This window comes from Protopterus annectens, chromosome 10.part0 (genome assembly GCF_019279795.1).
Source record: "Protopterus annectens isolate FY-2018-M chromosome 10.part0, PAN1.0, whole genome shotgun sequence".
NCBI lineage: Eukaryota > Metazoa > Chordata > Ceratodontiformes > Protopteridae > Protopterus > Protopterus annectens.
In genome coordinates, this window is record NC_056744.1 from 1,802,075,546 (window position 1) to 1,802,219,724 (window position 144,179).

A 144,179-nucleotide genomic window follows, 5' to 3' on the forward strand; every position below is an offset into this window, starting at 1 on the left:
AATCTAAGACACCAGTCCAGGCCTCTTCTGATCCGGGACCCAAATCCCAAAAACAGTTACTTAAAATGGCGGAGGACTTACTTACCATGATTAGGGGTTCACATCCCCCACCAGACAAAAGGCCAAGGCAGGAATTGGATTATGATTCTTCTGATCAGGCATCTATTTCTTCAGTGTCTTCCTCTGACCAGGATTATTCTTTTCCTCCTTATGAGGATTCTGATGCTGAGGAATCCATTCCTTCAGCTTCTCCCCCCTGAGGATTTTTCATTTGGGGAAACTTTGCATGAAATGAGGGAACATTATCACTGGGAAGGACAGGAGTACTCGGAATCTAAGAGAAGACTTAGGGATTTTCTTCTTCTTCCCCAACATAGACCCCTGGCTATTCCTCCTATTTTGGATATTGTGGATGATGCCTTCTCTGAGCCTAATTTAACTCCTGATTCTTTTCCTCCTGCCCCTGTTAAGCCCAACAGATATTACAGGGTCCCTGATTCTCACCAGTTCCTATTCAAGAATCCAACTGCTGATCCTGAAACCATTTCTCAGGGTCCTAAGGGGGTGAAGGCCGCTTCTGCTAAAAACTCTATTCCGACAGATAAGGATTCCAGAGCTCTAGAGAGATGGGGCAAAAAAGTGTACACTTCTGCAACTTTATCTATTAGGGCTTTAAACTGTCAATTTCATATGCTAAAATATCAGCAATTTCTACTGTCTGTTATGAAACAAAAGCTAGTTTCCATTTCTGCATGTGCAGATAATAAGGAATTACATGATTTGATACATGCTATTGAACAAGTGGGGAAGCATGGTTTACACTGTGGTTTTGATGCCTTGGAGGCTTCTTGCAGGGCTGCTGCCTCTGGCACAGTCATTAGAAGGCATGCTTGGTTAAAGGAACAAAACTTACCGGATCAAGTGAAAGCAAATTTACTGGATGCTCTTGTTCAGCATAATGTTTTGTTTGGAGCTAAGGCTGAAGAGGTGATAAAATGGAGGATAAGACAAAATCCATGCAAACGGTTAAGGATTTCTTATAAGTACAGCCCCCCAGATTTATTAGGAATTGGCCAACAAAAAATTGGTCCTTTCCCAATGCAGACAGGCCTCAGAGGGGTAGATATAGGCGCTCCAGAGGAAGGCCCCAAGCACAGACCTCTTACAGACCAAGACAGTGGACTGCTTCCACCCCCAGGGGTGGAGAGGACAGGCCTCAATCTTACAGAAAACAGGCTCAATGACCCCCCCTACTGGGCTGCAAGAACGTCTTTCCTGGAAGCCCCATCTCGGAGGAAAACTTTCTCTCTTTCAGCAAAATTGGACTTGCATAACCCACAACAAGTGGGTTCTGGATGTAGTTTCAAGAGGTTACAAATTCTACTTTCATACCCTACCAAGACCAAACGGATGGCTGGACCTACCAAAACACCAATGGTCAGAGGCCTTAAACCAGGTGGGAGCCCTCGTGGCTATGAGGGCCATAGAACTGGTTCCACTTTCAGAAATGGGGCAAGGTTTTTACTCAAGGCTCTTTCTAGTTCCCAGAAAGCAAAATTCATGGAGACCCATCCTGGATCTGTCAGTCTTGAACACTTTCCTGGAGATACCAAATTTCAAGATGCTTACTCTGCAGCAGCTACTGCCAATGTTGAGCAAAAATGCATGGATGGTAACATTGGATTTAAAGGAGGCTTACTTACACATTCCTATCAGTCAGGAGTGCAGAAAATACCTCAGGTTCAAGGCCAGCTCGAATCATTATCAATTCTCTGCGCTGCCCTTTGGATTGTCTACTGTGCCCAGGGTCTTCACCAAATGCCTGGCACCAGTAGTAGCTTATTGCAGACTCAAGGGAATTCAAGTTTACCCTTATCTGGACGACTGTCTTATTCAAGCAGACAGCAAGAATGTCTTACTCCAGAATTTGTTCAGAATCTTCTCAAGTTCCTGGGATTCACTGTGAACATAAAGTCAAATTTGACACCCTCACAACAGATAACTTTTCTGGGTGCTCTTCTAAACACAACAACCCAGATGGCATTTCTGACATCCGAAAAACAATTTCAGCTGGCTTCAACTTTCAAAACCTTGGCGTCACTAACTCAGCTGACTGCAAGGAAATTCCTGTAGGCATTGGGTTACATGGCCTCCTGCATCCTCCTCATACCATATGCAAGGCTACATATGAGGAAAATACAGTGGTACCTAAAATGTGTATGGTCCCAGCATTACCACAGTCTAGACACACAAATTACCGTCCTGCCTTGTCTACAAAAGGAATTCCTTTGGTGGACCAAGGCATGTCTTCACAACAGTGGGAAAGCCTTCAGTCTGCCTCCAGCCAGCAGGTACTAACCACGGATGCCTCAGATTATGCATGGGGAGCCCACTTGCAGGGAAAATGTCTGCAAGGTTTTTGGACAGAGGATCAGAAGCACCTGCATATCAATTTAAAAGAGATGCTAGCTGTTCAGAATGCTCTTTTGGCTTTCAGGGATCTTTTACAACCAGGGCAACTCCTGATACAGACAGACAACACCACAGTTATGTGGTACATAAACAAGCAAGGGGGTTCACACTCCTACCCTCTTTGCAGACTAGCCATGACTCTATGGAACACAGCTCAAGCTTACAAAGTGGACCTACAAGCTCAGTTCCTACCAGGGAAACAAAATATTCTGGCAGACAGCCTGAGCAGGAACCTGTCAGACCCACACGAATGGATGCTGGACACCCAAATATTCAAGATGATTACAGAAGCCTGGGGCTGCCTGCACATAGATCTATTTGCATCCCCCCCTCAACCACCAATGACAGATTTTTTGCACAAGGACATTTCACAAGTTAGCATGGAAAGTGGATGCACTATCATTCAGTTGGAGAAACCTCTCGGGGTATGCCTTCCCACCACTACCTCTTCTGTCACGGGTGTTATTAAAGATCAAGCAGGACAAGCCCAAGATGATGATTTTACTGGCCCCAAATTGGCCTCGACAATTTTGGTACCCAACACTGATGAATCTTTCCCAGGAGTCCCCTTGGGTTTTACCTCAGACTCCAAATCTTTTGTCCCAACACCAGGGTCAGGTTCTGCACTCTCATGTCAAAACTCTCAGCCTGGCAGCCTGGCGAATTCAGGGTCTATGATTAATCCTCTCCTCCCCAAACAGGTTATGGATGTTATTTTAGAAGCCAGATGCCCTAGCACTAGAAAATCTTATGCAGGAAAATGGAAAAGATTTTGCACCTGGATGCATGCTCAGGATTCGGATCCCCTTACTCCTAATATTCCTCTGATTTTACTATACCTGACAGACATGTTACGTAAGGGTCTATCCTTCTCTTCCATAAAAATACATGCCTCAGCCATCTCTGCACATTATAACACAGATCCTCCAATCTTTTCCCATCCACTCTTGAAACAATTTCTCAGAGGAGCTAAGAATTTAAGGCCCCCTAGATCACCTCCCATTCCTGCCTGGGATCTCAACTATGTTCTGGAAAAACTCACTCTACCTCCTTTTGAGCCTGCTGCCACATCTGATATCAAGTTTTTATCATGGAAGACAGCTATCCCGCTAGCCTTGACTTCAGCCAGGAGAGTTTTGGAGTTGCAAGCACTCATGGCTGTGGAACCTTATATTATTTTTCACCAAGATAGGGTGTCTTTAAGGACTAATCCTACTTTCATGCCTAAAGTGGTTTCCAAAGTGGCCTTAAATCAAACTATCCACCTGCCAACATTTTTCACTAATCCTCAAAATAAGGGGGAAAGGATCTTGCATTCCTTGGATGTACACAGACAACTTCGTTTTTACCTGGACAGAAACAAGAACATCAGGAAAACAGAGCAATTGTGTGTTTCTTATGCTTCAAATTCCCAAGGCAAAGCCATTTCAAAACAGACCATTTCTAAGTGGATCGCTCATGGAATCAGATTTTGTTACTCACCATGGAAAGCAAATCCCAGGAAATATTAGGACTCACTCTACCAGAGCTGCTGCTACTTCAGCTGCCTTCCTCAGGGGAGTACCTACCAAAGACATTTTGGAAGCTGCAACTTGGAGTTCAGTGCATACTTTCTCTAAGCACTATAATCTACCTCTTTACTCTAAGTCTAGGGCAGGCTTTGCTTCTGCAGTCTTGCAGGGCCTTCTAGCCCCCCCCTCTACTTTATGACCACCTCCCATTTCTCCTGCTTTGGGATTCAACCCTACAGTGATGACTGCAACAGTGAAACACGATGAACATAGTACAGTTGTGTACACTTACCATAAATGTAGATGTTCGAGTGTCTTCACTGTTGCAGTCTGGGTTTCCCTCCCTCCTCTTACTCTTTCATTTGTGTGGTTCCCTACTTCACCCTTCTTCTAAGGATATTTGCTACAGGGTATGGGGTTTGACTCATTTTTGGACACCTGACATCTGGGGCAAAAAAAACTGGAGAATGTGGCGTTGGCTGGCAGCTTTGTACTCCTGGCGCACTGACGTCAGGGAGCATGGCTGAACAGCCCACGCCGGACCCAGACTTTGGGATTCTGGCGGACCGAGGACTGCCTGCCGGCAGGGAGAACCCTACAGTGATGACTACAACAGTGAAGACACTCGAACATCTACATTTATGGTAAGTGTACACAACTGTACTTTTTATATCCCTACAAATCCAAGGGTGGCAAGAGGAAGAAATGAGATTCAAGTTGCTATAGCCACTGTTTTCGGAGTATTTTTTTCAGGAGGAACAAATACATTTATCAAGCAAAAAGTGAGCTAACAAGTTGAAAATGATGCTGCCTCTCATTCGTCTGGCAATGGCACAGCCCATAGACAGAACTTGCCAGTAAAATCCATGTTACCTTTTTCCAAAGGAAAATGATCAAGTGACTGAAATAATGCAGGATGAGAAAAACAAGGAGTGCTTTGGAGAAGGTGTTTGGTGATCGAGAAGATGAACAGGAAGAATCTGAGAGCAGGAAACAGGAATATTTCTATAAGATGCAATGTGGACATGATTACTGTGCTTCTACAACAAGTGGAGCGGGGAAGGGAAAAATTGAAGATTTGCAGATTATTTTAAAATAGTTATGGAAGTATAATTTTACACTTTGTCATTAAGATTTAGAAAAATAATGAAGTAAAAAATGTATTTTTCATAGTAATACATGTATAAACTGTAAGTAAAATAATTGATCTGATGTCAATCTTCTTCTGTTCTTGACTGATGGGATTGTCTGTTCGCTCCAGCAGGAGTCTTTCTGAAGCTGACATAGTGAGGTTGGTGTACCAGCTTCTGATGGCTATGGTGTCTCCCTCCTCTTCAGCCCCCTTTCCCTCCTGGAGCAGGGGAGTTCTCCCCCAGTACTGCTACATATATTCATCCTCTGACCTCCTTGGAGGCTTTAGAGCGGTCAACTCCAATGACACAGACTCTAGTGGTCTTGGCACTGACAACATCTTTGTCTTCAGTTCCAGGCATGGCTTTGACTCCCTCGGTACCATCAGAACCAATGGGTCCATGGGATCAGTCCTCCATCTTCAAGTCCGAGGGTTTAAGTTGACTCCTGTTTTTTCATTAGGAGCCAACCTTACCACTTCTGTCTGAGCTGGCTGGGGGCCTTTCCTTGGCTCCAGCTTTGGAGGTGGGTCTCCTTGAGCAGGTGTGACCCCAATTCCAAGTTTGTCTGTCTCGGTTCTGGGCTCCCATCCCTCCTCAGGGGGACCTGCCTTCCAGGCTATGGAGAGGCCCTTGGCCACTGCTACATCTCAGGTGTCTCCATTGTTACTGAAGTCTCACCCCTTGACCCCTGCCTTTTCGGATCTTACACCAATCTCCATACCTGGGCAGTGAACTCAAAGGATGCAAGAGTTACCATTCATAGACCACCCTTCTTCCGAGTCCTCTTCAGATATTCCCATTGAAGAGCCCCCTTAGAAGAAATTGTGTAAGAGGAAAAACCAGGACTCTCCTGAAGAGTCCGCCACTGAGGATACAGATTTCAATAAGGGGGAGGGTTCCCCCAGTCATCCCCGGAAGATGTCTCCTTTGGAGACATCCTGGAAATACTTAAACAGAGGGGTAATTGGAAGTCCAAAGACATTCCTCTGAGGAGTTTTTGTGTACTTGCAGGCCTTTGGACCTCACCCATCTACTTCCTGGGTGACCCCTCCCACTGACCATCTTAAGTTGGTTGCTCAGCGGGCTTGGAAGGCTCCTGATTCAATACAACTGATTCCCCGGAGACCAGATATAATACTGTCCGCTCCCAACAATCAACAGGACTCTGCAAAAGGATTGGCAGTAGATGCCATGTTGGTGGCAGCTGCCACTAGAAAGGAATTAGCTGAGGAATGTTCCACTGTTCATCCCCTAACTGAGTCAAGGGCAATGGACAGATTTGGGAAGTGGGTTTATGCATTATTGACCTTTACCATTAGGTCCTTGAACTTTATGGCACATTTCACTAAGCTCAAGAGCGATCTGGTCAAGGCTTCATCGGATACCCTAGCAGGAACTGTAGCTGAAGGGATCCAGGAAAAGGTGGCCTCCCAGTTAGCTACCCTGGAGTCTATCTCTAATTCGTCCATGAGGCTCATTGCATATGCAGCTGAAGGGGGCGACCAGGTCAACTGGTTCAGGTGTTGCTATTTGATGACATGCTTAGATGCGCCTGTGTGAATTTGTGGAACCATTCAAGTCTTCCTTCATCAATGCTCCTTTTGACGGATCTTCTTTGTTTGGCCCCAGAGTTAAAGAAACTCTATCCAAGTGTGGGAAAGATGGAAAGACCGTGTCTGCTGTGGCATACGTTTTTCTGCTCCCCAACAAGCCTACTCCAGGAATCAGAAAATGTGGTTCAAGTCATCCCAGAGGCCTTTCCAGGACATACGTGGTGCAGACTCCCCTCGGGGAATAGGGGGAGTTCAAATGGAAGAGACTGTCCTAGAGGCAGAGGTGGCCCACAGAACCAGGGTTCCAGTGAGTCTTTCTCTGGCCAACCCTATCAGCACTTCTGAAAGGAGGCCCAATTGCTTACCTCTGGATGCAGTTGAGGGAAGATTTTCTTAGCACCCATCTGCCCGGCAACAAATGACCACAGATGCCTGGGTGCTAAAAATTGTTTCCAGAGGTTAACTTATCAACTTCACTCTTTATCCAGGAACCCAAACGAGACTCCCTGATGTTCCACCCAGTCGGAGGAAACAAGCAGCCTTGGAAATACAAAATATGCTAGAAAGAGTCATCCAAGAAGTCCCACCAAACCAGATAGGATCCGGATTTTACTCAAGGTTTTTTTAGTGCCAAAATAGACAGAGGACTGGAGATCATTTCTGGATCTTAGCATTCTATACAAATTTGTTCAGCAGTCCAAATTCCAGATGGTCATGGTTCAGCCAATACTTCCCTTTCTACAGGAAAATGATTGGATGTGCTCTGTAGACTTCAAGACTCGTATTACCACATAGAAATGGAGAAATGCTGAAGAATGTTCCTCCCCTTCTGGCTAGGAGCCAGTCACTATCAGTTCAAGGTGCTGCCCTTTGGTCTCACCACAGCCCCCAGGGTGTTCACCAAATGTATGGCAGCAGTAACAGCTCACTTGAGACTGCACGATTTCCTGGTGTTTCCATATCTAGATGACTGGCTCATCACCACTTCCTCCAAAAACACTGCTGTGCGCCAAAGAGAAAGATTTATTGAGCAAAGCTTTCGGGTTAACCACCCTTCATCAGTACATAACATTGAATTCATTCTAGAACCGTTTAAATAGGGAGCACTGTTAAAACACATGATTCAGCCAGCCTAACAAAAACACCTTCCAATTATATACTAAAATACTGCTTATTTACATAATTTATGACACTTAATATATTCTATATATAGAAGAATTATATATACATATATATAAAAAAATATTTAAAATACCCAATCTGTCAAAATATAAAATACAAAGCATAAAAGAGAGACTAAATATTTTCTCTTTGCTTTTTAACTAATATTGGTTTCAAACTAACTGTTACATTTAAACCTGGTTCTGCCTCAGCATCTAGCCTAATAATCCATTCTAACTCTCTCAGCTCTAACATATTATTAATATCCCCTCCCCTCATACCAAGGTCTACTCTACATATTACTCTAAATTTAAAAATATGTCCCTCATATTCAACAATATGTTTGCTGAGTGCATTTGTTAATATTCCCCTTCTAATTTCCGATTTATGCTCTATTATACGTTCTTTTAATTTTCTTATCGTCTTTCCTACATAATATGCTGGGCAGTTTACACAGGTGCTAAATACACTATTCGAGAAGTGTTACAGTTGGCCGAACATTTAAACTCAAATTTTTGCTTAGTTAAAGGATGTTCAAATATATTTGATGTATCATATATTTCTGTACAACAGGTACAATTATAATACTTCTGTGTTAAGCTCTTATTTGAAAATTCTGTCTTTTTTTCTTTAAAATCTTTAAAACACAGCTTTTGTTTTAAATTATCTAAATTCCTAAAAGAAAATTTTGGTTTTATTCCTATTATGTCTTTTACCTCTGGCATAGCTAACATTATCAGCCATTTTTTCTCTATTATATAGCACACATCCCTTGTAAAAGCATTATAAGTTGTAACATACCTAAGTACATCTTTTTTCTCATCTAATATCCTTGTTGACTGTCTCATATTACTAAAAAAAGATTTATATTTATCATTTCTTTTCATTTTCACTTCTTCATATACTGCATTTACATCTTGGAAAGAATAACCAAGCTTTAAAAAATCTTGTATCATCTCTTCCGCCTGTAGTATAAAATTTTCATCTTCTGTATTTAGCCTACTAACTCGTATCAACTGGGCTTTCAATACACCTTTAGAGGTGTGCATTGCATGCATGCTGTCTTTCCTTATACATCTATTAGTATTCACTTCTTTTTTATAGATCATTGTTTGTATTCTATTGTGCTTAATATAAAGACGGACATCCAAAAAATTTATAGCTTCTATAGAAGAAGTCATTTTAAATTTTAAAAAATCTGTTGTCTTATTTAAGTAATCAATATAGTTACTTAACTCATCACTAGTACCCTCCCACATGAGAAAGCAATCATCTACAAATCTTTTATAAAACTGTACCTTAGCATTAAGTTCATTACAATTACTTAGAATAAATAGCTTCTCCCATTGGTGCAGTACTAAGTTTGCATATGTATTCGCGACTGGGGTGCCCATTGCAACTCCAGTAAGCTGTAAATAAAACTTTTTATCAAACAGAAAAATGTTTTTTGTCAGTATAACATCTAGTAAAGCACAAATATTTTCTATTTCCCTTACTTGCATGCATGTTTCTAAGCCAAGAAAGCTTCTTATTGCATCTTGCCCATATTAATTCGGGATCACAGTAAACAGAGAAACAATGTCCAATGTTACAAACAAAAATGTTCTATCATTGTTAGATTCATACAAGTCTGATAGAAAATTTTTAGTATCTTTAATAATACTTGGACATTTCACCATATATTTACTAAGTTGTATTTGTAAATATTTAGAGATGGGCTCCTTCAACCACCCATTACCAGAAACTATTGGCCTAAGGGGGGGGGGGTGGTTCTCCATATTTTTATGTATTTTAGGAATACCATATATATGCGGTATTCTTGGACAGGGTACAGAAAAATAATTAAGATCAATGGAAATATCTTGACTTAACTGTAAATCATATATTACCATATTCACATCTGTTATACATTTTTTTACTTCATTGATAGAAATTTCTTTAAGGGTTATTGGATCTGCTAAAAAGCTTTTAAAATTCTCAAAATATTTACATCTGTCCATCACAACCACAGCTCCCCCTTTATCTGCTTGTTTTATAATTATATCATCATTATGTTCTAATTCTTTCAATGCCTTGAACTCTAGGTATGTCAAATTAAAACATTTTTTTCTTCTACTTGTTCTCATGTATATGTGTATATATATATATATATATATATATATATATATATATATATATATATATATATCCGTTCTTATAATCATTTAAATCACGATGTAACTTGGATTTCTTCTTTAATTCTAACTTCACATCCAAGGACTGAACACGATCTAAAAATGCTTTATATTGTTCATTACATTGCGCAAAGCAAGGCATAGCAAGAATATCATTCTCAAGTCGATTGATTTCTTCTACAATGAGCTCGAAAAATTTATTCATAAGTTTCATATAACTGGCACTCAACTCTAAATTGAGCTGCTGCCACTGTCCAAGTAAATCCATCTAGGTATTGCCGTATGATGGCATTTTTAATATACACAAACCACATGGAACTATGCCTAGCTCTAAGTAAGCACAAAAACTCAGTTGTTGCCATTGAAGTTGCTTATATGTTTGGACTTTCTTTTCTAAAGCCAATAACACCTTTTTAAAGTTCCCTCCATCATTATCAGCATTTTCCACTTGTGAACATGCTGTATAGGAAGACTGTAGCAACGGATTAATTACTTTTTTAAGCAAACCTTTCACGGACATGTTCATTGTCTTCAATTTAGAAGTATAAATAGTTGCTGGCTGTTGGTCCCTTATATCCAAAGCTCACAGTAACACCAATATGCAGTACATAAAACAAAGTCTGGTCTATCTCTCCAAATACTCCAAAAACACTTCTGTGCGCCAAAGAGAAAGATTTATTGAGCAAAGCTTTCGGGTTAACCACCCTTCATCAGTATATAACATTGAATTAATTCTAGAACCGTTTAAATAGGAAACACTGTTAAAACACATGATTCAGCCAGCCTAACAAAAACACCTTCCAATTATATACTAAAATACTGCTTATTTACATAACAATTTATGCCTTGCTTTGCGCAATGTAATGAACAATATAAAGCATTTTTAGATCGTGTTCAGTCCTTGGATGTGAAGTTAGAATTAAAGAAGAAATCCAAGTTACACCATGATTTAAATGATTATAAGAACGGACATATATTTTTTTGGCCAAGAAACGAAATTAGACATGCACAATCTATAAATAAGACTGATAATAAAGTGCAAAATTTACGCTCCGTCGGACTAGATCAGCTGGATACTTTTGAACAGCAGAATGAATCTATGTCAACCAATCAAGAGAATCATATCTCAACCCCTATAAATGTAGCAACCAACCAACAGAACACCTCTAAGGAAGGGGTGAAAACTAGTGAGGCTCCTCCATGGGATGCAGGAAGCATTCCATCTACTGCAATGACCGTGTACAAATCCAACGATAAAACAGTATCGTATGTACTAGAAAAGAGTAAACAAGTTGAAATTTCTTCTTTTTTGCCGTTTCAACTAAAGCAACCAGAAAAGGTTGCTGTTCAACAAACTTTACAAAGGGGCTGCTTGCAACAGAGAGATTCGTCGCAGCAGAGAACTGTAAGAATGACACCAGCAACAAAAAGGAAGAACAGCAGTCCTGCTACGTACAGCAAAGCAGCCCATCGGTGAACGAAGAAATAAAAATAATAAAAGGTACTGTAAATATATCTAGGCTCATTTTAAATAATGAACAATTAGAACTATTAAATAAAGGCATGAGATTTATACCTTATGCTCAAGACAATATTGTGCAAGCAATTATTGATGTAAGAATCTTCGCAAGAAATGTGAACTTGAAGCTGATATTTAAACAAACTAAAAATGAGCCACCAATTTGTGAAAGACTGAGTACATTTATACCTCAATTGTATCCTGTTGTTGTTGCATTTGTAAATGTAGTAGAAAAGGAACTAAGACAGTTATACATGAGAACAAATAGAAGAAAAAAATGTTTTAATTTGACATACCTAGAGTTCAAGGCATTGAAAGAATTAGAACATAATGATGATATAATTATAAAACAAGCAGATAAAGGGGGAGCTGTGGTTGTGATGGACAGATGTAAATATTTTGAGAATTTTAAAAGCTTTTTAGCAGATCCAATAACCTTTTAAGAAATTTCTATCAATGAAGTAAAAAAATGTATAACAGATGTGAATATGGTAATATATGATTTACAGTTAAGTCAAGATATTTCCATTGATCTTTTTAATTATTTTTCTATACCCTGTCCAAGAATACCGCAGATATATGGTATTCCTAAAATACATAAAAATATGGAGAACCCCCCCCCCCCTTAGGCCAATAGTTTCTGGTAATGGGTGGGTGACTGAGCCCATCTCTAAATATTTACAAATACAACTTAGTAAATATTTGGTGAAATGTCCAAGTATTATTAAAGATACTGAAAATTTTCTATCAGACTTGTATGAATGGTATGAATCTAACAATGATAGAACATTTTTGTTTGTAACATTGGACATTGTTTCTCTGTTTCCTGTGATCCCGAATGAATATGGGCAAGATGCAATAAGAAGCTTTCTTGGCTTAGAAGCATGCATGCAAGTAAGGGAGATAGAAAATATTTGTGCTTTACTAGATGTTGTACTGACAAAAAATATTTTTTTGATAAAAAGCTTTATTTACAGCTTACTGGAGTTACAATGGGCACCCCAGTCGCGAATACATATGCAAACTTAGTACTGCACCAATGGGAGAAGCAATTTATTCTAAGTAATTGTAATGAACTTAATGCTAAGGTAAAGTTTTATAAAAGATTTGTAGATGATTGCTTTCTCATGTGGGAGGGTATTAGTGATGAGTTAAGTAACTATATTGATTACTTAAATAAGACAACAGATTTTTTTAAAATTTAAAATGACTTCTTCTATAGAAGCTATAAATTTTTTGGATGTCCGTCTTTATATTAAGCATAATAGAATACAAACAATGATCTATAAAAAAGAAATGAATACTAATAGATATATAAGGAAAGACAACATGCATGCAATGCACACCTTTAAAGGTGTATTGAAAGCCCAGTTGATACGAGTTAGTAGGCTAAATACAGAAGATGAAAAATTTATACTACAGGCGGAAGAGGGCACAGTGTGCTAGTGTACAGTCACATCACAGCACACAGCAAGAGGTTGGTTCTCCTCGGCGGGGCTCGGCTGGGGTGCCTCTGTGTGGAGTTTTGCATGTGTGTGTTGTTTGTTGTTCTCTCCCTCCTTCCTCCGTCCCTCCCACATTCACATTCCATGCACATGAGCATTTTCTCCCCGGCCTCCGCTGAAAACAGGCTCTGTGGAACCTAGTCGGACATTCCCGGTCAACAAATGTTAAAATAAAAATAAAAAAAATAAAAATAAAATAAAAATAAAGAGATGATACAAGATTTTTTAAAGCTTGGTTATTCTTTCCAAGATGTAAATGCAGTATATGAAGAAGTGAAAATGAAAAGAAATGATAAATATAAATCTTTTTTTTAGTAATATGAGACAGTCAACAAGGATATTAGATGAGAAAAAAGATGTACTTAGGTATGTTACAACTTATAATGCTTTTACAAGGGATGTGTGCTATATAATAGAGAAAAAATGGCTGATAATGTTAGCTATGCCAGAGGTAAAAGACATAATAGGAATAAAACCAAAATTTTCTTTTAGGGATTTAGATAATTTAAAACAAAAGCTGTGTTTTAAAGATTTTGAAGAGAAAAAGACAGAATTTTCAAATAAGAGCTTAACACAGAAGTGTTATAATTGTACCTGTTGTACAGACATATACGATACATCAAATATATTTGAACATCCTTTAACTAAGCAAAAATTTGAGTTTAAATGTTTGGCCAACTGTAACACTTCTCGAATAGTGTATTTAGCAACCTGTGTAAACTGCCCAGCATATTATGTAGGAAAGACGATAAGAAAATTAAAAGAACGTATAATAGAGCATAAATCGGAAATTAGAAGGGGAATATTAACAAATGCACTCAGCAAACATATTGTTGAAAATGAGGGACATATTTTTAAATTTAGAGTAATATGTAGAGTAGACCTTGGTATGAGGGGAGGGGATATTAATAATATGTTAGAGCTGAGAGAGTTAGAATGGATTATTAGGCTAGATGCTGAGGCAGAACCAGGTTTAAATGTAACAGTTAGTTTGAAACCAATATTAGTTAAAAAGCAAAGAGAAAATATTTAGTCTCTCTTTTATGCTTTGTATTTTATATTTTGACAGATTGGGTATTTTAAATATTTTTTTTATATATATGTGTATATAATTCTTCTTTATATAGAATATATTAAGTGTCATAAATTGTTATGTAAATAAGCAGTATTTTAGTATATAATTGGAAGGTGTTTTTGTTAGGCTGGCTGAATCATGTGTTTTAACAGTGTTCCCTATTTAAACGGTTCTAGAATGAATTCAATGTTATGTACTGATGAAGGGTGGTTAACCCGAAAGCTTTGCTCAATAAATCTTTCTCTTTGGCACACAGAAGTGTTTTTGGAGTATTTGGAGAGATAGACCAGACTTTGTTTGTTTCATCACCACTTCCACCAGACAGCTACTACTACAGACAACAGAATTCACTCTACAATTATTCCTGCACCTAGGCATTATGGTTTATCTTGCAAAGTCTCAACTGACTGCCTCTCAAGATATGGAATTTATTGGAGCTCATCTCATCACTCTCTCTTGTGTGGCCTCCCTACCCACCAACAGACCCCAGAAGGTAAAATCTCAAATTCATTCTCTTCTGTGCTTAAAAAAAGTACCAGCTCTACTGTTGTTTCAAGCATTAGGGTCCATGGCAGCGGCGATCACTCTGGACCCACTAGTGAGATTTCACATGAGATTAATGCAATGGCTTCTGGTGAATTAATGTTCCATTTTAACCCACTCAATGAACCACCCCATACTTATCACCAGTGGCTGTAAAAAGGACCTATACTGGTGGATGGAATCCAAACAAATCCTTCTGGGCTGCTCCTTTGTCCTTCCTCAACCCAAAGCCATAGTGACCATGGTTGCCTCCCAGATGGGCTGTGGGGGGCATTATCTGGGAAAGACGGTCCAAGGCACTTGGTCCCTGATGGAGGCCAATCTGCATATCAGTGTCCTGAAGCTGAGGGCAGTGCTACTAGCATTGCAACCATTTCACTCTGCCCTTCCTCAAGGAACAATTGCAATTCAATCAGACATATCCTTAGTCTGGTACTTCAGCAAGCAAGGAGGAACCAAATCCTATCCCCTGTGTCGAGAAGCCCTCCAGGTGTGGCAATGGGCCATTGCCTCCAACCACTTTCTGACAGCAATGCACATCCTGGGAAATTCAAATGTGATAGCAGGCAAACTAACCAGATGAATTCTACTGCTTCATGAATGGTCTTTCAATCCCAAGATAGCAAAGAAGATCTTTTGTGGCTGGGGCCAGCCTTGCTGTGACCTTTTTGTGTCACCCCTAAACAACAAGTGCAGAAGCTACTTTGCCCTTATCCCCCATCAGTGGGAGTCCCAAGAGATGATGTTCTCCTTGATTGGCCCACGGGTCTCCACTATGCCTTTCCTCATTTCCTCTGATACCTCTGTTCCTCAAGAAAGCAGCCAGGTTGAGAAGCAAAGTAATTCTCATTGCTACCTTCTGGCCTCGACAAATTTGGTTTCCCTTCCTATGCCCTCAATTAGTTTACCATCAATAGATTCTGGACCCAGTTCCAGGCCTTCTGTTTCACCCTCAGGGACTGATACATCCCAATCTTCAAAGTCTCAAGCTAACTGCTTGGTTTCTCCAGTTCTGTTAATCCCCAGGCAGAATGGTATTCTATGCCTGCTATGAAAAATATTGCTGGCATTGCATAAACCATCCCACATGAATCTCTACCTTAGTACATAGAAGGGATTCTCTATCTAGGCTTGTGATAATGGCCTAGACACTTTTTCAGCCCCTGTAGAAAGCGTTTTAGAATTTTTGGCCACCCTTTTTGGTAGAGGAGCTTCCACTTCCATTGTTAAGGTCATTCTAACTGCCATCTCTAATTTTCATAATGGCTTCAGAGGCCTACCTTTAATTTCACATAGATTATGTAAGGTCTTCCTCAAGGCAACTATTCAATTAAAGCCTCCATTTAAAAACCCTCTACCCCCATGGGACCTGACTGTTGTTTTACAATCACTGGTACTTACCCCCTTTGAACCAGCGGCTACTTGAGACTTAAAATTACTTTCTTGGGAAAACACTTCTGCTTATAGCTGTAACCTCTGCAAGACAAGTTTCTGAATTGCAAGCCTTATGTTCAAAACCCCCTTACTTAATTTTCCATAAGGATTGAGTTACACTGAGAACCAATCCATCATTTCTTCCAAAGGTGGTTTCAGTGTCCAGTATTAACCAAACTATAGACTTGCCTGTCTTCTTCCAACAAAGGCGAATATTGCTTACATTTGTTAGATGTTCATAAACAATTACGTTTCTACCTCAACAGAACTAAAGATTTCAGAAAATCAGAACAATTATTTCTTTCCTTCTCTGGCACAACCACAGGAGAATCTGTCTCTAAGATTACCTTGTCAGAATGGTTAAGAGATTGCCTTACATTTATAACAGAAAGAATCTAAAGTTACCTATGCCAGTGAAGGCAGATTCCACCAGATCTTTGGCTACTTCAGCTGTTCTCCATTCGAAGGCTTCCACAAGTGAAATATGTGCAGCAGCAACATGGATTTCTCTGCATACCTTTTACTCATTACAAATTGGATTTGGTCTTTGAAGAGGAATATATGTAGGAGTACTGCAGGAGAACTCCCCTACTCCAGGAGAGAGAGGGGACTGAGGTGAAGGAGGAAAGGAGACCCCTAGCCATCAGAAGCTGGTCCACCAACCTCACTATGTCAACTTTGGAAAGGCTCCTGTTGGAGCGAACGGACAGTCCCATCAGTCGAGTATAGATGAAAATCGACAACACAGATGGAACAATATGGTAAGACATAACTTCTTTTTTTCTTCTCAGTAATGTATGTATAACAAATTTCTTGAAGTCAACTGCATACACTGTAAAATAGTTTTTGCAGTAAAATAGTTATTGCAGTGTGCACTGGTATTCTAAATGTGAGATGGGAGGAGTGTTATCAGTGACTGTTATTAATGCCAGTGATGTTAAAGTAGGAATTTACTTTTTTTCTTATCTGCCAGCAAAGCTCTGCAAAAGAAAATCTACAGACATGGGTAAACCAAGAAATGACAGCAGAGAACCATGGGGTACTTGTATGCAGAAACAGTAAAATTGGTACTTAAGTGATAAGTAGCTCAATGAAAATAAATTAAGTCTGTTACATTGAAGAGAATACAAACAGATGCATTTTGATTAGTAGCAAGCACATTTCCATGAATCATAACAATGCAAAAACAGTTCATTTAATGATCGCCACAATAGTTGTTATAAGGCTATAATTCAAGTTGGTTTTTTTTTTTCACATCTGGAAAGGAAGTTGAGAGGGGACAAGAAAGAATGGCATGGGTGCAGAATGGAAGGCTGGCTCTAACATGCATTGTCGGCCTGATGTGGTTGCAACTGTCTGTCTGGGGTATCTTTCCATATATGTGTGTATATATATATATATATCTAAGGATAATTTCCCTTTTGGAAAATGTGTAAGTGGTGTGTATGTGTTGTGAATTGCAGAGGGTTGGAAGGTTAAAAAGTAAAATGTACATAGTTTTTTATGTTTTTATTGACAAGGAAATTTGGGAAAATATGACATGGATCCAAAGACTAGAAGCTGCAATTGCATGCAAGTTCAGCCTGCCAAACCCTAATGCATACATGCAAGTTGCTAGTTGAAAACATGTATTTAAAAAAAAAAAAAAAAAAAAAACTTGTGTATAATTATACTTCAAAGGAACTTATTTATTTAATTGAAAGTTTTGAAACACATCCAGTAATTACTTCAGACCATGAGCCAATAAAAGACCAAGATAAGGATGCAGGGTACTCAAGTACAAATGAGGCACTGGTGCTTTCCCACTTGCCTATTAAAGGAAGAGGAGTTTAAGGAATAGATAGTGAAAAAAAAAACAATTTGAGTTCCTAGGGAAATGTACAGATTTCTTCAAAATGGATAGTTGATTGGGATAAAACAATTTAAAAATACTGTAGAAATTAGAAAGATATAGGAAATAAGTAATAGGAATTATTTAGAGAGGTCATCAAAGGTTAAAGTAAAATGGAGACCATGATGAATACTGCAGCAGTTTTAGATGAAATGGTTTATATTTCATATTCAGGATGTTCATAATATCCAAAAGTATAGTGGCTATTTCCCCTTCACTGGCTTTTTTTGGTTTCTGTGAATGAATTGTGACTTTTTTAATTTAAACTTATTCACAAGATTCAGAAGTAAGATGTGCAAAAGCAGTGGTGCGACCAGTACTGCTGTATGGTACAGAAGCCTGGGAAGTGAAGGCACAGTGGAACAGACAAAGAAATAAGGGCAAAAGGGCAGAAGCCCAACTAGCTCCAATTGCAGAGGTCATAGAAAACAGATTATGGTGGTTCAAGCATATGTGCAGAAAAGCAAAAGAGAGTTTGGCGAAGATGATTTGGGACAGACAGGAAGAATTCAAGAGGAACTGGCTGTCCAGCAAAGAGATGAATGGATTGTGTGAGAGAAGAGGTGCAACAGTCAGGCATGGCTATTGAAGAAGGTCGGAGACTGCTATTGTATTGAGAAAGATATCGACAGTTGAAGTGATACACCTAACTGCATGACTTAAATGGGAAAACAGGTTAATGATGGGAGCACTCTCTCCAACAACGCTGATTCAGAGACATGGCGAAGTCGCACAGTGAAACAGCTCATTAGTGGCACCTTGCTATGTCTCTGAATTGAGCACTGCTGTGTTAGACTTGACCATGTTAGTGTTCATACCAGTCCATGTATCATGGCCACTCTGTGTGCGCACATATATCCACACAACCACAAACAAGCCCTTAAAAACTAATTTGTACTCATGGAAACGTGCATTTGACTCTTATATGTGCTACATTCCACAGTCATAGTTCTACTCCTAGAGACACGTGCATCCACATCAGCACACATACACATCTCCGCTATACATACTAGTCCCATTAGAGTGAATGGGTGAGTACTGCCATATATCATATATCCCTGCCGTCATGGCCCACATTACGTCTAAAATAGGCCTGTAAAGGATTTTATCAATTGTCTGGCTAAAAAGTAAACAACTGTCCCAAATGAAAATTTTTATTTATAATGAAATAAAATGTTTTAATTCCAGAGAATACAAAGTAAATCGAATTTGTGGGAACAAAGCTTGTTTTTGCCCCAACTTAATCATGTACAACAAATACAAATCTTTTTTGATTTAGTTCATCAAATAGATTTTTCTGCTTAGTTCTTAAAGATGAATAAAGTGTGCTACTCTGTTTTGTATTTCTTTATCAGTGAGTCACTTTTTTTGGGTTCTGGTATGTCTGATTTGTACCAGATGTGCTGTCATCTGTCTTGGTCACTTCTTGCCAGATCTCTGTTAACCTTTGGATGTGCTGCTGAATCTGTAAGGGGGAAAGAAAAAAAGACATTCTTGTAATAATGGTATTTCTTTCAAGGGGTCTCAGTGTGTGTTGAACCTAACGTCCTCAATTTACCTGTACTGGGTGACTCATAACTTATCCCAGTAGTCTGCAAGGCTATGGAGCGTATCATCATGGAACTTATAAACAATGACATTGGTAATCTCCAAACTCAGGACCCCACCCAGTTCGGGTTTGTAAAAGGCAGATCATGTCTCCTAAACCTGATAGACTTCTTTGAAGCAGTCACCAAAGCCATAGATGAGGGTAAGGTGGTTCACACAGCCTATCTAGATCTCGCCAAGGCTTTCGACACCATCCCCCACTCTGGAATTATAGATAAACTCACTAAACTAGGTATAAATCCCTATGTCACAAGATGGGTTGTCAACTGGCTCACTGACAGAACCCACACTGTGAAAGTAGCAGACTCCAAATCCAACTTCAGACCAGTGACAAGTGGAGTACCACAGGGTTCAGTCCTGGGTCCTCTCCTGTTTGGTATCTACTTCTCTGAAGTACAAGCCAACACAGAAGGTCTTTGGCTAATGAAGTTCGCAGATGACTGCAAACTAGGAGCCATAATCAAAACTCCAAAAGATGTGGACATCCTACAAAAGGGCCTAGCTGAGACAGATGCCTGGTGTCAAAGCCATGACCTCAAGCTCAATGCCAAAAAGTGCATTGTCATCCCTTTTGGTAAAAACTCAGTACCCATGAACTACCACATAGGTGGTAGTCTACTTAACACCGAAAGTGTGATAAGAGACCTTGGGACACAGGTGGACAGTAGTCTCTCCTTTGATAATCACATCACCACAGTAGTCAGGAAATCCTTCTATGTGGCACACCTCATTACAAAAGGTTTCTCATCCAGGAAAAAAGAGGTCATTGTTCCCCTCTACTCATCACTCATTAGACCCATTATAGAGTACAATTCCCCTTTTGGTATGTACCTCACAAGACATCTACAACAACTGGAAAGGCCACAGAAATACCTCACAAAGAGGATTACTGGCCTCAAAGAGATGCCCTATGCAGACCGTCTCAAAAAACTGCAGCTTTACTCCGTTGCATATCGCCTACTCAGAGGCGATCTGTGCCTAACACACAAAGCTATGTCAAACCCTGAGCTTTTAGACATGCTCCACTTAAAGAAATCCCAATCCCTATGAGCTACACGCTCTAGGGACCTAAACCTTGTCACCACAATAAACAGAACATGCTGGAGGGATAGATTCCTGTCCCAGAGACTTCCCATATTCTGGAACAAACTACTTATCTATATCAAACAAAGCTCCTCATTAGCACTCTTCTAGAAAAATCTTGATGATTGGATGGGAGATAGAAATTCACCCCGGGGATCACTTCTGTGGCTCTGCTCGACAGTGGCACAGGAAAATAATTTTCGTGGGTGGCAAAAGCCAGGGTACATTTGGCTAGGCTTATATAGGCCCTAGGGCCAATAGCCTAGTATCTACCTATGAACCTATGGTTTGGATAACTGTTACAGAAGAGTCATTAAAATTGTCTTCACTGAGAATTATGTGTAGGTCAGGCTCAGGAGGATAGATGCCCAATATCAGGGGGCTTCTAACACAAAGACTAGGCTTCCCCAGAAGTATGCATGCATATAATTAAACTGCAATGTGTTGGGAGCACTTTTTGTTTCATACACATTTACCGGGTTTATATTGAAACATCAAACACTTAAAACAACGAACGATGTTTCAGCGACCCTTTTTCAGCAAAAGCTGAAAATGTCGACACCTCAAAACAATGATTTCTTTCCTAGGGAAAGAAATCGCTGTTCTAACCAAAAAAAAATAAAAAACAGTAAGCACTTCCAAACACATACACACGTACCTTAACCCTAATTCTACCCCCCGAAAAAAAAAGTAAACAGCTGAAAACACATATGCACGTAACTCAACTATACATCTAACACACAAAAAAAAGTAAACATTTTAAAACATATGTGCTTACCTTAACCCGCACCCTAACCCTAAGGTCAGTAACTATTGCACATTTACGTAAACAGTTCCACACACATACATACTTACCTTAACCCTAATTCTATCCCCAAAACAAAAGTAAACCGCTTAAAACACATATGCAATTAAACCGTACATCTAACGCAAAAAAAAAAAAAAACAGTAAACACTTTAATACATATGCACTTACCTTAACCCACGTCCTAACCCTAAGGTCAGTAACTGTTGCGCATTTACGCTCGGGAGCTATACCGGACAAGGGACCACACTACACTGTAGAACACGGCAAAGCAACAAAGCGGTCAAGCGACTTCTTTCCCAGAGAAAGAATTCGCTGAACGGCCACTTTGCTGCCTGTTCGCTCTTTAGGTGTCTGAAAACACATTCAACAAAATGAGTTTTTGTCATTCTAATAGGAACCCCATTTACCAATATCCCAACATTTTGTAGCAGAATGCTAAGCTAAACTCACTGTAGGATATAGATAGTTGTGTGAATTTGCCTCTGCAAAAGCCAGTTTATATAATCTCACTGATGAGTGCAACTATTGCCTTAAGTTTTCCCAAGTCTGCCTCTTCTTCCATATTCCTTCATCTCTATAAAGAAAACATCCTTCCATCTCTCAACTTCCATTCCTTTATCTGGCCATTTATGCCATTGTTATTCCTTACAGATCTCTGTGAACTGTATATTTTTTCCACTCCTGTCTGGTAAAATGGATTCATGTTACTCAGTCACCAGTAACAATGCTGGTCTTTCATAATTACCAGATTTATTTCTGACACTCTCCTGTGCTACTGGACTGTAAACCAGCTTGCCAGTTTTTTAATTATAATTTTTTTACATTAGTGTGTTTTCAAGTAAAGTCAAATATCTGGATGCAAAAAAGATTCTGACACAAATATTAAACAAGACCTTCCTCATTTCTCAGACGTTTTTTCTTTTAATTAAACATATATTGTACATTTTCTCTATATGTAGTGAAACAGCATCAACTTAAATATGATTCTAACTATTGGATCTTATTTTTTTTACAGTTAGAACTACACCAACTGTCCATTCTGCAACTCAGATGACTAGATCCATTTAAAATGCCTTTTTCTGCAGTCTTGTATTCATGTCCACCAGATCTGGATGATTATTAATCATCAGACCACATTGTTTCATGTCCACCGGATCTGGATGATTATTAATCATCAGACCACATTGTTTCATGTCTACCGGATCTGGATGATTATTAGCCCTTAACCCTTCTGAGGACGAGTCGGTATACTTGGATGCATTTGGTTCTCGCCCCTCCACCTCCTGGGTGTCTCCGCCTTTCGATCCATTGATGGAAATAGTGGCTCGGAAGGCGTGGTCAGCCCCAGACACACTGGAACCAACCCCCCACAGGCCCACTAAGTTTATTACGGCCCCTCAAGATAAATAGTTTTTGACAAAGGGTGTCCCCGTTGATGCCATGGTGGTAGCAGCTGCCACGAAAAAGGAGTTGGCTGACACTTCTGTACCTGTCCATCCTCCTAATAAAGAGTCTAAGATGATGGACAGATACAGGAAGCGGATGTTTTCCACAGTGACCTTTTCCATGCGGTCGCTGAATTACTTGTGCCACTTCACCCGTCTTCAGAGGGATCTTCTCAAGGAGCTAGAAGAGATACTCTGCAAGATCCATCAGCTGCAGGGGCTCAAGACAAGATTAACTCCCAGCTGGTGACTCTTAATTCAATCGTCAACTCCTCCATGCGGCTCATTTCATATGCAGCTGATGGGGTGAGTAGGGCCGCAGGCACAGGCGTGGCTTTGAGAAGACATGCCTGGATGCGGTTATGTAACGTCACTGATCCCTTCAAGGCATCTTTCACCAACACCCAGCAGTCCAGTTCCCCCTCTGTTTAAGGATCACAAGGATGTCTGAGAAAGAGACATCTTCAGAGGGGGATCTTGGGGACCCTTCCGAATCCTCCAAGTCAGTATCTGACGTGACCGACTTGGGGGAATCAACATGTTTCCTCTTACATTTCCTCTTTCGAGGGGGCTTCTCTGAAATCTTAGGGGAGGCCTCGGAAGAGGAAGATACACCCAGTGGGGTGACCTGGAGCATTTGCTCCCCTCGCTTGGGGTCTGGAGGAGGGGCAGAGACCGAAGCAGTCACCCTGGGGGGAGGAGCTGATCTATGTGCAGACTCAGAAGTCAGCACGCTCCTCATGACCTTGAAGGCACCCCTGTCTGGCAGAGAAGAGGGCCCCCACTCAAAAGAGACAGGAATCCTCTCTGGCACCAAAAGGGACGGCTCCGAGGCCGATGTAGGAGCCGAGCTTACCTGCGCCGAGGCTCTGAGAGGGAAAACGGGGTCGGACAAGGGCTCGATGCCACTCACCCCCTCTGAGCCGATGAGGGAGTCTCGGCACCCAGATCCCTCCGAGGACGGAACCATTAAAGAAATCAGAGCAGACGATGGAGCCGAAAGGGGAAGCATCGGTGCCGACATTTCCAAGATCTGAGCCCCAACAAGCTCCAGCTCTGAACTGACAGGAGGAGTCGGAGGAGGAACTACTTCAGAAACAGGAACAGCCACAGCCTGATGAGGAGGGCTAGTTAACATTTTAGCCAGGGTCTGTGATTTGAGGAGTCTACTAACCACTCTCTCCAAGTCATGATCGGTTAGCCTCGAGGACCGAGAAGAATGGGACTGATGGCTCCGTTCAGATTGTAGCAAAGGTGACCCCGGAGCCGAGCGAATCGACTCTAGGGATGGCGACCTAGATCACTTACGGCTCCCCGACAGCTCCGACACCAAGGTCAGAGCCGAGTGAGATTTAGATACTTCAGTTCTGGCCGGAATCGAAATAGAAGCAGACGCTCCACCTGGCAACAGCTCCATACTGGGAACCAATGGCTTGGTGGGCTTAGGGGTTTTCGCTGGCTGAGACTTCGCTGGAGACCCCTCGGGTTTTAGTAACCCCCTGAGAATCAGCTTGTTCCTACGCTCCTGCAGGACTCTCAGACTAAAGGCATGACATACCGAGCAAGAGTCCTGCAGGTGTAGGGCACCCAAACAATAAACACAAGAAGTGTGACCATCTATCAGAGATATTTTCTGACAGCACGAGTCACACTTCTTGAACCCGGAACCCTGATACCTTGGTATCCTTTGACATACTACCCACACCTTCACACGAAAAATTAAAGAGAATAACAATACTAACAAACTAAGAGAATTTTATCTTAAAGTACAAAGGCTAAACACTACTTCCTACTGGAAAAAGGGTTTACCAGGGAAAGGGATAGCCTCTAATTTAAACGGCCTACTTAGGGAGATGAGAGGGGGAAGGGGAGAAACTCTCTAACTAAAATGAGTTTCCTGAAGGGCAGAAACACAGGGACACTATAGACTAATCTAACAGTACTACACTGCTTCAACAAAAGGGCTTGAAAAATACACTAAATTTTAACTACTAATATTACAAAAAGATGAATATGACATGAGCCAGTAAAGCGCAACCTCGTAGCTGAAGTGGCAAACGAGATCTGGGGATCTAGCGCCAGGCATTGTGGGATATAGGGAGGCCTCAAGCCAGTAAGTAGCTCTCGAGCTTTAGAAAATGGCCGAGTTGGAGCAGAAGGTTTGCTCCGAACCCAACCAGCAAGAATGAAGGCGAGAGAGACAACTTAAAATCTATCATTCACTCCAACATTGCATAAATTGTTCAGTTCCCTTAAACCTGATGACGATTACTGAATTTTATTCTCTCTTTTTTTTTCCACAAATTCCATTTATTTCTATGCAATTTGTTCATCCCCTTTTCTAAAAATAATACCTCCAGTTCTTTTATCTCATTTATAATATTCGGTACTTGATTACAGTTAGTCCAGTTCTTTTATCTCATTTATAATATTCAGTACTTGATTACAGTTAGTCCAGTTCTTTTATCTCATTTATAATATTCAGTACTTGATTACAGTTAGTCCAGTTCTTTTATCTCATTTATAATATTCAGTACTTGATTACAGTTAGTCCAGTTCTTTTATCTCATTTATAATATTCGGTACTTGATTACAGTTAGTCCAGTTCTTTTATCTCATTTATAATATTCAGTACTTGATTACAGTTAGTCCAGTTCTTTTATCTCATTTATAATATTCGGTACTTGATTACAGTTAGTCCAGTTCTTTTATCTCATTTATAATATTCGGTACTTGATTACAGTTAGTCCAGTTCTTTTATCTCATTTATAATATTCAGTACTTGATTACAGTTAGTCCAGTTCTTTTATCTCATTTATAATATTCAGTACTTGATTACAGTTAGTCCAGTTCTTTTATCTCATTTATAATATTCGGTACTTGATTACAGTTAGTCCAGTTCTTTTATCTCATTTATAATATTCGGTACTTGATTACAGTTAGTCCAGTTCTTTTATCTCATTTATAATATTCGGTACTTGATTACAGTTAGTCCAGTTCTTTTATCTCATTTATAATATTCGGTACTTGATTACAGTTAGTCCCGTTCTTTTATCTCATTTATAATATTCGGTACTTGATTACAGTTAGTCCCGTTCTTTTATCTCATTTATAATATTCGGTACTTGATTACAGTTAGTTCAGTTCTTTTATCTCATTTATAATATTCGGTACTTGATTACAGTTAGTTCAGTTCTTTTATCTCATTTATAATATTCGGTACTTGATTGCAGTTAGTCCCGTTCTTTTATCTCATTTATAATATTCGGTACTTGATTACAGTTAGTCCAGTTCTTTTATCTCATTTATAATATTCGGTACTTGATTACAGTTAGTTCAGTTCTTTTATCTCATTTATAATATTCGGTACTTGATTACAGTTAGTCCCGTTCTTTTATCTCATTTATAATATTCGGTACTTGATTACAGTTAGTTTAGCTTTTGATTTCCTTTTTGGCAGCCAATAGCATGACATTTAGTAAAACCTTGCTGTGTCTAGGTTATCCAAATCCTATATCTGAGCTCAAAAGAATAATTTCCTTACTTACAGCTATTTGCTTTGGGTGGTCATGGGGGTGCAGTGGTTAGCATTGCAGCCTCACAGCAAGAGGTTCTCCGGTTCGATCCTCGGCTGGGGTGCCTTCTGTGTGGAGTTTTCAGGTCCTCCCTGTGGTCTCGTGGGTTTCCTCCGGGTGCTCCGGTTTCCTCCCACATCCCAAAGACATGCTGTAGGTGGATTGGGCACTCTAAATTGGCCCTAGGTGTGAGTGCGTGCGTGTGTGTGCCTTCAGTGGAAGATTGGGCGCCAGGCTGGCAACTCGACACCGTAAAACTCCACTGCCAATCATGAGCAGACAGGTGATCCGCTGTGGCGACCCCTAACTGGGAAAAGCCGAAAGAAGAAGAAAAAGACCGCTATTTGCTTCCCTAACATTTCTGACATAGTAATCTGTAGTGAATTTTTAAAAATCTGTCTAAGTATTACACTCCATTAAACATATTCCCAGATCCCTCTCTTTTTCATCATGCCTGCAGCATTTGTTATTTATCAGAGGAAAAATACTCAAGTTTGCTTCAGGTATAAAAGTACGTATGCAAACACTTCCAAACAAAAATACTAAATCTTCTGAACCTTGTTGTATACTTGAGAGCTGTGCAGTTGTCCTTCCATAGTTGATTTGTAAATCGTCTTTCTAGTCTCTCTTCCAAATCTTTTCTGACTCCTCACATTGATTTGTATAGTTATCACAATATGCCCCACTATTTTGTTTTTGAACAGCAGCTTCTGTTTTAGACAACTAAAAGCTCTACCAGTGCTGGTCTTTCATTTAGCACTCTGCTATCCCTTTCCCTGTGCCTATACTCTGAACTGAATCCCTGGTAGGGAAGGCAGTTGCTAACATGCAGTCCAAATTTCTGCTTGGCATCATCTCACTGTATTAGCTTTTCCTTTCTAGTTATTTGTTCCCAATGCTTTGGTTCTTTTGTCATTTTGTTCCAGGAAATTCCAGCCCTATGTTGCTAATTTTCTAAACCCTTACTTGGCAGTCATCCTCTCTTCATTCCTGTGTTGGTTTAATTCTGAGAATACTTTTGATGTCTTCATGGATATAATATTGTTGGTGCTCTCCTTAATAACCTGCATCCAAAGTCCTACTCTCTCCTTATTTCTTAAAGCCCCCCCAACTTCAGCATCACCCCTTTCCACTTAGACTTACAACCCACTGTTTGTGTTATGTATATGAGCCTTAAAACTATCCCTTCAAATTAGGTAACCCAAACCCATATTGTTCTATGGGGAGAGTCAACTTATCCCATTTTAAGTTTTGCCATCTTCCCCACCCAAATAAATTCCTGAGAGAGAGTCAGTCCCCCTGTACATGGAAGTTATGCGTATACATGCATTTATGCCTGTATGTTTGCATGTGTGTATATTTATTTAGTTATTTTACTTGCATTTAACTGGGTATTGTCTGACCCATTTTCAGCAGAGAACTGAGGATAAAACTTCCAGAACAGTAGTTATAAACACAAGTTAGCAAAAGAATACAATTAATAAAGCTACAGTAGTCATACGCACAAATATTTACAAAAAATGCAATTAACATAGTTACAAAGAGACAGTTTGTCATGACAAAAAACACATAATAATATAATACAGATGTATGATCTAGCAAAGATTAAGCATGGGGATGAGGATGTATGTAATATTTGTGTGTATATGTACATATATATATATATATATATATATATATATATCATATACATGTATTTATCTTAATGGCATATCTAAATCTGATGTAATAAATCCATACATCCCATTTCAGGGTGCACATATTTTTATTAACATCCATCCAATGCAGATCATCAACACATTTAGCCACACCCTGAGTGTGTTATCAGCTCACCAACTTGCCTCAGCCACTATTCTAAAATTGCATCTCAGCCCCAGGTACGATAAAGAAAAAACACAAAACTACACACACTGCAAGCAGTAAAAAAAATAATACTAGAAGTGTCTGCAGGACAACTACTGTGACTCAAACCAACTCCACAAAATGAATAATTAACTAGGAAAAAAAAACTCAACCAGCCTGTCAGCAAACAGCATTGCTGACATAAATAAATTTAGTCAGAAATAACCAAAAAGAGCAAAATACCAAAGAACATAATTAAATTAGGTCAACCTGCTGGATGACTAAGACTCAGTACTGCAAGTACTGATACTGTGAAGAATTAAGTGTGATCCTCATAAAATAACAGTAAAGTAAGAAACACTGTTGTGTCTTTTGGCTTTTCCCAGTTAGGGGTCGCCACAGCGGAACTCCGGTCTGCTAATGATTGGCAGTAGATTTTTACGTGCCGAGTTGCCAGCCCAGACGCACAACCTTCAACGAAGGTACGCCCATTCACGTATGTCTCCACACAGAAGACGTTCTGAGAATCGAACCTGACAGCGTCTTACTGTGAGGCGACAATGCTACCGCAGCACCACCACCGCTGTAAAGTAAGAAACACTGTTACTTGTTAAAAATATTTTTGCAGGATAGCCAGCTTCCCTCGCATCCCAACTATTTACATATACCAGCTCTGAGACTGTTGTACCTTTTATAGAAGAAGATATACTTTGAGATGAAACATTTCAGATGGTTTCTCTGTAACCTCATTTTAAATTCTAATTCTTGCAGTTCTGAGGATCGCTCTTAACAGTCCTTGAACATGCAATGTAAAAGCAAACCTAACATGTCCTAGTCTTAACTGCTGACATTATGCCAAAAACATATCTGATACTTTAGCTCTAAGGTGATTTTTAATCTTTTTTTTTTTTGAGTAGAATACCTTATGATACACAGGGCATTCATATAAACCTGTGGAAACCACATAAATACCTATTCAAAATATAACGTACAAACAATTATTACATCCTACTGAAATGAATTGCAGAGTAATTGAAACATAAGTAAATGGAATATCTACTCACAGATCTAAGAAATATCTTGTATTGAAAGATTAGGTATTTTTTTGTGACTTGAGGCTTTGCCACAAAATTTGTTCCCTTATCTCACAGTGTGAGATTTCATTTCTCATGCACTAGACCTCTCTCTAAATGCACACACACACATACACAAAATTGTCTTACTTTTGAGAGAAGAGTTCGACACTGAGACCCCGTACCATTACATGTAGGTGAGGAGGGAGTGTCTTCTGCCTCATGACAGACTGATCTTGAGGAGACTCCATAGCTGAGTGACCTCCAGGTAAGTTGGACAAACTTTAAAAAGACAACAGGAGAATGAGACTTTGACCAGAGCAAGGAGACATATAGCTAGAGCTGTCAAGGAAGAAGCTGAACAAAATGTTGCCACATTTTACCCATATATTGACTTAACCAAATGATTTATTGCACAGAGTAAGTTATTTCAGAGAGGAAGTAGTTTGTCACACTGATCAAACCTTCCAGGAAGCCTAGAGACAAGGCCAGTACTTAGCCATGGGCTAGGGGGATTCCTGGAAAAGGACAATACTAAAAGCATGGATCCTAGCAAGGTTTTACTGGTCAGGAATAATGAAGGAAATTGAGAACGTCAGTGCTGGATGCCTTGAATGCCAGTAAGGGCTTGTATTTACCAGGCTGTGGATGGTGATTCATTACTGGGGCTAAGCAGAAATTCCTTAAGATTCCAAGAGCAGAATAAGTTATTTCTTACACTTATTTCATTGAATTGCACTTCTGTAACATTGTGCTATACAGTTAATCTACTACATTTTGCACGGTTATAAAGCTTTTTTACTGCTTCATTGCATTTATGTACTGTTTTACACTGTTTTCACTGTATTTCTCATTGCTAGATACTGTTTCATTACTCTAATTGCATGTTTACTGAATTACTTAACTGTAAACTGCTTTTTCATACCGAGAGTTGTATTTTCTGTTTGTGAGTGCTGTATATGTGCATTTTGTTTTGAGGTTGCTGTGTTCTAGTTTGGTATCCTATAATTGATTTGTTTGCAGTTAAAAGCATTCTCCAGAGTCTCCTTGCTCCTTTATCTGTTTAAAACTTTTATTTAGTGGCTACAGCTACTAGCTGTAATAGTTTCCCACCTGCTCTCCCTATTGTTGTTTTGTTCTTGTACTTGGTGGCTTTGCAGTTGCCCACCCATACTGTATATTTGATCTGGGACAGTCTTCCCAGTCTAGTGTCATTAGTTTGTTCTACCTAATAGAGAGATAACATTTGAGAAGGCCAACCCGCTTAGATTCTTAACCTTGAATTATCTTCTGTTCCAGCTTTCTCCTTTTCCACTTTTCTTAAAAAAAAAAAAAAAAAATTCTAAGCTTGTTTCCCCTCTTTCCTCTAACTATTCTTGTCCAGATACAGATTTGCTGTATCCAGGACTGTTTGTCAGCTCCTGAGCCCCCCAAGCCTTTCTGTGTTGGGAGGGAAGCCTAGCTTATGAGTGGGAGTGGTAAGCACTAGGTAACCTATCTACCACATAAGGAGTGGTTTCTGGGCCAGATATTGGGGCTTATTGGCCTTTTGGGCAGTTTCTTCCATCTCTTTCAACTTTCTGGCTTAAAGGCCTGCATTTGCGCTTATTTCCCCCCTTTCCTGTAACTAGCCTAGTCCAGATACAGATTTGCTTGTCCAAGACTGTTTGTAAGCTTCTGAGCCCCACAAGTCTTTCTTTGTTTGGTGTGAAGCCTTCTAGCTTATCAGTGGGAGTGGTAAGCACTATATAGCCTATCTACCACAAGAGCAGTGGTTCCTGGCCCAGAAATTGTAGTTTACTGGCCATTTGAACAGCTTTTCCATCTCTCTCAACTTTCTGGTTTAAAAGCCCACTTTTGTGCTTGTTTCCCGCCTTTCTTGTAACTAGTCTAGTCCAGATACAGACTTGCTGTATCCAGGACTGTTTGTAAGCTTCTGAGCAGTGCCAGAGTCTGCTCTTAAATGTTTCCCTTAGATCTGCTACTTCTCTCATCTCTTGCACTTATACTAGCTTATTAGTCTAGCACATTACCAGACTTCTTGTAACAATTATTGTAGCACGCAAAAATGCTACCAGCGCTAAATGTTCTACAAGGAAACAGATCCAGTACTTATCAATGCACACCCCTCCAGCCATGTCTAAAGGTCAGTTCCCTGTGCTTTCTCCTTTTAACCTGGTGAACTTGGGCATGCTTTCTCCTTTTAACCTGGTGAACTTGGGCATCCGGAGGCAATGTAGCACCTGCTGATGTACACTGACAACCCTCTCCTCTTACCTTCCAACACTTAAACTTGCGAGAGATGCACTTTTATATCCAAATTGGAAGCCACGCACTCTCCAGCCAAGACCAGAATAGCTGGTCAAGAGGAGAAGGTCAACACTTGCACCACACCACATACAACACACAGCCCTCCAGAACACACAGCAGCACTGTCTTCACATTAAAACACAAACCACACACCCATCTTCATGGAGGCTGTCAATAAAAATCTACCCAAGCAGCAGAGACCTCCAAGACAGAAACGCACACGACCACCACAACACAACACTAATCACGAGACACATAACTCACCTAAACAGTGTGCCACTTAAACAAAGCCCCTAAGGCAAAACAGCATGCCCAACACACTAGTCATAGTTGACTCAATAGTGAGGCACACTGATGTCCCACTCACTAGGTTGAATAAGGAGAAAGAAAAAGTCAGCTGCCTGTCAGGTGCCAGGATCCGCCACATAACGTATGCACTCAGGTCACTCAACAACAGGTACAAATATGACTCTGTCATTGTACATGTGGGTGTGAATGACCTAAGATGTACCTCCCTGGACTACATGAAAAGAGACATGGAGTAGCTCTCTGATTATGTAGCCCAGGTGGGTATGACCCTAGCCCTGAAGTGCATCCTACCATCACCCGTAATGATACTACAGTACAAGCAGAAAGTGATAGATTTCAACAACTGGCTAAGTTTCTGGTGTCATTCTCTTCACCCTATACCTGTCGAGGTCTCCCCCACTTTTACTCCTGGTTACCCTATCACCTAGCTAATCCTGCTCATTTGTGTTATGTATAAATAACTATACTGTAAAATCTAGCCTCATGGCCATTTACCTGTCTTTTACACCTAAACAAAATTGTAATTGTTTGTTTCTTTATGAATGCTACCTGTTTATTTATCAGTTATACAACGTTTCTTAGTAATTATTTATGTAACTATGTATTTTTGGAGCTTTTCTCCCTGGGCCTTCACTGAAAATGGGCTCCCCAAGCCCAGTGGACCTCCCCGGTCATCAAACTGGAATAAATAAATAAAATAAATAAATCTAAGGGGATCCAGTATCTGTCTGCCTGGGATGACATGATTGACAGACCTTGATGCTTTGCCAGAGCTGGCCTGCATCTGTCACCCCTGAGCTTCCAGATACTGGCCAAGGCTCTTGCCACTGCTATAGTGCCTTTTTTAGGCAGTGTTCCAAAGACCAAATTACCACCATAACAGCTACAAACAAATGCAGTCTGAGGGTCATGCTGCTCAATGCTAGAAATCTAAATCTCAAAATGAACTCACTCAAAGCACTCCTTAAAATGGAAAGCATGGACATTTGTGCTGTAACAGAGACCTGGTTCAAGGCAGCAGATAGCACCCCTGCACTACCAGGCTATAACTCATTCCACACCTTTTGGCCCCAGAACTTGGACTGAAGCTCCAAAGGCGGTGGTGTTCCCATGTTCATAAAGGATACACACACCTCCATACTGGTAGCCCAACATAACGCATCAGAGATACATCAGGTACAGCTAACATTGGGTAAGACATTGATTCAGGTCATAGCCTGCTGTAGGTCCCCAACCATGTCCCAAAGCTCACACTCCATATTCCTAAGCACCCTGGAGAATATTAGGGTCCAACCTACCACTCTCTTACTATGAGACTTCAACTACCCCTCCATTAACTGGGTAAACTACTCATGTACAAATACACTTGCCCAACGTTTCCTGAGTTCTTTAATTCAAATGACCTGGACCAGTTCATTCTTACCCACACTAGAGGTAGCAACATCCTTGACCTGGTCATTGCTAACATGGGCGACCATTGCTCTACACCAATAGTCAGCTCCTCCCTGGTTAGATCTGACCACAAACTAATCACCTTGGAAATCCCCCCCCCCAAAGGTAGCCACCATGACAAACTTCTCCAAAGCTAACTTTGGGCTCCTATAAACAGAGGTGGCTAACTTCACGGCACCCATGCAAATGGAGAATAGTTGCGTGACTACAGAATCATACACCAATGCACTGTATGAACACTTACACAAAGGCATGGATCTCGCCATATCCAATAGAACCAAGATGGTCACCTCCAAAAAAAGAAAGCCAATCTGGTGTCCCTCTGCCATAAATAAGCTCTACAACAGAAGGAGGAAACTGATGCAGAATAAGGTGAAGTCCCAAGACTGGAAAAAATGCCTTATCAGCCTCAACAAAAAGTTGCGATACCTCATCAAATCCTCTAAAGCTGGCTATGAAAACAGAATTGCAGCAGATAGTAAAGACAACCACAAGGCCAACCACAAGGCTGTCTGTAGTTATGCAATACCCAGATTTTCTCTGAGCTACTGCACAATGGTACCTCCTATACCGAGCCGACAGATATTGCCAGTATACTGTCCGAGAGATTCATTGCCAACTTTACTCCTCCCCACAAAGGACCAATCGCAATACCAGTAGATTGCCAGGCACCCAGTAGTACTGCTGCACAGGTTAAAACAGCACTCTCCAAGGGCAAGAATACAGCTTCTTTGGAACCTGACAATATCCTTGGTTGTATTCTACATGAACTACAAAGTGAACTGGGACCTCACCTGTGTATCGTTTAATCACAGCCTCAGCTAAGGCTTTATCCCTACCAAAAGGTGCACTGCTACAGTCATCCCTCTCCACAAAGGAGGAGCAACTACAGACCCTGGGAACTATCACCCCATTAGCCTGACAAGTCTGATATGCAAAGCTATGGAAAGCATCATCATGGACCTAATAAACAAGGATATAGGGAATCTCCAAACTCTGGGTCCCACACAGTTTGGTTTTGTGATGGGTAGATCATGCCTGCTCAACTTGGTCAACTTCTTTGAGTCAGTCACCAGAGCTGTGGATGAAGGCAAGGGAGTTCATACAGCCAACTTGATCTGGCCAAGGCTTTTGATACCATTCCCCACTCAGGAATCATAGAAAAACTCACTAAGCTTGGCATTAACCCCTATATCACTAGGTTGAGTTGCAAACTGGCTCACAGATAGAACCCACAGTGTGAAAGTAGCTGACTCCAAGTCAGAGTGCCAACTAGTCACAAGTGTAGTACCATAGAGTTTGGTCCTGGGTAGTCACTTGTTTGGTATCTACTTCTCTGAAGTCCAGGCCAACACAAAGGGAATCTGGCTGACAAAGTTTGCAGACAATTGCAAGGTGGGAGCTATTATTAGTTCCCCAAGTGATGTTGACATCCTACAGAATGGCCTCACTGAGACCAACGACTGGTGTCAGAACCATAGCTTTAAGCTCAGTGCCAAAGAATGTGTTATCCCCTTTGGGAAAAACCCAGTTCCCATGAATTACCACATTGATGGTAGTCCACTGAACACAGAAGGCGTTATAAGAGCTCTGGGAACGCAGGTTGACAGCATCCTCTCTTTTGTTCACTACATTGCCACTGTTGTCAGAAAGTCCTTCTATGTGGCACATCTCATTACTAAGGGTTTTGCATCCAAGAAGAAAGAGGTCATTGTCTCCCTCTACTCTTTCCTCATTAGGCCAGTCATCGAGTACAATGCCCCATTTGGCATGTACCTCACTAGACACCTGCAACAACTGGAGAGGCTGCAAAAGAACCTCACAACGAGGATCCTGGGCCTTAAACACTTGTCCTATATGGACAGTCTCAAAAAACTCCAACTACTCTCTGTCTCATATCACCTACTCAGAGGCGATCTCTTCTTGACTTACAAAGCCATGTCTGACCCAGCTCTGTTAGAAATGCTACATCTAAAGAAATCCCAATCCCTCTGCACCACACACTCCAGAGACCTGTACCTCATTACCACAATTAACAGAACATGCTGGAGGGACAGGTTCTTAACCAAGAGACTGCCCATGCTATGGAGCAGACTTCCCATACATGTCAAACAGAGCACCTTGCTGACCCTCTTCAAGAGAAATCTTGATGAGTGGATGGGAAACAGAAAATTCACTCCGGGGATAACTTCAGTGGTTCTACTCGACATAGGCACTGGGAACTAAGGTCGGGTGGCACTATGCCAAGGTAATCTTATGGCTAGGCTTGTAAAGGCCCCAGGGCCATTAGCCTAGTACCCACCTATGAACGGCTCCTTACCGAAGTTGTAAAAATCCTTTGATTCTAATGCTTATCGTAGAAGTGCCATTTGAATGTATTCATATGGACACTGTTGACCCATTGGTAAAATTCAGCAGTGGGTTTCAGTAACTGATGGTCATTTTGGACAACTAAGTAGATATATCATCAGAAATACCTACTGACCACGGCACTCCATTTATGTCCAGAATAATGCACCATCTGGGACAGTGCTTTCCAATCAAGTAATTAGAAACTTCAATATACTACACCCAGACTGACCAGAGAGCGAAGTGTTTTAACCAAGCATTGAGCCATGTTGAGAAAAGCTATTGAAGAAGATGGTAAAAACTTGGATTACTCAATATTGTTTGACACTGTATGGCAAATGCTGTCATTGATTGATTTATATTTCCAGAGGAACTTGGGAAGAATTTAAATGTGTCCTAGAGCACTATACCAACTTACAGGGTAAACTGAAAATGGTGACCCCCACAGTATGGGAAGACATGGCAAGAGCACAGGCTGCACAACAAAAGGTTTGTAACACAAGTACAAGGACTGTGCAATTCAAAGCAGAGGATCTGCTTTTAGTTTTAGTCCTCCACGTAAAACACAGTTGTGGCTAAATTTCCGGGTCTGTTTGACATAGTGGAAAAATGAAAAGAGATAAACTACAGGGTTTTACAGACTGGTAGGATAACATCTGAACAGATGTATCATATTGACATTCAGAAACAACGTATTGAAGTGCAGATCTTTATAATTAGCTTATGTATTGGCATAAACTGATGGAACTGGGAGGGAAGGAGAACTCTCGCCTTTGTGCCTGCAGTGCAGGTCAAGACGTACTATTCAAGGTACTTTGTTAAAAAAAAAAACAAGGAAATATTTTCAGAACTACCTTGCAGAACAAATCTGATTCAGCACCACGAGACCATTAACACTGGAGTAACAAGAGAAACACAGTGCAAGAAGCCGTATAAAAACGCTTAAAATGGGGGTGAAAGAGGAGTCAAAAACAAGTGGAAAAACCCATAATATCAGTCCCCAAAACTAATGGAATGACCAGATTCTGTAATGATTTTAGGAAGCTGAACAGCATTCCACAAGTTGATAACCTAACGCCTGGCATAGATGAACTTATAGAAAAGTTGGAGAAGACATGTTGCTTGACTACATTACTATGAACAAAGGGCTCATCCCACTATTGTGCAGATGGACGTTCAAGGCCCACAGATCACCTGTGGGCCTAAAACTGAGGGTTTCATGCATGTACATACGTCTCAACCTCTTAGCACAAGAAATCTATACAAAGGCTAAAATAATGGGGAACAGAGGCCCAAAAATAAGGACAAATTTTAAATATTGCTCTCATAAACTTAGGAAGTTGCTAGAGTAAAAGGATAAATGTTATGATGCATATTCTGAAGAATATTAGGTCTAAAACGCAAATGTATGTCATTATTAAGTGAATTCAAGACAGTAATTTGACAGAAAACTATAAATTGTACGAGGAACAGACCAAACATTTGAGACAAAAATCTGGACATTCTGCGAAAATCTAGACAGTTGAGAGGTATGTATGCATGTAGCATAATTTGGTGGATCAAAACTGATGGGTATAAATAATATTGTAAATATTATTGTGTTAAAATAATCTCTTATAATAGTGTTGTGAATGTTGCTGCACAGGAAATATTGTGCTGTTTAAGAAAATGTGCATACCTCTGTAGAGGTAGAGAGATCTCTCAAATCATTGCAGGAACATCCAGTTAAATCATGAAGAAATTAGGGTTTGGCATAATGGTTAGGGTCTTTACTTCACAAATACAAGGTACAGGGTTTGATTCTGACCTCTGATTATTGGCTAGGCTTGTAATAGTCTGCAGACTGATATTCTAATGTTTACCTGTACTACTCTGTTTTTATTTTACTTTTTTAATTTAAAAATAATCAGCTTTCCATTTTAGCAGGTCTGGGGATTGGATATTTTTTGCTAGATTTATGTGTGCCACTGCAAGCCATTATATCACGTACAAAGATATACATTTTATTTTAAATGTGTGAATGAGTGACAGTGTATATGTATATGTATATGTATTAGTACTTGTATGATCAGCTCTGAGCCCTTTCTTATTTGCAATGGTGATGGACAGGTTGACAGACGAGATCAGACAGGAGTCCCCGTGGACTATGATGTTTGCAGATGACATTGTGATCTGTAGTGAGAGTAGGGAACAGGTGGAGGAGACCCTGGAGAGATGGAGGTATGCTCTAGAGAGAAGAGGAATGAAGGTCAGCAGGACTAAGACAGAATATATGTGTGTGAATGAGAGGTAGGATAGAGGAATGGTGAGGATGCAAGGAGTAGAGGTGGCGAAGGTGGATGAGTTTAAATACTTGGGGTCAATAGTTCAGAGTAATGGTGAGTGTGGAAGAGAGGTGAAGAAGAGAGTACAGGCAGGATGGAGTGGGTGGAGAAGAGTGTCAGGAGTGATTTGTGACAGACGAGTACCTGTAAGAGTGAAAGGGAAGGTCTACAAGAGGGTGGTGAGATCAGCTATGTTATATGGGCTGGAGACAGTGGCATTGACAAAAAGGCAGGAGTTTGAGCTGGATGTGGCAGAATTAAAGATGTTAAGATTTGCACTGGGTGTGATGAGGGTGGACAGGATTAGGAATAAGTATATTAGAGGGTCAGCCCAGGTTGGAAGGTTTGGAGACAAAGCCAGAGAGGCACAATTACGTTGGTTTGGACATGTGCTGAGGAGGGATGCTGAGTATATTGGGAAAAAGATGCTAAGGATGAAGCTACCAGGTAACAGGAAAAGTGGAAGGCCTAAGATAAGTTTATGGATATGGTGAGGGAGGACATGCAGGTGGTTGGTGTGACAGAGCAAGATGCAGAGGACAGCAAGAAATGGAAACAGGTGATCTGCTGTGGCGACCCATAACTGGAACAGCCGAAAGAAGATGATGATGATGATTGTGTGTGTGTGTGTGTGTGTATATATATAAACGGCCAGATTGTGAATATAGACGAAAGGTGGATGTATTGTGTCTAGAAACTGTTCATCTAATTGATTTTGTTTATTAATTATGTCATTGGTTATTTATTCGTTTATATAAATTAATATATTATTTATTTGTACACATTTTATATTAGTATTTAAAAAGCATTTTTAGTGAATATTTTTAAAAAATATTTATTTATATATTTATTGTGTGTATATTTAAATAGATACTTGTGGTATATAATCAAGTAGTAGAGTGAAATATGCACAGTGGAATGAATTTTTAATACAAGAAATAAGATTATTACCTAAACATTTTAATATATTATTGTTTTATAATATATATTTCTCTTTGTGAATATCAATGTAGTACATAATAATGTATAAATAGGTGTAGCCAGGTCAATATGATAGTTCAAATACGAATAATAATTTTTTGATTTCGTATTTGAAAATGTATAACTTTAAACCTTAATTATGACCTGTTGTCACATGGTCGAAGGTGAGCTCTATATTAATGGTCCTTTTAGTAAATAGTTCATCTTGATAAAGCTTGGTATTTGAGCCAAGCGAAAGCGCTTGATCTCAATTGTTTTTTCTGGTTTCAATTGAAAGTTCTTTTTGAAAGTGAAGATTCAACATTGGTTTTAATAAGGCAAGAATAATAAAGTCTTTTATACTTCATCCCACGGTCTGTTTCTTCTAATCGTGGAACTACTGCTTTGGTGCTTGCTGCTTCAACTTTGTTCATTACTGGTCTGCATTATGGTAAGACATAACTTCTTTTTCTAATGCTAAGAACTCCATTTTAAGATCCTGCTCCCCCTTGGGATCTAACTGTAGTTCTTCAGGCCTTTACTATGACCCCTTTTGAACCACCAGCAACTTGTGACTTAAACATTTGTCTTGGAAAACTTTATTTTTGGTGGTTATCACTTCTGCCAGAAGAGTATCTGACCTTCAAGCCCTATCTTGCAAACCTCCTTACTTAATATTTCACAGAGATAGAGTTGTGCTTTCAACAAATCCATCTTTCTTACCCAGGGTTGTCTCCAAAACCAACATTAATCAGGCACTACAATTGCCAGCATTTTTCCAAATTTTTTCTAATAAAGGAGATTATGCCCTTCATTTACTTGATGTGCACAGACAACTACATTTTTATCTTCACAGGACAAAGGATTTTAGAAAATTGAACCAACTATTTGTGGCATTCTGTTCTCTCCTTCTGGGTGATCAGTTTCAAATGGTACCTTGGCTAAATGGCTTAGAGACTGCATCCCTTTCATTTATCATTCTACAGGGCTCCAACTTCCAAAACCAATCCAAGCTCATTCAACAAGAGCAGTGGCAACCTCCAGTTTTTCATGCCGGGGCATCTTTAGATGACATCTGTGCAGCAGCTACATGGTCTCCTCATACCTTTATCATTCATTACAAATAGGAGCAGGTCTCGCGGGGATGAGCATCTTTTGACTCTATGGTGCTTAGGAATAATCTTCCATGAGACCTCAATAGACTAAAATAGCTGGGGACTCTCTCCCACTGTTAAGTATTGAGTGAAGATTGACATCATCAGATAAAGAAGTCATGTCTTGCCATAACGTTCCATCTGTGTTGTTGATCTTCACCAATCCATGACATCCCCTCCCTCCTTCCTCCATCCTGCGACTCTTAGTAGACCAAATTGGTCCTTAGTTAGCTTCCTTTTAAGGACTCATATCTGGCTTGTTACTTTGCCTGTCTTTTAACCATAATTTCTTTACGTCTATCTGCACTTTCCTGGGCAAACTTGATCTGAGGTAATTTCTGAGGGGAGCATTATGAGTAGTGCCTGGCTTGAGAGTTTGGGGGATGCAAGCTGAAGTATATGGCTGAGTCGGTCCCGAGGTTCGGAAACAAACCCCACTGTCAAGGATTGGTGAAGATCGACAACACAGATGGAACGTTATGGTAAGACATAACTTCTTTTTTTTACTTTGTAAACTGGAAGCCTTCCTTCCAAGGTGATGTGCTAATAGAGGCTCTTAACTGCATTTAGTTAGGAGGAAGGCCGTCAGACCATGCCTTACCATGTCCAGCTGTGTGGCCGTGTCTTCCAGTGGCACTGCCACAGCCTCATCCTTCATTTCCTTAACGATAGTCTGGAACAGGTTCAGAGTTGCCATTTTAATTGTACCAAGCAGGAGCGTCTTCTTTGCAGCCGTATTCTGGATGTGAGCCCAGCGAGATTCCTGCATTAAGAAAAACAATTTGCTGATCAAAATTTATATTTTATTCACATGTGTCTTTACATTTATACAGATCTGTGTATGGAGCATTTACGTTAATGGTTCATACTAGATGTGCAGAACTAAGTCATACTTGGGTAGAAATGTGGTTGGCCAAAGTATTCATGATGCAATGAACTACAATATTCCAGGCACATGCAACAGCTGGAAAGCCCATAGAGATACCTTACTAAAAGGATACAAGGCCTAAAACAACATATTCTACATGCACCAACTCAAAGCTGTGTCACTATTCTCTCTATTCTGCAGACTGCTAAGAGGTGACCTGTGTCTGACATACAAGGCATCCTCCAACCTAATACTGATGGAATTACTGCACATTAGCAAGTCAAATGCCATCAGAAATATTCAGTCTAGTGATCTAAACCTCTTTTGCAATCTCAACAGAATGGTTTGGAGGGATGGGTATATCTTCACAGAGGAAACTGCTGTTCTGAAACAGACTCCCCATCCACATAAAACAAAGTTCATCCCTATTCACATCCAAGTGCATCTTGGATCTATGGATGGAAACAGAAAATTTAACCCAAGACTGCCCCCTGTACTAGTGATGGACAGAGGCAGCTCCTAAAAGGCTTTGTCCCATGTATGGATCCCCTCAAATTATCTACAGTATGATCCCGATTATTCTTATTAGGGGTAACATATAATTATAGATCATGGGATATCCTGATTATTCTTATTAGGGTAATATATAATTATAGATCATGGGATATCCCGATTATTCTTATTAGGGGTAACATATAATTATAGATCATGGGATATCCCGATTATTCTTATTAGGGGTGACATATAATTATAGATCATGGGATATCCCGATTATTCTTATTAGGGGTGACATATAATTATAGATCATGGGATATCCCAATTATTCTTATTAGGGGTGACATATAAATATAGATCATGGGATATCCCGATTATTCTTATTAGGGGTAACATATAATTATAGATCATGGGATATCCTGATTATTCTTATTAGGGTAATATATAATTATAAATCATGGGATATCCCAATTATTCTTATTAGGGTAATATATAATTATAAATCATGGGATATCCCAATTATTCTTATTAGGGGTGACATATAATTATAGATCATGGGATATCCCGATTATTCTTATTAGGGGTAACATATAATTATAGATCATGGGATATCCCGATTATTCTTATTAGGGGTGACATATAATTATAGATCATGGGATATCCTGATTATTCTTATTAGGGGTGACATATAATTATAGATCATGGGATATCCCGATTATTCTTATTAGGGGTGACATATAATTGTAGATCATGGGATATCCCGATTATTCTTATTAGGGGTGACATATAATTACAGATCATGGGATATCCCGATTATTCTTATTAGGGGTGACATATAATTATAGATCATGGGATATCCCGATTATTCTTATTAGGGGTGACATATAATTATAGATCATGGGATATCCCGATTATTCTTATTAGGGGTGACATATAATTATAGATCATGGGATATCCCGATTATTCTTATTAGGGGTAACATAATTATAGATCATGGGATATCCCGATTATTCTTATTGGGGGTTAACATATAATTATAGATCATGAGATATCCCAATTATTCTTATTAGGGGTAACATATAATTATAGGTCATGGGATATCCCGGTTATTCTTATTAGGGGTAACATATAATTATAGATCATGGGATATCCCGATTATTCTTATTAGTGGTTAACACATAATTGTAGATCATGGGCTATCCCGATTATTCTTATTAGGGGTTAACACATAATTATAGATCATGGGATATCCCGATTATTCTTATTAGGGGTAATATATAATTATAGATCATGGGATATCCCGATTATTCCTATTAGGGGTAACAGATAATTATAGATCATGGGATATCCCAATTATTCTTATTAGGGGTAACATATAATTATAGATCATGGGATATCCCGATTATTCTTATTAGGGGTAACATATAATTATAGATCATGGGATATCCCGATTATTCTTATTAGGGGTAACATATAATTATAGATCATGGGATATCCCGATTATTCTTATTAGGGGTAACATATAATTATAGAACATGGGATATCCTGATTATTCTTATTAGGGTTTAACATATAATTATAGATTATGGGATATCCCGATTATTCTTATTAGGGGCGACATATAATTATAGATCATGGGATATCCTGATTATTCTTATTAGGGGTAACATATAATTATAGACCATGGGATATCCCGATTATTCTTATTAGGGGTTAACATATAATTATAGATTATGGGATGGAGAAGGATAATCTTTAACCCAATGGGACAGGTTAATAAGAGCACAAACAAGGGAAACTGGCTGGGCTTAAAATGGTCTGCAAGGGCAGCTAGCCTGGTACTTGCCTATGGTACTGGCTGTGTGACTCAGAGGGATGGACACCTACCTGCAGTACAACTCGATAGGGCACTGTTACCAGGCCCAGCACTAATAAAAAATTGTTACAAGCTGTAGAAGAAAGGTGTTGAGAAGGTACAAAGAAGTCCTCATGAGAGGCACACCTGCTCGTAGCGATAAGCAGATCTTTATCCATTACCATAATTAAGGATATGTAGAAATTACAGAGGGCAGAGCAGGTAAACACAAATTTAGGTAATAGCAACCCTCATATGTTGTGGTCCAGACTCATGAGTGGCTGATGGGTATGTATTGATGACATATTTCTTCAGCCAAGGGTCTTTAATCCCACTACAGGGATAGAAAGAATAGGGGGAAAGAAGAGGCCATATAGGAAACACTATTACAAACATTATTCCAGTCTAAAAAAATGACCAGTTGACATTAATTTGTACAAATTAGATACTTCAGACATGCCAAAGCATTAGATTAAAAATGTAACTTTTATTATAAATGAAGTAATGTTTGTCCATGAGCTGGCACCTCGGCAGTGCACTTTCTACATGTTCTAAACAGATTACAATTATACATTTTATACTGGAAGTTGGCATAAAGGATTAAGGAGATGTTAATGAGCTGCTTCCTGTGGTCTAGGGGTGCAAGGTTTGATTCCCCTAGCTTCCATTGCCTAACTGTGTGACTCTGAGCAAGTGACTTAGCCAGACAGCACTACAGGATTGAGTCTCAGAAAGGTCCATGGAGATCCAGTGCTCTACCCTGGAAAACAGATAAATACTATATGCATAGTGGAAATACCAATTAGAGAAAAGATGAATATTCAATTTACAGCAAGTATTTAAAGATTTACTGAAGTAGTTTTAGTTTAAACGTTTTATATTTAAAATCAAACCAAGCTTCATTTAGCAGTAAACTATCAAAAACATTTACATATAAAGACTGACTTCTGCATTCATACATTATTAAAAATGCTTTGATAATTCATTATTAGTCATGTTTTAACTCAAAGTTAATAGCAGTAGGGCTGATCTGTGCTTTGTTTCTGACATCCCTAAGATGTTCCAAAATATGCTCCTAGGTAGGTGTATAGTTTGATGTATATAATAAAGGTCATATAGACATTTTAGGCAGTGTACCACTGTTTTCTGATAATAAAAAAAAGGTATAAAGTCATGTGCGCTAATGACATGTTTAGGGCTATGATCTTTATATTTGGATAGAAGGAAGTTTCTCTGTTCACTTGTGCGAGACGGGAGCTTTGAGCAGCCTATCTGTGCGAGAGGGGAGCTTTGAGCAGCCTATCTGTCCCTGGAGGAATGGTTTCAGCCCAGAAGTTAGTAGTTTATTGGCCATTTTGGGCTAATTTCGATCTCTTTCATTTCCCTGCTATAAAAACCAAATGTGCACGGTTTTGCATGCCAGGCAGCGCTGGTTAGCTACAGTGAAAATTATTCCCGGCTCCACTAAGTCTCCTCTTCAGTTTTTCCCTTGAAGCTAGTCTAACTCTCAACCTAAGCACTCAAAAAGCATCCTACAGTCCAGCACTTGCTCAGACCTAATAGCAAGCACTAATATACCCTGACACTAGATTGCCCAGCAGGGCAAGGCTCTTTACTCTCCCCTCACCAATCAAGTGACTAAGCAGCTCACCCTACTATTCAGGCATGACCAAAGGGCAATTTCAGGTGTACTCTCCAGTCCAGCTGGTGAATCTGGGTATCCTGAGGCAATGTCACAACTGCCTCATGTACACAGACAACCCTCTCCTCCTACCACAAAACACTAACATATGCAAGAGATGCAATTAAACAGCCAAACTGGAAGCTAAGCTGTCTCTACCCAAGACTGGAACAGACAGTCAAGAGGAGAAGGTTAACACTTGCACCACACCTCCAGCCACACACAGACCTACTAAAACAGCACTGGCAAAAAATACACAAAATCATACTCAGAGGCTCTAAATAAAAACCTGCAAAAACATCATAGACTTCCAAAGCAGACACCAAACAACCTGCACCTCCCGTCACAAACCAGTCAACACATAAAACACAAAATCAGTGCGCCGCACAATCACAGCCCTTAAGGCAAAGTAACATACCTAACACACTAGTAATAGGTGACTCTATAGTCAGGCACACTGACGTCTCACTCACTAGGCTGGACAAACAGAAGGTTACTGTTAGCTGCCTGTTGGGAGTCAGAATCCGCCACATAACACAAGCACTCCGGTCACTCCAGAACAAGTACAAATATGACTCTATCATTGTTCATGTTGGTGTTAATGACCTAAGACGTACCTCTCTGGACTACATGAAAAGAGACATGGAAGAGCTCTCTGATCATGTAGTCCAGGCTGGTATGACCCCGACCCTGAGTAGCACCCTGCCCTCACCAATAGTGATACCTCAGTATAAAGAAAAAATTATCAATTTCAATAATTGGCTAAGCTTCTGGTGTCATTCAAAGGGGATCCAGTGTCTGTCAGCCTGGGATGACATGCTCGACAAGCCACATTCCTTCACAAGAGACGGCTTGCACCTGTCACCCCTAGGCTTTCGAATACTTGCCAAGGCTCTTGCATCCCCCATAGTGCATTTTTTTAGGCAAGGCTGTAAAGTCAAACCTACCTCCGTAAACAGCACAATTAACAAAAAACTGAGGGTTATGCTACTCAACGCCAGCAGTTTAAATCTCAAAATGCACATGCTCGAAGCACTCCTCAGTATGGAGAATGTCGACATCTGTGCAGTAACTGAAACATGGTTGAAGGCTCCAGAGAGTACCCCAGCACTATTGGGCTACAACTCATACTACACGTTTCGGCCACAGACCAAAACACAAAAGGGATACCTACACCTCCAGGTTAGTGGCACAACATGATACCTCTGAGATCATCCATGTGCAACTAACATCGGGCAAATCTGCAGTGCAAATTGTGACCTGCTACAGATCACCCTCTGTGACCCAGGACCACCAGTCCACCTTTCTGGCGACACTGGAAAACATAAAGGTCCTGCTGAACATCCTGATATTGGGCGATTTCAATTACCCTGCCATTAACTGGAAAAACTACTCGAGTACAAACTCCCAGGCCCAGTGCTTCCTGGAATTCATCAACTCAAATGTCCTGGATCAGCTGGTAAACTCCCCTACTAGAGGTGAAAACATATTGGACTTGGCCATCATCAACATGGGCGACAGGTGTTCCACACTGGAGGTCAACCCGTCACTGGTTAGATCAGACCATAAACTAATCACTCTGGATGTCCACACCCCACCACCACCCCCAACTAAGGAAACCACAATAAAAAACTTTTCTAATGCAAACTTCACCTTACTTAAGGCAGAGGTGGTAAGTTTCACAGCCCCCACACTAAAGGATAACTCTGCCCAAGATGCAGAAACCTTTACAAATGCACTCTATGAGCACCTACAAGGATGCATGGATGGTGCCATCCCTAGCAAAACCAAGACTCACTCCTCTAAGAGAAAGAAACCAGTTTGGTGCACCCCTGCCATAAACAGGCTATACAATAGAAGGAAGAAACTAGTTCAGAAAAAAAGCAAATCCCAAGAAGGAAAGACATCCCTGATCAGTATCAGTAAGAAACTAAGGTCCCTCATAAAATCATCCAAGGCTAACTTCAAAAGGAAAATAGCCAAGGATTCAAAAGATAACCACAAAGCCTTCTTTAGCTATGTTAAGAATCTAAGTGGCAATTCACAGATATGCACTGAACTACTGCAAAATAGCACAAAATATACTGAACCTACTGATATTGCCAACATCCTGGCAGATAGATTCAGTGCAAACTTCACCCCCCTCTCACTCCCAAAAGAGCCCACAACAATAACGGAAAAGTGTAGTGTCCCGGAAATCACAGACGCACAGGTGAAAACAGCCCTTTTAAAAGCCAAAAACACAGCGTCAATGGGGCCAGATGATGTCCCAGGCTGCATCTTGCATGAACTACAGAACGAACTAACCCCGCCACCTAAACACGCTGTTCAACCTCAGCCTCTCCACAGGCTACGTGCCCTTAGAATGGGGCACAGCAATGGTTATTCCTCTCCACAAAGGAGGGACCACAACTGACTCTGGCAACTATTGCCCCATAAGCCTGACTAGCCTGGTCTGCAAGGCTATGGAGTGTATCATCATGGAACTCATTAACAAAGACATTGGGAACCTCCAAACACTTGACCCAACCCAGTTCAGCTTTGTTAAGGGAAGATCATGCCTACTAAACCTGGCTGACTTCTTCGAGACAGTCACCAAGGCCATAGATGAGGGAAAGGTGGTTCACACAGCCTACCTTGACCTTGCCAAGGCTTTCAACACCATTCCCCACTCGGGTATTACAGAAACACTCACCAGCCTGAACATAAACCCCTATGTCATGAGCTGGATTGACAATTAGCTTACAGACAGAACTTGCATGGTAAGAATAGCGGGCTTCAGGTCTGACTCTAAACCAGTCACAAGTGGTGTCCCGCAAGGCTTAGTCCTGTGACCCCTACTGTTCAGTAAGCAAACACAGGAGAACTATGGCTAACCAAATTCACCGATGACTGCAAACTGGGAGCCATAATTGACTCTCTGGCTGACACAGACATCCTCCAAAAGGGCCTTACTGAGATGGACACCTGGTGTCAAAGTCATGGCCTCAAGCTAAATGCCAAAAAATGCATAGTCATCCCATTTGGGGAAACAAAACACCCACGAATTACCACATAGGTGGCAGCCCCCTTAATACAGAAGAGGTAATAAGAGATCTGGGGACCCAGGTAGATAGTAATCTCTCCTTTGACAATCATATTGCCAAAGTAATTAGGAAATCCTTCTATGTGGCTCATCTAATTACTAAAGGGTTCACATCTAGAAATAAAGAGGTTATAGTGCCCCTCTACATGTCACTCATCAGACCCATCATAGAGTACAATGCTCCATTTGGGATGTACCTCACAAGACACTTCCAACAGCTGGAAAGACCGCAAAAGTACCTCACCAAGAGGATTACTGGTCTCAAACATATGTCCTATGCAGCCCGACTGAAAAAACTCTGGCTATACTCAGTGGCATATCGCTTACTCAGAGGTGATCTCTGCCTGGCTTACAAAGCCATATCCAACTCAGAATTGATGGACATGCTCCACCTAAAGAAATCCATGTCACTGCGAGCCATGCGCTCTAGTGAGCTAAACCTCACCACAGCAATGAATAGAACATGCAGGAGGGATAGATTCCTGTCACAGAGACTCCCCATGCTTTGAAACAAAATTCCAAACTCATTAGGCAGAGCCCCTCACTAACACTCTTGAAGAGAAACCTTGACGAGTGGATGGGTAACAGAAAATACACCCCTGGGATCACTTCATTGGCTCTGCTTGACAGAGGATCAGTTAATTAATCAATTGGGCGGCGAAAGCTGACACAATCTGGCTAGGCTTATAAATGCCCTCAAGCAGATAGCCTAGTACCTACCTATGAACATATTTGCAGATAATACAGCTGTTACATTTGTCCTTAACTTTTTCAAAGAATACAATTTACTGGAGAGTTCTTATGTGAAATTTTGGGGTGGAATTTAACATTGCACCCACAGTCTCATCTTCTCATATGAGGTACTAACATTTTGCAAAAATGCATCTTCCTTCTAGAAAGAGGGCATACTAGGTCACAAAATACCCATTATACCTTTCTGTTAGTTGATTATTTTTCCTTGTATATCTGTCCCTCAAAACGGTATTTGCGTCCTGCTTAACTTTTTCGAAGGAAGAATAAGTGAGTCTCCTTGATAACCATCTGAAATGTCAGGACTTACTCGAGTGAGTCCCAAAACACTGAGACCAAATGGCCGAAAGATGGGCCTTGTATATACTAAATCCGAGATGCCATTTCTCAGAATATTACCTTTTCTCTGAGATATGGTGATCTCGGCATTGGTTTGTATAAGTTTGGTGGGTTGGGGTGACGTTTTAAGGTGAACAGCATTTTTTTGAGATTCTCTCTTCCCTGCGTTTTTACTCTTGTTTTTGTTTTTTTGAGACAGCATTTGTGCTGACATTTCAGTAGCGGCCCTCCTCCTTACATATGCTGTCCTTTCATTTATTCAGTCATTTAGTCCGAAGGGTAAGGCTCAGAACTGGTCATGTGATCCAGACACACACAACCTTAAGAAATACCTAAAATCTGGATTAATAAGAATGTGATGAGCATCTTTTATAAGTAGTTACCAGGAAACTTGAACGAGGAAGTTGGCTGTTGGTTGTTGGTGAAGCACCCACCAAGAGGAGAAAACGCTGAGAGAAGAAGGGAGCCACTTTTGAGATTTTAAGTATTTTTTCTCTGTTTATTTGCTAAGTTTTTCTGCATAGCTGCCTAGTTTGAGCATTTTCTGGCTTGTTAAACTTGATTTCTGCATTAGTAGCTGTATTTAGAGCACAACCAAAAGTTGTTTACTGAATTTCCTGTTTGCACTTAATTTTAAATCGTTTTTTTCTCAAAACTTGCATATTTTCTGTCCTTGACCTAGCACTCTTGTGTGGGGTCATTTACTGCACTGTTATAACTTGATATTACCTGTGAACCTCTGCTATCTCTGAAAAAAAACAAAAACAAAAAAAAATCTTGCTTTTTCCCACTTTTCTAAGATTTAAAAAAGTTCAGTTACAGGTTTGCTGTTTCCTGAACTGTTTGTAAGTTTCTGTGAGGCCATTTTTGCTTGGGCTAAAGGAAAGTCTCTCTGTTGATCAGTGGCAGTGAATAACATTGAGCAGCTTCCCTGCCCCCCCGTAGGAGTGGTTACTGACTTGAAACTGTAGTTTTATTGGCCAACAGGGGTCATTTCCAAAACTCCTTCATCTTCCTCTCTTAAAACCTAGTTGCCTCATGGTTTTGGTGTCTTTTCAGGCTTGTTGGCTGTTGGTGAAGAACTCACCAAGAGGAGAAAACACTGAGAGAAACAGAGCCACTTTTGAGATTTTAAGTATTTTTTCTCTGTTTATTTGCTAAGTTTTTCTGCATAGCTGCCTAGTTTGAGCATTTTCTGGCTTGTTAAACTTGATTTCTGCATTAGTAGCTGTATTTAGAGCACAACCAAAAGTTGTTTACTGAATTTCCTGTTTGCACTTAATTTTAAATCGTTTTTTTCTCAAAACTTGCATATTTTCTGTCCTTGACCTAGCACTCTTGTGTGGGGTCATTTACTGCACTGTTATAACTTGATATTACCTGTGAACCTATGCTATCTCTGAAAAAAACAAAACAAAAAAAATCTTGCTTTTTTCCCACTTTTCTGAGATTTAAAAAAGTTCAGTTACAGGCTTGCTGTTTCCTGAACTGTTTGTAAGTTTCTGTGAGGCCATTTTTGCTTGGGCTAAAGGAAAGTCTCTCTGTTGATCAGTGGCAGTGAATAACATTGAGCAGTTTCCCTGCCCCCCCGTAGGAGTGGTTACTGACTTGAAACTGTAGTTTTATTGTCCGTTTTGGGTCTATTCCTGCTTCTTTCCAGCCCCTGCTATCAAGCACGCTTTAACGTGCTTTAGCGATTTAGCGGAGTTGCCACTAGAGCAGCATCGGGCAGCGCCGGTTTAACAAGGTTAAACTTTTTCTGGCTCCATAAAGTCTGTTCTTCAATTTTTCCCTTAGAACTGCTCTGTTAGGAACCTAAACAGTTTACACCTTCACAAAAAAGCGCAGCACTAGTTCCAAATTGCTTTTTCTTCTCAAAGCTCAGCACTTGTCTTAAAAGCATATCCCTTGTCTTATAAGCATTTTCTTTGCAGGTCAAGCACTCCTATATTATACAAATCCCTCACTTGCAAAACCCCTCAGGAGTGCCCACTTCCCTGCTAAGCCCTCTACTTTTCTGTCTCATACCAACTCATAATTCTTTCTAGCATGTCGAAGGGTCAGATGCTGGCATCCTCTCCTGCCCAGTTGGTGAATCTGGGAATTCTGAGGCAATGTTACAATTGCCTCATGTACACGGACAACCCCCTCCTCCTCCCACATAACACTAACACTTGCGAGAGATGCAGCTATTTAGCCAAACTGGAGGCTGAGCTCTCTCAACTCAGGACTGGCAAGACCAGGCAGGAAGAGAAGGCAACTACACCCACCACAAAACAAGTCTCACATAACTCAACCACACCACTGAATCAAACACATAAACACACTAAGACATACTCGGAGGCTCTGAGTAAAAATTTACCTAAACAGCAAAGGCCTCCAAAGCAGACACCCAAGCAACTGCAAACTCAAGACACCACACAAACAACACATAAAAAACAAAATCAGTGTGCAAAGCAGTCACTGCCCTTAAGGCCAAATACAACACCAAACATACTTGTCATAGGTGACTCCATAGTCAGACACACTGACGTCCCGCTCACCAGGCTGAACAAGGAGAAGGTCACGGTAAGCTGCCTATCGGGTGCTAGAATCTGCCACATAACACAAGCACTCAGGTCACTCCACAGCAAGTACAAGTATGACACCGTCATTGTCCATGCTGGTGTGAACGAACTGAGACGTACCTCCCTGGACTACATGAAAAGAGACATAGAGGAGCTCTCTGATTATGTAGCCCAGGCAGGTATGACCCTGACCCTGAGCAGTATCCTTCCTTCACCATGAATGATGCCACAATATAGTGACAAGATGATCAGCTTTAACAATTGGCTTAATTTCTGGTGTCATTCAAAGGGGATCCAGTGTCTGTCTGCCTGGGATGACATGCTTGACAAGCCACGCTGCTTCGCAAGGGATGGCTTGCACCTGTCACCCCTGGGATTCCGGATATTGGCTAAGGCTCTTGCCACCCCCATAGTGCCTTTTTTAGGCAAGGCTCAAATTCTAAACCTGCCACCCTAGAAAACAAAAATGGGAAGAAACTAAGGGTAATGCTGCTCAATGCCAGAAGTCTAAATCTCAAAATGCACGCACTCGAGGCCCTTCTCAGTATGGAGAACATCGATGTCTGTGCTGTAACTGAAACCTGGTTCAAGGCTCCTGAGAGCACCCCGGCACTATCAGGTTTTACCTCATATCATGCTCCGCCCCAAAACCCGGACCATACCACAAAAGGAGGGGGTGTATCCATATTCATCAAGGATACCCACACCTCCAGGTTGGTGGCTACGCACAAAGCATTGGAAACCATCCAGGTGCAATTAACCATAGGCAAAACTGCTCTACAATTTGTAGCATGCTACAGGCCACCCTCTCAAACTCAGAAAACCCACACAGCCTTCCTGAAGACACTGGAGGGTATAAATGTATCACCAAACACCATCATATTGGGTGACTTCAACTACCCGAATATAGACTGGGAACATTACTCAACCCCCAACTTTCTAGCCCAAAGGTTCCTGGAGTTCATAAATTCAAATGCCATGGAACAACTAGTCACCGTCCCCACAAGAGGAGAAAATATACTAGATCTCATCATCACAAACATGGGGACAAAATGCTCCACACCGAAGTATATCCCTCTTTGGTGAGATCAGATCATAAACTAATCTCACTAGAAATCCACATCCGCCCCACCCCAAACAAAAGACCACAGTGAAGAACTTTTCTAAAGCAAACTTCACACTACTCAAGACAGGTGTGGTAACCTTCAAACCCCACGAGACAATGGAAAGCACAGCCCAAGCTGTGGAATCTCTTACAAATGCCTGCTATGAACACCTTCAGGACTGCATGGATCAGGCAATCCCAAATAAAACCAAGACTCTTTCCACCAAGGGCAAACGTCCAGTCTGGTGGACCCCAGCCATAAACAAACTTTACAATAAGAGGAGAAAGCTATTACATGATAGAGCAAAATCCCAAAAGGGAAGGCATCTTTGATCAGTACTAGCAAGAAACTACGATCCCTCATAAAATCATCCAAGGCCAACTTTGAGAAAAAATTGCCATAGATTCAAAAGACAATCATAAGGCCTTCTTCAGCTATGTCAGAAACCTGGGTGAAAACTCCCAGATATGCTCAGAATTAGTCCAAAATGATACAAAATCACTGAACCCACAGACATTGCCAACATACTGGCAGACAGGTTCAGCGCAAACTTCACCCCCTCTCCCCAAAAGGAGAGATAACTATCCCAATAGAGTGTAGCCTCCCAGACATCTCAAATGCGCAGGTGAAAGCTGCTCTCTCTAAAGCTAAAAACACAGCATCAATGGGACCGGATGGTGTCCCGGCTGTGTGCTACATGAACTCAATGAAGAACTAAACCCGCACATAAGGCAGCTGTTTAATCTTAGACTTACCACAGGATATGTGCCCAAGGAGTGGTGTACGGCAACTGTGGTCCCACTCCACAAAGGCGGTGCCTCTACGGACCCTGGTAATTACCGCCCCATAAGCTTAACAAGCCTGGTCTGCAAAGCTATGGAGAGGATCATAATGGAACTCATAAACAAGGACATAGGGGACTTGCAGACCTTGGACCCAACCCAGTTTGGCTTTGTCAAGGGCAGATCTTGCCTTTTGAACTTGGTCAACTTCTTCGAAACAGTTACCAAGGCCATTGATGAGGGAAAGGCAGTCCATACAGCCTACCTTGACCTTGCAAAAGCTTTCGACACAATACCCCACTCGGGTATCATAGAGAAACTTACCAGCTTAAATGTAAACCCATATGTCACAAGATGGGTTGCAAACTAGCTAAAGGACAGAACCCACAGGGTTAGAGTTTCTGGAGCCATGTCAGACTCCAAGCCGGTTACAAGTGGTGTCCCACAGGGCTCAGTCCTTGGCCCCTTATTGTTCGGCATCTACTTCTCAGAAGTACAGGCAAACATAGGAGGACTATGGCTGACAAAGTTTGCGGATGACTGCAAACTGGGTGCCATAGTGGATAGTACATCGGACACAGACATCCTTCAGAGGGGTCTCACTGAAACTGATAGCTGGTGCCAGAGCCATGGCCTGAAGTTAAACGCAAAAAAGTGTATAGTCATACCCTTCGGGAAAAACAAGGTAACCCCAAGCTACCATATAGGTGGAAACCCACTAAGCACAGAAGAGGTTATCAGGGACCTGGGTACCCAAGTTGACAGTGGCCTCTCGTTTGACACTCACATTGCTAAAGTGGTTCAAAAGACCTTCTACATTGCCCATCTGATCATGAAGGGATTCACATCCAGATCAAGTGAGGTCATTGTTCCCCTGTACTCTTCACTTATCAGACCAATGATAGAGTACAATGCCCCATTTGAGATGTATCTCACCCGACACCTGCAGCAATTGGAGAGACCCCAAAAGTTCCTCACCAAAAGGATAAAGAGACTCCAAAACCTGTCATATACTGCCAGACCGAAGAAACTCCAACTCTATTCAGTTGCATACTGTCTGCTCAGAGGTGACCTGTGCCTGACATACAAGGCCATGACCAACCCGGAATTAATGGACATGCTCCACCTCAAAAAATCCAAATCCACCAGAACCACTAGAGCAAGTGACTTAAACCTTAGCACGGATATAAATAGGACGTGCTGGAGGGATTGATTTATCACCCAGAGATTCCCCATGCTGTGGAATAAAATCCCGGTCCATGTGAGGCAGAGCACCTCGCTGGCTCTGTTCAAGAGAAATCTTGACCAGTGGATGGGAGATCGTAGGTTTTCCCCGGGAATCATCTCTGTGTCACTGCTGGACAGAGGCACAACAAACTAATGGGCACATTATTTCTAACATAAGGGGTGGCGTAAGCCACATAACTTTGGGCTAGGCTTATAAATGCCTTAGGGCAGATAGCCTAGTATAAACCTATGAACCTATGAACAGGGTGTTGAGTGATATCGTTTTCAGTTTGGGCGCCATCACAAACAGGTTTATGAAAGAAAGACCCAGAACTGGTTGCCAAGCATTTTCTTTCTTTAGCACTAAAACTTGAATAAAATCCCCTTACCACCCAGGACAGCATGTAATGGAAAGGTAGAAACAAAAGAGGCTGGTCTGGAGGATGAGGTATTACCCCCTGAAAAGGAGGAAACTCCTCCTGTTGCCATCTGTAACGTTGATGAATGATTTTCAGAACCCATTTATCTGTTGTCAGATAGAAAAGTGGAGAATCAGACTTTCTGGATTCCATTTTTTTTCTCTCCAGTAAAGGAACAGCACAAGTGACCCTCTATCCTCAAAAGCCTCAGAGGAATGTACTCTTCAGCAGCAGTAAAGCTCTGAAAGGCTTGGAGTCCAGCTTGAACTGCTTTACAGTTTGGATATTTGGATGGAGCTCTGTAGTTTTAGAAACTGGATAGTTGTTATATGCCTGGCAGGATTTAACCCATACAGCTAAGGCTACTGTAGCAGTGAGTAATGACCATTAAGCATTTTAGAAAAAAGTGGACATTCACAACTGTGAGCAATGCAGCAGCATCAATCCGCTGCTACAGTGCATGAACTGAGCAATGCAGCAGCATCAATCCGCTGCTACAGTGCATGAACTGAGCAATGCAGCAGCATCAATCCGCTGCTACAGTGCATGAACTGAGCAATGCAGCAGCATCAATCCGCTGCTACAGTGCATGAACTGAGCAATGCAGCAGCATTAATCCGCTGCTACAGCTAATGAACTGAGCAATGCAGCAGCATCAATCCGCTGCTACAGTGCATGAACTGAGCAATGCAGCAGCATCAAGCCGCTGCTACAGTGCATGAACGTACTGGAGAGGGCGACTGATAAATGAATATGGGGGTAGTAGAAAGCAAGATTAGAGAGGAGGATGAAAACAGTGTTTGAACTTACAGGGGGGGGGGGTTCCCAGTAGGAGTGGGTGTACATCAGGGTTTGTCTCTGAACCCAATGCTTGGCATTCTAGTAGTGGACTACATTAACAGATGTGTTGGAGGGGACAGATCAACAAAGCTGCTTTATGTAGATGATGTAGCATTATAATAAGCAAACTCTAAGCAAGAGCTTAAGCCATTGAGAGGGGGAGTGGAATGCAAAACTGAAGCTGTTGTCATGTTGAGTGGAAAACAGTGGTGCACATTAACAGCTTCAAGTATCTAGGAGGGTTAGTTAAAGTGAAAGCAAGAAAGTTTGAATGGAGGAAGTCAAACTTAGAATCAGAGGGCTGCAGCCATCTGGCATGGAGTGTCAGGGGTAGTGCATGACAGACGAATGCCAACGAAGCCTAAAATGAAGGTATACAAAACAGCAGTGTGAGCAGTACTACTATACGGCACAGACCTGGGCAGTGAAGGCAGAGCAGCTGAGGAATCTACAGGTAGAGGAGATGAAATTCCTGACATAGATGGAAGGATGCTCACTGTGGGACAGGATAAGGTAGTAGGGCAGAAGCTAAATTAGCTCCAATTGCAGAGAAGGTCAGAGAGGACAGATTATGGTGGTTTGGACACATGCCGGGAAGCAGAAGATGATTTGGTGAAGAAGAATTGGGAGGGACATGAAGAAGGCAGGAGGAAATGAGGGCAGCAAACTGATAGCTGGATTGTGTGGCAGAAGACCTGTGCCAGTCAGGCATGGCTGCTGAAGAAGGAAAGAGACCGATATTGAATTGGGAGAGGTGGTTTCAGTTGATAGAAAACTGCCACCACACGCAGAAAATGAGATGTTGATGAGGAATTATCTGATTTGCCTTTCATCTTTTCTCAGTTTGACTTTTTTTCCCTCCTTTCTGCTGTGCATCGGAAGAATTCTTTGCTCCCTGTCTTGACCCCTTTGGCCGACTCCTTATCATTCTCTCTCGTCGGATGCTACTTTTCCCTAACCCCCTTGTACTCTGCATCCTCCTCCTCTTCACTACACCTCCTTTCTTTCCCTTACAACCAAATTTCTTGGCTTATTTCCTAGCATCCTGTTCCTATAATGCCATCTTTACCTTCTCCTGTTTTGCTTCTTCCACACCCGTAGTACTCCATCCTTGACCCGTTATTATAATTTCTATACTTCATCAGTTTGACCCGTTATTATAATTTCTATACTTCATCAGTTTGACCTCTGTATCATAGCTTTTCATTGACCTTCTCCACAGTGTAGCACAATCTGTGCTCCTAAAATACAGTATCATTCCAACTTTGGCCAGGTATCCCCCAACTCCACATCACACATTGCCACAATCACTGTTGGCTAGTGTTGCCTCCAAATGGACATCCATGACACACCCTGTCTTTGTTAACAACATGCTTGCTTGTTTCTTAATCAGTCACTCAAGCAATTATTTTATTTAATTACTTACATTTTGCTGACTGGATAAGCCCTCCTGGGGAACAACCTATTTAGGACACAGTGCCCATTTAATCTTGCAGCAGTTGGCTGAATCCCACATGGTCCAAGTTCTCATTCATCTTTTGCTCCAACTGTATCCTACAGTTCTGAATCTCATAGTCAGTTCCTGCAGGTATTGCAGTGGGAGAACTCAAAGGTGTTGGCGCAGCACATCCCAGCGAGTCATGGCAGAGACAAAAGGCCTCGGCAAGGTAAGGCAAGGTTTGTCACTATAAATGATTAGTTAACCTCAGTCAGTACAGAGCTGACAGCACTACTTTGCACCTCCTATGTGGCATGCAGATCTAAACCCTTGTAGAATGTGAAAAAATGTCTCATTATGCTAGACAGCAAGGGATCCCTCAGCACTCTGCATCCTCCCACAGAAGCAGTTCAGTATTTGAACAGAGATTCTGTAACAGTGATCAGCAGATAGGGTTCCATACACAGTCGGAATGGTAAATATAAATGTTAGATACCCCTAAGGAAAGTTAGACCACCATGGAGGTGTACCATAGATGATAGTACAAGATTTACTGATAGTGCTGTCACTACCCAGTGAAACAAACTGCACATACATGGACATCAAGGCCCTAACAGGGATGGCATTTAGCAACAAGAGAGGTAGTCATTGTATAAACCGCTACCTCATGTATGGCACATATGACATCATGAATGTTTGTCTGACTTCCTGGAGTAAATGTGATGAGTACATGTGGCAGATAAGCAATTAGTGCTATATGTTACTGGTGAGCACAGCCATAGTGTACACAGCTTTGTTAGCTGATTCAAATATAGAGGGCAAACATAAATGACAATCTACTGAAAATACATCTTACTGAAAAAATATTTTCCATGGAGCAGCATTCATTTACTCCCATCCACACTCATTCCATAATACATTTTGAGACATGTTTTGAACTCAAAAAACAATGTATTTCTTTTATTTTCACTGAACATGAGAATTACTCATTTTTAGTAACAATGTTTCTTCTCAGTGGTTGAATAGTGAATGCTGCACTACTGTCCTGGTATAATATGTTGTGCGACAACGTTATTGAGCCCTGCTGTTGAAAATGACCAGATCTCTTACCCAGAGTAGAGCCTTGCTGTGTGCTCTATCCAGCAGTGTCTGTAGGTCTGACAGCTTGTTGTTGTACTGCAGGATCTCATCAGTCTTCTGCTCGATGCAGTGTGCCAGCTGGGCACCGGCCTTCTCAATCACCTCCTGGTTCTCCTGTGCCGTCTGCAGTAAGTCTTTGTTGGTAGAAATGAGTGTGTCATAGCGACCCAACAGCTGACGGATTTCCTGAAACTGATCAAGTTGGGGAAATATTTTGTAGATGAATATCACAGCTCTCACTCATGTCAGTTACACAAATTACAACACAATAAGGGAGAGAAGGAAGGAAATGAGAAATTATTTATATTAATCCTTCTGCTCTCATGATGTCATCGCCATTATGTCATAAATAGGGCTGTAAGCTGATGTCACTATCGTTCCATGGTAAAACAGCTTTTTGAAACATACTGACAACTTCTGTTCTTTTCAATGCCACCGATATCAAGTACGTCAGTTGATACTGACTTCACCTGTCCTCATTTGTTTTATTTTATTACTTTATTAAACAGCTAACATCTGTTGACCACACTTTTTTCAGTGGGTGGTCTGGCAGCTTTTTTCTAGTTGTATAAATTGCTCAAAGTACACAAGCAGAAACTCGGAGGGACTCAAACACAGGCCTACTGGAAAAGTTCATGAGCAACTCGTTACATTAATCCCCTCTCTACTTGATGATGTATTATGTTTATGAATGACAACAGTGGAAAAGAAGTAAGTGAGGGAGCAGAAGTTCCCAAAGAGATGGGAACAAGTATAGGATGTTAAAATAAATAACAGTAAAGCTGCCTTCATTGGTTTAGTTTCATACTCTCAAAATATAATGGTCTAAAGTAAAATACCCTAGAAGGAAAAGCCTGAACATATGTAAGTACCAAAACTCCTGGTCCAGAGCTGTAAAATATCAAGGCAGATATTTTATGTAGCTTCTCCTTGGTAATATTATTTTGAAAGGACACTAGCTGTAATCCTGTAACAAAAACGTTAGATGGCAAAAACATTAAAAGTACTATTTCAGCAGTACAAATGCATGTGGCTTTTTGTACATAAAAGTAAAATGAGAAGCCATCATGTTCATTACAGTATTATGTAATACTGGGGTTTCATGTCATCAAGCCGAGGGGGCAAATGTTGTGCCAACTAACATTGGATAAAGTCATTTTGACTCTTGGAATCAACATTTCATAAAAACATAAAGAATGACAGATTTTGCAGGTAGGCAAGCACCCCCATATGTAGCCTTCCCTCACGCCTTCCTTTGTTGCATGTACTAACTCCATGGTGACTCATTTTTGTGGGAAGGACAAACACCGTGAAGGGGATAGTGAGATCTTGCTCCCTGTCTGCAATGTTTTGCCACTGCTGATGGTGCCAGCTGCAATTCAGACCATTATATTCCCAGCAAAAGCTGACAAACGTTTTAACAAAGATGATGGACCTTCAGTACAGAAAATCCAACACCCGCTGCAGTGCAGCATATATACTGCACAGAGTAACATCTGAGAAAACACAAAGTAGCACAGTCACACTGCATTTTACTGTGATGGAAACAATGTTACAAGAGTAGTACGTATGATGTATAAATGACAGAATCCCACAGTACTGCAATGTAACATTAAAGCAAATTATTACAATCACAATACATTTAAATGACACAGTAATGCAATGTAACATAATCTACTGCCAATCATAAGTGGACTGGTGATCCTCTGTGGTGGCCCCTAACTGGGAAAAGCTGAAAAACGCAGATTACAATCACACTACATTTTACTGTGATGGAAATGATGTTACAAGAGTAATACCTAGGATGTATAAATGACAGGATCCCACTCTTGTTTTCACAGAGGTCATTGTGCATCTCCATGTGATGGGCAGGACTGCACTCACTATATAATCTAAATCTACGTTTGCATATTACTGGAGGAAGGAAATGCTTGCTTTGACAAAAAAAAAACAAGTATTCCATTTTATCCAGGGTTGTGCGGTATTGTATGTACATAGGAAGATGCATAGGGTGTAGGCTAGTTATTTCATTTAGTAATACATTTTACAGATTGTGAGACTCATACATATTTAAATTTCTTTGTTTTTTTGATTTTATAATAGTCTGCATTTCATGGTTAGTTACTAGACATGCAGTCTAAGACACCATTGGGAAACCCAGTGCACTTTTGCCAAAACACTATCTGATTAAGAGACTTGCTCAAGGCTACACAGTAGGCAAAAGGAAGCTTGTTAGCATCTCAAAGACTTAATCCACTGTGCTACCTGCCAGATCTTACTATATATTTTTTAAGACCAGCATTTCTTGTTTCAAGCTTTGAGAACAGATCGGTATTCAGGTCACTGTTGCAAGAGGTCAACTCTGAATGTGACATAATAATTTATAAATACAAGCATCAATGTTTCACTTTGCTGCGTAGATAGCATCCCCCGCATATGCCTAGCTGGCTGACACAGGCAAGGCTTAGAGGAGATAGGACCTCTAGGCTACATTTTATTGCAGTTATTCCCAACTTAGGTGGTACAGCCAGACAAAGACATAATTTGTCACTTGACAAGTTATCTTTGACCTTACATTAATTTAAATCAACACCAAACATGACTACAGCTGTAGTTAGAATAATCAGACCAGGGACCTCTGTACAAGAGAAAAGGCTGGATGCAAGCTTAGGCTAATTTTCTGTACTCAGTAAAGGTTTGGGAGCGGGACTTCATGAAGTCTGTAGGAGAAGAAAATAATAGGAGAAAAATGTTCGCACATACAAGCTGGAATGTCCCCTGCAGCTTCAACATCACTGCACAGAGAAATGTCTGTGGAATGTCCCCTGCAGCTTCAACATCACTGCACAGAGAAATGTCTGTGGAATGTCCCCTACAGCTTCAACATCACTGCACAAAGAAATGTCTGTGGAATGTCCCCTGCAGCTTCAACATCACTGCACAAAGAAATGTCTGTGGAATGTCCCCTGCAGCTTCAACATCACTGCACAAAGAAATGTCTGTGGAATGTCCCCTGCAGCTTCAACATCACTGCACAGAGAAATGTCTGTGGAATGTCCCCTGCAGCTTCAACATCACTGCACAGAGAAATGTCTGTGGAATGTCCCCTGCAGCTTCAACATCACTGCACAGAGAAATGTCTGTGGAATGTCCCCTGCAGCTTCAACATCACTGCACAGAGAAATGTCTGTGGAATGTCCCCTGCAGCTTCAACATCACTGCACAGAGAAATGTCTGTGGAATGTCCCCTGCAGCTTCAACATCACTGCACAGAGAAATGTCTGTGGAATGTCCCCTGCAGCTTCAACATCACTGCACAGAGAAATGTCTGTGGAATGTCCCCTGCAGCTTCAACATCACTGCACAGAGAAATGTCTGTGGAATGTCCCCTGCAGCTTCAACATCACTGCACAGAGAAATGTCTGTGGAATGTCCCCTGCAGCTTCAACATCACTGCACAGAGAAATGTCTGTGGAATGTCCCCTGCAGCTTCAACATCACTGCACAGAGAAATGTCTGTGGAATGTCCCCTGCAGCTTCAACATCACTGCACAGAGAAATGTCTGTGGAATGTCCCCTGCAGCTTCAACATCACTGCACAGAGAAATGTCTGTGGAATGTCCCCTGCAGCTTCAACATCACTGCACAGAGAAATGTCTGTGGAATGTCCCCTGCAGCTTCAACATCACTGCACAGAGAAATGTCTGTGGAATGTCCCCTGCAGCTTCAACATCACAGCACAGAGAAATGTCTGTGGAATGTCCCCTGCAGCTTCAACATCACTGCACAGAGAAATGTCTGTGGGATGTCCCCTGCAGCTTCAACATCACTGCACAGAGAAATGTCTGTGGGATGTCCCCTGCAGCTTCAACAAGAAATGTCTGTGGAATGTCCCCTGCAGCTTCAACATCACAGCACAAAGAAATGTCTGTGGAATGTCCCCTGCAGCTTCAACAAGAAATGTCTGTGGAATGTCCCCTGCAGCTTCAACATCACAGCACAAAGAAATGTCTGTGGAATGTCCCCTGTAGCTTCAACATCACTGCACAGAGAAATGTCTGTGGAATGTCCCCTGCAGCTTCAACATCACTGCACAGAGAAATGTCTGTGGAATGTCCCCTGCAGCTTCAACATCACTGCACAGAGAAATGTCTGTGGAATGTCCCCTGCAGCTTCAACATCACTGCACAGAGAAATGTCTGTGGAATGTCCCCTGCAGCTTCAACAATAAATGTCTGTGGAATGTCCCCTGCAGCTTCAACATCACAGCACAAAGAAATGTCTGTGGAATGTCCCCTGCAGCTTCAACATCACTGCACAGAGAAATGTCTGTGGAATGTCCCCTGCAGCTTCAACATCACTGCACAGAGAAATGTCTGTGGAATGTCCCCTGCAGCTTCAACATCACTGCACAGAGAAATGTCTGTGGAATGTCCCCTGCAGCTTCAACATCACAGCACAAAGAAATGTCTGTGGAATGTCCCCTGCAGCTTCAACATCACTGCACAGAGAAATGTCTGTGGAATGTCCCCTGCAGCTTCAACATCACAGCACAAAGAAATGTCTGTGGAATGTCCCCTGCATAGGTTCATAGGTTCATACTAGGCTATCTGCCCAAGGGCATTTATAAGCCTAGCCCATAGTTATGTGGCTTTCGCCACCCCTTTAGTTTGAATAAAAACTATGCCTATCATTTTGCTGTGCCTCTGTCAAGCAGTGACACTGAAGTAATCCCTGGGGTATATTTGCAATCTCCCATCCATTGGTCAAGATTCCTCTTGAACAAGGCCAGAGAGGTGCTCTGCCTCACATGTACCGGGATTTTGTTCCACAGCATAGGGAGTCTCTGGGTGATGAATCTGTCCCTCCAGCACGTTCTATTTATAACCGTGTCAAGGTTTAAGTCTCCGCCTTGTGGTTCTGAGGGATCTAGATTTTTGAGGTGAAGCATATTCATCAAATCTGGGTTTGACATGGCCTTATATGTCAGGCACAGGTCACCTCTGAGCAAGCGGTATGAGACTGAATAGAGCTGGAGTTCTTTCAGTCGGGCAGCATAAGACATATTTTTGAGACCCTTTATCCTTTTGGTGAGGAACTTTTGGGGCCTTTCAAGCTGCAGCAGGTGTCTGGTCAGATACATTCCGAACGGGCATTGTACTCAATCATAGGTCTAATGAGTGATGAGTACAGGGGACGATGACCTCCCTTGATCTAGATGTGAATCCCTTCATGATCAGGTGGGCGATATAGAAGGTTTTCCTAACTACTTTAGCAACATGAGTGTCAAGCGAAAGGCTACTGTCAACCTGGGTCCCCAGATCCCTGATGACTTTTCTGTGCTCAGTGGATTGCCACCTATATGGTAGCTAGGGTAACCTTGTTTTTCCCGAAGGGTATGACGATGCATTTTTGGCGTTTAACTTCAGGCCATGGCTCTGGCACCAGTTATCCATTTCTGTGAGGCCCTTCTGGAGGATATCTGTGTCAGATGTGTTTTGACTATGGCCCAGTTTGCAGTCATCTGCAAACTTTGTCAGCCATAACCCTCCTGTGTTTGCTTGTACTTCAGAAAAGTAGATGCCGAACAAGAGTGGACCCAGGACTGAGCCCTGTGGGACACCACTTGTGACAGGCTTTGAGTCTGACATGGCTCCAGCAACTCTGACCCTGTGGGTTCTGTCACTTAGCCAGTTTGCAACCCATCTTGTGATGTATGGGTTTACATTCAAGCTGATGAGTTTTCGATGATACCTGAGTGGGGTATTGTGTCGAAGGCCTTTGCCAGGTCGAGGTAGGCTGTATGGACTGCCTTTCCCTCATCAATGGCCTTGGTGACTGTCTCGAAAAAGTCAACCAAGTTTAAGAGGCAGGATCTGCCTTTGACAAAGCCAAACTGGGTTGGATCCAAAGTCTGCAAGTTCCTATGTCTTTATTTATGAGTTCCATTATGATCCTCTCCATGGCTTTGCAGATAAGGCTTGTCAAGCTAATGGGGCAGTAATTTCCAGGGTCTGTGGAGGCACCGCCCTTATGAAGTGGGACCACAGTCACCGTGCGCCACTCCTTGGGTACATATCCTGAGGTGAGGCTAAGATTAAACAGCTGTCCTAACTGTGGGTTTAATTCCTCGTTGAGTTCGTGAAGCACACAGCCGGGGACACCATCCGGTCCCATGGATGCTGTATTTTTTGCCTTAGTGAGGGCAGTTCTCACCTGGGCATTGGAGATGTTTGGGGGGCTACAATCCTCTGGAATAGATATCTCTCCTTTTGGGGAAGGGGAGAAGTTTGCACTGAACCTGTCAGCCAGTATGTTGGCAATGTGTGTAGGTTCAGTAATTTTCACATCATTTTGAACTAATTCTGAGCATATCTGGGAGTTTCCTCCTAGGTTTCTAACATAGCTAAAGAAGGCCTTATGATTCTCTTTAGAGTCCTTGGCGATTTTTCTCTCAAAATTTGCCTTGGATGATTTTATGAGAGCTCTTAGTTTTTTACTTATAATGATCAAAGGTGTCTTACCTTTCAAGGATTTTGCTCTATCTTGTAGTAGCTTCCTCCTTTGTTGTAGAGCTTGTTTATGGCTGGGGTCCACCAGACTGGACGCTTGCCTTTGGTACAGAGAGTCTTAGTTTGTTTGGGATTGCCTGATCCATGCAGTCCTGTAGGTGCTGGTAGAAGGCATTTGTAAGTGATTCAGCGGTTTGAGTAATGTTTACCACTGGCTCAGGGCCTTAAAGGAGACCACACTAGTTTTTAGAAGTGTGAAATCGGCTTTTGAGAAGTTTTCACTGTGGTCTTTTTTTGTTTCAGGTGGGGGTGGGATGTGGACCTCCAGCGAGATTAGTTTATGATCTGATCTCACCTGTGTGTGGTATACTTCGTGTTGAACATTTTGATCCCATGTTCGTGATGATGAGATCAAGTATGTTTTCTCCTCTTGTGGGGATGGTGACTAGTTGTTCCATGGCATTTGAGTTTATGAACTCCAGGAATCTTTGGGTTAGAGTGTTCGGGCTTGAGTAGTGTTCCCAGTCTATATTAGGGTAGTTGAAGTCACCTAGTATGATGGTGTTTGGAGATACATTTATCCCCTCCAATGTTTTCAGGAAGGCCATGTGAGGTTCCTGAGTTTGAGAGGGTGGCCTGTAACATGCTACAAATTGCAGAGCAGTTTGCCTATGGTTAATTGCACCTGGATGGTCTCCGATGCATCGTGCATTGCCACCAACCTTGAGGTGTGGGTGTCCTTTATGAATATGGACACCCCCCTCCTTTCTTGGTGTTGTCCGGATTTTGGGGCCGGAACGCAGCTTCAACATCACTGCACAAAGGAATGTCTGTGGAATGTCCCCTGCAGCTTCAACATCACTGCACAAAGAAATGTCTGTGGAATGTCCCCTGCAGCTTCAACATCACAGCACAGAGAAATGTCTGTGGAATGTCCCCTGCAGCTTCAACATCACAGCACAAAGAAATGTCTGTGGAATGTCCCCTGCAGCTTCAACATCACAGCACAGAGAAATGTCTGTGGAATGTCCCCTGCAGCTTCAACATCACAGCACAGAGAAATGTCTGTGGAATGTCCCCTGCAGCTTCAATATCACTGCACAGAGAAATGTCTGTGGAATGTCCCCTGCAGCTTCAACATCACTGCACAGAGAAATGTCTGTGGAATATCCCCTGCAGCTTCAACATCACTGCACAGAGAAATGTCTGTGGAATGTCCCCTGCAGCTTCAACATCACAGCACAGAGAAATGTCTGTGGAATTTCCCCTGCAGCTTCAACATCACAGCACAGAGAAATGTCTGTGGAATGTCCCCTGCAGCTTCAACATCACAGCACAGAGAAATGTCTGTGGAATGTCCCCTGCAGCTTCAACATCACAGCACAGAGAAATGTCTGTGGAATGTCCTGCAGCTTCAACATCACAGCACAGAGAAATGTCTGTGGAATGTCCCCTGCAGCTTCAACATCACAGCACAGAGAAATGTCTGTGGAATGTCCCCTGCAGCTTCAACAATGTCTGTGGAATGTACCCTGCAGCTTCAACATCACAGCACAGAGAAATGTCGGTGGAATGTCCCCTGCAGCTTCAACATCACTGCACAGAGAAATGTCTGTGGAATGTCCCCTGCAGCTTCAACATCGGAATGTCCCCTGCAGCTTCAACATCACTGCACAGAGAAATGTTGCAGCTTCAACATCACTGCACAGAGAAATGTCTGTGGAATGTCCCAGCTTCAACATCAATGCACAGAGAAATGTCTGTGGAATGTCCCCTGCAGCTTCAACATCACTGCACAGAGAAATGTCTGTGGAATGTCCCCTGCAGCTTCAACATCACTGCACAGAGAAATGTCTGTGGAATGTCCCCTGCAGCTTCAACATCACTGCACAGAGAAATGTCTGTGGAATGTCCCCTGCAGCTTCAACATCACTGCACAGAGAAATGTCTGTGGAATGTCCCCTGCAGCTTCAACATCACTGCACAGAGAAATGTCTGTGGAATGTCTCCTGCAGCTTCAACATCACTGCACAGAGAAATGTCTGTGAAATGCCCCCTGCAGCTTCAACATCACCGCACAGAGAAATGTCTGTGGAATTTCCCCTGCAGCTTCAACATCACTGCACAGAGAAATGTCTGTGGAATATCCCCTGCAGCTTCAACATCACTGCACAGAGAAATGTCTGGACAGCAGTCACCATGCTGATCTAGGATTAGGTTGAAATGGTACAGTGTGTAACTTTAACTGTTAAGTACCACATAACTCTAAGCCTCCAAAATTACAGAGTTTCAACTACACCAGAATGGAAGGCCATGTGCTTTCACCATGCTTATTTTTACAGCAATACTGTGAACCTCGTGTTTTTTGATACTCTACAAATGATTTTGGCACCTTTTTTTTGCACAGACTGGATTGTGCTAATGAAACTCACTCTGGCATTTAAAAGGGATTATGAATACATTTGTTGTATTCTGAAGACTTGGGTTTGATCCCTGCAGCCTCCATGTGCATGCTGCGCAGCTCAAGAAATTCTTCAAGCTGCTCAGTGCTCCAACATCACAGTCCAGGTTCAGACCTCATTCAAAACTCGCTTGCTGTTGGTTTTGTCCACTCTGAGGTAATCCTCAGAGAATGTACAGTACTTGTCAATGTGTGCATCAAAATTTGTCAATGTTCATAATGTTAATGTTAACATTGTGCATGTTCAATCTATAATAATATTGTATATATGTGTGTGTATATAGGTGTTCATAGGTGTGTACTAGGCTAATGGCCCTGGAGACTTTACAAGCCTAGCCCATATAATTAACCTGGCATCGTGCCACCCGACCTTAGTTTCAAGTGCCTCTGTCGAGCAGAGCCATTGAAGTAATCCCCGGGGTGAATTTTCTATTTCCCATCCACCCATCAAAATTTCTCTTGAAGAGGCCCAGTGAGGTGCTCTCTTTGACATGTATGGGAAGTCTATTCCATAGCATGGGCAGTCTCTGTGTTAAGAACCTGTCCCTCCAGCATGTTCTGTTGATTGTGGTAATGAGGTTGAGGTCTCTGGAGCATGTGGTGCAGAGGGATTGGGATTTCTTTAGATGTAGCATTTCTAACAGAGCTGGGTCAGACATGGCTTTATAAGTCAAGCAGAATTGTCTGAGACAGAGAATAGTTGTAGTTTTTTGAGTCTGTCCATATAGGACAAGTGTTTAAGGCTTAGGATCCCCTTTGTGAGGTACTTTTGTGGCGTCTCCAGTTGTCTAGTGAGGTACATGCCAAATGGGGCATTGTACTCGATGACTGGCCTAAAGAGTGAAGAGTAGAGGGAGACAATGACCTCTTTCTTCCTGGATGCAAAACCCTTATTAATGAGATGTGCCTCATAGAAGGACTTTTTGATCACAGTGGCAGTGTGGTGGTCAAAAGAGAGGTTGCTGTCAACCTGTGTTTCCAGATCTCGTAATAATGCCTTCTGTGTTCAGTGGACTACCATTGATGTGGTAGTTCATGGGAACTGGGTTTTTCCCAAAGGGGATGGCACATTTTTTGGCATTGAGCTTAAGGCCATGGTATATATATATATATATATATATATATATACCATATATATACATATATATATGTGTGTGTGTTTGCAGGAAACAAATCCTAACGCATCCCTTGTGTGGGAGACTTTACCACCCATATCGTCCTTACTTTATTATTCTCATTTCAAGGTTGCTCCTCTTGGAGAAACAACAATCACTAACAGGCAGTATATAGTCCCTCTCTCTTTCTTAAGTGTAAGCTCAGAGAAACATTAATCAGAAATACATGAGCAGCAGCATTTCCCCCATACATGTCCCAATCTACAATGACGTGAATAACTGAAGACTCAAGTTCATACGTGCACACACGCATACTATAGCTGTGTGTAATCAGAATGAGTCTTTTGTGTGGCTCTTTAATAATTTCTTCACCTGTCCAGATTGCATCAAGTGTTATGTATTTTGCATAGCTGACTAGGATAACTGCACCAAAATTGTATGAACTAGAAAGATATATTCTGAGATGAATAATATTTAAAAATGACACATTGACTTCTGGCATGCATTTGTGCAGAAGAATTTTCTGCTGTTTTTATAACTAATATGTCTGCCAAATGCACACACTAACACTCTGCTACTTAGCTCACAGGATGAAGACTATGACCTTCATCCTGCAGTCCAGGGTTTGATTCCCTCAGCTTCCATTTAGCTACTGTCTTATTCTGAGCAAGTCATTTAATCAGACAGTGGTCTCAGTGTGTGACTGAAATGGGTTCCAGTGGATGAGTCCAAAACGCCAGTAAATAAATAAACAGAATAATAAAAACAATGAAATTCTTTGGAGGTATCTGACTGGATGTATTACCTAGATTTCTGAATGCCCTTATTAAAATATATTGAATGGTTTCACGTGTGTGCCATTTTATTAGCTCAAAAATCCCACATTATATTTTTAAGGCATCATATCTGAAAAGTCTAACCAGATATATAAGAACTGCTATCACTATAGGTTTCTTGGCATGGTTTGACCACGGTTCGATACACAGAGCAGACCGATAATACATTTTAATTAAGATTTTACATTTAAATAAGGTAAACACACTATTACCAGGCAGTGTTATTTCATGAATCCCTGGTTAACATGAATGATAGTGAAGGAATTATGATCATATCTCTTGTTTTGGCCAGTCACACCTTCATGCCCAAAGGACCAGTGGATGAAAATTGTCATTTATACACTCACATTTTTCATCAGTAATAAAACAATTGTTAAAACTAATGATAATAATGACTTTTTCTTTGTACAGCTCATCTGTAATGCAGAAGCACATTTTTATTGAAACATTTTCTGTTAATTTCCCTTGGAACAGTTACAGACTATCGCCTTTTGCTACTTTAGCTGCTTAATTATTGCACACAACAGAATAACAACGTTATGTTATATAAGAGACCACAGCAAGACCCAATATACCAGGTGACAGATTTCAAGATGTGTTTGACAAGCTAACAACCAGCTGAGCTCAAGAAAAATGTAAAACGAATGCAGCGACACGAGATGAAAGGTGTGAGGTGCAGGGCTGAGAGGAATGTCGTGTAGGAAGTAAGGGGTTAGTAAGTGATGGAAAGCAGCTGAGCGGAATGTCGTGTACGAAGTATGGGGTTAGTAAGTGATGGAAAGCAGCTGAGAGGAATGTCGTGTAGGAAGTATGGGGTTAGTAAGTGATGGAAAGCGGCTGAGAGGAATGTCGTGTAGGAAGTAAGGGGTTAGTAAGTGATGGAAAGCGGCTGAGAGGAATGTCGTGTAGGAAGTAAGGGGTTAGTAAGTGATGGAAAGCGGCTGAGAGGAATGTCGTGTAGGAAGTAAGGGGTTAGTAAGTGATGGAAAGCGGCTGAGAGGAATGTCGTGTAGGAAGTAAGGGGTTAGTAAGTGATGGAAAGCGGCTGAGAGGAATGTCGTGTAGGAAGTAAGGGGTTAGTAAGTGATGGAAAGCGGCTGAGAGGAATGTCTGTAGGAAGTAAGGGGTTAGTAAGTGATGGAAAGCGGCTGAGAGGAATGTCGTGTAGGAAGTAAGGGGTTAGTAAGTGATGGAAAGCGGCTGAGAGGAATGTCGTGTAGGAAGTAAGGGGTTAGTAAGTGATGGAAAGCGGCTGAGAGGAATGTCGTGTAGGAAGTAAGGGGTTAATAAGTGATGGAAAGCAAACAAGGACTTGGATAGTTCAGCATGTGGGCTGTATCATGTAATGCAGGAAATAGTTTGCAAGGCAGTAGTTGTGATGTTGCTGGGTGGTTTAAGAATGGGGTGTTTTTAATGGTGAAGGTATAATGAGACAGATATGATTCTGTGTAAAATGATAGCACAGGAGTTATACATACACTAAAGTGCAGCACCACATATAGTATACAGAAGAAGAAATTCCTCTGAAACTGTCCTAAACAGCTGCTACCATCAAATCCTAGAGCTCACCGAAGAGTGAAAGCGATATATGGTAAGAGGAAAGCAGAATAAATTTGACTGATGGATGGTATAATGGGGGGGGAAGATAATTTAAGGTAGAGAATTACATGAGGTGAATAAACAGGGCATGACTTCCCTTTGAATGAACAAAAAAGTAAGATTATGTAGCTAACCTCCAATAAATTCTATTGAAAACAGTGAGTGAATCAAACAATGAAACATATATAATTTTATCTGTGTTTTCAGAGAGTGGTTATAAATAGTAGGAGCCTTAGAAAGGAAATTCAGCTAAAACTGGATGTCTCGGCCAGCCAATGGGAATCGGGCACAAAACCTAAACATACAGTTGGGTAAGTTAACTTACGATAACGGTAGATGCTCACATAGATCCCTGCTGCAGTAGCCCTAGCTACATGGGTAGATTACCAGAGCTAAGAGGTTTGGGCAGAGGAAAGAGGGGGTCTAGGGGCCCCTAGAGAATGGTCCTAACAAAGCCTGCTCTAGGCCTGTTTAAGGAGTCTAGTTTGTAGTGCTTTTAAAAGTATATACAGAGGACCATATTACTGCCTCAAGAAAACATCTAGAATTCAACCCTTTACAGAAAGCCACTGAAGAAGCCAAGAGCCTGGTAGAATGTGCCTTAACTCTTCCTGAAACTGGTGGGAATAACAGAATTAAATATCATGGGCTAACCATTTGGAAACTAATATCATGGGCTAACCGTTTGGAAACTCTCTGTTTTGACACAGGTTTTCCTTTTTCTTATCTTCTTTAGAAATGAATAACTGAACAAAATTTCAGAAGGTTTTAGTTCCGTCAAGATAGTATCAGGATTGCCTATAGGTATTTAGACTTCTCTTTAATTTTTAGGTTCTGGAAAGAAGACCGGGATATGGATAGCTTTGCTCAAAGTAAAGTTGGATACCTATCATTTTGTGGCAAATAAGATAAAGCTGATCCACCATAAGAACTTGCAAATCAGACACTCTTCTTGCAGAAGTCAGAACAACTAACAGTTTTCCATGTTAAGTAGCTCCAGTCAGCCTTATGAGCTGGTTCAAATGGAGGAGGAGGAGGTAACTTTTTCAAATTATGTGCAACCCCTTTCAAAAACATCTTGGAACATATGAATGTATTGAGAGAGGGGGGATCTATGGGCAGACATGCTGAAATGGCCGATAAACCTGGAGAGAAGAATAAGAAAGGCCAAAGGATAAAACAATAAATAAAGGGCAAACGATAACAATTCACACAAGTATTGTAGAACCAGAGAAATGCTAGCCATGAAAGTGTCTTGGTTCTCAATGTGGTACCAACTAGAACATCTTTTCCACTGCTAACATGATTTCTAAGCAGCAGGTTTCTTTGCCTCTTTTATTACCTGCTGTATGTCCTCAGAAAATAGGTGTCTAAAAGCCACTAAAATTCAGTTTTATCATTCAAGCAGTTAGCTAAAGCTGTTTTAAGTTGGGAGTGTATCAAACAGTCCCTGTTTTATGTGATTAAATCCAGCTTATGACGAAGCTTGTGATAATTGCCGTTAGCTGTTTCCAGAAGAAAGGAAAAACACTATTGCCTGAGGGAGACGGGAGTCACTGAAGTCCGGGAGCAACATGTTGCCAGTCGTTTGTTTTGAATGGAGGTGCATAGATTTATCTGAGGTGCTCCCCACAGCTGGATCAAATCCTGTATGACCCCCTGATTCCATTTCCATTCATGAGGGTTTGTCTTGGTTGTGCTTGGCTGACAGTGTTTGCTCTGACTAAATGTAAGATGCTTGTAGAGTGAGACTGAGCTGAATTGCTGTATCCCAGGCTGTCATAGCTAATCTACATAGAGGGTAAGGTCTGGAGTTCTGTTTGTTCATGTACCACATCACTGTGCTGTTGTCTGCTATGTCTTGTAGAGGTTCTGCTAATCACAGATGATTGAGGAAGTTGAATGCATTTATTTGTTGCCATATCTTTGATGTTTATGTGTTCTGGTCTGATTTTTGTATTTCAAAGACCCTGTAGTTTTACTCCAAAAGACACATACCTCCAAGCAAAGTCTGAAACATCTGTTGTTATAGAAAGTATTGTAGCTGGGAAGCAGAATGGAAGACCTGGATTCAGATAAAGTTGGTCTCTCTACCAAAGCAGTTCTGTTTTTGCAAACCCCCCAAAAAATGGAATTTGAATAATCAGGGGATATTGATAATGAGATCCTACATATTTTAGGTTCCTTTGAATCTTTATCCTCTGGAGTCTAGCTAGAAGAATCATGATAATCGTAGCTGCCATAAATCCTAATCATCATCATCCATAAATGATGCCAGGAATCCTAATATCCTGGGAAATGCCTTTGCTGAAGTCCTTGACTGAGTGGAAAAGCTCAGGAATAGCTCTGGATATAGATCTACTTTTTTCCTGTGGAAGAAAATCCTTTTGAACTAAAGTGCCCAAGATATAACCCAGGAATACCATCCTTTGGGATGGAGTAAGACAAGATGTTTGAATGTTTTCCTGGAAACCCACTCTGCGAAGGAGATCTCTTACTCAAGTGATAGATTCCTGACACTTTAAAAACACTCTGCAAAGACAGAAAGTTGTCTAAATAAGGAAAAATGTGAATACTTTGCAGTAGGCTAGCACTGGAGCTAAATTATTTGTGAATACCTTTGAGGCACTGGATAACCTAAAGCATAGTCAGAGAATTGATAGTGTAATCCAGACACATAAATCCTTAAAAATGTTTGAAATTTGTCACTATAGATATGTGATACTAAGCATCCTTTAAATTTATGGTTACCAAAAACTGAATGGGGGGATAAGAGGTTGTGAAAGGGCAGCATCTTGAACTTCGTAACTTTCACAAACTGGTTGAGAAAGGAAAGGAAAGATTTAGGACTGGTCTCCATGATGCTTCTTTATTTCATGCTAGAAACATTCTTGAATTAAAAAAAACTTTCCCTGCCAGGAAAAGAGGAACATGTTCTATTCCTCCTACTGCCAGCAGATGCTGAATGTCAGGAGAGAAAAATAAATTTGATCTAGTGGATGAGGAGGAATCCCCTGAGAAGGAGGTAGGGCTAGTGGATGAGGAGGAATCCCCTGAGAAGGAGGTAGGGCTAGTGGATGAGGAGGAATCCCCTGAGAAGGAGGTAGGGCTAGTGGATGAGGAGGAATCCTCTGAGAAGGAGGTAGGGCTAGTGGATGAGGAGGGATCCCCTGAGAAGGAGGTAGGGCTAGTGGATGAGGAGGAATCCCCTGAGAAGGAGGTAGGGCTAGTGGATGAGGAGGAATCCCCTGAGAAGGAGGTAGGGCTAGTGGATGAGGAGGAATCCCCTGAGAAGGAGGTAGGGCTAGTGGATGAGGAGGAATCCCCCTGAACAAGAGATAGGGACTCCCACTGACATATGTATTTTTGATGGATTACTCTCATAACCCATTTTTCTGAGTTCCTCTGTTGTCAGTGAGAAAAAAAAACATAGATCTGGATTATGAAGAAGGCTTAAAGGATTGCTGATGTGGAAAGGGGGGTACAGTCTAAAGACAGTCATTCAGACTAGGACTGTCCTTGTTTGTGGGAGGCTTCCCACCCCCCCTTTTTGAAGCCTCCTTCCCCTTGCCATTGCTTTCTGAGCATGTGCTTGCTGGAAGTTTGCTGGACCTGCTTATTTTGCTTTTTATAAAAGGATCCTGAGTTAAGAATGAAACCTTTAACAAACTTGGAGAAGGAAGGTTGAAAAACCAGAGTTGCCCCTCAAATAAGTTTCCCTGTCTCATCATATTTGTTCAGGACCTCAGCAGGAGATGGAACAAAAATAATCTCCATGTGAAGGGGAGAATATAAAAATTCAGCTTTAAAATCCTCTGGCAAATTTTGAGAGTGTAATTATGCAAACCTTCTCACTACAGACCTAGTAGCTGACACTCTGGAAGAGGCATCAGCTGAGTTATAAGAACACGTCAAAGAATGTTTGTTTAATTGAAAACAGAAGCAGTTAGGGCATTTAAAGGAGAACCACACCCACAGACTCAACAAAACATGTTTATTTCATCATGGTTTGGTGTTTCCTACATTTTAACACCACTTTGGGACTATTTACAGGTTTTTAAATATGTTTAGGCATAATGTCTGAGTCTGACCACATGGGGTCTGACATACTGAAGTAATTCTGATTGTTTAGTTTGCCTCTAGGTATCCCACAATGCAGTGTCCATAAAAGGTTACATCACACAGAACTCTTTCTTCCTAAACTCCTGTCACTGCATTGATTTTACATGCATACACTGCTGTCTTTCAGTCAGTTAGTTTTAAGTAACATTTCATGCCAGTCAATGACTACTTAAAACACAAACAGTGCAAATACCACAGAACAGACTTTCAAAGTGCTTTTTACTGGTGCTTCTTTTTAAAATGGCTAAACTGCAGTTTTTTTTGTGAAGCCTAAATTGTACTACTTTGACTTCTCTCCCATTCCCCTTCACACCTAACTTGCCTAGCTGTCAAAGTGCTAAGGGTAAATTGAGCTGTTACCTGCTGTGACTGACACCTCACAGCAAGAAACTTGACTCATGTACTGTTTCCTTGTTCTAGCCTTTACTTTCTCTATGGGTAGGGGAAGGACCAGGGAGCTGTGACATCACAGCATGGGTGGATTTTTTAGACTGTAATGGTGATGTCAGTTTGGGGAGGGAACTGCCCAGAAAATTACCTGTATTCAGTGGCCTTGATGACATCAATGAATTGGAGAATTTTTCAGGGCAGATATAAGTTTTTTGAAAGTGAAAGTGAAACCACCACAGTACAGTAAGGTACTGTTCTAGTGGAGAGAAACAGTCAATTTTAAATATTTTAAATGGTGTGTTGTTTATTCATAGCAGAGACAGTAAATAGAGAGAAAAAGGACAGAGAAGTTGAACATTTAATAACAGAATCCTGTTGTCCTTTAAAGAAGATTCACTCTCAAAAAAAGGAAGTGTGGCAGTGATGTTCCTCATATTCTTTTTATATATTCACTGCTCACTTATTTTGGAATGTTCTTTTATACTGTATGTATTGCATATATGTATCCTATATGTATATTACTATTATGTATCTTTAGATGATGCTGTGTTTTCACTCTTGAATTGTATTGTTTGCTTGAAGCTTTTCTCCCCGGGCCTCTGCTGAAAATGGATTTGCGTCCAGTCAGACTTTCCCGGTTAACCAATGTAAAATAAAATAAAATAAAATAAAAATAAATATTTTGAAAAGAAGCAAGCAAAAACTTTAACATGGAAGCTTGAAAATTAAAAATCCTAAAAAATAAAAGTGGCAGAGGAATGCACTGTTTTCCCAAATCTATCAGAAGCTTCCCAATCCTTGTCAGAGGGGAACCGATGTACATTTAACAAATGTTTAGCTACAGAAGGATCTGACAAGAAAATCACTACAGGGTCAGATATGGGACTGGAAAATAATCATTTGTAGAACCAAGGAAATTTATACAATCCGCCTTCCTAGGGGCTGCAGGCTGGCTGTCAGACATGTTGCAGGCTGTAGATAAACACATCCTCCAAGGCTGGAAGAACAGGAGGAGATCATACCTGGGAATGCAATAGCCTACACAGAGTTTGTGTTTGCATAATGATCAGTAGTGCTAATTGCATATGCATGCCACTCATCACTCCTACACGAACATAAGTGTGGTTTCATGGCCAGGAAGCCATGTAAAGCAGCACAAACACCTGCAGACATGCAAACCTGTTTACGTGTGAGCAAACTAGTTCTGCGGAATTACGCAGAAGGCCACTGTGACTACCAGGGTTTAATATGAAGCAATGTTTAGGCATAGTGAATAAAAGTTTAAAGCAAGGGTACATAGACTGCATTATAAATAATTATTCTGGGGAAGTGTGTGTATTGCAAAGGGCCACACGAACTGTAGGAATGAACACAGGGGAAGAGGACAGGTGAAATGTGGTAATGTACAGCAGATGAGGGAATGTCAATGTACGTACACTGCAAATACAAGACAGTTGTAACAAAAACAGTAATCACATATTTACATGATACAGTATGCATTGCTGTTTGCACCTTCTTTGTGGGTATAGTCATATCATCACACAGTCATTGGATATTATGTGACTGTCACATAAGGTGACATATCAGTGGAGAAGATTTGTTGTGATATAAGCATCCTAATATAGTCACTGGAGAGGATATTTATCAAGGATGGTATATACACTGGGGGGGGGGGTAGGTGCTTGTTGTGAAGATGTGCAAAATGAGTTGCTTGAATATGAATGTAATGTTACCAGAGGTCTCAACCAAGTGGGGCACATAGCAACAGGCTCATGGACAACAGCAGACAGAAGCACACACAATCATGGACTATATCAGAATAATACCACTATTAATCTGTGTCATTGACATAAAACGTGATTGTGAGTCATTATACATGGTTCTACAAGAGCACACTTGTACAACTGTCATGATGTTTCAGTAATCTATGAGGGGAATCTAGCACACTTTCCTCAAAAACTAACATCTTTCGGAGGTGTTAAGAGGGACACTGTTGCACCTGTAGTGTAAATTATGAGCAATCCTGGCTAGTTTATAGGTTTGCATGACATGTATATGACACAATCCACACTTTCATGAATGTAACCCATGCCATTAATGTCAGTGAGCTATGTATTTACTGTGTGCATCACGGAAACATGTATCACACATGCATCTTGTATAACACCTTGGAGGGACATCTGCACTGTCAATTCCTAATGCTTATGCATCACAATGAATACTTAGGTATGAACAAAAAGATATGTGGAACCTCACTGTGGCAAAACTGATACACTTGATTAAATCATCCCTGGAAGATGTGTGGTGAGGGACATGCAAAAGTGTGCATTGTACTCAATTATTGTTGTGATGAGGGCCGAGAACAATAGGACTGTAATGCCCTTTGCTGCAAATGTCCTGCACATACTCAGAAGTTGTGCTACTTACAAAATATTTTTAACCACTTTGGGCACATGCTGGTGGATGTTCTGCATGCCATCTACCTGAGTACCCAGGTCACATACCACCTGGTCTGCTTGTAGGGATGTGCTGTCCATATTGTAATTAGCTTATGTATTTGCTTTCATAAAGGAACTAATCCCCCATAGTTTTTGTTCATCCATTGTGTCTCCCTGGCTCTGGCAACAATACATTGTTGGTGTTAATACTGTCTGCATTATATGAGTACAAATCTTGGATTCAATGATGTGCAGTGTTCCACAAAGCTGGTTAGACAAAGGATGTGTAAGTTAGTCTTGACTTCTGAGACTTAAATACTGAGCAGGAAAGGGTGTAGTACAGAATCCTATGGTATGGACCTGGTCACTGGACTCTAGCTAGATGTGACTACATACACTTCAACATTATCTGTCATATATGTGATCCAGTTATGTACCCACTTGGCAACATAGGTGTTTATGCCCACATGTAACAGTTCCTCTGTAATATCGGAGTGTGGATTTGTGTCAGATGCCTTGACCAGGACAAGTTACGCAGGATGATAGTGTTTTCCTCAAGCATGCCCTTGGTGACCTTCTTGAAGACATCAAACAGATGTATCAGACAAGATGTAGCCTTAACAAATCAAGCATGGGTTTGGGACACAGTCGGGAGATTACCTATGTCCTGTTTGACAAAGGTCCATGATGGCTCGTTGGTCTACCTCACAGATGAGGACAGTCAGGAGTCTAGCTCTGTAACTCCATGCATCAGGCGATGGCCCCCCTCCCCCCTGGACAGATGGGTGGCTGTTGCTGTACAGCCTTCTATGAGAACATAGGCTGTCTGGAGGCTGTGTTGAAGTAGGGATCCAACTCTGTCTTCTAGGTCAGGTTTTAAGTCATGCGATATCAAACCTATGATATTATCAGGGCCCATTGATTCTGTGTTATTAGCCTTAGAGAGTGCACAAATGAGCTGCCCTCATGAGAATAAAAACTGAGTAATGTTTGAATGCATACTTGGGCTGATGGCCAGTGGGGATGTGGGGGGAGGGGGTGAAGTGGGAGACAAGCTGTCAGCTAGCAGATTGTCTGTTTTCCCCAGCTGGGTATGGCTGGTGGCATCCACAAACAGTTTTACACTTAGGTGTTTATTTCCCTTAACATGTACTGAAATAAATGATTTATTTAAATACATCCAAATGCAAAGTTGATCATGCATCACATTCCACACACTGGTACTGCTCACACAGTCATACAACTGTATGGATGCCACGTAATTACATCAACTGTACAACATATGCTATATATGTTTAATGGGAAAGCTGTGCTTCAGTGGTCTGATGCCATATAAGGACACATTACAAATCAGCTGTTTGTGGCTCATGCAGAACATTTCCGGACACAAATGCTAATAGTCACACAATGGTGCTGCTGACCACCTCAATAATCCTTGTGAATAGCAACACAATTGCACATAGAATGAATTCCACAAGATTGCAACTGAATTAAAATATGTGATATTGTTGTGTAAATCACAGCATGTGGATAAAACAAGACGTATATGCCCATGTAATCGGTATGAATTTATATTGATGTCTGTCACAGAGCATTTAATGATGGTAGGTAGACACATGCACTCCTCTTCTATACTACATGTCACTGTGATAGTGGAATGAGAACTGTGTACAATGTTGAGCTGCTCCACTACAACAACACATGTCCTAATAAGCCAACAATATACTTAAAAGTGTATCATACCATGTCAACAGTTGTCAGGAGGCATCTTACTAAAGCTGTTATAGAAGGAGCATGTTATAGAATGGCATCAATGGCCATCAATATATTACAGACTGCAATACCCTCTTGTAGTCATACTGTACGTCCACACCTCAATGTAGCACATCAATGGCAGTAACATTGACATGTCAACTGTTCATAGGGTCATCGGACATTATTAGGCTAATGGCCAACATCACATGAAGTCCTAGCTGTTGTTATACTATGTAGAAACAAATCCCTATATATATATTATGGAAGATAGTAAGACTGTTGTGCATGTGTATATATGTTTGATTGCAGTACATGCTGCCGCAGTCCATGTGGGACATGTGCACTACATTATGACAGAATTAGCAGTCACATGCAGGGGTGCGGAGATGGCTTGCAGAGCCTCATGGAAGGGCTCTGCTTCATGACGTATGTATGCATATTTGACATGAGGACATCCTCCATTCCTTTTTTTTTAATTTCTCCAAATCTTGTGGGTGTCTAATACTGTGACAGGAATGGACACCATTCCTAAGTAAAGTTCATGAAATTAGTATTGTTTCACTCTTTGATGTCAGCCAGACGTGCTCTTTGCTGCACCTGCAATGTGCCCGTAATGACGCCTTCTGCAATTCTTATGGAGTTATATGTATTGGTAATGTATCTAAATACTATTGTAGATTTGCTTTTATAAGACCCATTGCTCCTACTACTATTGGAACTATCTGGGTATCTTTCTTCCACATTGCTCTTGTTTCTGCCTGCAAATCCTGATATTTTATGACATTTTATGACTTTATGTGTCTCTTTCTCTGTACAAAAGACATTGTAGTCACTAGGTGTAGTGATTTCAATGATCACTGCTACTTTTTTATTCTTTTCTTGGACCACTATATCTGGTTTTCTAGCATCTATCTTTTGAACTGTTGGCAGTGGATGATCCCATGTGATGTAGACGTCATCATTTTCTGTGATGCTTTGTGGCTCATGTTTCCAATGTTTTTCAGCCATTTAATGTTTGCACAATCTCCATTGCAACAGTCTTGCCACATTATTACGCCTTTCAGTATACAATCCTTCTGCCATTAGTATATCACAACCAGCAACAAGGTGTGCAACCATTTCCAATTCTATTTTATAAAACCTACATTTGTCTGTTTCTCCCATATGTTCAATGGACTTTGTAAACCAATGTGTACATATCCCACTATCTTGTGCTGCCAATATTAACCTTTCATCTCTTGGTTTGAATTCGCCTCTCCTTAACCATTCCTGCATTCATTTTGGATCAACATGAGGTTCTTTCAGAAGTTTTCTATACTTGCAACTATATTTATGCATTTTCCACGTTTCTTCCCTTCTCATCTGGTCTTTCACCTTATATTCTTTCTTTTGTTTTTTGGCACATTCAGTTGCTGCTTGATTTTTATCTACTTATAGTTTGATTTCCATTCCTGCTTGACGCCGATGTGCTTCTGCTAGTTTAAGCAGGGAAGTCATCTTAGATTTATTCTCCTAGTGTTTCAAAACTTTCACTACATTTGGGATTTGTGAGGTCAACAGATATTTATGCAGTCCCATGATTGCAGATCTGTACATGTAATCAGTTTCAAGGAGGTCTATACCTCCTTCAGAAAGGGGAATATACAATCTTGGTATGCAGCGATTTTTTATAAATCATTTGGTGAGCATGAAGTATCCTTCTTGTTTTCCTGTCTAATCTATCCAGCACGTTTTGGGGCCAGTCATTCATTCCAAAACTGTAAGTTAGGACAGGCGTAGCAAATTGGTTTATAGCTTGGAGTTTGTTCTTAGATGTCAAAGTTGTTTTCAGGATTAATTTTAGTCTTTTGAAGTACTCCTTACCTTACTAAGTTTTATTCACATTTGTTCATGTTTTATTGTTGATCCTTCATAATTTCCCAAATATTTATACACTCCTTCTTGCTCAAGTTCTTTTATATCACATTCTTGTCCCAAGCATATTTTTTCTTGGTGCTGAAGTTTTCCTGCTTTAAAGGTTGCTTTTGCAGTTATCAAGACCAAATCACATTCTCATATCATCTGAAAAGTTTTGACAACTTGCAGTTGTGCTTTCAATTCCTCATCTGATGAGCTATACAGTTTTAAATCATCTGTAGGAAGGATGTCATGTGGCCAGAGGAAACAAGAGGATGGTGGATGCATGGGGCTACATTAAATGTTCTCCTAAGTTGTAGTGAAATGAAGAGTGATTCCAGAGATCATACAATGGCCATAATGTACCACTAACCACACACACACACACACACACCAGTAGACTGGGCTATATTTGAATATTACACCTGTGTGGGTTTAGAAGCTGAATTCCATACAATGTAATACTAGCACAACCACATATGTCTGACTTTAACACTGTCATGTTGCACTTTATGGAGTATGAGAGCATCATTGTATGCTGAGAACAATATGTTGGGAGGAGTGTCTGACAGGGATGTGGAGTCACATCTCTGTGTAAAATTGTCTCAGAAGTAATATTTGGATGTATACACACTCAAGTTGCCTGCTGTCAGATTAAAACCACTATACGTTTAGGTAAAGTAGCTTGAAAACACAGTAGTTAATGTTATTGACACAGCACAGGTTTGTCTTGAATACTGACAAAGTGCATGCTATACAGTATGACATCATCAGTATATGTTACAAGAAGAAGTTCAGAGGAGGGTCTGATATGGCTGTGGACTCCCATGTCCTTCTAAAATTGTCACCATTCTGATTGTTGAATGCACACATAAATCAGTTGACCATGATGAGAGTATAACCCCTACCAGACTATCTAGACAGCACAGTACTTAATGCAAGCACCACAGCACAAGTCTGGCTTCTATAGTGTCAGACAACACTTTATAGCTGATGACATCAGCGGTGTCTAGTGAGAAGAATATGGTAGTAGGAGTGTCTCAAATGCTGGTCTAAAAGGTCTGTTAACCAAGTGAACACAAACAGACCAGTTGAATGCAGTGAGATTAGAACCTCTACCTAGAGAAGGAAAGCAAGAACAGCCTCCTTGATAGATATGGTGAAACCTTGTTCAGCAGTCAGCTAGAGTTCATTGGCATTCCTCTTGGTTCTCCACTCCATTCAATACAAGCCACCTTAAAAATCAGTCTTCACCTCAGATTCCCCATAAAACCTATGGTAGCATTTTGAAATGTCTCAACTAAAACACTCAGCAGCAGACATTTCTTCTGTAGTTTTCATTTTATGTGTATATGTCTTTTTTAATACTGTTGTATCATTTTACTTGAGTCACCTTGTACAGTTTTACTTTATACTCCCATTAATTTTGTTTGCTGTTTTATGATCATGTAACCTGGATCAAAACACCAAAGGCGGAGGTGTGTCCATATTCATTAAAGATATCCACACCTCCAGGCTAGTTGCTCAGCATAATGCATCCGAGGTTATCCAAGTGCAACTAACTCTGGGCAAAACTGCAATCCAAATTGTAGCTTGCTACAGATCCCCCAGGATTCCCACTCCTCTTTTCTTGATGTACTGGAAAATATTAGGATTCAACCAAACACCCTAATAACGGGCGACTTCAACTACCCCACCATTAACTGGGAAAACTACTCGTGTACCAACTCCTTAGCTCAGAGCTTTCTGGAATTCATAGACTCCAATGCCCTGGATCAACTTATCCACACCCCCACCAGGGGCAACAGTATCCTAGACCTAGTCGTTACCAACATGAGTGACCGGTGTTCCACACCTGAAGTCAACTCCTCGTTGATCCGACCCTAAGCTAATCACCCTTGATATCCACATCCCACCCCCACCCCATTCCGGAAACAATGGTAAAAAATTTCTCCAAAGCCAACTTCATGCTTTTTAAGACAAAAGTGGTGAACTTCATGACACCCCAGCAGATGGACAATACAGTTACAACTGCTAAATCCTACACAAATGCACTCTATAAGCACTTACATGAGTGTATGGATTGTGCTATCCCAAACAGAACCAAGACGCTATCCTCCAAAAAAAGGAAGCCAATCTGGTGGTCATCTGCCATAAACAAACTGTACAACAGAAGGAAGAAACTGTTGCAAAAGAGAGTAAAATCCCATGAGTGGAGGAGCTCCCTGGTCAGCCTCAGTAAGAAGCTGAGATCCCTTATAAGATCCTCCAAAGCTAGCTATGAAAACAAAATCGCCACTAATTCTAAGGACAACAACAAAGCATTCTGTAGCTATGTCAAGAATCTCGATGGCAACACCCAGATCTGCTCTGAGTTACAGCACAGCGGCATGAAAATTACAGAACCAACTGATATTGCCAACATCCTGGCAGATAGGTTCCCTGCTAACTTTACCCCCCTCTCACCCCCTAAAGGGCCCATATCTATACAGGAAGAATGCAAAGTCCCTGTAATCACAACTACACAGGTAAAAGCTGCACTCTCTAAAGCAAAAAACACAGCATCCATGGGACCGAACAACATCCCAAGCTGCATTTTACATGAACTTCAAAATGAACTGGCTCCCCACCTAAGCACCATGTTCAATAATAGCCTCACATCAGGCTTTGTGCCCACTGAATGGCTCAAAGCAACAGTTATCCCACTCCACAAAGGGCGAGCCATCACTGATCCCGGGAACTATTGCCCTATTAGCCTGACGAGCCTGGTCTGCAAGGTCATGGAACGTATCATCATGGAACTCATAAACAAAGACATTGGTAACCTCCAAACTCTGGATCCCACCCAGTTCGGGTTTATGAAAGGCAGATCATGCCTCCTGAACCTGATCGACTTCTTTGAGGCAATCACCAAAGCCGTAGATGAGGGTAAGGTGGTTCACACAGCCTATCTTGACCTCGCCAAGGCTTTCAACACCATCCCCCATTCTGGAATTATAGCTAAACTCACTAAACTAGGTATAAATCCCTATGTCACAAGATGGGTTGCCAACTGGCTCACTGACAGAACCCACAATGTAAAAGTTGCAGACTCCAAATCTGACCACAAACTAGTGACAAGTGGAGTACCACAGGGTTCAGTCCTGGGATCTCTCCTGTTTGGTAGCTACTTCTCTGAAGTACAGGCTAACACAGAAGGCCTCTGGCTAATGAAGTTCGCAGATGACTGCAAACTAGGAGCCATAGTCAAGTCCCCAAATGATGTGGACATCCTGCAGAAGGGCCTCGCTGAGACAGATGCCTGGTGTCAGAGCCATGGCCTCAAGCTTAATGCCAAAAAGTGCAGTGTCATCCCCTTTGGTAAAAACTCTGTCCCCATGAACTACCACATAAGCAGCAATCTACTTAACACCGAATATGTGATAAGAGACCTTGAGACCCAGGTAGACAGTAGTCTCTCCTTTAATAGTCACATTGCCACAGTAGTCAGGAAGTCCTTCTACCTGGCACACCTCATCATAAAAGGGTTCTCATCCAGGAAGAAAGAAGTTATTGTTCCCCTCTACTCAACACTCATTAGACCCATTATAGAGTACAACGCCCCTTTTAGACTGTACCTCATAAGACATCTGCAACAGCTGGAAAGGCCACAGAAGTACCTCACAAAGAAGATTACCAGCCTCAAACAAATGCCCTACACTGACCATCTCAAAAAACTCCAGCTTTACCCCATAGCATATTGCCTACTCCGAGGTGATCTCTGCCTAACATATAACGCTATGTCAAACCCAGAGCTGCTGGACATGCTACACCTAAAGAAATACCAATCCCTCTGAGCTACATGCTTTAGGGACCTAAACCTTGTCACCACAATAAACAGGACATGCTGGAGGGATAGATTACTGTCCCAGAGACTTCCTATACTCTGGGACAGGCTACCCATCTATGTCAAGCAAAGTTCTTCATTAGCGCTCTTCAAGAAAAATCTTGATGAGTGGATGGGAAATAGGAAATACACACTGGGTATCACTTCTGTGTCTCTGCTCGACAGTGGCACAGGAAAATAACTTTCTTGGGTGGCGTAAGCCAGGGAACCTTGTTGGCTAGGCTTATGTAGGCTCTTGGGCCGATAGCCTAGTACCTACCTATGAACCTATAAACTGTATTGTCTCAGGTTATTTCATTTCAAACTGGCATGACATTTGCATACATGATTAAGAAGCAATGCAATGCACAGAGGGAAAGGGTGGAAGAAAATGCACTAAACCAAGTAGTGATGTTCTGCCTGTGAAACCTGCAGTATAACTGTATTTTTTACAGAATGGATGCATCTTGCCTTGTACTTCACGCAGTAAGAATATTTACACAAAATTTCTATTTTTCCATTTAAAGAACAGAAGTGGTGAAAGCAGTGTCTCTACCACAAGACCAAACCATTTCCATGGTGTGTATGATTTTTATGCACATGATACCATCATAAACTTGTAAAGTACAGCTTTTGGTATGCATGTGTTATCTACCTCAAGGTACCAGCAATGTCTGGCAGATCATTTGCCCCCTGCAGTGCTTCACAGCATGCACATCTAACTAGCCAGCATCTCTCTACTGGTAGGATTTCTTTATGTAAAAAATGGAACTTTACTTGTTGTGGTCTGCATTTTTTTTATAGTGACTTATTAATAATATGTTATTTATTTTAGCATATCTAATTTGCTTTACTGTTGTTTTAATTGTAGGCATTCTGCTCTGCTTTGAAAGGAACTGTAAGCATCTGCAGCTAATTTCCTTTCAGCACTATCCTTCAGTCTACTGAAAGTGCCATTGCATATAGGAATTGTTTTATTGGAGGTGTTTAAGCCACCTTTAAGCATATGGATTAGGACGTACTTTATTGTCAATAGGCTAAGGGAATTCAAGTTGTAGTATATCATAATTTTTTTTTTTAAAGAAAATGAAATGTAAATGTGTTCTCAGTGAAATAATTGTCTCAACCTAGCTATGGTTTCAGAAAAAATAAAATTCTTGCAAGGGACAATCAGAAGAAATACTCTCCTCAGAATCATAATCAATTTCCTGAGGAGAAAAAATGCAAAAGTTTTCCCTTACGCTCAGTTTCCTGTTTATCATACTGAGTATCTTCAAATAAATGAACAATTATAAAATGTTCTTATCAGTAGATCCAGTCTGAGATGGGTTAAGAGCCTGAACTAAGCTCTGAGCTAAACCCAATAAATCTTTCCTGACTAAAGTCAAAGAGATCAGAGAAGATAAATGATTAACTTTCTTTTTTTTTTTTTTTTTTTTTGCAAGAAAAGCCCATAAAAGCAGACTGACTCCTGTCAGACTCATCACCCCACAGAACTGGCATCTTACACTGTCAATTCAGAGAAGCATCCCTTGCTGCTTAATATCCACCACATGGCCACCCATCTGTGTCTGATGCAAAGTAGCAGCCTGTAGAAGAGGTAAAGGCTAACTGTAAATGTGACTGTAGGAAGTAAGAACTGAGGAAATGGTAAGCTGCTCCATGGTAAAGCCAAGAAGAAGCCCATAACCCAGGTAGCAATGACAGCAGCAATCGGTAAATGTTAAGTATCAAAAAATACAGCGAGAAAAGCACAGCTCTCACTTGCCACATCTCGTAAAAACAATTTGCAGAATTACATAGTGTCAATAAAATTTAGAGTAAACTCAATACAAATAAAGATTTACACTAATGCAAGAAAAGAACCGCCCTAGTTCAACTGATAGAAATGTCATGTGACAATCCCCTCCAAAAAAAAAAATCCTAGCAAAAAACACAGTTCTTTAAATAAATACTGTTGAAGTTGTAAAATTAAATGTTGAAGGTATTATCCCAAAAATAAACGTATCCGCCCAGAAATGGAAAAACACTAGTTGACCATCAATCCTTGAAAGCCTGAAAAAGCGCGATCCTTGATGTCAGGAAAGGTGTGAAAAGGCTTGTCACCTAGACCGCTGATTATCTCCAGACTTGTTAGAGCTGTCAGTGGTGTGGCACCCTAGACCGCCGATTATCTCCAGACTCGCTAGAGCTGTCAGTGGTGTGGCACCCTAGACCGCTAATTATCTCCAGCCTCTTTAGAGCTGTCAGTGGTGTGGCACCCTAGACCGCTGATTATCTCCAGACTCGTTAGAGCTGTCAGTGGTGTGGCACCCAGATGGCTGATTATCTCCAGACTCATTGGAGCTGTCAGTGGTGTGGCACCCTAGACCGCTGATTATCTCCAGACTCGTTAGAGCTGTCAGTGGTGTGGCACCCTAGACCGCTGATTATCTCCAGACTCATTAGAGCTGTCAGTGGTGTGGCACCCTAGACCGCTGATTATCTCCAGACTCGTTGGAGCTGTCAGTGGTGTGGCACCCTAGACCGCTGATTATCTCCAGACTCATTAGAGCTGTCAGTGGTGTGGCACCCTAGACCGCTGATTATCTCCAGACTCATTAGAGCTGTCAGTGGTGTGGCACCCTAGACCGCTGATTATCTCCAGACTCGTTAGAGCTGTCAGTGGTGTGGCACATGGAAGATGACCTTTTTGGAAGCTGAGCTGCTGCTATATCCTAGGCAGGATATAACCCATATAGCTAAGGCAACTGTAGCAGTGACCTAATGATGACCACTAGGTGCCAAGGTTATAATCACACCTAATTTGAATTGATCTGGAAACAAGTGTACATTATGTATGTAGATAAAGCAGGAACCACACTTGAAATTGCAAACTACAGATCATAGGCTAACAACCACTGGGGTCTTTATAAGCCTAGCCATGCAACCCATGAGTTATTGTGCCTTAGAGGTTATTTTAAGGTGTGTATGTTAGTTAGGGCATGATTAGATGGCTGTCTCTATCCATCAGATGTCAGGCCAGGGGTGCATTTCCTATTTCACCCATGGTCTGACAGATCCACAGGGATACTATTACCTATATCAAAAGTCTTTAAAAAATGAGCTGGTCTGACAGATCCACAGTGATACTATCACCTATATCAAAAGTCTTTAAAAAATCAGCTGGTCTGACAGACCCACAGCGATACTATCACCTATATCAAAAGTCTTTAAAAAATGAGCTGGTCTGACAGATCCACAGTGATACTATCACCTATATCAAAAGTCTTAAAACAATCAGCTGTTCTGACAGATCCACAGCGATAGTATAACCTGTATCAAAAGCCTTAAAAAAAATCAGCTGGTCTGACAGCGATACTATCACCTACATCAAAAGTCTTAAAAAAATCAGCTGTTCTGACAGATCCACAGTGATACTATCACCTATATCAAAAGTCTTAAAAAAATCAGCTGTTCTGACAGATCCACAGCAATACTGTCACCTATATCAAAAGTCTTAAAAAAATCAGATGGTCTGACAGATCCATAGCGATACTTTTGCCTACATCAAAAGTCTTTAAAAATTAGCATGTTTTTTTTTTCTAGGATATAAAAATGAAACAACTTTGCTGACAAAATACATTAACAGAGAAACCAAGGCCTTCAGTTAGCTGTGCTGTTTTTGTAGTTATCCAAAGTATTTGACACTGTCTTATATCATCTTCTCCTACACAGGTTAGCCAGTCTGGACATTAACAAATGCACCCACCATGGTTTAACAGTTACTTACAAAACAAAGCACAATGTGTGCAATGGAAGCAGACACATTCCTCCTTCAGCCTATTGCAGGATATTCCATAAGGGTCCATATTGGGACCACTCCTATTCAATATATTCATAAGTGGCATGCACGAGACTGGAACAATCTGCTTCCACACAATATACAGATGGTTATAACCACCATCTGCTCAGGCCAAACCCTTGTACAACTTTAAACAAATACCCAAGTGGTGCTTCATAACAATGAAATATACTTACAACACTCCCAGCTGATAGTGTCACATAAAAAAACACTAAATGCATCCTATTCTCTGCAAAATAATATTACAAAGCCAAAGCTATACCTCTCAACTATCCAGATTTTTGTCTTATATTTTGGTCTGTTCCACATAAAATCTGTGGTTTTCTGTCAAATCACTGGGGATTGAAGCCACTAAATAATGGCATACATATGAGTTTCTGACTTCATATCTTTCAGAAAATGTTTGCTAACACAAATCTTGTTCTAGCAACTTTCTAAGTTTATAAGAGCAATATTTAAAACCTGTCTCTATTTTTAGGCCTTTGCCACCCATTATATTAGGCTTTGTCCACATATTTTGCCCTAACAGGTTGAGAGGTGTAGCCATAACCTTGTTTTCAAAAATCACCTCCTTATCAACTATTCCTATAGAAAATGTAACTTGTACAAAGCTACGTGGCATCAATATAGACTAACATCTAAAGTATGATGAACACGTTCATTACATTATGTCCAAACCAAACAAAAAAAAAAAAAAACTAGGAGTTTGAATTAACTAAAGCCGTATTCAAATGAGCAAGGCCTTAAGAACAGCGGCTACAAGAAGCATAGATAGGTAGCTTATTGGTGCCCTCTGCAATATTCTCAACTAGTACCAGGGGCAGCTGCCCTCTTAACCCCACCCTAGTTATGGGTCCCACAGCTACAACGCTCCTACTTCCTACCATTTTTGTGTTCTCCACCTATACTAACCATCCAAAAAAAATGTCAAACATAAAAGCTGGAACATACTTAGAATGAGACTGACAAATTTCCAGTAAATGTCTCAAACTGGGCTCATTGTTGTCAAGTGCTAAAAATACACAAAATGAAGTGATCCTCACCGAACTCGTTACTTATAACTTACTACATAGACCTAACAAATACCATACAATGCAAGGCTTTGTTAACTATTATAACCCTGTAAGACCACTATAGTCTCATCAGAAACACTTTCTGCACATGAAGAAATCACAAAGCCAGTCTGTAGAATCCCTATACTTGTACTATCCAGCAGACATTGGAATAGAGAACATAGGAAATCATTCTAACAAAAATAAAGGCACATGTAATAAACAAGAGAAACTGTCCTTATATACATGCTAATTCTCAACCCAGTAGTAAACATTAAATACTCATAAAGTCATAAAACTGGTTGTACTAATTTATTACCTTGATAGGATTCTACCTACTGCCTTGTGTCTTTCTCTTATCCTTTTTTAACATCTTTATTGAATTATCACTTAATCAATAGGTATTCATACTTGTATATAAAAGAAAACAAATCCTGTTAACACATGTTCACAGTTACAAACATTATACATCACATATATTCTTTCATATGATCATCATCAATCCAACATTACATAAACTGCCCAGTTTCTGCCTTCCCTTAAACCTGACTCCTCCTCCTGCAGAACATTATTTTATATGCATTTCCCCACAATTCCCATTTCTGTGTAATTTGCTCCGACCCTTTTCTAAGTATCCCAACTTCCCACTCTAGTTCTTTCACAACGGTTACAATACTCGCACCTTCAAATACAGACGGTTGAATCTGTGATTTCCATTTTGTAGTAATTGCTTTATTGGCAGCCACCAGAATTAAACAAAACAAGGCCTTACTATGTCTGGGCAATTAAAGTCCTGTATCCCAGCTTAAAAAAAATCATTAGCTACACCCATTTTCTCACTAATATCTCTGACGGGGTACGCTGTAGGGACATTTTAAAGTCTGCCAACTCATTACATTACCAAAACATATGTTCCCAGTTACCTCTTTCTTCCCTATCACACATCCAACAATTGCCATCTACCTAAGGAAATATTCTCTGGAGTGTGCTTGAGGTATAAACATATGTATGTAAACACTTCCAAGCAAAAATCCTAAATTGTTTATCCTGCTATTATTCCCTTGTGAATTATCTTCACAATCTTTTCTAACCTCCTCTGACTGATTCCTATAGTTATCATGCAACATTTGATATGCCATACTAATTCTGTTCTAGATTCAACTGAAAAACTCTATCAGAGCAGGTCTTTCATTTAGGATTCCCCTATGCCTTTTTTGCCTATATTCTGATATCATTCCTTGATAGGAAGGCAGTCCAAATACCTTGCTGTCCTCTTCTCATTTCGTTACCTTTCCCTCACTAGTTATTTGCTCCCAGTACCTTGGCTCTTTTGCCGGTCTTCTCTAGTAAATTTCAGCCCCCTCCTGCATATTCTCATGTACCTCTAATTGCAACTTTTCTTGAATACCATGCCTATTAAATCTTTGAATTTCTGAGTTCCTTATTTTCTTAGCCAATGGCTCTAAGTATAATACAAATAACAAAGGAGAAAGAGAACATACCCGACTGTTTCCTCTGTTCATAGGTTAGTACTAAGCTAACTGCTCTTGCGAGCCATTGTAAGCCTAGCCAATTATCCCTTGTGAGACTCAAACACTGCACCTTGTGTTTGTAAGGCAAACACCTTAACCATTAAGCCACCCTCCCAGACAACTTATCAGAGAGGAATTCTCCCACTTTAATTTTTGCCTCCGATCCATCATATATCTTCCTAATTAACCTTATTATTGTAAACAGGAAATGCAAATACTCCCATTGCTCTGGTCATAAAGTCCCAGCTTACTCTCTTGAATGCTTTCTCTGCATTAAGACCCACCAATGACAGCAGTATTTTCCTACATTCTGCTTCCCTCTGGATCATGACTATTCTACTAATGTTATCAAATGTTTGCCTCCCTTCCACAAAAAGCACAATGATCCATATCTATCAATTTTGTCAGCACCTTTGCCATTCTTTTAGCTATTATAGGCATAAACATTTTATAATCATGATTTAGGATTGAAGTGGGCCTATAAATGAAGCTGGGTCTGATGGGTTTTTATTCTCTTTAGTTATTACAGCCACCTCAGCATTCTTCCAGGATGTCGGTACCTTCCTTCCTTCCTTTTCAAATAGTGTTAAACAAAACCTTCCAGATCTTTAGCACTCCCCCCCAGCTTTGAAACTTCCACAGGAATGCTATCTATTTCTAGAGACTTTCCGGCAGATTTATTTATTTATTGTTTTTTCTTTACTGGGAAAATCAAACTGGGCACAAATCCCATTTTTGGCAGAGGCCAGGGGAGAAGTGCTCCATTTTGCAAAATGAGTTATACAAGATTTACATAATAAATGTACACACATAGACTAGTAATGATATGACAGTTAATGAAAAAATAATAACTAACTGCACATACATAGAATAGTAAATGTACATGCATAGAATAGTAAATGTACATATATAGAATAGTAAATGTACATACATAGAACAGTAAATGTACATACATAGAATAGTAAATGTACATACATAGAATAGTAAATGTGCATATATAGAACAGTAAATGTACATACATAGAACAGTAAATGTACATACATAGAATAGTAAATGTACGTACATAGAATAGTAAATGTGCATATATAGAACAGTAAATGTACATACATAGAATAGTAAATGTACATACATAGAACAGTAAATGTACATACATAGAATAGTAAATGTACATATATAGAACAGTAAATGTACATGCATAGAATAGTAAATGTACATATACAGAATAGTAAATGTACATACATAGAATAGTAAATGTGCATATATAGAACAGTAAATGTACATATACAGAATAGTAAATGTACATACATAGAATAGTAAATGTGCATATATAGAACAGTAAATGTACATACATAGAATAGTAAATGTACATATATAGAACAGTAAATGTACATACATAGAATAGTAAATGTACATACATAGAATAGTAAATGTGCATATATAGAACAGTAAATGTACATGCATAGAATAGTAAATGTACATATACAGAATAGTAAATGTACATACATAGAATAGTAAATGTGCATATATAGAATAGTAAATGTACATGCATAGAATAGTAAATGTACATGCATAGAATAGTAAATGTACATATATAGAATAGTAAATGTACATACATAGAACAGTAAATGTACATACATAGAATAGTAAATGTACATACATAGAATAGTAAATGTGCATATATAGAACAGTAAATGTACATACATAGAACAGTAAATGTACATACATAGAATAGTAAATGTGCATTACATAGAATAGTAAATGTGCATATATAGAACAGTAAATGTACATACATAGAACAGTAAATGTACATACATAGAATAGTAAATGTACATACATAGAATAGTAAATGTGCATATATAGAACAGTAAATGTACATACATAGAACAGTAAATGTACATACATAGAATAGTAAATGTACATACATAGAATAGTAAATGTGCATATATAGAACAGTAAATGTACATGCATAGAATAGTAAATGTACATATACAGAATAGTAAATGTACATACATAGAATAGTAAATGTGCATATATAGAACAGTAAATGTGCATATACAGAATAGTAAATGTACATACATAGAATAGTAAATGTGCATATATAGAACAGTAAATGTACATGCATAGAATAGTAAATGTACATATACAGAATAGTAAATGTACATACATAGAATAGTAAATGTGCATATATAGAACAGTAAATGTACATGCATAGAATAGTAAATGTACATACATAGAATAGTAAATGCACATGCATAGAATAGTAAATGTACATGCATAGAATAGTAAATGTACATATATAGAACAGTAAATGTACATACATAGAATAGTAAATGTACATATATAGAACAGTAAATCTACATACATAGAATAGTAAATGTACATACATAGAATAGTAAATGTGCATATATAGAACAGTAAATGTACATGCATAGAATAGTAAATGTACATATACAGAATAGTAAATGTACATACATAGAATAGTAAATGTGCATATATAGAAAAGTAAATGTACATACATAGAATAGTAAATGTGCATATATAGAACAGTAAATGTACATGCATAGAATAGTAAATGTACATATACAGAATAGTAAATGTACATACATAGAATAGTAAATGTACATATATAGAACAGTAAATGTACATGCATAGAATAGTAAATGTACATATACAGAATAGTAAATGTACATGCATAGAATAGTAAATGTACATATATAGAATAGTAAATGTACATACATAGAATAGTAAATGTACATATATAGAATAGTAAATGTACATATACAGAATAGTAAATGTACATACATAGAATAGTAAATGTGCATATATAGAACAGTAAATGTACATGCATAGAATAGTAAATGTACATACATAGAATAGTAAATGCACATGCATAGAATAGTAAATGTACATGCATAGAATAGTAAATGTACATATATAGAACAGTAAATGTACATACATAGAATAGTAAATGTACATATATAGAACAGTAAATGTACATACATAGAATAGTAAATGTACATACATAGAATAGTAAATGTGCATATATAGAACAGTAAATGTACATGCATAGAATAGTAAATGTACATATACAGAATAGTAAATGTACATACATAGAATAGTAAATGTGCATATATAGAATAGTAAATGTACATGCATAGAATAGTAAATGTACATGCATAGAATAGTAAATGTACATATATAGAATAGTAAATGTACATACATAGAACAGTAAATGTACATACATAGAATAGTAAATGTACATACATAGAATAGTAAATGTGCATATATAGAACAGTAAATGTACATACATAGAACAGTAAATGTACATACATAGAATAGTAAATGTACGTACATAGAATAGTAAATGTGCATATATAGAACAGTAAATGTACATACATAGAACAGTAAATGTACATACATAGAATAGTAAATGTACATACATAGAATAGTAAATGTGCATATATAGAACAGTAAATGTACATACATAGAACAGTAAATGTACATACATAGAATAGTAAATGTACATACATAGAATAGTAAATGTGCATATATAGAACAGTAAATGTACATGCATAGAATAGTAAATGTACATATACAGAATAGTAAATGTACATACATAGAATAGTAAATGTGCATATATAGAACAGTAAATGTGCATATACAGAATAGTAAATGTACATACATAGAATAGTAAATGTGCATATATAGAACAGTAAATGTACATGCATAGAATAGTAAATGTACATATACAGAATAGTAAATGTACATACATAGAATAGTAAATGTGCATATATAGAACAGTAAATGTACATGCATAGAATAGTAAATGTACATACATAGAATAGTAAATGCACATGCATAGAATAGTAAATGTACATGCATAGAATAGTAAATGTACATATATAGAACAGTAAATGTACATACATAGAATAGTAAATGTACATATATAGAACAGTAAATCTACATACATAGAATAGTAAATGTACATACATAGAATAGTAAATGTGCATATATAGAACAGTAAATGTACATGCATAGAATAGTAAATGTACATATACAGAATAGTAAATGTACATACATAGAATAGTAAATGTGCATATATAGAAAAGTAAATGTACATACATAGAATAGTAAATGTGCATATATAGAACAGTAAATGTACATGCATAGAATAGTAAATGTACATATACAGAATAGTAAATGTACATACATAGAATAGTAAATGTACATATATAGAACAGTAAATGTACATGCATAGAATAGTAAATGTACATATACAGAATAGTAAATGTACATGCATAGAATAGTAAATGTACATATATAGAATAGTAAATGTACATACATAGAATAGTAAATGTACATATATAGAACAGTAAATGTACATGCATAGAATAGTAAATGTACATATATAGAATAGTAAATGTACATACATAGAATAGTAAATGTACATATATATAACAGTAAATGTACATATATAGAATAGTAAATGTACATACATAGAATAGTAAATGTACATATATAGAACAGTAAATGTACATGCATAGAATAGTAAATGTACATACATAGAATAGTAAATGTACATATATAGAACAGTAAATGTACATACATAGAATAGTAAATGTACATATATAGAACAGTAAATGTACATACATAGAATAGTAAATGTACATATATAGAACAGTAAATGTACATACATAGAATAGTAAATGTACATATATAGAACAGTAAATGTACATACATAGAATAGTAAATGTACATATATAGAACAGTAAATGTACATGCATAGAATAGTAAATGTACATACATAGAATAGTAAATGTACATATATAGAACAGTAAATGTACATACATAGAATAGTAAATGTACATATATAGAATAGTAAATGTGCATTTATAGAATAGTAAATGTACATACATAGAATAGTAAATGTACATATATAGAACAGTAAATGTACATGCATAGAATAGTAAATGTACATATATAGAATAGTAAATGTACATATATAGAACAGTAAATGTACATACATAGAATAGTAAATGTACATATATAGAACAGTAAATGTACATACATAGAATAGTAAATGTACATATATAGAACAGTAAATGTACATACATAGAATAGTAAATGTACATATATAGAACAGTAAATGTACATACATAGAATAGTAAATGTACATATATAGAACAGTAAATGTACATGCATAGAATAGTAAATGTACATATATAGAATAGTAAATGTACATACATAGAATAGTAAATGTACATATATAGAACAGTAAATGTACATGCATAGAATAGTAAATGTACATATATAGAATAGTAAATGTACATACATAGAATAGTAAATGTACATATATAGAACAGTAAATGTACATGCATAGAATAGTAAATGTACATATATAGAATAGTAAATGTACATATATAGAACAGTAAATGTACATACATAGAATAGTAAATGTACATATATAGAACAGTAAATGTACATACATAGAATAGTAAATGTACATATATAGAACAGTAAATGTACATACATAGAATAGTAAATGTACATATATAGAACAGTAAATGTACATGCATAGAATAGTAAATGTACATACATAGAATAGTAAATGTACATATATAGAACAGTAAATGTACATACATAGAATAGTAAATGTACATATATAGAAAAGTAAATGTACATGCATAGAATAGTAAATGTACATACATAGAATAGTAAATGTACATATATAGAACAGTAAATGTACATACATAGAATTGTAAATGTACATATATAGAACAGTAAATGTACATGCATAGAATAGTAAATGTACATATATAGAATAGTAAATGTACATACATAGAATAGTAAATGTACATATATAGAACAGTAAATGTACATGCATAGAATAGTAAATGTACATACATAGAATAGTAAATGTACATATATAGAATAGTAAATGTACATACATAGAATAATAAGTGTACATACGTAGAATAGTAAATGTACATACTTAGAATAGTAAATGTACATATATAGAATAGTAAATGTACATACATAGAATAGTAAATGTACATATATAGAACAGTAAATGTACATGCATAGAATAGTAAATGTACATATATAGAATAGTAAATGTACATATATAGAACAGTAAATGTACATACATAGAATAGTAAATGTACATATATAGAACAGTAAATGTACATGCATAGAATAGTAAATGTACATATATAGAACAGTAAATGTACATACATAGAATAGTAAATGTACATATATAGAACAGTAAATGTACATGCATAGAATAGTAAATGTACATACATAGAATAGTAAATGTACATATATAGAATAGTAAATGTACATGCATAGAATAGTAAATGTACATACATAGAATAGTAAATGTGCATATATAGAATAGTAAATGTACATACATAGAATAGTAAATGCGCATACATAGAATAGTAAATGTGCATATATAGAACAGTAAATGTACATGCATAGAATAGTAAATGTACATACATAGAATAGTAAATGTACATATATAGAATAGTAAATGTACATACATAGAATAGTAAATGCACATACATAGAATAGTAAATGTACATATATAGAACAGTAAATGTACATACATAGAATAGTAAATGTACATATGTAGAACAGTAAATGTACATGCATAGAATAGTAAATGTACATATATAGAATAGTAAATGTACATACATAGAATAGTAAATGTACATATATAGAACAGTAAATGTACATGCATAGAATAGTAAATGTACATGCATAGAACATAGAATAGTAAATGTACATATATAGAACAGTAAATGTACATACATAGAATAGTAAATGTACATATATAGAATAGTAAATGTACATATATAGAATAGTAATGGTATGACAAATACTGAAAACAAGGCAGTTAAAACAAGAATATATTATAATATTAGCTAATATCCATCTTATAACTGTCTAGTTACTTTCAAATGGAATCAGTTGTAAATAGATATTGAGTAGAAGACAATGAACAAATTATAGCCTGCAGATGGTTACAAATTGTGAAGGAGCATTAAGGAGGTCCAAGTAATTGGGAGATAGAGAAGGGGGCTGACACAGTTTAAATGACTACAGAATAAGAGAGCTGTCACAGAACAAGAAGAGACACAACTGCAGAAATAAGGGAGTATGTGGATACCATGCATGAGTTTATAAAGACTGGTTACGGGTCACCATTTGTGGATACCATGCATGAGTTTATAAAGACTGGTTACGGGTCACCATTTGTGGATACTATGCATGAGTTTATAAAGTCTGGTTATGGGTCACCATCTGTAGCTTATCTCCTTCTGTCTTAACTGTTAATTGTTGAACCTCAGCTATCTCTTACCTTGGCAAAACCTAAGTCTTCCATAAATATTTCCATTTCTGCTTTTTCTTGATTCCCACATTCCTCCTCTTTATATAAATGTTCATGAAATTTCCGAAATATCTCTAATACCTCTCCAGGATCTCTGGTTATTTTCTTGTTATATGTTCCCTAAGTTTGGCAACAACCCTTTCTACTTTCTGTTGTCTAAGTTGTTGTTGTTGTGTCTTTTGGCTTTTCCCGGTTAGGGGTCGCCACAGCGGAACTCCGGTCCACTAATGATTGGCAGTAGATTTTTACGTGCCGAGTTGCCAGCCCTGACGTACAACCTTCAACTAAGGTACGCCCATTCACGCATGTCTCCACACAGAAGACGCTCTAGCTGAGAAATGAACAGGACAACGTCCTACTCTGAGGCAACAACGCTACCGCAGCAACACCACTGTGCCAAAAGTTTTGGTATTCTGGAATTATTTAAAAAAACAGTTGCTTAACAGCAGTCTTTCTCCTGATTATTATCCAGATACGCCCTTATTTTATCTTTAGCACTCAACATCTGTACTTCTTCTTATTCTGTGAGAGACCCTCTTATTCTGCAATACTTAAACCTTTGTTAGCCCCTGTAAATAATTCTTGTTACTTCTTAACCACACATCTTTTTCTATTTCTATCTTATTTTTAAACTCCACTTTCCTTTTGTCCCACTCACTAGATATAACTTCTGAAGAAATTTCTATCTTTCCTAATAGCTTTCAAATAGTTTCTACCACCAACAGGTAGTTGGGGGAGCACTAGTGTCTCATTTGTACTTCATTACCCTGAATTTTTATCCGAGTTGTTGTTGGAGCATGATCTTAAGTTGTTATTGAATGTATGTTAAAACATTCAATGAAATGCACATATTCCTGTGAAATAGAATTTCTCTCACCTAGCCCACTTATTGTACCTTGGGGGATTAATATGTAAATTATCTTTAAGTTCCTATTAATGAATTCATGTCTTCCATATCAAATATTATCTTAAATTTCTTCAGAAATCTACCCTTTTTTTATACTTTCCCTTCTAGGTCTCCCAGATACATCTTCACTGTTGCAAATCAAGTTCCAGTCCTCACCTATAAACACTATTCCCTGCTGAAAGCTGATTATTTCTCCCAGTAATTTCTTAAGCTCCATAGCAGCAGTTTTAAGTGGAATATAAATACATGCCAGTAGCCCCTCACTGCCACAACTCTACCATTATTATCTTTTTTTCTTCTGTATCACTATTGGAACTCCTCTAGCAATTAATACAAATACCCCCTTTTTCCTTTGTCCCTGATACTCTACTGAATATCCATTCTGAAATCTTTCTTTATCAAAATCATATGCTCACCTATTTCCAAATGTATCTCCTGTAGTATTGCTGTTTGCACCCTGCATTTCTTAATGCAGTTCAGTACTCTTACCTTTTTGTCTATACCTGTGAGGTCATTCATATTCCAAAATAATATGTTTAGTGTAGCCATTATAATAAGAAGTTATTTATACCACCTATTTTATATATAACAGCTTTTTTAATGTTTGCTTCCAGTTTTTGTACTATATGCACCCACTAATGTTGGTAAGTTGATCCTTTAGACAGTTGTTTCTTGTCATCTCCAGTTGAACCTATGTCACATTTTACAAGACTTTTTTATGTAAACCCTCAGACAAACAAACAAATAAACAAAAAATACACCAAACACACCCCAATAGCCTATTAAGATAAAACAAACAAAGAAAACTATGTACATATTCAAATAATGAAGTTTAACCTTTTTGATAGGAACACTTATCCTAAATTGACATCTGTATCCACATGCATTAACTAACCTGACATTAAGGTTATCCATGCTAAAGTGTGTATTACAGCCTTGGTCCCATTTAATTACTATCTGTTCTTGTCTTATCTTTATTCCCCTTCTCTTACCCTTTCTTGTATGCCATTAACAGCTTAGACCAACACAATTAAATCCTGCTACATAACTGCAATACAACCTTTCCATACACTTTCAGAAATACTAACACCAAGAACTTCTCCCCATAATTTTGTCTAAATGAATGAAATATGTAATGTGTAAATAAATAAATATTTTATTTATTTTTACATTATTTTAACTTGTCTGATGTGTTTCATAGTCTCTGAGTTATTGCAATTTTTACTTTTTTGTCCCTGTCTAGTAAACTTTTTGTGTTTCTATTTAATATCAGTATTATTAGTATTTTGTCATATTGGTTTCTCTATGAAGCTTTTTGCACAAGTCTGCTGCAAAAATGGGGTCTGGTGAAGGTTTAGTTGACCTAACTTGTTTAACCAAGGAAATTACTCAGTCACTCACTCACTTAATCACTGCTGAGTGAAATCCTGTCCAACAGTTTGGAATAACATTAAAGTTATGGCTGCTACACTGGTTAAAACTAGCTGGATGCTAGAATGTGTAATCAGATGAGTGGCCCTGAGAAGTGCTAATGTTGTCTTCATACTGCAAAGGCCACTGACCAGATTGCACCTGGAGTGTTTTATTTGTTTATAGAATCTAATTTCAAGGAAATGCAAATAGGCTGATAGAGAATGTATAAAGTACAGCTGTCAAAATGGTGAGAGGGATAGGGGAGATGAAATGCAAAGGAAGATGGACTGCTTGGTGTGTACATACTAGCTAAGAGAAAAGAAGGAGGGTCTGAGTTTTATATCACAGAGGCACACACTAGAAGGATAAGATTCAGAATCATGTGAAGAAGACAATGCCTTACAGAGAGGGACGAGTTGCCCTGTAGTACACTACAAGAAGGAATTATGGAGCTCTCAATAACAGAGAGACTCAAGGGTGCTTAAGAGAGATGGGAGAGGAAGGAAGGATTGATGAGAGTTGGGGCAATTGGCACACTTGGGCACACTCAGCAGACCCCAAGTTACCTTTTCTTACCATCATCACATGTTCATATCATCTCTTAGGCTAAATTGGAACTTCACCTCTATACAACCTGATTTATATACCAGTATCACCTGTCAACAAGAGATTCTGCATTCAGTGTTCAAGGCTTTTGGACTTGGACAGAACAAGCACAAAACTCTGCGCCATAATTATTAGGTTTTGGTAGATCCATCCATCCATCGACAACCCTTTTTCCCCCATTTTTACACATGGGGTTGGGGTGTCACATCAGCTGTAACAATCATCTAGAAGTACTGTTCATACTGCCCCTACACTGCATTTCTTTCATACCACACACACACACACACACACACACACACACACACACACACACACACACACACACACACACACACACACACCATATGTTTAAAATGTGGGTGCAAAGCAGACCACCCCAGAGGAAACCCACATGAACACAGGGAGGACATGCAGACTCCACAAATAATGCACCCTAGCTAAGAATCAAACCACTGAACCTCTTGCTGTGAGGTGACAGTGCTCACCACCACACTGCTGTGCTACCCTGGCAATGGCTAGATATCATTTTACAATTTCAGGTGAAATTGTGGGAGCTTCTGGGGTATGCAATAACTGCTGAATACATGTTCTGCAGACAAGGACTCCAATAGCTTGCTGCAAGGTATTCCAGAAGAACAGGTGTCTAGTTGTAGCTTATATGTATCTTCATATGAGGCAATTTGTTGTATGTTTCACTTGTTGCATTACTGAGGTATTATGTGGTTGAAAATCACAGTTCAGATGACTACCCTGTTTAATTTTCATGAATGGGGAATATGCATTTTGCTTTGTTGGGGGAGACTGCCTTCAGAATGTAAGTGTGGTAAAGTTATATGGTGTTCTATGCTAGTAGGGATAGAGCTGTGACTGGGACTCAGGTGACCAGAGTTTGATTCGTAGCTCATACACCTGTTGTATCTGGCCAAGATGGAAGATAAGAATAATGTTGTCTCAGCCTTCTCATCTCTTTTCAGGCAGATGGTTGATGGCAACATGCTGATGTTATGGGATGTTCTTCAAATTCCTAGTGGAGAATGGGGCCAAACTAGGATTATGAGCAGGTTTGAGCAAGTCTTATCACCTTAGGGTGGGAGTAGTGATACTCCCAGACTGGCAGGCAGGGTGAAAGGTATGGTCACTGCTAGTGTTCAAGCCTAGGACTTGGGGTTATGGCAGTACTTTGGTCCTCGTCCACCTGTGCTGTTGACTTCATCAGTATGGGGTGATGTAGAAATGCAACTGAACTAGAGATGAATTGTTGGAAGAACTTTGGACTTATGGGATGATACTTCATTCTTAAAGAGACATAATACTTACAAAGTACAAGTACCCTGAAAAACAAACAGAAAATGCATACATGTATGTATATATATATATATATATATATATATATATATATATATATGTGTGTGTGTGTGTGTGTGTGTGTGTTTTTTACCTCACTGGAGACTTCCAGTACCTTTTCCAGGTACCTTGCATAGACTGCATTTTTCCGGACATTCAGATCTAGCATCTTCTTTTCCTCTTTTAGGGATGCAGTCTCTGCATGCATGTTGATGAGATCAATCTCTCGTTGCTTTTTAAGCTCCCTCTCCTTCTCTGCCTTCATTCTAGCCCTCTGCTTCTTCTGGTCATTCTCCTGCACAGTAGATGGACATTACAGAAATGAAAACTATCACTTAGTATGACAATGTTCTTTCTTCTTTGAGTCTATCACTGCTCTGCCATAAACTTCAGAAATCCAGTCTCTGTGTTTTAAAATACCATGGCAAATCACTTTTTAGTATTTTTTATTTAAACTAAATGCTTCTGTTTTTGATTCAATTGTTTTACTGTTACATATATATGACTAGAACTTAATGTAAAGCTTCCAAAAAATATTTGAGTTAGATGGTTTATCAGCCTCCTAGTATTTTCACAATCGCATCTGCTTTACAGCAGGTTCTATGCAGTGCCATATGTGAGAACTGTATGCTTGGAAAGCAGGTATGCATTGCTGCCTTAATTTCTACCTCATGTCCCATAACAAGAGTGAAGTATAAATGACCAAAAAAAGTTATGACTGAAAAGAAAATGTATGTAGCTACAAAGGAACAAAACATGAAATCTGGAAATAATACAAAATATATATATAAGAAATAATGCACAACAGAATATAACATTTATACATTCATTGTTACAGGGTCACAGGAGAGCCAAAGGTTATCTTGGCAATTGGTGGGCAGAAGACAGAGAAGCTCATTTTAAGCCATCACATCTAGGTGATACTGCAGGTGCTTCTGCAGTTACATCCTAACACCTCTAGGCATCAGACACTGCTTGTTGATATTTGCATTAATAATTTTAAAACCATGCTACATACAATGCATTAAAATATTTCATCTTGAAGATTACACAATGGCAAAAACAACCGTGTTCATATTTGACCTCTGTCTAGTACAGATGAAGAGATATTAATTGCTGTTCATAAAATATTTATTTATAATGCCATGCTTTTCTAAATATCTAAGCAACCAAGTAACAGAGACAGAACTCCTCAGTCTCACATGAAAGCTCTCAGCTAGATGAATAAAATGTCACTGACAGTATGTGTGTAACTTGAGTGGTTGCTGAGATATTGTAAGTTGTTTACAAAATATTACAAATGTAATAGTTGCTGTGTTTACTGTGACTTATAAAATTCAGTTTAAGACCTAGAACCTAAAGAATACTATCACTATAAAAATAGTTTGTGCTGAAGAGTTTGCCATTTACACTTTTATCATAACTGCTATGGTTCCAGAGATATGAACATTTGTTTGAAATGTGAAGACATAATTTGATTCTGTCAAAAAGCTTAAGCTTTGCCCACTGGAAATTACAGTGCAAATTTACAGAGCTCCATTGGAGGGAAGGAGTTAAATAGGGTGTTAACCTATCACAGGATGCACCCAAACACACACACACACACACACACACACACACACACACACACACACACACACACACACACACACACACACACACACACACACACTAAACTACAGTAGTCTCTAGAAGACTGCATGCTCATCTTTGGTATGCGGGAGGAAACTGCAGTGCCCAGTGAAAACTCATACAGGCGTGGACAGAACATATAGATTCTGCACTGAAGACAACCCAGCCAAGAAATTAAGTGGGAAATCAAACTCTGTGAAGCAGCAGGGCTAAGCTGCAGCACTCTGTGTCACCCAGTGAACTTAAAATACCAGGTTAAATACAGGTACAGAAACAGTGGTACAATCCGCTTTATGTGATTTGCATAAATCCAGTCTGTCCATCAGTGACATGTTCATCCTATTAACTTTTTTAGGGACAGGGCCTGCATCTTCACATTACTTGTTTTAAAACATTCTGAGAAACGTAGTCAGCTGGCTGTAGTTGTACTCTTATCAATTTTTGGTTTATTATCAGGTGAAAAGGGATTTCACACAGACAGAAGTTTGCTGTAAAATTTAAGGTGTGAATAAAAGAAATAACCTTCAATGGAAACCCTGAGGACTTGACATTTCCTCAGAATCCTGAGAGAAAGAATTTGTGTAATATAAAACTTTCATCTTAACTACTGAGAAAATAGCTATAATTTTTAGTTTCTTTCTCTTTTGAACTTGTGCAACTGACACGCTTGTGTTCTTTCTATAGACTGAAGTCAGTGTCAAAAAGTTTACAGATGCAGGTTGTTGATGTAACATTGTGGATTCCTGCATTATGTTAAAATGCTCCATTGCAAAAGTTTTATCATCAAAGGCAGGCTGCAGTGAAGCCAGTCTTTGAACTCAGGTCACCTGGGCCATAGTCTTTAGCCCCCAATGCTACTGGTGTGGGCTGATTAGCCCTGTTTTTGACACTAAGTTGAATGTTTGAATTCTCCTCAGAAATCAAGTTGAACTGGAGTATTTATATTTTTTCCAAATCTTTTCTGCTTCCATTGATAATTTGCCTTTGCCGAGTTTCACTGCCTTATTCTTTCTAAATAAATTTCCTGTTATCTAATTTTCTTAAAATAAAACAGATAAAGGTTTAAAAAATTACCAAATGAAATTGCATTGGTATTTATAATTGGGAATATTTTGTCACATTCATAGTTTAATCTTATATTAATATTGGATGGAAGGTTTCTACTGATGTCGGAAGGGAAACACTTAACAGTAGTCAGAAAATGTGAAAAAGGTGCCTAGGAATGTTGGCCATATGTGAGTGCCGCACACATCACCCAGAATTCCATACCGTGCTGATGTGAGACCAGCATAGGCTAGAGACATGAACAGGAATGATGAACACTCTGGATGGGAAAGTAAAGAACCGAAGGTGAGCAGGCCCAAATGTTATGATGTGCCATTACAGTAAGCCTCCCAGAAGAAGGTGTAATGTGAAATGTTAAATAACAGACCTAAACACTGAATTCATGCCATTGGCCAGTTCTTATCATATTGTCATACAGCAGTTTTGGTACGTTTTGCACCTACATGCAGAATAAAATCATTCTAAATCAATTTGTGGCACTGTATGTATTATCTTGACAAATGGCTGAAAGAGGACATGTACATCTTCAGTGAACCTACCTGGTGAGTAAGGTAATAAAAGTAAGCAAGTGTGGCACACTGTTAGGAAGGCGTGGGGGTGTATCCTGTATACCCTGGACGATGTGAGACGAGATCACAGGCAGAGTGCAGTTACGTTTGTTGCATGTTACTTCTAGATTAGGAAATCGGCTTGTGTCACAACTGCTCTTTCCTCAGCCACGTTAGACATTGGTGGGAATTAAACCATCACTCTGTTTCTTCTGTAGTAGTTTCTGACAAGCTTGGTTTGCTGCATTTATCAGCTAAGTTATAGCCAGATTTTTAAAGAACATTTGAACATATAATACATTTAATAAAGCTGCTTAAAATGGCTTATTACCTTCAGAAACTGGTCATATTTAATGATGTAATCTGCCATCTCTTGTTTCTTTTTGTGTAGGTTCTCCTTTCGGATGTCCAGAGCCTGCATTTTACTTTTGAATTCCTGTTGGGAGGCAAATATGAATTTTAATCTGAACCTATTGGATAACCAAAAACATGCCTTTAATAAAGCCCATTTATTATGATGAAACAAATAACTATTTTGCCATAGACCTTCTGTGGTGGAGCAAAATACATATATTCTGCAACAGACCTGTAGAGATGCAACTACAAACATTTTGTTATGCCTCCTGTGATGACAAAAACATGGACATATTTTATTGTGTAGGATGCCTTTAATGTACTGCAGTATGGAGTGTGGAAGTATCGTCACTGCAATTAGCTAGAAAACAAGGCCCTTTTAAACTGTAGCAAACTGTTTGCTATAAATGTAACAAACAGTTGATAAGTTTATACAGTGCCTGCATAGAGAGCTACAGTGCTCACGTTTTAGTTAAAAATATATACTTTTTAACTTTTTATAGTGTAGCAAAGTACTTGTTGCAATGTAGCAAGTGGTTGCTACAGATTAAACCACACACAGAGCTCTATAGTGCTCAGGTTTGACCAAAAATGCAATATCGGCTTTTAAAAGCCAGTACTGCATTAAAGAGAGATCAGGGTCAGCTGACTGTGCCCCCCAAACACTTTGTGCCAGGAGCAGTTGCCCCTCTCGCCCCTCCTTGGCTGTGCTACTGACCTGTTACCGTTTGTTAAGCTAAAAGATGACCTCTTGTGTATAGAGTAAGAAATAAAGGGAAGACAGTCTGCATTATTCACTAGTTCCAAAACCTTGCAGGATGCTATTAATGAAGCTCATCCATAGTCACATGCTAGGAGGTCACCTGGAGATGCACAAAACTAAGTCAGGGGCATTAGCCAGATTTTTCTAGCTAGGCATAATGAAAGAGATGGAGATTTTCTGTGTTTCATGTCCAGAACACCAACAAACTGCGTTCCATCCTGGATGTGAAAATCCCTTCATCCCATTGCCTAGCATAGACATACCTTTGACTGTATTGCTGCGGATATCATGGGACTATTAGTAAACCCCAGCAGTAAGTTAGTACATACTCATTATAATGGATTATAGTACTGCATTTCTAAAGGAAGTACCATTACGCAAAGCTAATGCTAAGGCTGTTACTACGAACCTAGTACTGGTATTCACTAACATGGGTATCTCTAAGGATATACTTACTGGCCAAGACACCCCTTTTATGTCAAGACTACTTCAACAGTTCTGTCAGTGCTTTACAGTCAGCAGTTGACAACACCAGTCTACCTTCCACAGACTGATGGGTTAGTCTAAATATTTAATAAAAGACTGAAATCCATGCTGAGCAAGTTATGATGTAGTTGTTAAAAACTGGGGCTGCTTGTTACCCTACTTAATATTTGGAATCAGAGATGTACCACAAACTTCAAGTGGGTTTATGTCATCTGGACGTCTGTACAGCAGGAATCAAGTGGGGCTACTTGACTTTCCTAAAGAAACAAGAAGATGAAAAGACACCTTACGAAAGTGTGACTGAACACTATGTTAGTTTGTAGGATAGATGCAAATTTGAAATGCCCTTATAAGGGGCCACATGCAAATGGCCTTGGAAATGCAATGGCTGGGAGGATATCTACAGAGATGAAAAGTTTAAATGCACTTAGAAAAGAGAAAATGTGTCCCATAAATGTATTGAAGCAATGGAAAGAACAATGGAAAGAAGTGGAGAATTCTGCAGAGAACTTACAAGCTGTAATTCATACAAAGAGAGACCAGGGAATCTCTACCCGAAATGAACTAGAGGAATCTCTGTTAAAAGTACTAAAGCAGGAGAGGAGAACATTTTCATTAAGAAATAAATAGTATTTTTTAAGAAATACTGGGACTGCTAACATAATACAACATCAGACAGAAACTACCCTTGGAATGAAAGTTACACCAAATCCTTACAGTATACCAGGGTCACAAAATAGTAAAGAAGAAGGTCCAAAAATTCTCAAAGCAGGCATGTCAGAAGAGTTAAAGAGTGACGGATGCATCACAGTAGTGCCAGCCTCTAAACTTGATGGAAGTATCACTCTCCGTAATGACTGAAGAGTCACCAATGGATTGGTGCACCCCAGTAGTGCTAGTCCCTAAACCTGAGGGAAGTATCAGACTCCGTCATGACTGAAGAGTCACCAATGGATTGGTGCACCCCAGTAGTGCTAGTCCCTAAACCTGAGGGAAGTATCAGACTCCGTCATGACTGAAGAGTCAAAGATGGACTGGTGTAGCCCAGTAGTGCCAGTCCCTAAACCCGATGAAAGTATCAGATTCTGTAATGACTGAAGAGAGACAGAGTAACTGGAGCAGCCTAGTAGTGCCAGTCCCTAAATCTGAGGAAGCATCAGACGCTATAATGATTGAAGAGTCAAAGATGGACTGGAGCAGCCCAGTAGTGCCAGTCCCTAAACCTGAGGGAAGATTCCAATTCTGTAATGACTGAAGAGTCACAGAATGACTGAAGCAGTCATATAGTGCCAGTCCCTTTACTTGATAAAAGTATTAGAGTCTCTAATGACTTCAGGAAACTGAATAACATTTCAAAGCATGATAACTATCACATGCTCAGAGCTGATAAGTTAATAGACATATTAGAGAAGGCCAGATACTTGACAGTAATGGATATAACAAAGGGATACTGGTGGCTACAATTTATACCCTCTGCTAAAGAAAAGACAGCTTATGTAACCCCTGATGATATATTTCAGTAGATAGTGTTACCATTTGGCCTACATGGAGTTTCAGCTAGCTTTCAGAGGCTGAATAACAACATTTTGAAGCCTCTCTCATAATATGCTTCTCCATACTTGGATGATATGGTCATTCATTCACAGAAATGGGAATTCCACTTACCTAAAGTATAAGCTATGTTAGAACCCATGAATCAGACTGGCTTGGCTGTAAAAGCTAAGAAAATACATTTGATATGGTGGAAGCCAAGTACTTAGGGTGCCATGTAGGATAATTGCCCTGCATAGCCAGAAGAAAATGGAGACCAAAAGAACTGACCTATACTGTCTGCTAACATATCAGGTGAAGGCTTTTCTCAGACTAACTGGGTACTACAGAAAGTTACTGCCCAGTCTTGTGACTGTTGTTTGCCCTTTGATAGATCTCACAAGAACGGAAAGCTTATGTCAAGGTTCAGTGGTGTCTTGAGGTAGATAAGAGCATTTAACAAAATAAAACAGGCCTCATGCTCCGAACCTATGTTAATGACTCCTGATTTTACTGAAGAGTTTACTTTATATATCAGTGTGTCAGAGTCAGGTTTTGGGGCAGTATTATCTTAAGACAGTCAAGCTGACAAGTACCCTCTGTAATATATTAGTAGGAAGTTATGTAATGCAAAAAAGAAATACTCAGCTTTTGAAAGACAATGTCTAGGAATAAAGTGAAATGTCTGTTAGGGAGGCAGTTTGGTTTGGTAACAGATTATATCCCTTTACAATGGTTAAGTAGGAAGTCTATGTCAATATAAAGTCATGCCAGAGGACACTATCCCTCCAACCCTTTCAGTATACGATGACCTACAGGCTCGCTCAGCCTGGCCAGCAGCAGTGTTGATAAGTTGCTCAGGACCTACAACTCATCATTATGATTCCAGAATCCATGGTTTTGAGCCAGGAGGTGGGTAAGTAGGTAGGTAGTTCATGTTGCTTAGAAAATGTGGAATGCACCTTTAAAATGTGCAAGGTTTCTTTAGTGTACTGCAGTATGGGAATATTCTCACAACAGTTAACTACTTAGTAAGGTTTTAATCATCAATCAAGGGTGTATATAAGAAAGTTGACTAAAAGCAGAAGACTGAGAAGTTAGTTCCTCACCTGGAGGATCATTGTCAAGGAAGACCTTGGAGCGTGGGAGGCCCCATACAGGGCTAACATGTTGATTGTACCTGGGTAATGCTCCTCATATGGAAGCACTTGAGAACTGAAAGCAGGGTCTGGGAGATGCCTGCAGCCTTGGAATTTGTTCTAAAAGCAGCCTGTATCCTGGGTGAGCTGTGTATGCTGGGAATACTGGATGAAAGCAATCTAAGGTATTGTTTGTTTCTGTCCGAGACTGCAAAGTGGACTATTATTGCCTTTAAATGAAAAAAAAAAATTAGCATGCAGACCATTTAACCAATCACATCACACATTTGTTTGGAAGAAATGGCTGCAGCCACATATTTATTATGCCAATCATATTGAACTTGGAAAGAAGTCATATCAACCAGGTATAACATACCACCGCAGTCCCTTTAAATTCTCAACCAACACCAATGGCTAAAAGGATCTACAACCAACACCAACAGGTCTCTGTCACCATTCAGCCAGATACCAGTGACTGAAGGGGATCTGCCACTTGTGAGACCCTAAGCTGTGGACCCCAGCCTGCCTGCTGCACCATGGGGTGACCCACCCAGAGAAGGGCCAATCTGAGCCTGTACCCCTCCCCAGGCCAGGCACACTTTGCAAATGTAGGCCTCCAAGTTTGCCCTTCTGGGAAAGTTGGTATTCTGCTCTGTCCTGCTCTGCTGTTGAAACATCTTGCCTGGCTAACTGTGTCTTTTAAGTTCATAGTTTCATAGGTGTTTACTAGACTAATGACCACAATGGCCTTTTTAAGACTAGCCATGCATCCCAAATCTCTGACAAGTTCTAATACCCTTGATAAGTGTAAGCATGGGCCTGGGAGATGAACCATTTACAGGTTACCTGTGTCCATTAGAGACATAGGTACCAAACTCGGCATGAATTTCCAGTTTTCCATCCAATTGTCCAAGTTGCACTTGAATTGGGTTAGGGAGGAACTCTGCTTCACATGGATGGGGAACCTGTTCCATAGACAGGGTAGTCTCTGGGATACATGCCTATCTCTCCAACAGGTCCTATTTATATCACAGGTAAGGTTTAAGTCTTTAGAATGGATTATTCTGGTGCTGTTTGTTTTGTGAATATGCAGGAGGTCCATCAGACTGGGATCTGACAATGGCCTGTATGCCAGGCATAGATCTCCCCTCAAAGGCCTGTAGGAGACAGAATACAGGGATAGGGCCTTGAGGAAGTCTGCATATGACATTTTACTTATGCCCTGTATTCTTTTAGTGAGGAACCTCTGTTGTTGTCGTTGTGTCTTTCGGCTTTTCCTGGTTAGGGGTCGCCACAGTGGAACTCCAGTCCGCTAATGATTGGCAGTAGATTTTTATGTGCCGAGTTGCCAGCCCTAATGCACAACCTACAACGAAGGTACACCCATTCATGCATGTCCCCACACAGAAGACGCTCTAGCTGAGAATCAAACAGGACAACATCTTACTGTGAGGTGACAACGCTACCACAGCACCACCACCGCAGTAGTGAGGAACCTCTGTGAACGTTCATATTGTTGGATATGCCTGGTTAGGGTCATACCAAAGGGGGCACTGTACTCAATGATAGGTCTGATGAATGCCAAATACAGTGGAACAATAACTTCCTTGGACTTAGATGCCATATATATAAGTTGCGCAACACAGAATGATTTCCTCACCACTGTAGACATGTAATGGTCAAAGGCTAAATTACTATCTATACGTGTCTCTAAGTCCCTGACTACTAGGTCAACTCTAAGGGGTGTGTTGTCAATATGATAGTTACCAGGGATGAATGACTTCCCAAAGGATACTATTTTGCATTTCTTGGCATTTAATTTTAGTTCTAGTTCATGGCTCTGACACCAGTTGTTTGTCTGTGTCAGCCCCTCCTGGAGAACATTTGTGTCACTGTGAGAATTAATGACAGCTCCTAATTTGCAATCATTTGCAAATTTAGTCAGCCAGAGACCATTGGCATTTGCCTTGACTTCTGAAAACCACAAAAATCAACAACCTAAACTAGTAAAAATAAAAAAGCACAGCAGTCTGTAGAATCCCAGGACACAAAACTTTAATGAAAATAGGCGTTTTCATCAGGTACAAGAACCAAACTTCTTCAGATACGAATCCCAGGACACAAAACTTTAATGAAAATAAGCGTTTTCATCAGGTACAAGAACCAAACTTCTTCAGATACGACAAAAGTTATCAGTCCTTCTTATACCACATTTGAAATACATCATAGATGCACAGCCAATAAGTCTATGACAGTAATTAAAAATGCAAATAGCAGCCTGCAACCCTGATAGTAACCCTTTGTTTACCAAAATCTTTGAACATATAAGAAACCACTTAAAGTATATAAAAAAGTATATAAACATTTTTTTTAAAAAAACATATGAAATAAATAATCTGTACTTACAGATGATAATCTATGTACTTAGAGATGTAAACAACACATAAATGCTTACTGCCAGCATGAATCTATAAACTGGACTTGTTATCTTTCATACTGTTTTAATTTTAAAGTGCTAGTGATGGAAATACTGTCATTCAGCCCCGGGGAAAATATGCATTCAAATAAATTTGCCACCAAGTTTCCTTTTGTTCCAAGTATAATTTCCAAGGACCATTGTAGAGACTTTTAAAACTTGATGCACTACCACAGATTTGAACTGATGTTCAGGGTACTTAATCAGATGTCGATATAAGGCATTAGTCTCCTTTTTGTGGGCTATAGCATATTGATGTTCATATATTCTCTGGACAAGGTTATGCTTTGTTTTGCCCAAATAAAAAGCAGGACATTATAAACACAAAGCAAAATATACCACTGACTGGGAGTAACAGGAATATTGTCATTTTATATCAATATTTTGTACCAATAAAAATGTATCTGCACTGACTACACGTTCCACATGGAACCATCCCCCCATTGTTGGTACTGTTCTCAGCCACTTGCTTCTCCATAATACCTTTTAAATTAGGCACACGCCAATAAACAATGTTATGATGTAACCCCAGTCTATCCTGAATATCCTGGTCACCCATATTCCAGTTCTTATTTAAGATATCAGTGATAAGAAAACTGTTACTGGAATATGTAGTAACAAAAGGGCAAAACACTTTTTCTTTGCCCTGTATAATATTCTGGGTACCAGGGCCCGTCCAAGGCACAATATCCTGCTGAATATTCATCAGATGCCGTACTTGCATCTTCCTGTTGTACAGAAGAATCATGCAACAGGGGCTTATACTCACGCATATTATGCTTATCGACCACCTCATTAAAAACTTTGGTCAACAACCATGGTGGGTAGCTTCGATTGGAAAACATATTAAGTATATACATACATTATTGAAGGAAATCATCGTAGTTGGTGACCATACAGGCCGCTCTAACTAATTGCCCTTTTACCACTCCCTTTTAACATAAAAAGGGGGACTGCTGGTATATTGGAGATAACTATTGGAATGAGTAGGTTTTCTATAAATAGAAGATCTCAGGGCATAATTATCTGGGGAGTTAGTAATTAGAACATCTAAGTATGTGATTTTATCCAAGCTAATTGTGTATGTAAACTTCAAAGAAGAAGTCCAATTAACATACTCAATAAAATATGGAATTTCATCTATCTGTCCTGTCCAGGCAATAAAAAAATCATCCAGGTATCTCATGTACATTTTAACTTAATTATGAAATTCAGAAGGGAACAAGGAAATCCTCTCCCACCAAGCCATGACAATATTAACAAATAATGGGCCACATACAGAGCCCATTACCACCCCAACATCTGTTTAAAATAATGCCCTTCAAAATATGTATATAATTATGTTTTAATACCAGTTCCATTAGTTGACTAAAGGTATTAACTTTGTCTTGACCTAAACCCACCACTTGGCACAGAAAATCCGAAAACCATTCCATGCCCACATCATGTGGAATACAACTATACAAATTCTTAACACCAACAGTAATAACAATTCCTTCTTGAAATGCTATCAGGGTTGTAGGCTGCCATTTGCATTTTTAATTATTATCATAGACTTATTGGCTGTTCATCTATGATGTATTTCAAATGTGGTATAAGAAGGACTGATAACCTTTGTCATATCTGAAGAAGTTTGGTTCTTGTACCTGATGAAAGCGCCTATTTTCATTAAAGTTTGTGTCTTGGGATTCTACACACTACTGTGCTTCTTTTATTTTTACTTGTTTTGGTTGTTGAGTTTTGTGGTTCCTGGTTATGGCTTCTGGCAGTGTGGGAGAAGAGAAGCGGTATGTTTCACAAACTGATTTCATGCTTCTACGTGACTCTGTACACCATCTTCCTGGCTGGGTTCAGCACCTAACACAACAGAGAATTTCAGCAAATTGGTCTGGCAATGGATTTGTGCAAAGTGCTGGTGAATTTAACAACATCCATGAGATTTTACGGGGGGGGGGGTGAGTAATACAAACCCTGGTCAACAGTAGAGCAGTGGGGTACTTAATCCTGTAAATGGGAGTAATGAAAGGTGGTTGCAGTCATGTACTTTGGACAACTGGTTGCAGAGGAGAAACCAAGTGAAGTGAATTCACGGCTGGAGCCACCTGACTTTGAAGGTAAATTAAAAGACTTTAAAATTAAACTGACTGCCTATCGCAAAATGCATCATGAAAATATGTATTTCACGGAATGTTTGAAAGTTCAACAGGTCCCAAAATGTTTACGGGTTTGGAAATACCCGGCGGGGTTTGTACAGCATTCCCTATTACACCAGGAGTTGCTAGCCATGTTTGATAAGCATGGCTGTGAATTGATGGAATGGCTTATTAAACATAACAGTATGTCCAAAGACAAATTGTATGAAGAAATTAAAGAACTGGACAAAGCTATCATCAGTGATATGATTTTTAATACTTTTAAATTTCAATATGACAGTATTTTCAAGGAAATAGACAATACGTGTATGCTTATTTCCAGCAGAAAAAATAAGAAGTTTGAGAGGGATCATTTGGCTTACAACCAGGGGAGGACTTACCCTAATCCATCAAAAAGCCAGCAAGCTGCATGGAGGTGAGACAATGAGTTTGCAGCACCTGGGGATGATGCATTGGATAGTGAGGGAGCTGCTGCCCCTTTGGAAGCACCTACAGTATGGTGGTCAGAGCAGCTCCGAAACCAGCAAATGCAGACTAAGTGGTGGGTTTAGTTCAAGACAAAGTTAATACTTTTAGTCAACTAATGGAACTGGTATTAAAACATAATTATATATATATATTTTTGAAGGGCATTATTTTAAACAGATGTTGGGGGTAGCAATAGGCTCTGCATGTGGCACATTTATTGCTAATATTTTCATGGCTTGGTGGGAAAGGATTTTCTTGTTCCCTCCTGAATTTTATAATTAAGTTAAAATGTACATGAGATACCTGGACGATCTCTTTACTGCCTGGACAGGACTGAGAGATGAAATTCCATATTTTATTGAGTATATTACTAAGTCCTCAGATAATTATGCCCTGAGATCTTCTATTTATAGAAAACCTACTCATTCCAATAGTTATCTCCAATATACCAGCAGTCCCCCTTTTTATGTTAAAAGGGAGTGGTAAAAGGGCAATTAGTTAGAGCGGCCTGTATGGTCACCAGCTACGATGATTTCCTTCAATAATGTATGTATATACTTAATATGTTTTCCAATCGAGGCTACCCACCATGGTTGTTGACCCAAGTTCTTAATGAGGTGGTCGATAAGCATAATAGGTGTGAGTATAAGCCCCTATTGCATGATTCTTCTGTACAACAGGAAGATGCAAGAATGGCATCTTTGATGAATATTCAGCAGGATATTGTGTCTTGGACGGGCCCTGGTACCCAGAATATTATACAGGGCAAAGAAAAAGTGTTTTGTCCTTTTATTACTACATATTACAATAACAGTTTTCTTATGACTGTTATCTTGAATAAGAACAGGAATATTATTATGGGTGACCAGGATATTCAGGATAGACTGGGGTTACATCCTAACATTGTTTATTGGCGTGTGCCTAATTTAAAAGGTATTATGGAGAAGCAAGTGGCTGAGAACAGTAGCAACAATGGGGGGATGGTTCCATGTGGAATGTGTAGTCAGTGCAAATACATTTTTATTGGTACAAAATATTGATATAAAAGGACAATATTCCTGTTACTCCCAGTCAGTGGTATATATTGCTTTGTGTTTACAATATTCTGCTTTTTATTTGGGCAAAACAAAGCATAACCTTGCCCAGAGAATATATGAACATCAATATGATATAGCCCACAAAAAGGAGACTAATGCCTTATATCGGCATCTGATTAAGTACCCTGAACATCAGTTCAAATCTGTGGTAGTGCATCTTGTTTTAAAAGTCTCTACAATGGTCCTTGGAAATTATATTTGGAACAAAAGGAAACTTGGTGGCAAATTTATTTGAATGCATGTTTTTCCCCGGGGCTGAATGACAGTATTTCCATCACTAGCACTTTAAAATTAAAACAGTTTGAAAGATAACAAGTCCAGTTTATAGATTCATGCTGGCCATAAGCATTTATGTGTTGTTTACGTCTGTAAGTACATAGATTATTTACTTCATATGTTTTTTAAAAAAGATATTTATATACTTTTTTATATACTTAAAGTGTTTTCTTATATGTTCAAAGGTTTTGGTAAACAAAAGGTTACTATCAGGGTTGCAGTATGCTATTTGCATTTTTAATTATTGTCATAGACTTATTGGCTGTTCATCTATGATGTATTTCAAATGTGGTATAAGAAGGACTGATAACTTTTGTCGTATCTGAAGAAGTTTGGTTCTTGTACCTGACGAAAACACCTATTTTCATTAAAGTTTTGTGTCCTGGGATTCTACACACTGCTGTGTTTTTTTATTTTTACTTGACTTATGAGAAGTAAATGACAAAAAGGAGTGGTTCAAGGACTGATCCTTGAGGGAATCCACTTGTGACTAGCCTCTTTGTAGCGGTGGACTCCCCAATTCTAACTTTGTGGGTCTCATCTGTGAGCCGGTTGGCTATCCACCGGGTAACATATGGGTTTGTACCTAACCTCTTGAGTTTGTCACCGATGCCCAAGTGGGGTACTGTGTCAAATGCCTTGGCCAGGTCAAGGTAGGCAGTGTGTATGATTTTGCCCTCATCCATTGCTTTGGTGACCTTCTCAAAGAAGTCTACCAGGTTGAGTAGGCATGATCTTCCCTTGATGAAACCAAACTGGGTTGGGTCTAGTGTCTGGATATTTACTATATCTCTACTGATCACCTCCATGATAATTCTTTCCATGGCTTTACATATAAAACTAGTGAGACTTATGGGTCTGTAGTTTCCAGGGAGTGTAGATGACCCACCTTTGTGCAGAGGGATGACTGCTGCCTTTCTCCATTCATGACACATGAAGCCTGTTTGGAGGCTACAGTTAAATAGTAATTCCAGAGACCCTGATAGGTCATGTTTCATGCTATTTAGAAAGCATCCTGGGATATTGTCTGGGCCCACTGATGCAGTGTTCTTGGTCTTAGAGAGAGCATTAAGGACCTGTTCCCTAGTGATAGTAGAGGGAGTTATATTTGTGATATTTCCTGAGGGAAGGTTGAGGGGGGAGACAGGGATAAAGTTGGAGCTGAATTTATCAGCCAGGAGGTTTGCTATATCTTCTGGCTCAGTATAGGTGGCTCCATTTGCAATGAGCTCTGGACACAATTGTGTATTGCCTTTGAGGTATAGCTGATGAATGCTTTTTGGTTGTCCTTGGCCTGGGAGGCCAAACTTTGGTAGACTTTATTTGTTCTCTGAGTTGTTTGTTTAGTTTGATGAGAGTCCTTTTATCCTGCTGGGTGCTGCACCTCCTAATTTCTGCCATGATTTTCTTCCACCTGTCATACATCTGACTGATTTTGTGATTCCACCAGGGTGGCTTGTTTTTTGAGTTAGTTCTGAACTTCCTGGTGGGTACAGCTGCCTCTATGCAGCTAGTAAAACACTTGTATCGGGTTTCTGTGAATGTTTCTGCATTGAAAGCAGTGTTCTCAGGGTTTATGGAGCTTGACATTTTGCCAGGTTCTTACTTAATAGCAGGAGGTTATCCTTAGAATAGTTTCTGAATATTCCAGGTTTAGCTGGGGGTCCAGGTTTTATTTTTACTTCAAAGAAGACCATTTTGTGGCCTGACCTTACCAGGGAAGGCATTTCAGTAGTGGTTGTCCAGCACTCTCCCATATTAATGAGGACGAGAGCCAGTATGGCTCTACCCCTGGTTGGTGTAGTGACTATCTGGTCCAGTGAGGTTGTGTTTACAAAATCCAGGAGTCTCATCCTAACCTACTTCCTGCCTTCCTGAGTCCTCCCCATCTCATTCATACTATTTCCCAAGGTAATATAGCTCTGTCTATGATTCCTTGACATACTCTCATTTGTTTTTGTTTTTTTACTTGTAAACATAAACCTGTGTTTTTATATATGTCCTTCCTCCATTATTTCATTATGATGTATGTTATATATAGACAGCATTGAATTCAATTAGGCCTAATTTGATTGATGTTCATTGGTTCATAAGGTCATAGGTAGGTACTAGGCTATTAGCCCTAGGGCCTATACAAGCCTAGCCAAAAAGGTGCCCTGGCTTTTGCCACTCAGGAAAATTATTTTCCTGTGCCCCTGTCAAGCAGAACCACAGAAGTGATCCCCGGGGTGAATTTTCTATTACCTATCCAATCATCAAGATTTTTCTTGAAGAGTGCTAATGAGGAGCTCTGTTTGACATAGATAGGCAGTCTGTTCTAGAGTATGGGAAGTCTCTGGGACAGGAATCTATCCCTCCAGCATGTTCTGTTTATTGTGGTGACAAGGTTTAGGTCCCTAGAGCGTGTAGCTAGGAGGGATTGGGATTTCTTTAAGTGTAGCATGTCCAACAGCTCTGGGTTTGACATAGCTTTGTATGTTAGGCAGAGATCGCCTCTGAGTAGGCGATATGCGACGGAGTAAAGCTGGAGTTTTTTGAGACGGTCTGCGTAAGGCATATGTTTGAGGCCAGTAATCCTATTTGTGAGGTATTTTTGCGGCCATTCCAGTTGTTTTTGATGTCTTGTGAGGTACATACCAAAAGTGTTGTTGTACTCTATAATGGGTCTAATGAGTGATGAGTAGAGGGGAACAATGACCTCTTTTTTTCTGGATGAGAAACCTTTTGTGATGAGGTGTGCCACATAGAAGGATTTCCTGACCACTGTGGCGATGTGATTATCAAAGGAGAGACTACTGTCCACCTGTGTCCCAAGGTCTCTTATCACACTTTCAGTGTTAAGTAGACTACCACCTATGTGGTAGTTCATGAGTACAGAGTTTTTACCAAAGAGGATGACAATGCACTTTTTGGCATTGAGCTTGAGACCATGTCTTTGACACCAGGCATCTGTCTCAGTGAGGCCCTTTTGTAGTATGTCCACATCGTTAGGAGTTTCAGTTATGGCTCCTAGTTTGCAGTCACCATGTTATTAACAAAGGAGAAACAGCAAGATCTCCTAAGACAAATATGGACTTTTTGGTTGTTATTTGTGTAGCCTCAGCCTTCATTGTTTCATCAGTAACAGATGTTTAGTGGATGTTAACGGAGGTGCAGCTAGCTATTCTTGTGCCTGCTGCCCCATTCCCTGATCAGCTGCCTGCTCTTTTGACTTGAAGTTGAGGAGTAAAAAAAAGCCTTCTCTATGGGAAAAAAAACCAAAACATGTTCTGTCCTTTTAAATTGTAGCAAACTGCTTGCCACATTTGTAGAAAGCAGCTTCTACAGTTTATGCCACACATAGAGGACTAAACTACTTCAGTTCTGATGGTAAGTATAAGGCCTGTAATGTACTGAACGCTGATCAGTATCTGCTAATGATGCTTCTTACAATTTATAGTCAAGGTGGATGCCCCCTTCACCTCACCCTAGGACTGAAGGTGAGGCAGCAGAGAGTCTGATGTGGATTTTTACTTGTCTAAACTACAAGTGATAATTGAATACATTGTAAATTGCAGCAAAATGCTGCAAACAGGGTGTGGGGCAGTTTTACACTTCCATCTTCATGGATGTGCAACCATGCAGTTAAGGGTGGATGTAAGAGCAAAACTCCCAACATACTTGAGGAACATTTGTGTCCAGACTGGAGGAGGAACTTGCCTCAGCCATACTGGAGAAGAAAAAGTTTCTTTTACCCTTTAAAAATGGAGCAAGATTGTAAGAGAAAGGGTACAGAAGGAAGGACGGTGTCTGTACTATGCTATGGTGTAGAGAGAGATCACAAGATAATTCAGAGAGTTCGTTATGAAAGCGAGAAGACAGAGCCTGAGGGAAAATGCTTGAGGGAGTCTGACAGGAATGCAGACTGGGAGAAGCAAGGCAACTGAAAAGTCTTGCAGCTGGATAAGAAGACTGTCCTGGACAGACTGAACTGAAATTGCATGCAATATTGCAATACTGATTGCAGGAACTTTATTTTGTTTAGAAGAAGAGTTTTATGTAGATGTTCTGAGAATCTACTGGGATACTGTAATAAAGTATGATGGCCTTACACATTCTGAAATGCTGAAGTAAAGCATTTTGTCTTATTTTACAATTACTGTCCATGCTTGTCCTGCGGAAGCTATTCACATGTATTAAATGTGGAGGGAAAACGGTGCAGAAAGAAAGACTTCAGACATTGTCAAAATGCTGAATGAAGTTACATGATATATATACATGCATATATTTATGGTTAGGTGCTTTATTGATGAATGGCGTGTATTTTGAATATATGTTATGGAGGATCAAATGTTGTGATGTGGAAATGGCTTGCATGTCGAAGTGTGGGTTTGCCAAATGGAATACTGCTGGGTATGGAGGTAGGAGGAGTTTGGTATTAGAGGTAAGGAGTGTGTGTACGAATGCAAGTGGAATAGGGTTAGGTAAGGGGTTAGATTTAGTGATGTGTTGGCGCACGCACGCGTGTGTGTGTGTGTGTGTGTGTGTGTGTGTGTGTGTGTGTGTGTGTGTGTGTGTGTGTGTGTGTGTGTGTGTGTGTGTGTGTGTGTGTGTGTGTGTGTGTGTGTGTGTGTGTGTGTGTGTGTGTGTGTGTGTGTGTGTGTGTGTGTGTGTGTGTGTGTGTGTGTGTGTGTGTGTGTGTGTGTGTGTGTGTGTGTGTGTGTGTGTGTGTGTGTGTGTGTGTGTGTGTGTGTGTGTGTGTGTGTGTGTGTGTGTGTGTGTGTGTGTGTGTGTGTGTGTGTGTGTGTGTGTGTGTGTGTGTGTGTGTGTGTGTGTGTGTGTGTGTGTGTGTGTGTGTGTGTGTGTGAGAGAGATCCTGTCTTGTTTACACATAGGTACAGAAAGCTTTTTCCTAAGGTAGGGTGAATAGTTAGGGTTTGAGTTGCTATTAATCCTTCTTGTTCTCCTGTCCCTGCCCTTAACCCTGAACCTTACCTTAGAAAAACTCTTTCTGTAACACTACCACTAATCACACACATTTCGTTCTTTTAGTGATTGTGGTGCTTTTCATGTAAGATTGCAAGATTTTATTTTCCAGTATTATTTTTTGGGGAGTATGTATTTCAAAATACGGGTATCACTTATGACTGATTCAATGTTTTTACTTTTCAATTACTTGTCTACATTGAATATCTATCTGTCCGTCTATCTATCTGTCTATCTATCTATCTATCTATCTATCTATATATCTATCTATCTATCTATCTATCTATCTATCTATCTATCTATCTATCTATCTATCTATCTATCTATGTTGAGGGCAGATCTGCAAATGACACAATTTGAACACTAAAACATTGATAACTTTAGTTTAAAACCTAAAATATTGAAAATGGACACACACAAAAAAAAAGAAAAACAGTTTGTGTCCTTATTTCCACAGCGGAATTTGCTCCCCGATCACCGGTGCTGGGGGCAGTGTCCCTGCTACTTATGTATCCCAATTATGAGTTTACATAACAGAGGGGGAAGGACAGTTCCCACTTCCTGCTGTGCCATCTTGATCATCATCAGTCCCCCTTTTCCCATTTTCTGCATGGGGTTGGGTGCCATGTCAACTGTCACCATCTCTCTCTCGATTCAGTGCCACACTCCTGCCTTCTTTACACTCATGTCTGACTGGTGTAGGTCTTCTCACACACAATTTGTTTGCCTCTTTGTTGGATTCCCTCATTTCCTTTTGTTTTCTCTTCACCAGATTGTTTTCTACTTTTCTGTACACATGCCCAAACCACCACAATCTGTTCTTTTTGACCTTTTATGCCATTAGAGCTATTTTGGCTGCTGCTCTTATGTCCTCATTTCTTCATCAGTCCCACTGCGTGCATCCCAGCAGCCATTTCAGGCACTTCATCTCCATCACCTTTAGCTTCATCAGCACTTTTACCTTTACTGCGCAGATTTCTCTACATCTATCCTGTACAGTAGTACTGGTCACAGCACTGTCCATACAGTAGTGCTGGTCACAACACTGTCCATACAGTAGTGCTGGTCACAACACTGTCCATACAGTAGTGCTGGTCACAGCACTGTCCATACAGTAGTACTGGTCACAGCACTGTCCATACAGTAATGCTGGTCACAGCACTGTCCCTACAGTAGTACTGGTCACAGCACTGTCCATACAGTAGTGCTGGTCACAGCACTGTCCATACAGTAGTACTGGTCACAACACTGTCCATACAGTAGTGCTGGTCACAGCAGTGTCAATACAGTATTACTGGTCACACCACTGTCCATACAGTAGTGCTGGTCACAGCACTGTCCATACAGTAGTACTGGTCACAGCACTGTCCATACAGTAGTGCTGGTCACAGCACTGTCCATGCAGTAGTACTGGTCACACCACTGATTTGTACAGCTTATTTTTCAGCTTCTTGGCATTCTTCTGTCATACACTACCCCTCACACTCTGTGCCAGTTGGTTGCAGCCCCTCTAATTCTAGCTCTGACCTCTTCATCCAGACTTCCCTTCTTCTCAACCTTGAAGCTGTTAACCTGTTCCACTATTTGCCCCTTCTATCTCAGTTCTCAGCTTCTTCTGATTTCCACCATTTACTGACATTACATCTGTCTTATCTGTACTCTATTTCATCTCATGTGCCTTCAGTTTTGCATTCCAATCCCCTAGCCTTTGCTGAAGTTCTAGCTCAGAGTCTACCTGTAATGTTACATCATCTGCATACAGTAACTTTGTTGATATGTTGTGTCCTACCTGTTTGCTAATCTAGTCCAGCACCAGTATGAACAGCAGAAGGCTCAAATCTGTACCCTGATGCACACCCACTCGCACTGGGAACCCCTCTGTCGGACAGAACACTGTTCGTACTTGAGTTATTCATTCCTTGTACATAGCCTGCACTAATTCTACCAATGTTTCTGAGACATTGAACCACTGCAGGACTGCCCAAATTAGTTTTCTAGGGACCTTGTCATATACTTTCTCCAAGCCTAGGCATGTCCAGTTGGACTTTTGCCTCATCTCTAGGTTCCACTCAGCAGCTCTTCCATGACCTCCCTCTAAGTAATTGTGGTGTACCGTCATCAAAGCAAATTGCAATCACTTATGCTGGCATTCAAAACATTCGATATTCCAAAAGTTTGGCAAACTGCCTGGTTACCATATATATGCATATCTATCTAGCTATATATCTATATTTATATCTTTATCTATATCTATATATATAGGTATAGCTATATCTATATCTACACACACACACACACACACACACACACACACACACACACACACACACACACACACACACACACACACACACGAGGTGTGGTATATTTTATTAACCCTTAAGGTGCTGTACATGATTGATCATACTGCCATCTTGGTATGCAAAATTTTGCTTTATCATTGGTGCTGTGGATTTGTGAAAAGATGTCTCTGCATTTGTACATCTCTGAGAACAAGGTAAAGGTGTGCTTCTTGTTTTAATTTTTTTCTCTCTGTGTAACTTTAGAGGTAGTACAAATAAGGATTTGGCGATGGTGGGTCAGAGATAGGTGCAGGAAAGATGCAGCCCCCCTGCAAATCAAGATTTATACTGTGTGGTGTATGTTTAGATTTTTTAAGTGTTGTCATGTTTAGATATTGTACTTGTAGCATTTTACATCTTGCCTTAGGGAGATGCTATAGGTCAGTAAAGGTCTAATATGCACATTTTGATTTAGATCTCTTGTGGTGATGCATAAATGATACTAGTTCTTTTTGGTAACAAAGATATGGGGAATATAAGATTATTGTAGTCAACATGCATTGTTACTGATGGCATTCCAATACTTTTATTTCCATTTTCCATTGTAAAACAGCTAGTCATATTTGTGGATCAAATACATCATCTAGTGTGGTTGAATTGTACCCCGCCTGCAGCCAGTTCGACAAGTGTGTGATCATCACAGTAAAACCATTTTCTAGGGTGTGGACTAGAAATCAATACTTCTGGAAAATACAGAAATCATGCGGGCCCAGACACAGTACAGCAGGGGGGTTGAGAGCACTTAATCAGTAATTTCTAGTGCTTTGCACGCAGTAAAATCTACCCCCAGCACATCATCACATCTTTTTTGCTTACCTAAACATGATTTTATCTGTCATTGTACAAAAGAATGCATTACCTCCTTACCTAGTGGGATAGGGATAGATGGATTTCAGTCTCATTTTTTTGCCCCACTACTCCTTCTGGAAGCATGAGCATGATGTGCAATGGTACCATGGTGTATGTGCAGTCCCACCCACTCCATGCTGATAGGCCATTGTATACTGCTGTCACAACATATGACATGAGAACTGACTTCTAAAACCTAAAGTACGATTCCTAGACCCTCCCCCAAGGATGGTGAGCAGACATCAAGGACTCATTCCTCCCTTCTACTTCCTGCTAGCTCTCTGGTACCCAAGCCAATGATCTAAGTAACGAAAGGCACAAAGAGACACCATGCCTCTGTGCCAGCGGCTAACATATCTTCTTTTTTTTAGCATTTAAAAAGATTAAAGTCCTGGGCAGTCACATGATCAGCTTACAGTCATTCACAAGGTAGATATACAAAAATAAGAACTTGCAACTCTATAGCTTTAGTTTAGATAATTAATAAATGGACTACTCTGCCGAATATTAAGAAATAAAACAACTTGCGTTACATTTAGCCTCACACTTGTTATACCTATGACATATAATCCCATTCCCTAACATTCTAGACTTTTACGGCACATTCCAGCAACACTCTCCCCTATAACTTGTGTTACATTTAGCCTCACACTTGTTATACCTATGACATATAATTTCATTCTCTAACATTCTTGACTTTTCCGGCACATTCCAGCAACACTCTCACCTATAATTAGAAGTTATGTGCCTACCATAATGTTCCATGTTAGTTGTCTTCTCTCGCCTTCTTTCTTGCTGGATGGGTTCGGAGCCGATCCTCGGCTCCGACTCAGCACTTGCTTAGCTTGAGAACTCCTTTTACCAGCTCGAGGCAACCCTATATCCCATGATGCAAGGCGGAACTACCTCAGATCTCGTTTGGCAGCTAACCTACCTTGCTAAGGACTAACCTAACATAATTAGGAAAACAAGTTCATAAAAAAAGTCCTCATATGAAGGCTCAGGAGGAAACAACCTGATAGGAACTCTTCAAGATCTGTCCAGGCCAGGGGTAGGAGGGAGGGGTAGAAAGAAGAGAAGACAACAAACATGGAACGTTATGGTAGGTACATAACTTCTAAATGTTAAGTTGTCAATCTCGCCTTCATTCTTGCTGGATGGGACCGCGTCCCTAGCACCTGTATCCCGGGTGGCTCAATGGAACAGACTCTTGAGAACTGTGGAACCAAAACTGGCCCTATCTCTGGAGGCCAAGTCCAACTTGTAATGAGAGACAAAGGTATGAGGCGTGGCCCAAGTAGCTGCTGCACAAATAGTATCAATGGGTAGTCTATCCTGAAAGGCTGCAGAAGTGGATAGACTCCTGGTTGAGTGTGCTTTTGGTTTAGAAGATAGCTGCTTGCCTCTGAAAGAGTACACAAAGGAAATGGTGGAAGTCAACCATCTGGATAAGGTCACTTTAGAAACTGGAAGACCTATCCTGTTTTCTGCATAGGAGACAAATAATTGGTCCGATTTTCTGAATTGTTTAGTTCTATGCAAATAGTACCTGAGCTGACGATGGACATCCAAAAAATGAAGCTTCTGTTCAGCTCTGTCGGAATAGTTTGGGAAGAAGACTGGTAGATCTATAGATTGGTTAATATTGGTTTGAGACACAACTTTGGGGAGAAAGGAAGGGTTCGTTCTTAATGATACCCTGTCCTTATGAAAAATCAAGTAAGGGGAACGAATGCAGAGAGCTTGAATCTCGGAAACCCTTCTTGCTGAAGTGACAGCCAGTAAGAATATAGTTTTCCAGGTCAATAACTTCAAAGAACATGAAGCAGACAGTTCGAAGGGAGGTAGTATCAAGGATGCCAACATTAAGTTTAGATCCCATTGCGGAGGAGGATGCTTTATAGGCGCTTTAGGAGAAAACTCCTCTCAGAAAGGCCTTGCATAATCTATGAGACATAATGTTATTGTCATGCAAGCCAACATGATACTTGGAAATAGCAGCCAGTTGTACTTTAACTGTAGATGACGAGGATCCTGAATGAAAACCTCCGCCAGGAAATCTAAAACAGAATGTACAGGAGCAGTAAAGGGATCAATATTCCTGGAATTTGCCCAAATAGAAAACATCGCCACTTGCTAGCATAAACAGTCCTAGTGGACGACTTTAAGGAAGACATTAAGATGTCTCTAACGGAGTCAGAGATCATCGGAAGCCTGGCTAGGAAGGAAGTGGAGCAACCAAGCAGTGAGGTTGAGAGAATGAATGGCCCGTGCTGCTGACCCGACTGGTGGATCAAGAGATCCGAACTGGGTCCAGATGCCAGGGCTGCACCAGAAGGTGACGATGCAGAGACGGAAACCAAATTTGTCGAGGCCAATAAGGGGCAATGAGAATCAACTTGGCTCTCAAAATGGTGGCTTTCTGAATGACTTGTGGAATCAAGGGAAAGGAGGAAAAGCGCACAGAAGTCCCCGGGCCAATCCTGGGTTAGAGAGTCTCTCAGGGTTGGCCGGGAAGGGAAAGAGGGTGAAATAATCTGGGCACTTGTTGTTTTGAGGAGTAGCAAAAGATCGCAACAAGGAGTGCCCCACTGCAGAAAAATCTGATCCACTACAGATTGATTGAGAGACCACCGTGAGGCATCAGAATGGATCTGCTCAGCCTGTCCGCCAAGAGGTTGGACCTGCCGGGATGTGCGCTATCAGAAACCGATGAGAGGAGATTGCCCATTGCCAAAGTCTGAGAGCTTCGACACAATGGATAGGACCTGGTCCCGCCCTGCTTGTTGATGTACCAGACCACGGACATGTTGTCCGCTTGTACTGCAATAGTCCCGTGGGAAGAAAGTCGCTGAGGGCCTGCAACGTTAAAAGCACCGCTCTCATCTCCAGGACTTTTATGTGCAGATGGTATTCTATGAGTTGCCACGCCCCGTGGACCATCCTGCCCTGATAATGCCCCCCCCACCCGATCAGAGAGGCATCCGTAGTGACTGTGGGAACTGGAGGAGGGGAAACAAAGGGTCGGCCCTGATGAAGAAGAGGGAAGATATCCACCAATTCAGATGAGTTCTGCACGACTGTGTGACTAAGATTTCGTGCCTCATCGGGAGACTGTGGTACGACCACTGCGTGAATAGCATCCACTGCAGAAGACGCATGTGGAAGCGAGCCAGTGGTAGTAGAACAATGGCCGCAGCCATAAGACCTAGAACCTTCAGTATAAATCTGGCTTTGACCTTGTTGCTCTGCAATAAAATCCGAACGAATTTTTGGATGTCCAGAATTCTTTGATCTGTTAGTCTGGCTAACATTTTGACGGTGTTTAATTCTGCGCCTATAAAGGTGATAGATTGGCAAGGCAGCAGAGAAGATTTTTCGAAATTTACTGAAATTCCCAAACTCCTGCAAAGCTGTAGAGTGTAGTCTCTGGTCTGAAGAAGCTGACACCTGGTGGTGGTGGAGAGGAGCCAGTTGTCCAAATAGGGAAACACCTGGAATCCTTGACGTCTCAGATGAGCTGTGACCACTGCCATGCATTTGGTAAACACTCTGGGGGCTGAAGTGAGGCCAAAGGGCAGGGCTCTGAATTGGTAATGACTGGTCCCTCGAAGCGGAGGAAACCTTCTGGAGCGCCTGTGAATCTTTATGTGATAGTACACGTCCTGAAGGTCTATAGAGCACATCCAGTTGTCCTTGCCCAGAAAGGGCAGAATGGACTGAAGCGTGACCATCCGGAATCTTGCCTTCTTGACAAATCTGTTTAGACTGCTCAGGTCTAATATTGGTCTCCAATCTCCCGTCCTTTTGGTGACCAAAAAGAATCTCGAGTAGACGCCGGATCCTACCTGGTCTGCCGGCACAGTCTGGACGGCTCTTTTTTCTAGGAGCTTTGAAACCTCCTGTTCTGCCAAATCCCTTTGACCGAGTGAGATGTCTGGAAGGGATTGTTGAGGTACGGGATACCTTTTGAAGGGGATTTTGTAACCCTTGGATATGATCAACTGTACCCACATCTCTTGTGATAGGGATTGCCAGGCTACTGGGTACAGCGAAATCCTTCCCCCGACTGCCTCCAAGGGTGGACAGTCGGGCAACACCTCAGGGATGCTGAAAGGGCTTCTCAGGAAGAGACTCCCTGTTGCCCTGGTTCTGAGGACCCCCCCCTGCCTCTAGGGCGGCGTCTATTGTTGTTACCCCCTCTGCCTCTGGGGGTAAACTGACCACGTGTGTCCGGTGTAGCTCCTTGGGCTTTGCGGAACCACATCTTCCCCCCCTTCTGATCCTTGGGATATGGTCTAGAAGGAGTGGAAAAATGGACTCCAACGGCAGAAAGAGTTTTACCGTCCTGCTCACACCTGGTCAAGGTATCCTTCACCTGAGGTCCGAACAAAGCCAAACCATCAAAGGGGGTATTAGTGAAGGACGCCTTAAAGGGGTCCGCAAAATTACAAAGCCGCATCCAGGCTTGGCGCCTAAGAGCAACTCCTGTGCCTGCAGCCTGCTCGCTCCATCGGCCGCATAGGATATGAGCCGCATGGAGGAGTTGGATAGGGAATTCAGGATTGCTAGCTGTGAGGCAATCTTTCTTGAGCCCCAGCAGCAGAAGGATCCTGGACCACTTCACCCAGTTCCTTGAGAATATCTCTTTGAAGCCTGGTGAAGTGACAAAGGTAGTTCAGCGAGCATAGCAAAGGTCGCTGAAGAAAACATCTGCTTTCCATACCTGTCCATGGTCCTAGAATCCTTGTTAGGAGGATGGACAGGTACTGAAGGATCCGCCAGTTCCTTCTTAGTGGCCGCCACCACCATAGCATCCACAGAGACGCCTTGGAAAGAAACTGTTTGTCCGTAGGGGCCGTGATAAATTTGGATGGTCTCCTGGGGACAGGTTCCACAGAATCTGGAGCCCACGCCTTCGAGCCACTACCTGCATAAGTGGGTCAAAGGCGGAGACACCCAGGAGGTGGAGGGTCGGGATCCAAAGCCTCCAGGTATACCGACTCATCCTCGGAGGGATCAATGGATGGCCAATTCCCCTCTGTTTGAGGAGCTCAAGGATGTCTGAAAAGGAGACATCCTCAGAGGGGATCGGGGAACCCTCCGACTCATCTAAGTCGGTATCTGATGTAGTAGACTCGGGAGTCTGTGTGTTTCCTCTTACACGCCCTCTTCCGAGGGGTTCACCTGCTGGATCAGGAGAAACTTCGAAGAGAAGGAAATTCCCAATGGGGAAACCTGGGGCGATGGATCCCTGGGCCTGAGAGCAAGAGGCTGGCAAGAGGCGTCTACAGGCACTGAAGAGGGAGGAGCTAGAGGGATGGACTGCTGACCTGGCTCAGAGGCCAGGACACTCCTCATCACCTCAAAGGCTCCTCCCGGGAGGCCGGAATATCCCCGATCCGAGGATACAGGAATTCCCGGCTCCACTGAGAGGGAAGGCTCGAGGCGATGTCGGTGCCGAAGCTTACCAAAGCCGAAGCCCCGAGAGGGAGAGTGGGACAAGGGTCCGATGCCACTAGCCCCCTCGGAGCCGACAAGGGAAACCCGACGACCGGATCCCTCCAAGGAAGGCCTCAAGGAGGAGATCGGAGCCGAGGATGACGGAGCCGAAGGATGTATCGGCTCTGGCGCCGAGACAGTCGCTGTCCCGAGAGCTCGCCCGAACTCTGGTGTGGAGTCGGAGGAGGAAGTTCAAGGGGTGAGACAATAGCCGAAGTCTGTTGAGACGGGCTATGGAGCATTTGGGCCAGTGCCTGCGACTTCAACAGCCTGCTTACCACCCTCTCTAAGTCGTGGTCAGACAGCCTGAAGATCTCAAGATCGGCTCCGATGGCTCCGCCCCGACAAAAGAGGAGACCCCGGAGCCAGTGGATACTCTGCAAAGGGGACCAAGATCTCTTCGGGACGAAGTCATCGGAGCCGAAGTCCCTGAATTCCAGATGGAGCGAAGGTTTCTCGCCCGATGCTGGATAAGGTGTCGGCTCCAGCCGAGCCGAGAAGGCCACAGTAGACCGGGTGTCGGAACCAGTCGGTGCCGAACCCACTACTTTTTGAAGCAGATAGATCGGTTCCAGCCGAGCGATCTCGCCCGACGAGCCGGAGCCACCGGAGGAGGCTTGGATACTGAAGCCTGAGCTCGGTGGCTTAGAAGGTTTCCCAGACCCTGTTTTAGAGGGAGAACCTTCTGGCTTAAGTAAGCCACGGAGGATTAGCTTATTCCTCCGCTCCTGCAGGACTCTCTGGCTAAAAGAGTGACACAAAGCACAGGAGTCCTGCAGGTGCAAAGGCCCCAGGTAAACACAAGAAGTGTGACCGTCTGTCAGAGACATTTTCTGACAGCACGAGTCACACTTCTTGAAGCCTGAGACCTTGCCTTCCTTTGACATAATCCTAGGAGGAAGTCACACACAAACCCCAACAAACACACACAATTAATCCCCTAACACACAACACACAGGTAGGGATTAACCAATGGGGTTTAGGCCTAACTAAACTTTTATACTAAAGGAAATAAAAAGTTTTTGAATTATAAGGGAATAGGGTGGGCTGTAACACACTACAGACTATAAAAATGGAAACAAGGGGGAAATAAAACCCTAACTAAGCTTTTTCTCTTTTGACAAGAAAATTACTTACCTCAGCTGGCAAAGGAGACCTCTTTCGCTAAGCGGCAAACGAGATCTGAGGTAGTTCCGCCTTGCATCATGGGATATAGGGTTGCCTCGAGCTGGTAAAAGGAGTTCTCAAGCTAAGCAAGTGCCGAGTCGGAGCCGAGGATCGGTTCCGAACCCATCCAGCAAGAATGAAGGTGAGATTGACAACTTAACATCCTGTGTTACATTTAGCCTCACACTTGTTATACCTATGACATATAATCTCATTCTCTAACATTCTAGACTTTTACGGCACATTCCAGCAACACTCTCACCTATAACTTGTGTTACATTTAGCCTCACACTTGTTATACCTATGACATATAATCTCATTCTCTAACATTCTAGACTTTTATGGCACATTCCAGCAACACTCTCACCTCTTTTTTTGCTTCCATGGCATGGTGAGCATCCTCGGCTTCTTTCCTCTTCTGCAGTAGCTGGGTGGCTGGGGCCATTTGTTGATCATCTTTGTTTGAGTTCTGCCTGTGGTTTGGGATTTGTCAATTAATAATACAAGTGTTGCATGAGACACACATCTCTTGTTTTTTTTCTGTTTATTGTTAGTGAAATTGACAGAAATGTAAATAAAAATGATATACAGGCATAGATCCATCTGAATTTTGTAACGAGGATCTTAAAATCAAATTATTTTAACACACACACGGGCATGCACACACACACACACACACACACACACACACACACACACACACACACACACACACACACACACACACACACACACACACACGTGCACACACATGCACACGCACACACGCACATAGACACACTGCTGGTGTCAGGCCACGGTCTTAAGCTTAGTGCAAAGAAATGCAAACCGAGAGCACTATTGCACCTACCTTATAAATGATATTCCCCCTCACAAAATAGGTGCTAAATTTAGGTACATTCATGGACAAAGAACTCATCCACTGTTTTTATCAAATCCTTCTACCTATCACAGTTAATACCTAAAGACACAGCCTCTTGGTCTGAGGAAGTCATTGCTCCTCTCTACTCCTACATTATCACTCCTATAACAGAATGTAACCCTCCTCTGGTGTCTATCTATCTATCTATCTATCTATCTATCTATCTATCTATCTATCTATCTATCTATCTATCTATCTATCTGTCTGTCTATCTGTCTTTCTTGCCAAACTAGAAAAGAATGTAATACATCCTTAAGAATAAAATCTCAGATAAGAGCTCCCTAAGATACCCACACGGTCTAAAACCATATTACTGTGCTCTATCTTCTACATACATCTTCATGGCAACCTTTTTTAATGGGCTGCTTGCTGTAGTCAGGGGTACAGAGATTGATTCCTTTTACCTTGCTGTGTGACTTTGAGTCAGTCCGTTATCTAGAAAGTGCTCCCAGGTCAACCCTGAAAAATACATTTTGTCCATAGGGGCTTATATGGTTAATAAAGATAAAATAAAATAAAACCTCTCCTTTTCTTACAAATCTGCAGATGATCCTGTCCTGCTTGACATTTTACAAAAGTGTAAACAGGTAACACCATCAATGCCCACTCAAGGGATCTAAATATAAGTTGTAATGTTAACAGAACCCATTGGTGGATTAGATACCTATCCCAAAAGATACCTTACCTATGGAATAAGCTAACTCTCCATGTCAAACATAGTAGCTTCCTAACCCTCTTCAAATTCAGCCTGGATGAATGGATAGGGATCTGTAAATTCACCTGTGGTCTAGATCCTCAGATCTTTATGTATAGAGGGTGCAGGTAGTGGGAATGCAGCCCTTGTCTAGCTTCTGAAACCCTAATGGATGGAGGGAGAATTTATTGGGAATGTATCCCTCGTCTAGCTTCTGAAACCCTAAAGGAGACAGGGAGCATACAGTGGGAATTGAAGAGGCCAAGATTCTAATGGTCTAATATACTGATAACCTGTTACATACCTATGAAATTATAAAAGCTCAGATGAGATTTATATTGAGTCTCTCTCTTCTACACGCCTTCATATGCGAGCCACGCTCTCTTCCTCAGTAATATACTCTAACATATTCTAATTCCATTTTGCATGGAAAGCAAGTAAGTATTTATTGTTAACTCCAAGGGCATAAACAGAATTCTTCCAAGCTCAGTACTGGACCCTCATTTGTTTCTCTGATCTACAATTCAATATCCAGGAACTCTAGTTAACAAAACTGAGTACCGACCATAAACTTGAGGTCACTATTTCAGCACTCAGTTATGTGATGATACCCCCAGGAAGAACTGAGCTGCTGCAAGGACATTGGCTTCAAACTTAATACCAAAAAATTCAGTATAGTCCATTTCGGCAAAAGAAACAATGTCTCATAATACTGCCTAGATAACACACCTCTTATGACTGACAACATTATGAAAGATCAAGGCACTCTTGAGAATAACTCCCTGTACTATGATCATTTCTTCACTGTAGTTATAACATCCTTCTGCCTGCTGCATCTAGTAACTGGTGGCATGTTATCCAGAACCAAAGAAATCTTATTTCCACTGTACTCATCTCTTAACCACCCTGTTGTTCAGTGTTGCACCCTATTTGGTATGTATCTATTGAAACATATCTTTCAAATGGAGAGACTGCAGAGGTTCCTAATAAAAACAAAGTCACATGCCTCAAGCCCTTTCCTTACTTAGGCTGACTGCCCCCTCTCTCTTTGTATTCTCTTTCTTATAGACTTTTATGTGGTAATATGTGTTTCCCCTTTTGGGCCATGAAAACCCCACACTTCTAGATGTACTACGTCTTCGTAGAACTAATAATTCTCCAAATATACACATACAAAGGACCTTAATATCTATCAGTAAGTTAATATGACATGCTAGCAAGAAAGGTTGTTATTCCAGCATATTCCCCACCTATGGAATAAACTGCTCCTCCATATTAAGCAAAGTAGTGCCCTACCTACATACAGCATTAACTTTGACAACTGCAAGGGGACTCACTAATTCTTACCAAGCCTATCTTGTGTAACCCTCCTTGAGGAAGGAAGTAACTGTTGATGTTGGGTGGTCTGGTTGGACTGTTAGGGATGTGCAGACTGATTCCCTAGTATTTATCTCTGACTCAAGGATCTGATAAAAATGTTATTCTTCTATACAAATTTTTCAAAAAGGAAAAAGGCAGATACTTGACTTTGTGCAAGTACAAGTATATTTTTATGAATAATGGTTATTAAGTAGCAGAAGGAGTGCAGACCACAACAACACGTGGCTGGGGGCTCCTGATACTTGCATTCCATTCACCATAAAACACTAATTTTAGAGAAATGCCCATTTTGCAATCTTCTGATCTTGGTCTTTCTGCATTCAAGAACACTTTGACGCATTTTAAGAGATCTATTCAGATCATTGTATTATGCTTTGTAAAGAGAGACGGTGCTTTTTTTAACTTTCACTTGCAAATCAGTTAAACAGAAGTGTTTGGAAGGAGGGTGGGACTAGAACCCCCTTACAAAGTGTAGCAGAAACATTTTCTGAAGTCCATGTTGGTAGTTTCTCAGCATTAAGTCTGGTGCAGAATGCATGTGCAGGAGGAGGAGGAGTTGTGGTTAAGAAGCATAATTCGATACTGATAGTGGGGTTCACTGTGAAAGTTACAAATATAGAAGTTATGTTCTTACCATAACGTTCCATGTTAGTTGTCTTCTTCTCGCCTTCTTCTTGCTGGATGGGTTCAGAGCCGACCTCGGCTCCGACTGCCCACTCTAAAAGCTCGAGAGTTGGTTCCACGGCTCGGCTCAGGCTCCTTATATCCCACAATGCTAGGCGAGAGTTACCTCAGATCTCGTTTGTAAGCTAACCCCAGCTTATAATAGTATCAGAATAGTTATAAACAAAGTCCACCTCTAAAACCAGGGAGAAAGAAGGGTGACCTATATCCTCATCCAGGAAATATGCACAACAGCATATGCCTAATAAAAGAGGTGGTAGAAAGAGAGGTCACAATCACAACTCCTCTAGGTCTGTCCAGGCCAGGGGAAGGAGGGTGGGGCATAAGAAGGCGAGAAGAAGACAACTAACATGGAACGTTATGGTAAGAACATAACTTCTATATGTTAAGTTGTCTATCTCTTCATTCTTGCTGGATGGGACAGCGTCCTAGCACCTTGTCCCGGGTGGCCTAACGGAACAGACTCCTGAGAACAGTGGAACCAAAGTTAGCTCTATGCCTAGAAGCTAAATCCAACTTATAATGAGAAATGAAAGTGTGAGGAGTAGCCCAAGTAGCAGCTGCACAAATGGTGTCAATAGGCAGTCTGTCTTGGAAGGCTAAAGAAGTAGCCAAAGCTCTGGTGGAATGGGCCTTAGGTTTATTAGGCAGCTTTTGGTGTCTAATTTCATAAACAAGGGAAATCAGAGATGTTAGCCATCTAGATAATGATACCTTTGAAACTGAAAGTCCCTTTCTGCCTTCTGCATAGGAGACGAACAGCTGGTCAGATTTTCTGAATTGTTTTGTTCTGTCCAAATAGTACCTCAACTGACGATGAACATCTAGCCAGTGTAATTTTTGTTCAGCCCTATTGGAATATTCTGGAAAAAAGACAGGAGGTCAATGCTTTGATTTAGGTTTGACGTCAGACTACCTTTAGGCAAAAAGGACGGGTTGGTTCGTGAGGATACCCTGTCCTTATGGAACAATAGATAAGGAGGTCGACAGCTGAGTGCCTGAAGTTCTGAAACTCTTCTAGTTGAAGTAATAGCTACCAGAAAGAGAGTCTTCCATGATAGCAATTTTAAAGAACAGGAGGCTGCAGGTTCGAAAGGGGGAAGAATCAAAGAAGTAAGAACTAAATTTAGGTCCCAAGGAGAAGGAGGATTTCTTATAGGAGGCCTGAGAAGAAAAACTCCTTTCAAAAAGGCTTTGCAGAGCTTGTGGGACATTAAGGCAGACTCAGAAATACCCACATGAAAATTAGAAATAGCTGCCAATTGAACTTTAAGAGTAGAAGGAGATGAACCTGCATGGAAGAGTTCAGCTAGAAAATCAAGGACTATTTGGATGGAAGCAGTGAAAGGATCTATGTCCCTTCCTTGAGCCCAATATGTGAAGCGTTTCCACTTACTCAAATAAATCTTCCGAGTGGAAGATTTATTGGAAGCTATCAAAATATCTCGAACGGAGTGAGATAATTGAGGAAGCCTGGCTAAGGTTGAAAGTGGAGGAACCAAGCAGTGAGGTTCAGAGAGCGGAGGGAGCGATGTAACTGACCCGACTGATGGATCAAAAGATCTGGAACTAGGTCCAGATGCCAAGGTCGCTCCAATAGAAATTGATGTAGAAAGGAACCACACCTGTCGAGGCCAGTAAGGAGCAATGAGGATCAATGAGGCCTTCTGAGCGATAGCTTTCTGTATCACTTGAGAGATTAGTGGGAAGGGGGAAATGCATACAGAAGTCCCGGGGGCCCAAACTTGGACTAGAGCGCCTCTGCTGGGTTGGCCTGGTAAAGGAATAGAGTGAAATAATCTCTGCACTTGCTGTTTTGGGGAGTAGCAAAAGATCGCAGCAAGGCTGACCCCACTTGAGGAAAATTTCTCTCACAAGAGAGTCTTTCAGAGACCTTTCATTGAGGCATGAGGATAGCTCTGCTCAACTTGTCCCGCGATTTGATTGGACTTCCGGGATGTGCTATCAGAAAAGCGCTGAGAAGAAATCGCCCATTGCCACAATCTGAGTGCTTCTCGACAGGGTGGGACCTGGTTCCGCCTTGTTTGTTGATGTACCACACTACAGACATATTGTCTGTCTGGATTGCAATCGTTCCCCAGGAAGAGAGTCTTGAAGGGCTTGCAACGCTAAAGCACTGCTCTCATCTCCAGAACATTTATGTGCAAGTGGCATTAGTTTGGTTGCCATGTGCCCTGGACCGTCCTGCCCTGATAATGCCCCCAACCCGATCAGGAGGCGTCCGCTGTCAGAGTAGCAACCGGAGGGAGGAACAAAGGGTCTTCCCAACAAGAGCTGAGGGGAAGACATCCACCACATGAGATGATTTCTGCGCCTGCGTGATCATAGTGTGGGACATTGGAAGTTGCTGGTATGACCATTGTGTAAAGAGCATCCATTGAAGGATCCGCTGTAGGTCGCATGTGGAATCTGGCTAATGGAAGCAGAGTATGGCTGCACGCCATAATTCCCAACTGCACAGAACTATACAGCTTTGATTCTGTTGTTGTGAGAACAGGTGAGACCAGTTTGTGTATGTCTGTTATTCTCTGATCTGGTAGTCACCGCCCAGACATGTCTACTGTGTCTAGATTTGTAATATGAAGGTAGCCATGCGACAGGCGACAAAACAGACTTTTAGCAATTTATTGGAAATGCCTAACTTTTGACAAATCAGTGTAATCCCGCAACCACCATCAGAAGGAAGTGCTTGAGGTGGGAGCTTAGAGGAGCCAGTGGGTCAAACCTGGAAACACCTGGAATCACTTGTAATAGTCTCTCCAGGTGAGCTACCACTGCCATGCATTTGGTAAACACCAGGGGGCAGTAGTGAGACCAAAGGTGGGGCCCTGAACTGAAAGTAAACTGGTTCCCAGCCTGAGCGGGAAGGAATCTTCTGGAGCTTCTGTTCATCTTTATGTGATAGTGCGCTGTATCCACAGAGTCTATAGAGCACATCTTTTCCCAATCCCAATAGGAAGGATGGACTGCTGGCGTGAAATCTTGTTTTCTTGACTGATCTGTTCAAGTTCAAGATACTGAGATCCAAAATTGGTCACCAGATTACTGTTTTCTTTGGACTAAAAGAACCTTGGTAGATTCGGATCCTTGCTGGTCTGCTGGAACTGGCTGAATTGCGTTCTTTTTGTTTTGAGTTTGAAATTTCCCAACCGCTCCCTTTGGAAGAGTGGGTGGAACATCTGGAAGGGATTTTTTGATTGGTCCGAATGTGAAAGGGATAGAATAGCCTTGAAATGATGGACTGTACCCATTTGTCTTGAGTCAGGGATAGCTTCTGGGTACCTCAGTGAGAATCGCGCAGTGACAGCCTCCGAGGTGGGCAGTGAACGCTTCAGAGAGTTCTTTAGAAGGGCTTATCAGAGAGGCTTCGATTGCCCTGGTTCTGAGCTTTACCTCGAAGCGTCTACCATTATTATTCCATACCTCTGCCTCTGTGAAACGACACTTTGTGCGGTCAGGCGAAGTCCCTTGAGATTGTTCGGAACCACATTTTCCCACTTTTCTGGCCTTTGGGGTAAGGCCTAGAAGGAGTAGAAAACGGACTCCGACTGACGGGAAAGAGTCTTGCCATCAGTCTCGCACCTAGTCAAGGTTTCTTTCACTTGAGGACCAAAGAGATGATCCATCAAACGGGAGTTAGTGAAAGACGCCTTGAAGGGGTCCATAAAAATTGCATAGCCGCATCCAGGCATGCCTATGTAAGGCCACACCTGTCCCTGCGGCCCTACTCGCTCCATAAGCCGCATAAGAAAGGAGGCGCATGGAGGAGTTGGCTATGGAGTTAAGGGTAGCCAGCTGAGTGTTCATCTTATCTTGAAAACCGCAGCTGTAGGGTCCTTCAACATGTCACTTCCTTCTTTAATCAAATCCCTTTGAAGGCAAGTAAAATGGCACAGGTAGTTCAGCTTAACGCATAGTAAATGTCGCTGACGAGAACATCCGCTTCCCGCATTACCTGTCCATGGACCTAGATTCCTTATTAGGTGGATGGACAGGTACTGAAGGATCAGCTAGTTCCTTCTTAGTGGCAGCAGCTACCACCATAGCATCCACAGAAACTCCTTTTGTCAAGAACTGTTTGTCTGCTGGTGCCGTTATGAATTTTGAGGGTCTCCTGGGAGTGGGGTCCACTGAATCAGGAGCTGTCCATGCCTTTTAGCTACCACCTGCATGGGGGTCAAAGGGGGAGATACCCAGGAGGTGGAAGGACGAGAGCCAAGCGCCTCAAGGTACACAGATTCATCCTCGAAGGGTTGAGGGCTGGCCAATTTCCCCTCTGTTTGAGGATTTGAGAATGTCTGCAAAAGAGACATCTTCAGAAGGGGGCAGGGAACCCTGGAATCATCTAAATCTGTGTCAGATGTGATGGACTCAGGTGAGATGTGTTGTTTTTCAGGTTCCTCTCTCTTCCCGAGGGGCTCTTCTACAAATCAGGAGGAGCCTCTCGGAAGAGGATGAAATCCCCCAGGAGGGGTTCCGGAGAGAGCTCTCTGTGAGTCAATGAGCCAGGCGCGCGCTCCGAGCTGAGGCACATGCAGTGAGGGTGGGAGATGGTCGATGCCACTCACCCCCTCGAGCCAATGAGGAAGTTCGGGCGCCGAGATTCTTCGAAGAAGAAATGGAGCCGGCAGCGGAGCGAAGACATCTGTATCGGCTCGGCGCTACCACGAACTTCGGTTCTGAACGCCCGGCTCCGAGCTCAACGGAGTCGGAGGAGGAACATATTGATGGACAGGGGCAGGCATCGACTGATGAGTCGGGCTCTGAAGCATTTGGGCCAGTGCCTCGGACTTAAGAAGTCGACTCACTACCCTCTGAAGGTCATGATCCGACAACCTCGATGACCTAGAGGAGTGAGATTTATGGCCTCAGACAGCAGAAGAGATGCTGGAGCCGAATGAACGGAGCCAAGGGATGGTGACCTAGATCTCTTGCTAGATGTCGGCTCCGAAGGTCTGGTCGGAGCCGACAGAGGATTTCTACTACCTCGGCTCCAGCGGAGGGGGCTCTAGAGAAGTGGGACCTCGGAGCTTCCCAGAGACAGAAAGGGAACAGAAAGGCTTCGGGCGGTAGACCCCTCTAGGATCAACTGTTCTTCCTTTCCTGCCCTGGGGCTGAAGCCATGCATGGCAGCACAGGAAGTCTTCCTGCAGGGTGCAAAGGCCCCAGGCAGTAGACACAAGAAGTGTGACCGTCTGTGAGACATTTTCTGACAGCAGCATCACACTTCTTGAAGCCTGAGACCTTTGTGTCTTTAGACATTCTAGACAAGAAAGTGTAATCACACACCCAGTCAGACACACTGATTACACTAATCTTATTTTAAAACTCAAAATAAAAGCGATTAACTAAAGTTTTAATTAAGAGTAACACACACACACCACTAGGGAATGGGGAAAGGCCAGAAGGCTGAGAGAACTTTTAAAGTTCTTGTGGGGGAAAAAGCGGATTTTCCAAAAACAGGGGTAGAAATCCACTAAACTAAGGGAAAAGTAGTTAAACTTAAAATATAGGGGTTTAAGTATTCTAATTTTACAGAAATACACTTACCAACAAGCGGTGAAAAAAACAACACCTCGATGGCTGTAGCGCAAGCGAGATCTGAGGTAACTCTCGCCTAGCATTGTGGGATATAAGGGAGCCTCGAGCCGGTGGAACCAACTCTCGAAGCTTTTAGAGTGGCCGAGTCGGAGCCGAGGTCGGCTCCGAACCCATCCAGCAAGAATGAAGGCGAGATAGACAACTTAACATTGTATATTACTGTAGCTTTCTTTAAAAAATGTAAAATTGTGAAAATAGGAATAACCTAAAGAGCTATTCCCTTTCTCTGAGATGGTGTGACCTCAGAGTGGGAATATGCCAGTGACAGGTGGGAGATGGTGTGACCTCAGAGTGGGAATATGCCAGTGTCAGGTGGGAGATGGTGTGACCTCAGAGTGGGAATATGTCAGTGTCAGGTGGGAGATGGTGTGACCTCAGAGTGGGAATATGTCAGTGTCAGGAGGGAGATGGTGTGACCTCAGAGTGGGAATATTCCAGTGTCAGGAGGCACGCTGAGGGAATGGAGGAGGGAAGATATTGTCCCAGCAAAAAATATTTAATTATATATATATATATATATATATATATATATATATATATATATATATATTGTTTTTGGTTATATGCGCTCTAGTAATGTTATATTAGATTAAGAGCATTACAGTGTTTAACTTTGCCATTATTTATTCTAGAAACTTTGATAGCAGTAAGCAAAAAGCAGAGAAACACTAATAGCAGGATATGCGGACTGTGTTTTAAGAAGTGTGGTCATATTTAATTTTTTATTCAGGTTTTGCATTTAATTAACAGAAGAGCGCATAGGCAGAGTAAACATAAAATAACTTTCACCATTCTGTTGTTATTATTCAATTGCATTTACTGTAAGTATGACTGGGCCATGCTCACCTCTGTTTTCATACAACTCTTCCAACTGTAAAGGTAAAAGCAGACTCAATGTATGGATCTTCATAACTGTTCTAAAACCAGAAACATCATTAACACATCTTGTGGGGAGACCCTTCACTCATCCCCCCTCTTTTCTTCAGTTATGCAGGAATGCAAGGTTAATGGAATTACTACACAATTATTGGCTTAACTCATGGTAAAAACATTTCTAGAAGCATCCTGTTTCTGGTGAGCTGTATTTTCTGTAACGCTATTTGTAAGGGAGAGATACCCCTCCAAAAAAAAAACTTATAAGAACTAGACAGGGGGTAATGGAGACAGCCTCTCTTACAATGGTATTATAGAAACTTTCTTTTCTAAGAAAATTAAAAATGACAATCACAAAGATGTGTAGTAATAATTTCATGCAGAAGTATAAAGTAATAATTTAAACATGATGAATTGCAAGCATATAGAGTGGTGCACAGACTTATTTTGTTATGGTTATACTAAGCCATGTAACCTGACTGAGACTACTTCTGGGGAATCTATATATTCTCTTCTGTTACCTAGCAGGGGTTAGCCCACATTATCAAGGGATGTGCCCTTCCTTATGCTGGAGAAGTCAGATTTTGGGCCCACATGCTACAGAAAGACCATGTTTCCATTGTGTGGCAAGATTTAAATTACTTTGGTACTGCAATAAGAAAGTCTTTTTTCTCATTCAGTTCAAAGGTAAGTAATAGGCTAGTTGCCCTTGCTGGTCATTTTAAGCCTACTTAATTCCCGTTTTTGTGTTTGAATTAACCTGTACCATTTGGTTACAGACTAGCCATGCTCATTCCATGATTGATAATTATATATATTGCTCCTAATGAAATGGGATCATACCATAGGTAACTTGGGGGAACCCATCCATAGGATAATGCATTTAGGAGATGCTACTGTTTATTAGTAGTATGGGAGCAGTCCTGGGGTACATTTTGTGTTTCCCCTGCATAGATCCAAGTTATGCTTGAATATGGACAGATATGAACATTGTTTTATGTGAATGTGGAGTCTGTCGCAGTGCACTGGTATCCTCTGTGAGACGTACCTCCCTCCAAAGTGTTCCGCTGATGATACAGAAGAGTTCAGTGATAGATAAGCCTATCCCATTCCTTGAGGGTACATGATTTTATCACCTAGGTGTGGGGAAGGTGGCTGCAGATATGTTTTAAGTGAGTGGCATCTAGTTTCCTTTGAATCCGCATTTGGATACTTAAGTTTTCCTTTAACTAAGTTGCACTTGTGTTCTCTCCATCC

The 144,179-nt window shown here is 40.6% G+C and overlaps 1 protein-coding gene across 1 annotated transcript; it reads right to left on the reverse strand.

Annotated features, from left to right (window-relative positions):
• Positions 1-19,322: 19,322 nt before the first annotated feature.
• LOC122814505 (coiled-coil domain-containing protein 42-like) lies at positions 19,323-107,790 on the reverse strand. Its single transcript, XM_044087080.1, has 6 exons — positions 107,767-107,790; positions 107,512-107,673; positions 104,030-104,230; positions 58,826-59,047; positions 40,865-41,026; positions 19,323-19,436 (listed from the first exon to the last, which is right to left on the reverse strand). The coding sequence occupies exons 1-6, from the start codon at positions 107,788-107,790 to the stop codon at positions 19,323-19,325; spliced, it is 885 nt and encodes a 294-aa protein (XP_043943015.1).
• Positions 107,791-144,179: the final 36,389 nt, after the last annotated feature.

Coding starts and splice junctions, on each gene's coding strand:
- LOC122814505 (XM_044087080.1), bottom strand. CDS start 107,790: ATGTTTGTAGTTGCATCTCTACAG. Junction 104,231..107,511: donor AATATGACCAGTTTCTGAAG/GTAATAAGCCAT, acceptor TCTACTGTGCAG/GAGAATGACCAGAAGAAGCA. Junction 19,437..40,864: donor CGGCCACACAGCTGGACATG/GTAAGGCATGGT, acceptor TCCCCCTTACAG/ATTCAGCAGCACATCCAAAG.